The sequence below is a fragment of the Leptonotus elevatus genome, chromosome 1 (assembly GCF_054856555.1).
Source record: "Leptonotus elevatus isolate MCC_2025b chromosome 1, RoL_Lele_1.0, whole genome shotgun sequence".
NCBI classification, from domain to species: domain Eukaryota; kingdom Metazoa; phylum Chordata; class Actinopteri; order Syngnathiformes; family Syngnathidae; genus Leptonotus; species Leptonotus elevatus.
In genome coordinates, this window is record NC_141239.1 from 25,283,112 (window position 1) to 25,427,290 (window position 144,179).

The 144,179-nt window shown below is 40.9% G+C and overlaps 1 protein-coding gene and 1 long non-coding RNA gene across 4 annotated transcripts; both read right to left on the reverse strand.

Annotated features, from left to right (window-relative positions):
• Positions 1-10,510: 10,510 nt before the first annotated feature.
• Positions 10,511-106,048, reverse strand: elfn1a (extracellular leucine-rich repeat and fibronectin type III domain containing 1a). The gene is made up of 3 exons (XM_086093040.1): positions 105,838-106,048; positions 41,815-41,885; positions 10,511-15,473 (listed from the first exon to the last, which is right to left on the reverse strand). Exon 3 carries the CDS (start codon positions 15,189-15,191, stop codon positions 12,825-12,827), a length of 2,367 nt encoding a protein of 788 aa, XP_085949166.1. The 5' UTR covers positions 15,192-15,473; positions 41,815-41,885; positions 105,838-106,048; the 3' UTR covers positions 10,511-12,824.
• A 21,824-nt stretch (positions 106,049-127,872) lies between these two features.
• Positions 127,873-137,769, reverse strand: LOC147181391 (uncharacterized). 3 transcript variants are annotated; one of them, XR_015096282.1, is made up of 4 exons: positions 137,524-137,769; positions 131,605-131,656; positions 128,713-128,934; positions 127,873-128,202 (listed from the first exon to the last, which is right to left on the reverse strand). It is a non-coding gene; the product is annotated as an uncharacterized LOC147181391 (long non-coding RNA). The 3 variants fall into 3 exon arrangements; XR_015096283.1 differs by adding an exon at positions 129,369-129,434 and having other exon boundaries at positions 127,873-128,934; XR_015096281.1 differs by having other exon boundaries at positions 127,873-128,934.
• Between the last annotated feature and the right edge of the window lie 6,410 nt (positions 137,770-144,179).

The window sequence follows — 144,179 nt, forward strand, 5'->3', positions numbered from 1 at the left end:
TGGGCTCTCCAATTTTTTTGCTATCCATCATGGCCAACCAGCCACCACCTGTTACAATCTCAAAAAATAAAAGACTTGTTTTACATCGTCTATTACATTTTTGAAACCAGGCAGGCGCTATTCAACTTAGACAAAGTGCTGTACATAAAAAAACAACATAAAACAATAAAAAAAAAAAAAAAAAAATTAGACAAAAAAAAAAACCCTGCTCACCTGTGCCCTCTGCCCAAGTGCTTGCTGGGACGAACCTCCAAAGGACCATCTCACCCGTGAAGCGCTGAAATGAACGAGGCTATTTTCATGTGCTAGTAAGCCACCCTTAATACATGTGGTGCGTCGTGTCACGCGGTCGTGCAGATGTCCCATTCATGTTCATTAGCTTCTTTTTCCTGTGCACTTGTTGCTATTACCGTCTGATGAACGCTTTCATTTGGGGAACAGCGTGAGCGTGAGTGCGCTTCCTTCCTTCGCTGTGCAGGAATTGTTTTCTGAAAAGATAAACTCATTCACCAGTGTCCTCCATTCAGAGGTTGTGCAAAAGGCGTTCTTTAATTGCCGCCAATCGGAGTGATTTAAAACGTCAAAGTATCGACTTGATTACATCTTTTTGTTGCTATGTAGTGACTTTTTATCTCGCTGTTGTGAATCACCATCTGCAATATTAATTACCAATAAACCTTCAAAACAAAGTGTTGTGACGCACATTAGCATTAGCTATGGAATAAGAACAAACAACCCCAGTGTGGCCAACGATATACAACTAAAAAGGGTAGCGCGTCAATCAAGTGTGGCGCATTCCCGCCCACGCTGTCCTCAGGTATAATCGCTCCAAATAAGTGAAAACACCTGCGTGGGCAGACCGTATGTTTGTGGTTGAATAATGGCGTTTTGCAGTTGTTGAAAAACACTTAAGTTGCGCACATTTAAATAGTGTCAAGGTCATGTTTTTTCCCCTTGTAACAATTACAGAAAAACTGTTGTGAATTATTATCATTAATATTTTTGGTGATACTCATCAGACAATGAATGTAACACTGCTGTTGAAAATTAGCCTCCAGCAGGGTAGTGATTTGTATTATTTAAACCATTTTTTATTTTATTTTTATAAATATGGGAGACTCCACACTGAATGTTCAAATTTGGTCCAATTATTGTCAGGTCACCGCCGTGGGGGGTGCTTCGTTAGTACGGGGTACCGAGCCGTTCGGTCCCTGTACGACCGGTGTCAGAGTTTGGTCTGCATTGCCGGCAGTAAGTCGGATTCGTTTCCAGTGAGGGTTGGACTCCGCCAGGGCTGCCCCTTTATCACCGATTCTGTTCATAACTGTTATGGCCAGAATTTCTAGGCCCAGCAGAGGCGTTGAGGGGGTCCGGTTTGGTGTAGTGCTTGTATCTCAAGTCAAAGAAAAAAATCAGTTCACTTTTATCTTAAGGGATTCCTGTCTTTGTAATGATTAAATAATCACTTTTGGAGCAATTTAGTGACGTTGGATATTTTCCAGCAATACTTGTTGCCGCCGCACCCTGGTTGGGAATCACTCATCAATTTCTATTGTAATGAAGAAAACGAAGGCAGTCAGCAATGGCTGCTTAATGGTTTCATTCTGCGTCATTGCAAAAAGACTTGAGCACTGACTATTAATAAGCTGAGTCCAATAATGAGATGCTATTTAAAATGGGCCGACAGGAAATGAACTGCCCTTTTGTCACCACGTTCAAGAGTGCCCTCGTCTCTGAATGTTAAGCAAATTCACAAAAGGAAGGTGTGGTGGTGGAGAAATAATAAAAGGCTAAAAGCTTTTTATCTCAGCAGAATGGGAAGCACTCTTGTTTGGGCTCTCCAATGTGAGGCAAAAGGCGAGGCTGCCTTATTATCACCGAGGAACAAAAGTCACATGGACCTGCGTGGGCACATTTTCCCTCTTTGATTCTGCTCTGCGGGCTTTCATTCCCCAAATGAGCCAATCAGGTGTCTCCTGCCCTGACATGTTCCGCGCTCAGCACTTCTTCTTCTTCGATGTCGACCGGAGCTCCTGACTAGTTCTGGTCTTGATCACAGAAGCTCATTTAATGAGCAGGTCCGGGCTGTTGGTGCTCGTCACGATCGTCCATCAGCATGAATCTCCTTTAACGGCAGTGAAGGCTTTCAGGCCGTCAACATAGAGGTGCAGTTGCTTATATATCAACGTTCCCAACAAACCCCCGCTCTATAGCGTGATGGATTTCTTATTAATCCTCCATCTTGAGGGACGTGCCACTGCAGTAAGCACATCACTCATGTTGTTATCAAGCCAGCTGAGAGGTACACATGGATCACGTTTCTTTTTTTTTTTTTTTTTTTTCTTTTTTTTTTTTTTTTTTTTTTCTTTTTTTTTTTTTTTTTTTTTTTTTCTTATTTTCTATAAGAGCTCAGTATTGTTCATTCGGAAATGTCATCATCATTGCTCTTTTTTTTTTTTTTTTTTTTTTTTTTTTTTTTTTTTTTTTTTTTAAATATATATATATATATACACATATATACATACATATATACATATATACATACATACATACATACTTTTTTTTTTTTTTTTTGTGTGTGTGTGGGTGAGTATGTGTGTGTGCGTGCGTGCGTGCGTGTGTTTGTTAGCTCACCAGAAAACCTATTAGAAAAAAAAAATCTTATACCGTTCACCTAAATCGAACACCAGGAGACCCGAGGGGACCGAAGAAAACCAAGGAAGGTGAAATCCAGCACCGACCAGACACCCCCCACCAGAACTCCTCCCCAGCCCAAGAAACATCCAGACCCCAACAAATCCAAAAAACATAAAGTCAGGGAGGCCTCAAGAGACCAACGGAGAGACCGAGAAAAGGAAGGAAGGACAGACGAAGCCGCGTGAGATCCGAGACACCAGCCTCCACCGATTCAATAACCTGAGGAGGAAACAGATTGTGTCTGAGTTTCGGTAGATGCTGGTGTGGTGGATCTGGCATGCATGAAAATCTCCACCAAAGAGGGGAGCCGTCGACCCCCGCCGGAACAGAGCAAGCGCAACACCTCAGGGCCCCCCAGGCCGCGGCAGCGCCAAAGGACGACCCCCGGGCCCCACCAGGGCCACCGGCCGGAGAGCAAACCCAGGAGCAGGAGCGCCCCCCGCCCCAACACGGCCCGCGCCCCCGGCCCAACGCAGCAGGACGGGGCACTGCAGGCCCACCAGGCACCCCACCGGCCCCCAACCCCCGCCCCCCCACCACCCCCCGCCCCCCATCCACCCCCCGCCACCCACCCCAACCCAGCCCCAGCCGCCCCCATGCCCCCAATCCCCCAGACACCCCCCACCCCCAGCACCCCCCCACCACCGCCCCCCCCCCCCCAACAAAGCCGCCCCCCCCCCCGACCCCACCCCGACCAACCGGCAGCCCCCCAACCCCCGACCCCCAGCCCCCGGGGACCACCCGCACCCAGGCACCGGCGCCGAAGAGGGGCCGGACAGCGGAGCGGAGAGGGCAGCCGCGCCCACCCCACCCCCCGCCGTGTGGAAGGACGGAACACCGGGGGCAGAAGGGGGAGATGGGGGCACCGGAGGGCGGCCGACACCCCCGAACCCCAGGCCCAGCGGGGGAAGGCCCCGGTCGTCACCCCAGCGTTCTTTGTGAAAATTAACCCCTGTTACTGAGTCCGCCAGCTCGCGGACTGGCGAACTCTACCCCTAAACCGTGAATGTGACCCCACCCAGTGTATATACAAGTGTGTGTGTGTGGTGCATTAAAATTAGGAGCAGGTGAACCGGAGCCGATGGAAATGATATTCCCACGCTCCGATCCACCCGCCACCCAAGCATGTTGCTGAGTGTATGTGGTGCATTAAAAAAAATAGATAGGGCGGGGGGGGGGGGGGGGGGTGGCGACACGGACAGGGGACCGCAGCACTGCTCTATACTGCGGCCCCCAACCGATGGCACCCCCACAGGCCCCCAAGCCCCCCCCCCCCACCCACAAGTTGTGTGGTGTATTAAAATTGGAGGGGAGTTGTAGGGTGAAGACGGTGTTTCCACCCTACCCCACCCCCCAAAGTGTGTTATGTGCCCTATATGTCTATAAAAGTGTATTGTGCAAACCTAGTGTAGTGAGTTAAGAGGTGTGACCAGCGGGGCCCCCCCCAACCGGGCGGGGGCAGGAGGCGCACCGGCCCACCAAGCCCCCACCCACCCCACCAGGACCCCGGCGGGCATATGGGACCCGTCCGGCGGGGCGATAGGGCTCGCCCCCCGGATACTGGGTCCCGCCCGAGGTGTCAGGACGCCCACCGGAGCGGGGCGGGCACGACACCAAACCCCAGCCACCCCCGCCGGCCCCCATAGCACCGAGACCCGGGCCATGGATGGAGCCCCCGGCCCAGGGGAGGGGAAGGAAGGCGTACCGGGGAAGGGGAAGGGAGGAGGGAAGGGGACGACAAGAAGGGCAGGGGGCAGCGGCAGGGACGCAAGGAGAGGGGGAGAGGAGGAGGAAGGGCGACGAGGGAGAGGGGACAAGGAGGCGGAGGACGGGCGGGGAGAGGCGAGGAGGGAGAGGCAGCAAGGGGGAGGAAGGGGGAGGGGAGAGGGAACCACCGGGCACCCCGGCGGCCCACAGGCCCCGAACCGCGTCGCCGGGCCCAGAGCGACGGACCGCGCCGGAACGGCGCCGCCCCCGACACCAGGGAAAGCCCCGCAACGCAGCACCCCCCAAGAGACCCAGGGAACGGCCAAGACGCAGCCGCCACCCAGCAGCCAACAGAGGGGCAGACCCGCCCACTCCCCGCCAGGGGGGACAGCACCCACAGAATTAACCCACTGGCATGCCGTGAATCCGAATATCAACCCCTGGTGCCCATCGGAGGTGAATCCGCTCGATCCCGCTGGCAGCAGCCGGGTTCCTGACTATGGAAACACAACCATTAGTTACAAATTGCCTAATACAGAAACATCAATGCCAGTTATAACGCTGCTGTGGCTCTCGCTAACAGGCAGAATTAAAATCCAAGTTTAGGTTAAAAAATTCTATATACGTAGACCATGTTTCTTTAAATTTTGACATTTGGTTTTTATTTGAGGCAGATATTTTTTCCATTAAAATATGATTTATGAGGAGGTTAGACCATTGGTCGATATTCAAAGTTTGTTTATTTTTCCAGTTAACAAGAATTGTTTTTTTTGCGATAGTAAGGGCTACAAGTATAGATTGAAATTGTTTATGTGGTAAGTCAATTGTTGTTAAGTCACCTAGCAAACACAAGTTTGGAGAGAACGGTATCCTACAGTCCAAGACAGCGGAAAGTTTTTCTAAGACTTTAGTCCAGAAACACATAACCGGAGTACATAACCATAAAGCATGAAAATAAGTGTCTGTAGTGTTTTGTAAACACTGGAGACAAATGTCGGAGTCTGAGAGTCCCATTTTCTTCATCATATATTGAGTAATGTATGTTCTGTGAATAATTTTATATTGGATAAGTTGTAAATTTGTGTGTTTTGTCATTTTAAAAACATTTTCACAAACTTGAATCCAAAAGACAGATTCCGGAGCTATAGACAAGTCTGTTTCCCATTTTGAGATGGGTAAAGACGTTTTATCAGTATATGAAAGTAACTTATATATTTTTGAGAGTTTTTTTGTTGTTGTTGGAGAAAGCTTGGTAATATCTTTAGCTAAAACAGGCGGTTGGAGCGTACCCTGGAGTGTTGGAATTTGTTTCTTTATCATACTTTTAACTTGCAAATAATGTAAAAAGTTTCCGTTTTTTATTTTATATTTTTGGAGCAAGGATGTATATGATATAAACATATTATCTGAGAAGAGATGGTGGAGATGTGTAATTCCTTTCTGCTCCCACACATTCAAATAAAACGATTGGTTGTTAATTTGAAAGTCGGGGTTATGCCATAGGGGAGAAAGCCCGCTGGGCTCCACTTTGGCTTTTGTCATTTCTAGTGCCTTCCACCAGGCAGTCAGGGTGGCGGAAATCATTGGATTTTTAAAGCAGTTATGGCGCTTAATCGATGTTGTAATAAAGAGTAAATCTAGGAGTCTGAGGTTATTACAATCCTTCTGTTCTAGTTCCAGCCAACAGTTAGTATCTCTATTGGGTTGTGCCCATAAAATAATATATTGTAGCTGGTTGGCTATATAATAGTGCATAAAATTTGGTGCCTCTAGACCTCCTTTGGATTTATTTTTCTGAAGAGTAGATAGACTAATCTTTGCTTTTTTTTTTTTCCAGTAAAATTTTGTAACGGCTGAGTCCAACAACTGGAACCAGTTAGCCGTAGGTTTAAATGGAATCATTGAGAAAAAATAGTTTATTTTGGGTAAAACTTTCATTTTAATAGTGGCTATTCGTCCTATTAGAGAAATAGGAAGATTATTCCAGCGCTCCAAGTCACTATAAATGCTATCCAGAAGTGGAGTGAAATTTAAATGAACTAAATCAGTTAATTTAGGTGAGATTTTTATGCCTAAGTATTTTAAATTACCTATAGGAAATGAGTAGTATGGGTCCTGGCTTGCAGGGTTCCATGAATTTTCTGTAATAGGTAGAAGTGTTGATTTTGTCCAGTTAATAGAATAGTCTGATAACTGTGAGAATTTAGTTATTAAGTTAAATACTTCCCCTAATGAAATAGCAGGCTTTTCTAAATAAAGTAAAATATCATCGGCATATAGATTAATTTTATGTTCTGTTACCCCAGAGTGAATTCCTTGAATCATTCTTTCCTGGCGTATGGCTAATGCAAGCGGTTCAATAAATATTGCAAATAATAAAGGCGACAGTGGGCATCCCTGTCTTGTGCCTCTCTGTAGAGTAAAACTCTTAGATATAATCCCATTAGTAGTAACAGTAGCTTTAGGAGAATCATATAATACTGACACCCAGTGAATAAATGACTTCCCAAAGCCAAATTTATTTAAAACAGCAAAGAGGAAGGACCAGTTAACTTTATCAAAAGCTTTTTCTGCATCCAATGATATAATAACTGCCTTTTTATCATGCCGCTGTGACATACTAATAAGGTTAAAGAGCCTTCTAATATTATTAGTAGAGTGACGCTCTTTAATAAAGCCTGTTTGGTCGCTATGAATGATTGTCGGGATTACTGTTTCTAATCTAGATGTAAAAGCCTTAGTGATAATTTTAATATCAGTGTTAATTAGTGAAATCGGACGGTAACTTGATGGAAGGGTGGGGTCTTTTTCTGGCTTTAATAAAAGTTTAATTGCTGCTGTATTCATGTGTGGGCGTATGTGACCATTAGTTTTAATTTCTGTTACTACTCTTAAGAATAGTGGAGCAAGCATTGACCAGAAGTGCTTTAGAAATATAGCCGGATAACCATCAGGGCCGGGTGCTTTGCCATTTGGCATACTATCTAGAGCACTGTACAACTCGTTTATAGTAAGATGGATCACGTTTCTTGTACAATCGGTATTACTGTCAGCTACATTTATTTACCAGATGCATGTTCGCATGGTGCAGACCGCAGTGGTCCCTCTACAACTTGAAGAACCCCCCCCCCAAAAAAAAACTTTTCACAGTGTTGATTTGGTTGGCACTGCTTGCCAAGGCTTAATCGCTCTTCACTGTGCTTCTAGCCGATTGCCGTCAGGAGATAAAATGTTCAGCTGAAATTGTCTTCCCTTTTAAAAAAAAAAGGAGTAATGGCAGAGTCTGATTTAGGTGGGCTGGGATTAGGGCACAGGAGAAAACAAGACAATGTGCAGGGAAATAGCAGGCTATCCACGAGGCGAATGGGAGGAAAATTGGTTTCGTTCCAACCTCCAGCGCAGATGCCCTTCAAATACGTTGAAATGGTGGTAGGAAAAGTACGAGCGCGGCCTTCGTGTGTTGGACGTTATTCAAAATCAATAGGATCATAATGTTGAATTTTGGAAGGTCATTGATATGGTCAAGAAAGGATGCATTTGTTAATGTGACCTTTGAGGTCACGGTCGTATTGTCTTTCATATTAGGATTTTAAATCAATCAACAAACCTGTTATGACTGTTTTGGGTTGGGCCATTGTGTTATAATGTTGATATTGTCAGTTGTGCATGCATCATAAACACACAGCATCGTGTATTAAATGCTGCCTCCTTCTGTAAAATGTTTTTATTTAATTAAAAACATTTCTTCTTCTTCTTTCTTTTTATAAAATGTTTTTATTGTTTGGTACGCTTTATGCCAGTGGCGGGCAAACTCGGTCCTCGAGGGTCGGAGGCCTGCAGGTTTTGGATTTTTCCCTTCTCCAATACAGCTGATATATGATCAGCTCATCGGCAAGACCTGCACAAGCCTGACAGCGATCCTGTTGATTGGAATCAGCTTGTGTTGGAAAAGGAAAACCTCCAAAACCTGCAGGACTCCGGCACTCGAGGACCGAATTTGCTACTTGTACTCCCGCAAGTGGAATTCACCATAGTTGCCACGCCAGGGCTTCACCCACAGTCGTCATGGTAACACAAGACAGACAAGACAATCAATTGAAAGTTGCACTGTCAGTAAAATATTGTTTGTTAGTGATGAACTGATACGATGCTTAGGGAACATTTACTGATTTTAACCTTTGACCTAAGTTATGCTAGCTGACAATACACAGCAGAAACAGTCCCTGGTAGCTTGAAAACCAGTTTTTGCCACCAAGCACCGATTTGACCTTCAACTCCAGACATAATTCAAACTCAATAGTCTTCTTGTTGTGGTATAGCGAATTGGCCCTCAAAAGTTTGAAAAGCAGACTGTTGTACAGCTGCAAGTCATCACACCGATGAGACATTTTGACATCCACAAGCCCTGTCGTCCCCCCCACACCCCACCCCCAAGAACAAATCAATCAAAATGGTGAAGTGCAGAAAGGAAACCTCAAGGTAGCATCCTTTTGCGGGTGAATGTGAGCTCCATCAAGGCGTCTTTTCTTTGCTGGTATCTCTTTGCGTCTGGCCCGGGTTCAGACACTCTTGGCATCGCTGTTGGAGCAGTGACTAAACAATAACTCTGCCAATTTTGGTGCAGCGTAAAGAGTGCACTTTTAGTTGATGGATGGCACTCGGCTGCCGTGTCACCTCAACATGACGCTTCGCAATGTCGGGGGGGAGAGAAAGCGCACAAACTATTACACGTGGGGAGGCAAAGATGACCTTTTCTTCTCATTATTCTCTCCTGCTGTAGATTTTGATGTGTTTGTTCCGGATCAGCATAGTGTACAAACTCGCCTGTGGAGTCTCTCTCTATTCTGAAGTTCGAGATGTGATATTATTCATCATTTGATGCATTTGTTCTTCCCTGCAAAGGAAACACATTGGGGCTGATTTACTAAAGGCTTGCATCTCAAGGCATCACTGTGTATGCAAATTGCAATTGTGGATTCCTAACTCAGAATTCAAGCCAATAATTCAATTTGTGTGTGTGTATAAAACAGACATTTATACATACTGTAAACGAGCAGTGGAGTGATCCTTGCAAAATGAAGCAATATGCTTATTGCTCTACTCTGGGAACTCATTGCATTTTGGGAGAGGGTGTGCAATGATCATTTGCCAGCAAGTGTGGCACTGCACAGTGTGCGGCAGGTGTGTTGTGACTGCATTTAGCCTCCAGCGTCTAACTGTCATTGGGGGAAATAGATAAAGTAATTTGCGCTGTCGGGGAACTTAGAAAGAAAGCAGAAAATAAATCAAGAGGCGTGCGGCCTTTCAAGCAATACCGACTAAAAAAAAAAGAAGGGGGGGAATTTTTCTTGACTCGGCTAATGAGCAACAACCTACTGTGGATTTTTATTTATATGCTTCCAGCAAGCCGAGACTTGACAAGTAAACCTTCTTTTGTTTTTTTTTTGTTTTTTAAAGATGAATTTCTTACACAATGCCCAGAAATACACAGAACCTCTGCTTGCAGTTTACACTGAAGTATTTATTTCACTGAGCCAAAGTTTTATGCCTTCTTCCCTGGCTGAAGCGCAACCTATCCACAACGCTTCATTAAATTCAGTTTGGCAGTTTTCACAAAACTTAATTCTTCAAAGGCAGTTGGGTCGATAGTTGCCTAGTTCTGATAATGTCTCCCCTTTGTTAGCGCTATTAAAAGATATGTGCCTGATTGCTCAGTTGCAAAGTTTTTGATAAGTTTGCCGTTATGTCCATGTACCACATACACACAGTGCGGCCTCCATGAGTTAAAAATATTGTAATTTTTTTCCCCACGCTCTCTGGAGCTTTTGTAAGGACAAGCTGGACTTGTTATTGGCCCAGCAGTATTGTATATGGGACAGGCTTCAGTGTGACAACAAAGAGGGTGATGCTTAGGAATAGTTTGATGAAAAAAGACTTTAAATTATGAAAAGACACCCAATGAACTACTATATGAATTTGATAAGAAAGCTATGAATGTGATTTGACAAAATGTGCTTTGCGAAAAACCAAAGAAAAAGTTCCAGTAGTCACATTGTACCTAAATGTAATGTTACTAGATGTGATGTTAAAATAATGATGCTGATCGTTGCTGTGCACCCTTAACTTTATTTCACAGTACTTTGTCTGAAAGCAGATTACATAGTATTAAGAAAAAAAGAAAAAAAAACACATTTTTGTGCTCTTGTTTGTTTTTGATGCACTTGAACAACTGTAGATCTTTCTAAAGGTTTTTGTCACCACTTTAAAGTCTTTATAATACACAAGTGCTACAATATGCAGTAGAAAAACACATTGCTAAGTAGCTAAATGAACTAGAAATCTCCTGTAGCTCTCATTGTATATTGAAATGCTCTTTTTTTTAATCATTAAAAAAAGACAAAAGGAAACAAAAAACATCCAATCATCAACAGTATCAATGCTGTAAATTAAACAATTTTTTTTTTACAGTTGTAACAGAAGATATCTGAACAATTCTTAAGGCGTTTGAAATATCGAGTCAGGCTAACGTGTCATGAAGTGTTTACGTAATGCATCCGCGTCGGGCTCATGGATGGTTCATTTCACACGAAGCACAAACAAACATACAAGAGAATATGTCAACAGAACCATTGATTGGAGCACTAATCCCAACACTTGTATAAGGTTACATTTTTCATCCCTCTGGTCATTAATTCCAAAGTATTGATTTTCTCTAAAAATATATGCACTCTCACAAACAAGTAATACATGATTTAAAAGTTACATTTCACATCCTCACAGAAGGAGATAGATTTTAATTATTTTTTTAAAGACAGCAACTTTAAAAATAAAACAAAACAAGACTGTCCAAAATGATCCAATTGTTTGCGAATATGAGTCGTAATGATGCACGTCGCCCAATTTTTTGTGTGTAGAAAAGGAGCGATGTGAAGCTGAACTAAACTACTGTGTCACCAAGCTGACATTCATTTATGTATTGCTCATTCATAAATATGCAACAAATCCCCTGCCCATGAGCCCGCGCGGAATCAGCTCTGTAAACATCCTTTTGACGCGTCAAGTCTGTAAATTCACTGCCAGAAATTCATAATATACAAATTCACAGCCAGTAAGTCAGAGGAGTCCGTTTTTTTTTCTTCTTCACATTCTCGAGCGTTAACTCTAGCGTGTTGATCGTCGTCCATCCGCTAAGTAATGTCCGCAATATACTAAAAGACATAACAGCCTCGCGGTTTAATCAAATGAAGACAAACTCTTTCAGCAAGCAACAAGGCCCATCGGAGGAACAAACCTACTTTCCCCGCATTTATCACACCAGATCATTATACTACACTGGAAGCAAGGAAAAAAAAAACATTTGTTCATCGCCATGAATAAATACTTTCCGTAAAATATACATAAAAGCTGCCATAGACACGTCCGAGTTTTTGTATGTTACATTCATCCATCAGTCTTGCTATAGCAGGGAAATGCTTTCGCAGTCATTCTGCTTCCTCTTCATATATGATCATTTAGTCTTCCAAAAGCATACGCTGCAATTGGATTCCCTCCCACCTCAATATGTTTTCCAGGAGCAACTTGTTGCAAATATAAAAAAAAATGCTCATACCATTCCCAGACGTGCAGGAATATTGTAAACAGTTTTTCTACTTTGGTCATAAAATTAGAAATGCCTGATGAGTGAGACCTTCATACATAAAACAGATTAAGACTATGTTCTCTCTCTCTCTCTCTCTCTCTCTCTCTCTCTCTCTCTCTCTCTCTCTCTCTCTCTCTCTCTATATATATATTAAGTATAAATACTTGTAAAAGTCTGAAAGGAAGCAAGGAAAAATGAAAACAGTTTAAATGTATTGAATTGGGACATGCTTATCCTTACTTACAGACTTACTGTAGCTGTACGACTTTAAACCTGGTTCTGGTAAACGGCTTTCAATAAGTCCCAGCATGTGTGTAGATAAAAATGACCAAATCTGTACATAGATTATGTAATATATAAACGAAATATAATATGCTGTATTAAAAAAGTAAAGAAAAGAAAAAAGAGTCCAGGTCAACAAAATATTGAGGTTTCAGTAAACATAGTTTCATAGAGTAGTTTCATATTACACAACAGCAAATCCACTTTCACAGGACTTGGCCATGCGATACCCAAAAACCGATAATCCATTGTAACGTACATAATATTATTTAGTAGTATATTTTCTCATTAATAGGTTAACATTTTTCCACTCCATGAATTCTTTACACAATATGACAAATATGAAACAATCCCAATTCCCCCTCACAGTCAAAAGAGAATGTGATACATATGTGATTTGAGCATGAAAGAATCCATTGATCGAAAGTCTGACGAGGTTCTTGTGTCATTTCTGCAAGATGTGGTCCGGTTAAAACAAACCAACACAAATCTGAGGAGGTTATGATTTATGCTGCGCTGACACGCCTTTCCAGTAGTCCAAAATATCATGCAGGTCCTCATCCTTGGCAAACTGCACCTTCTTACGGAGTGCGTGGCCCGCCGCCATGTATTCGTCATCTTTGTGCCGCTTTCGGTGGAGTTTGAATCGCTCCCAGATGCTGTGTGAAGGTTTGCAGTAGTACTCTGGACTGGAAGAGTAGCTTAGGTTGTGGTACTGAGCTGGCAGCTGAGAATAAGCCAAGTCTCTGGAACGGGAGTGTGAGAGAGGCTCCAGCATCGGCGACTTGATGCCGTCCGGTCCCTCCAGCTCCTCGATCTGAGTGTCGGGATAGGAGTGGCGGTGGTCGCCGTACTGACGGATCTTCTCGGCCTCGGCCCTCAGGATGGCGGCGGCGGGTGTCACCGTGAGGATGGTGTCCCCCGTCGGGGAGGTTTTCTCAATGTACCTGGATTCGGTACGGTAAGGCCGGGGGCTTCGCATTCCTGAGGCTGTGCTGGGCCTTTTTGGCGAGGCGTCAGAGGACCGATGTCTCTGCAGGGAATGGTGGTAGCTGTCCTTGTATGGAGGGGACAGGAGGCCCGATTTATTCTGCGGCTGCTCAGATATGAGCACCAACTGGGGCTCTGCATTGGAAACGGCTCCAGATCTTACCCCTGGATAAGAAGTGGAGTCTGTCTTGAGAGCATCAATGCAGTTGTTAATGATCTGGTTGACTTTATCAACCTCCTTTGCAATGGTGGAAATTTCAGCCACAGAGCCCTGGCTATTCCCTGCTATTCCCATGTCACAGTCCCTGCGTTCGTGGTGGTCCAGACTTCGCACCTCCATGTAACTCCCCTTCATCATTTTTGGAGTATCGCTTATTTCTTGAAATTTGTACTGATCCATTTCACTTGCAGGCGGTAGGTAGGGCATACGGGCCATGCTCTCCCCAGTCAGCAGTTGTTTCTGGGACATGCGAGAAATAGTTCCACCCTCCAGTTCTGGTCCATATTTCAGTTCCATTATGTTTTTCTTCAGGCTCCCTGCCTTTTTGTGCTTTTCGTCTTGCTGGCGCTTCCGTCGCAAGCAGTAATAAATCACCCCTAGAAAGATGACCATGCTGAAGAGGCAACCCAAAATGGTCATGATGTAATGAGTGGCAGTTGCGTTGCTCGCGTCCCTCGACTTGCCCTTCCAGGGCCCGGTGGTGATTGTCAGACAAGTGTGGTTGTGTCTCAGGGAGTTCCGAATGGAAACAACACAGTATGTGTAGTTTGTGTTACGTTTGAGGTTTGTCAGATCAACGTCCTCCTTGAATTGTTTCAGGGTTTTGATATCTGTAAAAAATTTGTTGTTGTACAGAACCAGGATGTACATCTTTTTGTACGGATGAGGAATCTGAACCGTGATGGTGGCGCCCGTACTCGACACTTGCTTCAGTTTCATCAGTGGGTTGGCTTCCACTTCATTGCTGGTTGTACTGATGTTGTTGGTAATTATGTCCTCTGGTTCTGTTCCTGATGGACAGTCCTCTAGCCCACAAAGGTTAAAGTCTGGTGGGGGTGTTGTGGGTTCCAATGGCAATGGAAAAAATGGTGTGACGTAGTCATCGGTGCACACGGTGGTGAGCATGTGTAGAGCATTTCGATAGGTGGGATTGTTTGGGTTCTGACTTAGAAGACTGTAACCAGACACGCCACTCGGCGAGTCGCAGACCATCCGCTCGTTTGTCCTGTTGGGGAAAACCGAGAGCCACTTGACAAAACCAAGCAGTTCACAGGAGCAGTTGAAAGGATTTGTGTACAGCTCACAGGTGGTCAGCTTAGTCAGACTGGCGAACGTGGAGCCGTCCAACTGCTGGATGCGGTTCATGGACAAGTCGATGTTCTCGATGTTGAAGCATTCCCAAAAGGCATTGGGTGTCACAGTCTCAATCAGGTTTGCCTGGAGGTAGAGGTACTGCAGCTTTCCAAGACCCCTGAGGATCCCCTCTGTTAAGTTGCGTAACTTGTTGAAGCCCATTTGAAGAACTTGTAAGTTAAATTGAGCGGAAAAGGCACCGTCCTCTATGTAGGATATTTCATTCTTGGTCAGGTTCAGGTAGGTCAGGTTGGCAAAGCGACTGAGGGCAGAGTACTGAATACTTTTAATCTTGTTTTCATTCATACGAAGGTCCACAATGGTGCTGTTAATGTGCTGCGGGATGGCCTCGTAAGGCGGTTGATTTTGGCTACAGATCGCGAGCCACACAAAGCCCTTTTCGCCCTCGATTAACCAGCAGTCTCCGCTGACTGGACCGACGTAAGTCAAATAAACAATGGCAGCAGACCAAAGCAGGGCGCTGCTCGCCATGCCAGCCATCCGTGCCTCGCTTTGAGTCATGTCTAAGGAACACAAAAATAGAGAAGGCGACGTTGCTAGGATTTTCAATTCAGCTGGAGCGATCTTGTTTTCAGGACCAGAGGGAGTCTGTTCAGCCGTCGCCTCGTCATGGATGGAGTCTCATTCATTTAGATTTGCAGACGGTGTACTTGTGAGGATTTCACCATCTTGGACTGATTTGTGCTTTTTGTCTCAGAAGCAAACATTTTCGTAAGGTCTCATTTTAGTGTTTCTCCAACAGTCTTCCCCTTTGCATCACTTTCTTCCTAATGGAGGGATAACCTGCAACACAGAGATGTAACGTCAGTTAATCTTCATCAAGATGACAAATATCCATCTATTTATAGCTTTGTGCTCCGTTATCCATATATGCTTCGCTTGTTCGTGCGCCGCCAATTATTCCTTAACGCCATGTGCGTGGCAGACTATTAAAACAAACTATCGACCAATTACCACTTGACAGTTTGGGGAAAAGCAAAGTCCCAGTTGTCTCGCCATTAACCTGCACACTGTCAGATGCAGGGCGGCCAGCGTTTAGACACCGCATTAAATCAATTATATAGCACGGTGTGCAACGGCGCGCTGGATCAATGTGTTTAGGGTTTCTATCTGACAAGCTCAATGCATAAAGCACTTATTTGTGTGCAGAGGCTTATCCCGGAGAAAAAAGGATCTTGTGTACAAGTCGGGTATTGGTGGCTTGTGTGAGATCAAGTCTTTTGCAAACCGAATCACCAAAATAAGCGCCGCAGTGGATTAGCTCTCTTCAAATTAAATGTTCCACATGGTATTTGCTTTCAAAGTTGAAGCTACGAAAAGCCTTTTTCTTTTATCAGCCCATTAATGTCTTCTATGAAATTGTTAGTGGAGACCTAAATATTGAGTTTTGGGGTCTAGTGTAGTTCACATAACAAACAATGTACAGATACCAATACCAGGCAAGTAATTTTGTATCTTAACCTCTGCAGACTGAACTGAAACTGACACTTGGTCATGTTTATATGCAGTTTAACTAAACAGCACTGGGGATAGACATTTGACTATCACCTTGATTTAATTTAATTACTTTTTTAAAGTATTGTTTTTAAAAGGATGGGACAAACTCTCTGAATGTCATGGATTCTTCCTTTTCACCGGAATAATGCTGGCCTGGCCAGTTTTCCCATAGCATGAACTGTTGCTCAGTGTTTCACAGCTGATGCCATTTTGGACTTCTTTAGATAGCAAACTACTCGAGACAGAATTTGCCTCTGCTGACAGCCAGCAATCTTTGATTATTATCGTAGCATTGACATAGATTCATTCAATGATGATTCATGACTGACAACTGATGCAAGTCATTAAAAGAGGTGTCAACACAAGTTAATGGATAAGAGGGTATCCCATGACTGGTAAATTGCTTCATATCGATTTTTGTTGGGGGGGGGGGGGAATGGTTAATGAAAATCTTTTTCTCATTTGTCTTTTGATTTGCCCATGCTTTGCGTCAGCAGACCACTCAATAGAGCTGCCACTACTTTATTGAACAGTTCATGGGATCAACATATTCCAAGGAGGTCCTCTACGGTTCTGCCATGAATGCAGGGGTACGATTACCAATTGATTCCTCCATCGACACTATTTGGGAAGAAATTTTTGTTTTTCATCAGTATTCATTAAAATAATGGAAATTTAAGATATAAACCAATCTCATGTTACCTTAGCTTTACCTTTTTTTTCTCCAATGCTAATGAGGAGACAATTATTCTCAGTGCCTTCAGTCATTGATGAGCCAACTAATCAAAAGGAACTTCTCAAGAAACAGTAGTTGTTGTTTGTCAATGTGTGTCCTGCAGTTGCCTGGCGACCAAATGGATGGATGGTTGTAATCTATAGGCATTAGTTACTTTATTTAGTTAAACAAGAGGTTGGCAATATTGCAAACAGTATGATAGACATTGCTATTTTAATATATCCTATATCTGACTGACAGCGTCGATCAAAATTATCTTTGTAAAATCTATTATTTTATGGTGAGAGAAAATATAGGTTTTCTTTTATATATAAAGGTGATGATGCACATCCACGTGGGCGGACACAGGGGGTGTGCGGGTGCTTAAAGGACACGCTTCCACACAGCAGAGATAATGGCACCATCTGAGGAGAGTCAACGTGGCAGCGGAGTTTAACATCATCCCTGCTGTTACTTGACCTTTTTCATGTTGCGTGGTGATGACAATATTTCAATAAATTTCAGAATGTTCAGCAGGACAGAGTGGCACAGCTTTTCTATAAATGTATTTCATGAAAGGCTTGTAATGACTTTAGCGGGCTGCATTTTGTACTCTTATAAAACCATGATTTTGACATTTGTACTCGAAATGACCACAGGTGAATTGCTGTGGCATTTGGTTTAAAGTGAATGCGTTTTGGCTCAAATCAAATGAGGATGCAGTATAGTAAAATTATGTTTAGAACACATTGGTGGAATTGCCTATTAAATATTGTTACGCAAAGACGATGCACTGGATCAATTGGCGTGATTATCTGAAGCTTAGCCGTGTGTTTAACACAGATTTGAATTGGCCTTGAGGGAGAGATTATACTTTAAATCAATTTCTTTTTTCCTTTTCATAAATGTTTTACTGTTTACAGGGATTCTTCATCCCCAGCTTCGCTTTATGATATATGATTAGGTATAGGTTTTGTACATTGTTGATTAATATATATATATATATATATATATATATATATATATAATTAGGGATGCATAATAATATCGGCAATTATTGACCAATTTGACGTCATACAGATAAAGCAGATAATAAAGAAATCCGCCGACAATAATAGACGCCACAGTGGTCCATCTGTTGTGGTTGGGGCTCAAGTTGTGCCCAACTCCTCAACCCCTCCCCTTTTCTATGGTAGTGTCGCATATTTGTGACGTCATAATGCGTGCAACCTCGTGTTCACGGAAGATACATCATGGCGAATGTGGCCTTTCTTTAGTGTGTCTCCCCAAAATTTTACCCTCACAGTTTTTTGTTGCATTTTTAAAACATGACTGTTCTGTTTTGGTCAACTCAAAATGAGTAAATCTGTCACCCTTATAAAGTTTAAATAAAAGTCTTCTAAATTTGAAACATTACAGCGAACAGGGTTGTTAACAACCCTGCCAAATTTGAATGATTAAAAAAAAAGTTTAAAGCACTCTACATTTGATAACAAGTAACCACACGGGAACACAGTCGACGTCAGCTAGCTAGCGGCTAGTGTTAGTGGCTAGTAGCCGCTAGTTGCAAACGTTTTCAGTCAGCTAATACATCATGAATAGCTTGAGTCGGGTAACAATTTCCTCTGTATCCAAAGAGACCAAATGTAAAAATGTGCAAAGCTCCGATTATGTGAAAGGTGACAGAAGGCGCTCATTCACTATTTGTTATGTCCCACTGCTGTCTCCAAACTGGCATTTTATTTCAAAGCTGTTGAGCTTTAGTGGCTTTATATTTCTGATAAAGTTCATCTGATACTAGAATTCACATATGGTCGTGCTCTTCCTCAAGGCTGTTGCTTTGTATTGTAAACATCAGCTCGTGCACCAAAGAAATTTTGTTATAGAGCAGGGTAAAGTGCACTTCAATGTTTTTTAAATATTGGGCATTGAGATGTACGAATAAAAAAATGTGGCGGTCAACCGCATGAGTGCAGATGGAAGTAAAAAGGGAGAAATGTGGTTATTGTAGGACAACAATGCCAAAAGGCTGCCATTTGAAAGCACCTTCAGGATGACAAAAGAGCAGCAGTGGAGGAGAACTGACGAGAAAAAGAACACTTGCAAAGCCCCCGAGGGGAGACATTGGGTTCAAATAAAATGTTCCATGAAATGAGTATGAAAAATACATCTCTGTAGAATATCTGCAAAGGCAAAACATCTCTGACAGGGGAGCGGCGTTTTGTTATTAATGCCGAGTCTGCGACCTTTCACGCAAATAGCGAATGCTCGGAGGCGACGCTTCGGCCGGCCCCGGAACACTGGTGGCATGGCGCCGGTGTCACAATATCTTTTTTAGAGTGTAAATGCTTTCCGTTGGAGCTCAGATGTCGACTTCAGAATGCATTGTGTTTTTTGCTCGGTGGTCGACTCTGCTACTAAGTCAATTGAAGCCATGCGTCAGTTACGCTTGATTTCATAATTAGAGCAACTAGTCTGTTTTGTTCAAGACTAAACTCTTTTTTTTTTTTATTCAATCTATCGAAGCCTAAACTTTTATGCAAAAGTCAGAAACATAACAATTAAAAAAAACAAATTGTTTCTTTAATCCAACTTCCAAAACAATTTGTCTTTTGCAAATTGTATTGGCAGCTTCAATTTTGACTACTCAACATTTTGGTAACTGTATTCCCTTTTAATTTTGTTTAGTTGATTAACGTTATGACCTTGTAGGCACCCCCCCCCCCCCCCACACACACACAAGTAGTAATGCTTGTTAACTGTAACATTTGTAGCTCACCGCAATTGAAGTACTGTACTTGGAAATTCTAATTCAAATTACAAAAATTACAACCTTAAAAATGTACTTTTTTGAAACCTTATTTTGGTGATTTTTTTTATTAAAAAAAAGAAAATATTCCAACTATTAATCAAAGCATATTCACTATTGTCTTAAAGGTGCTTTATGGAGTTTGTGACTTTTTTTTTTTTAACCCGCGACTGCCACCTCTGGCCTGAAGTGTAACTGCAGCCTCTGTCTCAAGCTTGTACAAGCGAGTATGTGCGCTCCAATAAATCTTTTGTGGGTTTTTTTCTTTTCTTCTTGGAGTCTGAGCTGGAGTTTGGGCAATGCTCGAAGGGTTTATTTTTGTTTTGTTTTTTCATTTTTCAGTTTCCATCCCAATTGTGTCATACATTAACACTAAATGTCCGCGAAGCGTAACTTCCCCTTCCACCACTTGACCCCTCTCCACCCCCAAGAAACTGTGGAGTGTTTGCCCTGAACACTCCACACTGTAGGGAAGATACCAGCAGATAGTGGCACAGTTAAAAAAGTCAGGGCTCGTTGCACTCATCTGGGCAGTGGTGGAGCATGCATGATGTAGAACTGGATGTATGGCTGGAAGGACGGATGGATGGAGCGATGGATGGATGGACGGACGGATGGATTTTTATATGGTGACGCTTTTGGATCTGGCTACACAAGAGGGCCAACAAAATATCAGACACAGCTCTGTTTTATTAAAAGCCTGACATTCCTCAAATCTGAGCATTATTTTTATAAAATCCAATTTTGGTTGTGGCAGTTTTGTGTTTTTCATCGTCTGAAGACCGACCTACTTATATTAATTACATTTATTTTATCCGCTCTACAAAATCTGTGAGAGACGGAATTTTCTTCTGGTTGTCCAGAACCCCAGACCTCGGTGCACTGACGGAATCGTTTTTCTCCAGGGATACACTTTGGAGAAAATAAAATCTCCTGCTTTTTTTCATATAAAGAGCACATTTGTATGAATGCCAAAGCCTGTAGCTTAAAAATGCTCAACAAACCCACTAAGACTAATGGAAGTGCCTTAGTGTCATACACATGTTGCCATGATTGTAGAGTCCGACGTTCAAATGAGTCTTGTGCATAGCCAGCGGTGTTTGTAGTCTTATGAGGGCTTATTTGCCACCAAAGACCCACTATCCATAATGGCAGCAATCTGTACGGTCCAGTGCAGCCGGCCAGAACACCCGAGGCATCACAAGTGAGTGTATTCCCCTATCAGAACCAGGCAGCCATTCCACAGGCTCACTCGCTCCTATTCAGGCTTTATGCGCTGGGTAATGAAGGCTTTTCTTTTCCCTTTTCCACTTGTGTGGATAACCTATTGAATCCTTGCCTTTGAAAAACCATTCAAATGCCGACTTGTACTTTTCTGTTGGAACTGCACAAGGCCCAGTTGGCTCTTTAATGTGAGAGGGGGTGAAAGGTCTACAAAACATCACAGCATGAAAAAAAACATCACAGCGTGAAAGGTCAGTACACCCTGGATACAAGATGTGGCACTAATGAGATTCAACACATATTTGGAAAATATTTTGTTTATTGTTTAGTTTTGACTGGTACTGTCAATCAGAAGAGTAAACCAGTAGGACAAGTCATAGTTTAATTTGGATCACTCACATTTTGAGTGGAGCTATATTAAAAAATGGTACGTCTTTTGCCCATTTTCACCCATTTTGACACATGTTTTTTTTTCTCCACATACATTCAACATCATTCAAAAACAGTTACAGTGACTTTGTCCATAAAGACAATAATAAACAATTGGTGGCTGATACATTTCCATAAATTAATAAATGACTAAAAGTAAAAATAAAAACGGCTAGAATTTTTTTATATTAATATATATATTTTTAAGGAAATAAAAACATATATATATATATATACACACTATATATATATATATATATATATATATATATATATATACACACACAATATATATATATATATATATATATATATATATATACACACACAATATATATATATATATATATATATATATATATATATATATATATATATATATATATATATATATATATATATATATATACACACTATATATATAGGTATTTCATTTTTTTATTATATTTTTTATATCCGTTATTATTTTCACTTTCAGTCATTTATTTATATATTAATTTTCTCCAATGCAAGCCGGCGAGACTTCCTTGTTTTTTAAATTATTATTATCTATTATTTTTAACACTATACAGTGTTGGAGTAACACTGGTTAAGTGTGAAAAAAGTGACACTTTGAAAAGTGTAAGATTTTACACTCATTGGTGTGGACAAACAAAACACTCTTCTTAGAGTTGGATTTAATCTAACACTGGTGATTTTCCTGTGTATGATGGACATTTCCAACCAAAATGTTGTTTTGATCTGTAAAACTTAATTTTTCTAATTTTGCGGTTGGCACAACTGAGTGAAAAGTGATTCAATCCAAAACGAATGGATTCCTCTTCAGTTTCAGGTATGGATCCTTGAGCCTTTTTTGTGTGTCCTGATATGATAGACATGCCCAACCAATTCTGTGTTGATCAGTAAAACTGTTGTCATGGGCTATTTTTTTTTCTAACTTGCCAAGGGCCACTGCTGAGTGAGTTTTGGGGGCTTGTTTTGGACTCACCTAAAATACCTACATTTTCACCATGATATACTCGCTTGCCAAAACTGGTGAGTTTTGATCCCTTTGGATAACAATAAACTGATTCCAAGAGGGCCCGAATACTTGGCAGTGTGAATTTCTGTGTGAGCATTGCGTAAAAGCATCTGCTGTATTCAGCAGCCACATTGCGAACGGACGGCGGTCAAATAGGGCCACTTGTACGTTGGGTGGGTGGCACCGGTGTTGTAAAAGTGTCAGTTTGATAGTTGGAAGCGTTATAGGGAATCTATGAGTCACCTCCAGTGTTCCCTTGTGCTGTCTGGCAACGGTCCCCCGCCCCCCTTGCCAAGAAGCCGAACTCCAAAATGAAACAAGCAGCCAAACACATCAGAAATCTACAGCGTCTCCCTGCACTAATGACAGGATATTGCATGCACACCGAGTGCCTCTGCAGCGGCAGCTCGCCTCCATTTGCACAATGATGTTTGTGGCCGTCCAAACAACATGGACGCGCATACTCAATTCAAACTGTTCGCTCCTTCCTATCTGCAAGTGTCTACAGAGGCTGATATCAAAGCATCTGCTTCTTTCTTTTTTCTTTTTTAATATAGTTTGAAGCCCATCCCAGTCTTGTTGCGCCTGTGTTTCTTATCTTGTGCTTTGTGGCGGCGTAGGTGCCTCAATCTCTGCGGACCCTTCTCATCCATACCAATGACTGCCCCCTTTATTTGATGTCATTGAAAATGCAGCCACCTCTCGCTGGGTAGAAGAGACGGCCGAAAGAGAGGTGGGGGGAAGAAAGCAAAGAATGGGAAAGCAGAAGTGGCCAATCAATTGAGTTGAAATGGAACTATGGCTCTCGGGGAAGGAAACATTGTGCTCATCGAGGTCCCGAATTGCTTTTGGCGGGGGGTGACACAGAGGGCGTGCGTGCTCCGGTTAAATCAACGCATATTAAACTGCCGCATTTATCACAGGAGGAGTGAGGCCTTGAACAACAGAACGGCTGTTTGTTCAAACCTTACACTTGTTAAAGTTGAGCAAATACATGTTATTAAGTTGAACCTTTTAACTTTTAGCTTAGCACTTTTTCTCTGAGGCTGTCTCATTGAAGTCAATTGATTTTGTTCCACGCAGTTGCACTTAAATTGGAGCCAGTAGGAGCTTCCGCCACTGAATTTATCACATGACCCTGCTCCTCCTCTGACCCTGGGGAGGAGAGGAAAGATGGAGATGCATTGGAATAGTAATAGGCATCATGCCACCTGTGTCACAGTCAAAGTGGGAGGTCCAAATACTGTAATAATAATTCAGTACCTTTTCTTGTTGTGAATCACATTTTGCTGTGCAAAGTAAATGCATGTTACTACACAAGTGTAAATACGTAAAAAAAGAAAAAAAAAAACACAACTGAGGATAATCAGGATGCCAGTGAAGTTAAACAATGCGGATTTGTCCATTATGTTTTTTTGTTGTTGTTTTTTTGTTTGTTTTTTTGTAGCTCTCTGCGCTACTAATTCAAAAGACCACCCTCTACAACAGCGCTCAACAGCCTTTTTGAAACTGAGATCTACTTCTTGGGTACTTATTAACGAGAAACGCTACCAGTTTGATACACACATCTGAAAGAAAAACAATTGCTCAAGTTATCTTTAATCATGCTGTTATCTACCCAAGAGCCTTTGCGTGAATTATACGCACGACTTCCAGAATAAATCAAAACCGGTGTTTTGTTTCCATACATGGTTTGCATGAGTCCACTTTCTATGACAATTAAAGACTTTATTAATGTGGGAATGGCAGTTCCTGATAATCAGGCTTGGGGAGTAACGGAATACATGTAACTGTATTCCTTTACAGTTACAGGAAAAAAACAAACATGTAATCAGATTACAGGTACATTTATTATAAATGGGGATTACTTCGAGGGATTACAGAGAGAGAGAGAGAGAGAGAGAGAGAGAGAGAGAGAGAGAGAGAGAGAGACACACACACAGACAGAGACACAGACACACACAGTCACACACAGACACACAGAGACACAGAGACACGCGCACACACAAAGAGCGCGACAGAGAGCGCATGCCCACGCGAGTGGGACCCATGCTACATGTCGGGAGGTGGGAACGAATGAACTGACTAGTCGTGTCCTCCATACGCGGGCAGTTTGAAAAAGCTTCACGGACGGGAGGAGGAAATGGCGACCGGTATTCACTGGAACTTACTCGGAGCGAAAGTTTGAGCTGAGAGTCCAGCGGCATGCTACGCGCTGTAGCTTCTTGCTAGCTAGCCCGCTAGCCTACAACCATAATGTGAGTTACACCTTCCAAACAAATCTTCCTCCCACCAATTCACTATTTAAACATCATACACAACATATACACGGCTAAACTTGTGACTGGGATAAAAGTTCATTTTGCAGTTGATGTCACGCATCGTCATCCTCATTGGATGACAATCTATCTATCTATCTATCTATCTATCTATCTATCATTGACAGTTCAAAAACAGCATATGGACATCAATCAATCAATCAATCAATCAATCAATAGCCTACATGCTTTTTAATTACACAAGGATTTTTGCTATTTGTAGGCTGCCCAAGTCCCTATTACTAATGGCAAGGGCACATTGTATAGAATATATATTGTGGTGATATTTATTTTTATTTTGTCTGCATGAGCATACTCGGTATTGCAGTAATCCAAAAGTAATAGTTACATTACTTGAATATTATGGTACTTGGATTACGTTACTCTCTACATTTTTTAGCAGGTAACTTGTAACGGAATACATTTTAAAAGTAACCCTCCCAACGCTGCTGCTAATGTAGCAGGGTCGTAGGATGACATCAAAAAGAAGCCAGGGACAACGTACTGCACGTTTGCATGTTTACTGAACTCTGTTGGCAATGAGAAATTTGTTTCAACTTGATGTCCTCTTCATCCAGGTGCCAGTTCAAAACATTGCTTTTGTAGTCACACAGTCAACTTCTGCTACTTTGTAACAAATGCTAGCAGCGCCACAATTTCCCAAGTTGCGCAACAGCGGCTTAGAAGAGGGAGGGGAATAAAAATGTTCAAAATATATACTGTTACAATTATACATTGGTACGAATATTTTGTTCATGGTATAATAAAGTCTCAGAATAATTAGGAAACAGATAAATATCACTATGCGCTTTATTTCTATCTCTATCTATCTTCGACAACTGCCCACTGCTCTACAATGACACTAACCAGTATCAGTGGTAGAGAAAACAAATTGATGGAGTAATAGTTCCTCGGTTAAAATATTGATGAAGGCTTTCCTTCCAACGATTCTTCAGCTTGGATTTCCCCCCAAGATAATTCAATACATATCGCTACATGAGGGGGTGCCATGATATGATTCAAGAACTGTATGTTTTAAAATGGAATGACTCACGCTTTTAAATCAAAACCAAATCGGTTTTCGTTCAAACTCTAATTTTTATTTAAGTTTAGAATGGTTTGTCTTAAAACTTTTATTCAGATACATTTTTATGTAACTTTAATGTGCAATATATTTCATTATCATCAATATTGAAGATCAGCATTTTATTTTCCTCTCTTTCAGTGCAGTGCTAATGTTCAAAATGTGTTACAGCAGTTTACGATTATATCTAATAGGATTTTTAGAAATGAAATCTCCACAAACATTTGGATTGCTTCAATTTGTATATCCTGAAATCAAGCTGCAGAGCAAATGCATCTTTTATTTATCTCTATCTTGTTAATGTAATGGCCTACTTTAACATTTGTGTGTGCCAAATAACACCTCACTGCTGCTAATTGGCACAGGTTGCTGGTAATTAGCAGTAAGTATTAGTGAGGCGTGGGGCTGCTTTAAATTAATGCTGATGCTGCGTTCAAGCAGAATTTCTAGTGATGGATGCTTTTTTGGGGGGGGGGGGGGTGAGGGCGTAATTAGAGTCTTGGGAGCAAAGGTTGGGCAGGAAATTCACATTTGAAACTGCAAACCTCTTCTCTGCACGTTCGCTACTTGGTATTCCACTTCGGCGTCATACTTTGTAAAACTTTAAATGACTTCGCACCCCACGCCATCCCTCCTGTACGTTCCCAATATCTCATTTCATTGTTCTTCACTGGATACAAAGTCCTTCAGCGGCGGTTGGAGCTGAGACAAGGGCGAGAAAAAATCTCATCACGAAGCCAAACCCAACTTGAGTGACACCTCTATCGAGACAACAAGCCACTGCAAATGGCGTCCATCCACGCTACATCTATAAAGGACAACAGTGTGTGTGTTTGTGAGTGAAGTGCACCCGTCTTTTATGTTATAGGAGACATATCATGAAAAATTGACTTTTTAATGGCTTGCATACAAATAGTGCAACCATCTTAATGCTAACAAACGGAACAAAACATGTAGATTGACAAAATGAGAATGCTCACTCACAGCATTTATTCTTTATCCTTTGTGAAAAATGATTATTTTTAACGTTGCAACAGCTTACTGGCCTGAGATGGCCGAGGCATGCAATTTATTTTGATTTTTTTTACATTCTATTTAATCATCATTACTGTATGTAAGTTACTTGGACCATAGGAAAAAAAGGAAAGTATGTTGTAATTCAATATATTTGAGTTATTTTGGATAAAAGTATGTTGAGAAATCTGGGTATTGTTTTAAATTGTAAAAAAAGAAAGAAAATAAAACAGAATAAACGCAAAATGCATTTCAAAGAAAACAAAAACCTGCACACTGAACAGGAGACGGAAGTAAGTGAGCTGTGGTGAGCGTTCATCAACCAGACAGCAGAGCAATGCCGGAGTTTAATTTAATCCTGCACTTTGGAGACTTAAGATATGAGTGGCAATAAGACCCGAAGGTTTAAATGCAATTTTCCAGGCCATCAACTGACCATCAACTCGGCACGTTCCTTTTCGCCTCCGAGCCAAAGCATGTGGCAACAATGATTTTGGCTGCTGACGAAGGCAAAGCTTAAAGAGCAAAGAGTAGAAATGCACCCATCTAAGTGGATCCAACTGCCACCTTCTTCTGGCCAAATTTACAATTAGACAGATTTTATATTTGCAGAATGGATATCATTTTGTCTTAAGGCACAAGAAAATGGCATAAGATTAAAAAAGAGGAGAGAGAAATATTTTCTGTTTTCATCACATTGGCTCGTCTTTTGCCTCTGTCTTATACTGAATTATCCGTTCATCTATGAGCTGGAGCATTGCCCTCTTGCCTTTGGGTGAGAACACTGATACACCCTAGACCGGTCGCCAGCCAGTCACATATCCACAAACAGCCATTCCCACTCATTCACACCAATGGACAGTTTGAACGAATCTAACGAGCATGTTTTCAGAAATTTGGAATTCAGAAAACGTCCAAGCACAGAGAGACTAACTAGCTACGAGTCCCCTGTGTTGAAAAGATTTAAATATATAAATCAATAAATCAATAAAATGTACATTTGCAGGTTGTATTATGCCAAAGCAAAAGTGGTGCAATCACACCTAACAGTAAGAACATTTTAGCCTGAAAAATGTTGTTTACGTACACAAACTGTGTCGACAAAATTGTTATGTATCACTCTGACTAATGAAAGACAAATAACTTTAATAAAACAAAGAAAAACAATAACTGAAATGGAATGAGAACAGAGATCTGGATGTCACGTGACTATTTCTCTGAACACGCCCCTCCTGCAGCAGGAAAGTAGCGGCACAGCGTTAATGGGCTAAAGCGAGCATTTATCCGTCAACTTTCCGCCCAAGAGCATTGACAGTCACTTTGATGAAAAGGACACGATATGTGATATGAGGAGGACATGTTGGATGAAGTGTCAGGAGAGCTTTTTTTTTTTTTCAACTTGGCGATGCTGCTTCGTGGAATGACCTCCTCTCTTGCCGGTGCGTGCTTTCAAATCTGATCACACAAAGGCTTTACAAGTTTGTACAAATCCGGATTTATTTCCCCTTTATGTGTGGTCAAAATGCCATCAAGTCTTGGAGTGTTATTTATGTACGTTAGCAACTTAGCAGCTGCTAATTCGGCCGCGTTCGCCGTCATTTAGGCCGTAAAAAGTCTTCTTTATGGTGTTGGTCAGTTATTAAATTCAACGGTGTAATATCTATTAAACCGTACCAGCACATACAAACGAAACTGATTATTTCCCTCACATTTTGCGTGCGATAACAGTTAGCATCTGCTGATTCAGCCACCATGTACAGTACAAAGTGCAACATTGGCTACACATTGGTTCCTCTTTTGGTAGCCTGGAGCAGGCTCATTCTTTTTCTTGCCTCTTCTCGTTGTGGCAGCTGGTCCACAACAGCTGTCAATCATTGTTAGTGTGGCGTTTGTCGTTTACTCAAAGTGGCAGACGCATTTTCTATGCTGCCAAAATGGTTGCGCTAACGGCCATTTTGGGATGCATGATGTCAACGTCCGGATCGCTATTAACCAGTGAAAATCAGGCAATTGCTTTTGAATTTTGCTTTCTCTGGTCAATGTTTAGTGTGCTACACACCAAACTGCACAGTGACTATAAATAGGCCGAGTGACGGATTTGAAGACACCTGTGTCACAAATGCGAGGACACACCTTGTTTGAACATGTCCCTATGGTAATTTTCCTGATCTTTTCTAGGGCTACCATCATTTTTGTCCAGGCCTGTTTCATGAGTTTATTTTTCAAGATAATTCTGTTGAACCACAATTCAAAATCTACGTCTGATTTCTGTGGGTTCATTTTTATTCTGTTTTTTTAATTTTTTTATTACTACTATTATTTTTTCCATTATTTTCTTCTTATTTTTCTTCCAGTAATAGAGGGATACCAACAATTTTGCCCATGTGTGTATAGCTATGTCAGAAAAAAAATAGATTAGAAAAGAGGCCCATGCATGTCCTAATTAAATTAGAAAAATAAATAAACCAAAATAAAATCTAACATTGTCATGAATGTAGTAATTAGTTAGGTAAAATTCACAATGCATGTGAACAACATTCCAATACACATACATAAAAAGACTTCCATTGTTTGCCATTTAGAGAAACACCAATGAATGCCATGGAAGCATCTTCCTGGTTAATTAACACAAAATGCTCATTCTATTATGCGTCATATAATGGCCGTGCGTGCTCACTCTGCCTCAGTGCACACTGGTTGACATTAAGCGTTCCTTCTTTTTTTTTTTTGGGGTGGGGGGGGGATGTCCAATACAATAGTTTCTGTTATTTTTGTTTTAACATTTGACCTTTATCCAAGTCTGTGACTGGAGGAACAGCAAAAAAATATGACAGAATTCTTTGGCATTACAAGATTTTGTTGAAGTTCAGGTCTAAATAATTTGTTGGCAGAAGTTGACCTTGCGCAGCCCTGACACAGCCAGTCAGTGATGAAAATGGGATGTGGGTTGGAACCAGTAGAAAGTTGACAAATGCACCAGGGTTGCCACTTTTAATCAAAATGGAGAGAGATGTCTGAGTGACACGGAGTAGCTGTCCTAGAAAGTTCTTCACGACGGCTGTCACTTGCATTTCAGAGTCCCAACGTGTGTGTTTCCATTTTCACCACAATGTGCGGGAGGAACAGCAACAAATCATATTGACATCGGCGAGACTAATGTCTGTTTGATGTCTTCATCCCTCTCTGAGAGTCGTGTGGTGCACTTTGAAGATAATGCATATCTGTATTAAACACTAGAGAAATAAGGGAGCTGGAGAAAGCTGCTGCAGCAGCACTCTGACTGGCTCGAAAAGGAGCGGATACATGACAACATTATGAGTCTTTTTTTCCCCCTCTATACTATTGACGAAAATGCATTTGATTGATATCATATTTATATAATCAGAGAATAATGGACTAATGGTAAGCCTGTCTACTTTGCAGTTTTGAAGTTCAGGGTTGATGTCCTTGTGTGTGTCTTTTTAATATGCTTTGCCAATGAAGATGATTCAGATTCTGATGTCGCGTTCGTTCAAGACTGTAAATTGTCCATAGGTCAGCTGACATTGGCTGCAGCTCACCGGTGATTCTAATAAGGAAAAGTGATATGGAATAGAAAATGTATGGATAATTATTTATGCAGAAATATTAATTTGAACACATTTATTATTATTATTATTCTATTTTATTTTTACATAACAAACACATTTAACACAAAATAACACATCGTGAACTGGAGTTCATTTATTTAAATGAACAGACCACAGCCACACAACCAGCAACTTTTCAACATTGCTAAATGGTCATTTAGGGAGAAGATTTATTTTTTCCTTCCTTGTTCCATTTGAGGGCGAGTCAGTTAAGTTGTTCTTGTAATATGGCAAACAAATCATTGCACTTGACTCCGGAGGTAATTATGACTTTTTAGGTTAAATAGATTTTTGACTATTGTATGCAGATAATCAATTCCCCATTGTTATGATTGCGCTCCAGGAAAATACTTTCCTCTGGTTTCTGATTGGCTAAAATGGCCGTGTGTTCCCATTTAAAGCACCACCTGTTTCTCTGGCATGCACCTTGTAAATTTCAATCCATCCATTTACTCAGAGGTGAGCTGGAGCCTATCCCAGTTGACTTTGGGCAAGAAACCCCAATCACACCTACTTAGAGTCTTCAATGAACCGAACATCTGTTTTTGAAATATGGAAGAAAAACAGAAAAAAAAAACATGCCAACTCGACACAGGAAGGCTGGAGCCCGGATTGGAACCCGAATCCTCAGAACTGTGAGGCCACTAGACCACTATGCCGCCTTTCAAGATTCCTCCTATAGACAAATTAAGTTGTGTCAGATGGGAAAAAAATGGCAGTGAATCAAATCACCCATGGAAAGAAAATAAATAGTCTTAACATTCCCGTTGCTACTGAATGACAAACTGGAGTGGGCAAGTGGAAAACCAGAAGTACCTTTTCCTTGCGAAATAAAAGTGCCTCCATCTTGACATGAGCGTTATTGTTTCTTACAGGGCACACTCCCTCAGGGTCCAAAAAGACATAATAGAGAGCTGCTACTTGAGTGTAAAATAGGAGTAAAAATTATTTTTGTGCGCCGCACCGAACAATTTGAGATCTCATCACAAGCTGACTGATTCACCGTTGTGAGGACTTTTATCCCTGTTAGGGTGCAGGGTGCCAAATAAATCCTCCACATACTAATGGCTTTTGGATGAGATCCTCTGACACGCAGGGCTCTGATCACATTGAATCAAAATTAGCATTTTTATTGCCGCGTTTCCCTTTGAAAACTCTAACGTGCCGCACGCGAGCACATTATTTGCTTTGCAGATGTAACAAAGACCTGCGAGAACATGCGAGGAAGAGCGCAAGGCGCGTCTAACAAATATATGTCGCGTTTGTGCCTCGCATCTGGCGGATTGCATTTCAATCGCCACTCTCCATGTAAAGATGATAACGAGCTACTTAATGACAGGTTTAATCAAGAGCACGCGAGATGCAAATCCTCCATAAAGCGATAACGGCCTCTCTTTAACAGATGCTCCTCGTTGACGGCGCCCGTTGCTGTCTGTTATTTTAATAAATAGCGCCTAATGAACACGCTTGTTGAGCTTGTGCACTTTTGAAGATGCTTTTAATCAGAAAGACACTTAACACTCGGGTTGCATAAACTTAGGGTTAAATGATTTTTCAAAAACAACCTGACAGTAAATGCAAACAATGAACCGACAAAGACAGAGAGAAAACAGGAAACTGATGCCACATTCGAGGAAAGTTGGAAGTCAGACTTTCCAACTTCATACCAGGAAGATCAGATCGGAGATCTGAGTTGCTAAGTCGGAAAGAAAAAAGGACGCCAACATCACCGACAGGCATCAATCCGACGTCAATCGGCATCCCCATAGAGACACTGAATGAGAAAACATAATTTTCACGATTATAAATGTATTTATCTATTTATTTATTATACCATTAATTTAGTTATTTTGAACTAAATAACTCCACGTATCCCAACGTGATTTGGACTGACTGCGTTAACCACAACAACAAATAATTTATCGGAATCAGTCGTCTTTGTTGTTTACATTCGCCTCCATCCAAGTGTGATATCTCCGACTTCCCACCATCCTCGAATGCAACATTAATACAGTACAAGCAAACACATAAGACACACAAGTTTTGATGAGCACAGGTGGAAACAAAAAACGAACAGGACGAGACATTAAAGGGATACTTGACTCATTGAGCCATTTTCAACAGTAAAAAGTTCATATTTTGTCCAGAATTAATGTGATGACTTCATAATTTTTCATGAACAATTAATACCTTTAAAAAAATAAATACTCCACTTGCTGTCTATAGGTAATGACCGATCATGGCTCAGTTTGCTGACCAAACCCAGAAAACACGTCAGCCATGATTGGTCGTGACCTGCTTCCTCAGCACAGGTGATGTCATCTTCAGTCCACAGCAAGTGGAAAATTTAGTTTTTAAAGATGTTAATTGTACAAGAAAAATAATGAACTTACCAAATTAATTCTGAACAAAATATTAACTTTTTACGGCTGAAAATGGCTCAATGAGACAAATATCTCTTTAACCACAAGACAACATGAGACTAAACCAAATCATTACATTCAGTGGAGAAACAGCGCCTTAATTATTATGATTTTTGAATTTAAATTCTGTAACTTACTTTTTAAGTACAGTAAAATTGTATTTAACTTAGCATAGCATTCGTTTTCAAACATTTATTTACGTACAATTAAGAATAAAAAAAAGTGAAATAATGCATTTTAATTGAGTCATTAAGTATAGTTTTCCTATATTTATGGTGTGTGTTAATGTTGAAACTGTGAATAATGTTACAGTGACTTACAATAATATTCACTTTTAGGAATTCATTCCATACTACTTGATGTGAAAAGTTTGAAAGTCACTGTGCTGTAAATTCAACTTTCCATGCCAACCATTTTGTGTCTTATAAATGACGTCCTTTCAAGTGAATTGCTTTCAAATAGTATCGCAATAATCCCTGAAAGATTGAACGGACCCAACATCCAATCGACCCGGTACTTTGTGGGCTTGCAGGTGTCGTTGTTTATAGCTGGTGGCTCAGACCGGACCACCAGACCCACCAGTGGAGCTTAAGAGGACCATATTTGTTAAATGTGGCAGAGGGGATAATATAATATGACTACTTTTTAATGATGAAAAAAAGAAAAGACATTAATGGGCATAATTGGCCCTCATTTCAACTTGTTAACATCTTATTCATTCCTGTTCTGCACAAATATTAATACAATAATATGTCAAATACATTCAGGAATCCAAAATGAGACGTGAAAAGTATTTAAAAGCAACGCCAGCGGAAACTGAAGCAGATGGGCCGAGATCCTTCTTCTTTAAAGGTGACCGACCTCACCTTTCTAATCCTGCAGGCGATGGAGCAAAGCCTCAATTACCTCCCTTTGTTATCGCTAAAGAACACGCCCGAGTGTGTCCTCCGAAAAAGGCCACGTGCGCTTAACATGCACTTCCTTTGTGTTAGCATAGCACTCGTATTGGCGCCGACGAGACCGTGTCCCAGCGGGAGGCAATGATGGATGTGTCAGAGTGGCAGAAAAAGTTCCTCATCGTGATTTTGTGTAATAATGGATTTTACTAATCGCCTTCATCTGTGACGTGGAAGTTAAAATGAAAAATCATCTGGGAGTGAGAAGTCCATTGGTTAACAGCTGCCTGTCACAGCTCTCATCCACATCTATCCGTTTCATGCATGCTTTTCTCATAGCAAAATGCAAATAGGACATATGACGTACTCACTAGTACAGCGTTTCGAAAACTTTATTGAGACCAGGCAATTTGCTTCATACAGAGCACGGAGAAGAAGAGGCAGAGAAGGTCCCCAACTACTGTGAGCTCCAGTAATAGTCGCTGTTGCCATATAGTTTGAAGGTTTATACATCCTGTAACATTATGCTAGTTCCAATTAGCCCATCTGTGGAGTTTTGAATGATACGTTAGCATTGAGTTAATTTTATTGGACAAAATTATGTGTTTGGTTGACCATTCTGGTGTTAAAATATAAGCAGTTCAATTGTTTGATTTTAGTGTAATAATTCAGGCTGCTAAATCTCTTGCGGTTGCTTCCTAAAAAGAAAACAAACCGAAATGGCCAAAACCGAAAATGAGAAATGCTTGGCCGAAAACCGAATTATTCAAAATTTTTTATTATCACTGCATTTATTATAATTAATTAAAATTAGAATATTATTATAAAATATTTAGGCCTATTTAGCACGGGCATTTTAACAAAGCACAATATAAATTGAAATGCGTCCACACCAGACATCAGAGACATGTTGGCGAATGGTACATAAAACACCAAACGCGGGCTGAGCATTTTCTGCACTTTATCGTCAATGTACAGTACTTCGCGGGCACGGATGCGTACGGTGCGGTGCAGATGACGCATTTGTAGGCTATTTGGAGCGGGACACGGTGCGGCACACTCAATATCGGCACATTCACACATTCAACAACGTTTACAAATAAATACATTTCTTCGCACCAGCCAATCAGCTTTTGGAACGGACTGCAAAGTCACACACAGTGTCCGGTACAGATCTGTAGTCACCCGGAGATAGTGGTAAATGTTAACTTGTTTAAAACTGTTGATTGCAATTGTGCTAACATTAGCTAAGTATTTAGCACGGCCACCAGAATGCAAGTGAAAAAGTAGAAGCGCTATATATATATATATATATACATATATATATATATATATATATATTAGGGATGGGAATCTTTGAATGTCTCACGATTCGATTCGATTCAGAATCAATTTTCGATTAATAACGATTTTTGATTCAAAATGATTTGATTGACAATGATTTTTGCTTCAATCTATAGATGTGCAAGGAATTGTAATGATCTACTCCAGTCTGACAACTTTTATTGGAATAACGTGACTCCTTCCTACTCTCTAATGTGGCTACAACTTAATGTGTATTAGACTGCGTGGAACCACACTGCCCCTTAGTGGCCAAATCGGGTACAACATGAACAACGCTCCTAATAAAGGCACGCACAGTCAAAAAGGCAAGACAGTATAAAATTATTTAAATAAAATCGATTTTGGGACATTTAAGATCGATTCTGAACCGTACTAAATGAGAATCGCGATTTTTATGAGAATCAATTTTTGGGCACACCCCTAATATATATATACATATATATATCTGTAAAATTGTGTCACAACTTAGTGATGCTGGTCTCAGGGTAGCAGCACTTGAGAACCACTGCTACAGGTAAGTCAGCAGGTTCAACCTTGAATGAGGTCCTACTGTAGGAAAAGCAGCATCAATTCAACATTGATTGGCGTGAAAGGACGTGAACATGTACCCAATATAAGCTAATTAACCTTGCGAAGAACAATGCCTGTAATAACAGTGGCTGTCTTCAGGATATAAATGGACATGAGAGGGGTGTCAACAGAGAAAAGGCAACTGCACAACATGCGTCAGCTTGATTGAATGCTGGCTACTTAGGCACATACAGTAACCGGCAACCGTGACCTGTTCCGGGACACCGGTCGACCTTCAATCTATTGATACTGTATTCTATTATGCTTTTATTTGCATGTATTTCTCAAATGAAATCCGCTAAATTGAAATATCTCCACACTTCAAACTGTCTGCTTCATAAAGAAAAAGGCAACTAGTAAAGCCCTTACGGGGCGGGATATAAAAACAATGCATACTCATGATGTATTCACACACGAAGCACACCCCCAGGCTCTTTGCAGAGTATCGTGTAATATAAAAGTAAATCCTTCTTGATTTAACCACTCCATGTCTTTCCATAGTTTGGCTTTCATGACTTGATCGTCATACCCGCTAACGGTAATGTAATACAATGCCGGGTTCTCTTGAATGCTAGTGATAAGTTCATCTTCTGTTTTTATAATTACATCCAAATGCGGAGGGTGATAATGTGCAAAAGGAAATGCAGAAATTCAAAATAACGTATCCGCATTCGTCACGTCTCGTTCTTGCCACATGCGCTGATTTGCTAGCTAACAGCCAATCAGAATGATCAAACGTCACAATGGGCCGACACTTTCAGACTTCCGACGTCGGCTTGGCGTATTGAGGCCTTAAGATGGCGTTTGAAATGCAATGGTTTCTTCCAATTCGATTTGTTTCGATTCAATGCACTTACATCTTTTAAATGAAAACCGCTTACCCGATTAAAATCCATTTTAGAAATAGTAAAGCTTCCAACATTGCTTCAGCCCAGACGCGCATGACCTGCATTGGGAGGCGAGGCACGACAAAGAGGTATTGATGGAGGGGCCAACACAGAGGATGGGTTCAATTCCATTGATGAGCAAAAAGCCCAATAATTGGCAAGCACGGTAATGTTTTACAATTATTTCATGCCACCAATTTGAGTCGTCCTGCAGGATCCATGCCTGTGCCGGACTAATCCATACTGCTCCCGGTGCAAATCCATCCAGATAACTCCTCCTCTCTGGTTCCATCAAGTAGACGTCCACAGGACCCCTTGCGCTTGGCCTTGCACTCGCTTTGAAGTCAAAGCTTAAAAGTTGCCCTCGCTTGCACCGCCACACCGCCAATCAGGACGGCGACTTTGCGACGGTCCGTCTCGGTGGCGCTTAAAGCACCGCACGAGTTGTAACGGAGGCCTTCACTGGCAACAGGCTGTAAAGAGCCCAACAAGCCACGCCGTAACATTTCACTAGTCCGGTAACACTTTAATCAATGGGCCGATATAAACATGTATTAAATACTTTACGACACACTAAAGTCTGTCTGCCTTTATGGGATGGCCATGCCTTTCATAATTCATCCCTCATTAGCACACGCAGTTTCCTTTTCGACTTCCTGATAGAAATAAATAGCCTGCTTGTTTGCTCATCTACTTACATTCAGCATTTGCATTTAGATTTCAAAAATCCCCCTCGGTTGAACGAGTAGGACATTAAGATTAAGGAGTGCTGTTTGCATATTTGGCTGCGTCACTGCTGTCCGCACAACGATACTTTTAGCTGTCACTCATTTACTGCTGGATTTATTCAAACCTTTAGGAGCGATTTAATAACACAATTGTGGGACGCAAACTTACAGGTGAAATTTGAATGATTGCAAACACGGGCAACATTAATTCAGTACAACAGACAGAAAGGTCTGCTTGATTGTCGATGAAGTAGCCTGAGCTTATTTTACATTAAAAATCAACAAACTAATAAAAACTAAATTTCAGGCCACAACTCAAGGTGTGGCAACTTCCTCACCTTGTGAAAGCAAGATTTATTATTATTATTATTATTATACATTTTTAAACATATCAGGAAAAACATGGTACAATATATTTTTTTTGTTTAAAAAAAAAAGAAGTTCAAGCCAAGCCAATTTTCAACAAACTCTTCACTCTCTAAAGTAAGAAATCTATTGATATTAAAATGAGGCCAAAACGATGGCTGATACTGTGTCTTTGATTTACATTTGATTGGTTGCTTTACTTTTTATCACTTTTTATCATTTTGCACTAAAAATGCAAAAATATATTCATGAAAACAATGTATGTATGTCAACATTGTGTGTGTGTGCCAGGGTGTTTTTAAGCTAGATAGTGAAAAAACAAAACAAAAGAGCAAACTTTTTCTTTGGAGAAGGAGAATAGATGAATTTTGTCACTATGAGCAGAGAAAAAAAGCAGTACTAATATATTAAAATGCAGATCTGTTCCTGTGAGTGTCTGCAGCACTGCTCATTTCCATGATGATGATGAAGCACCGCTTTCATTACAATGCGGAGTGAAACGAGTCTTTATTATTCCAACATAGCTTGGTTAATCACACTTCTTCAGGCTCTTCGCTCTGCCGTTGTCCCTGCGTTTGCCGCAAATTATACGCCGTATCCGCGCCTGCGGCCTCACCGGGCTGTACGATGACTATAGCATCAGATAAAGTAAAGTTGGGGAAATGATAAGATGCGCCGCGACTGATTAGCAGCGTGACGAGTGAGTCATTTACGAAGAAAAGGTTGTTCCGGTTATAAGAGTGAGTCAATGATGATTCATGCGTCGAGGACACGTACCCCCAATAAAGTGTTGTGCTGGGGGTGAACACCAGGCGTAATATTCTGGAGTTGTATCGCTTTAACAAGACAATTATCTGCCTCTGTACATGGACTGGGCGGGAGGCAGCCGGATGTCAGCACGCTTTATCCTCATCAGGCAATTGTGCTTTTATTTTACGGCGAGGGAATTGTGCATAACCTTCATTTTTATCAGGTTTCATTTTTACCACCCTTTGTTCTGTCCATAAATGCCGTCGTTTAGTTCCCTGATTTGACACATGTCATTCTGATCCTCTATCGATAGCTCCTAAACTGTGTCTTTTTCAAATTCAAATACTTTGTATTATTCCTATACTAACTGCCAACTATAAGCATAGCTCTATGGGGTGACATATGCATTGATTGATTACGCATTGATAAGATTGAAGTTGAACAACTCAATTCGGTTTGATTTAGTGTGATTACGATCGTTTCAATATGGTTCCGCTTGAGAGGGTATCATGCGATGAGTTTCTTGTTGCCCTTTGACCTACATCTAAGTCGCGATGGTTGCGGCAGAAAGAATTCTGAAGTCTACAAAGCCATATCATTTATTGAAAAATGCGTCATGCAAAAAGATAAATGACCAAAAGCACACTGCCAGCACAACAATGGGTTAAACAGAACAGTGGAAGTTTTTAGACTGGCCAAGTACATCACCAGATGTTAAAGGTCTCATATTATTCAACTTTTCCATACACTAAAATAGTTCTCAAATATGTAAAAGCCATGTCTGGGCCATGCATTCGTCAAAATTGACATAGGATCTAATATTTTTGCTGCCACCCCCCAAAAAATCGCAGTCTGTTTTAGGGGCGTGTCACTTTTATGTAAATAGCTTCACCAGGCCACGCCTAGGCCATACCCTTCTCTCTCAAAGGGGCTGTGATTTCGGCTCCGCGAGCCATGTGCTAATGTTGGGAATGGAAACAACTCGCCATGGCGAGCAGAAGCAGTGTGGTACAACCGTACTAATTTTAGCCAGACATACATGAACTATTTGAACCTGTGGAAAAGTGGCATCATGTTTTACCGTAAGAAAAAGTAGCATAACGTTACTACAGAGACTATGTTGTAGTGTTAGTTTGCGATTGGTTAGGCAGTGGTTATTTTGCCGTAACTGGCAACTCCCCTGCGAGCGTTATTTGCTGTGAATGTCTCCGATTTGCCGTGAATGCTTGTAGACATTAATGAATAACATGCCAACAAATCTCAAAAAAGTTGGGACAGGTAGCAATAAGAGGCTGGAAAAGTCAATTGCACTTAGACAATTACACAAAAAACATCTGGAAGACCAGTTAGCACTAATGAGGTCCATTAGCAACTTGATTGGAGTATAAAAAGAGCTTCACGGAGTGGCAGTGTCTCTCAGAAGCCAAGATGGGTAGAGAATCAGCAATTCCTTCAATGTTGCGCAGAAAGATAGTGGAGAAATATCAGAAAGGTGTTTACCAATTGCAAAAGGACAAGCCAAGTTGTTATCAGCACTCAGTTTATACGCCTGCATCTGTGATGGTATAGGCTTGCACTCATGCGTGTGTCATGGGCAGCTTCCACATCTGGAAAGGCATCGTCAATGCAGAAAGGTCTATTCCGGTTGGAGAACAACATATGCTCCCATCCAGGCATCATCACTTTCAGAGAAGATCTTTTTCGCATTTCTCAACACGATAATGCCAGACCACATGCAGCATCATGGCTGCGTAGGAAAAGGATCCGGGTATTGAAATGGCCAGCCTGCAGTCCTCTTCTTTCACTTCGAGAGCACATTTGGCGCATCATAAAGGGGAAGGTGCAACAAAGAAAGCCCAAAACAGTTGAACGGTTCGAGAGACGCGTGTTAGACAAGAATGGGACAGCATTCCTATTTGTAAACTTGAGAAACGTGTCTCCTCAATCCCCAGACATTTGCAGACTGTTGTAAGAAAAAGAGGGGATGCCTCACAGTGGTGAAAAAGGCCTTGTACCAACTTTTGGGGAGATTTGTTGACACCATGGAATTTAAATTCAACATAGTTTTCCCTTAAAATGATACGTTTGCTCAGTTTAAACTTTTGACCTGTTCTCTATCTTCTATTCTGAATAAAATGTTTAAATTTGGCATTTCCACAAAGGTTTGTATATATATATATATATATATATATATATATATATATAGATATATATATATATATATATATATATATATATATATATATATAGATATATATATATATATATATATATATATATATAGATATATATATATATATATAGATATATATATATATATATATATATAGATATATATATATATATATATATATATATATATACTGCGATTGGCTGGCAACCAGTTCAGGGTGTACCGAAGCCAGCTGGGATAGGCTCCAGCGCCCGCCTTGTGAGGACAGGCGGTTAAGAAAATGGATGGATGGATATATATATATATATATAATTTTATTATTTATATGTGTGTGTGTGTGTGTGTGTGTGTGTGTGTGTGTGTGGGGGTGTGTGTGTGTGCGCGTGTGTTGCGGATATCGCTGTGTGAATGCCCACTCCTGATTATTTTGTGTGAGTAATTTCACAACGTAAATTATGCAGCCACGGCTTATAGTCTGGCGCAGCCAATATGTGGAAACAAAAAAAAAATCCACACCATATGGGCACGGCTTATGACCCAATGCGCTTTATAGTCGGGAAAATACGGTATATATATTTTATACACATACTCTCGATATTCGAAATTACCAGATCAATAATACCTGCTAATAGCAGAGGTCCACTGTACATCCAAACACATTACAAATAAATAAACAAATAATTTACCAATTTGGAGATGCATGCTTTTCATTAAAAAGTTGAGACCGTTTAATTTCCCTCTCTGCTTTCCTTATGATGCAGCGGTCATAAAACCGAGTGATCATTTCTCATTGTTTGTGTTTATCTTTCTGCTGAATACGTAATTTGGGAGAACGTTCCAAGGAGAGCAGTTCATTTTTTTAAATGGGATTTTTTATTCATCCTCTGAATCCAGAAACCCAATACATTTTTGTAGTATTGCCTTTGTCATTAAGTTTAATTATTCTTGTAAGTGCACATGGAGGCCGCTATGGCTGCCATAAATGTAAACAGGACAAAATAACAACAAACACCCCCCCACACACACACACACAATGATAGCATACAGGATGACATGATGTCCTTTTGAAAGATTTGTCTTTGCCACTGTACTTCTCATGTGCATTGACCAGCGGATTAGCCATGGATTCTGTGTGATCCTCTTAGAGAGGAGGGGGCAAAGTGTGGGTTGTGGGTGTGAACTGCGGAGCTATTTTACTTATTGCAACGTGGCAGCTGAGTCAAGGCTACCAAAATTCTCACATTTACCTCGGTAATCTGCGTGGAAGTCCTCGAAGCACCAGAGCATCCCAGATGTGTGCCGCCTCCTTCGCTGGACTCTGCAACACAATAATGACACAAAGAGTGTTTAAATACAAGATTTAAGAAAGATGTCCCGAGACTGGTCTTAGTTGTTTTTGTACGCCAATCACCCAGATATGCAAATGGTGCCTTCAAGGTTTAAAGAACCAAACGGGGGTGTCCAATTTGTTTCCACTAATGGCAAAATACAAAAAAAAAAGAGGGTGGGAAGAGTGGGTGATATGATGTACACATTGTCAGAGAAACTGCGGAAAGCCATTGGAATGATTTAGGACCCATCCCATCCTAGACACTGTACCCAATACCGGGGTACACATATAGCCGACTGATAATCAGGCTGATTATCAGATGTCTGTAACTGATTATCCTGTGGTGAGAGAGTTTTCCACCACGAAGCCCAACAATTTTAAATGTTACCCCTTTTCAATATTATGTTATTCAGATGATTGTTTGTGTAGATATGCAGTGGTTATGAGTGGTATGCTCTGTTGGTCATCTCTAGTACACTGCACACTGTAAGAGCAGCAAGCCCATGCATGCATGCTAATGTTGTCAACGGCATGTGTCAAAGTTGTTAACATCAGTATGTGTGTACCAACCTTCTAACTTCCTAGGGGGTCGAATCAATCGCAACTGGACTGATCGTATTGTCTCAGAAGTTGTTCCGCCTAATCAATCCTTATTGCTTGCATGAACTGATGAGAGGCGGAATGACTTCTTAGACAACAAGAACAGTCCAACTGTGATCGATTCAGTGCCTTAAGAATGAAACGACCTGGATGAATGAGAACATTCAAAAGCAATTTTCTTACCCTTACAATGCTCCCAACATTTGGTGACCCGTTTGAGTGTGCCACTCCCTAATTAGAACTAGAAAGGCAATGGAGGGCAAATTGTCCAAAAGCCTACAACATGTTAAAAAAGTCTTTCCCATAAACGTAGAAAATGTAAGGTCAGATTACGACTGATGTTTTTGTGTCAAGAAACGGATCCGCCTTATCTACAACAAGCAAGCATACTTTGATTTACTGATCTTACCCAAGTTCGTTTTACCAACGAATCAAACATCGGCCCCCTTCTTATCATATTTATGACTCCTGGTGAAATGCTGCACATTTCTATACATTTCCATTTCTGTAATCTTCACTCACAAGAGGAATCAAAGCTTTGTTTTGCTGAAATCAATGTACGTGATTATCCCACCCGCCTCCTATTTGCTACTGTGCTTCACAGTGGGATGGATCCAATGAAGGGTGCAATTTTCCCACCTACATGCATATTAATGGTCGCACAAGACAAACCAGAGATTACAGCACAATCAGTATTCATATTACTCGCCTGCATTCTAATGGAACTATGCTGCGTTCTGCGCCCCTCCTGATTCGTCGGGTATAACATGTTGTATCAAATGAAAGGCACGGGCAGAATTCAATCTCAACACTCAGTAATTGGAATCTGCAAACTGGCGAGATTATCAGCAAATGAGCAGACAATGGATACTGCAATTCAATTAGCTGGCAGGGCCGCTATTTGCATGCCGGCGAAAGGGGCGACTGTTTAAGTGGCAGCCGCCGTCCAGCAGAGACCCAAGACGACACGTAACGGCGGCGGAACCGAGGGACGGGGGGAGTCTTGGAAACGTCTGCAGTATTCTTTTAATTACACATCATAATGAGTCCATTTAGCCGTTCAATGACCCGTTTTACGGAAACGAACAACCAAGGGAAGCGCGGCGCCCTTGGCAGGGTCGCTGTCGCAGCTGCCCCCGCAGGGGACGCCTCTCAGCCAAGAGGGAACATTTGGCTTTAACACACAGGCCGGCCCAAGGAAAGTCATTGACGCGTGTTTGCATTCCTCGTCACGCCGAGTAAACGTCCTCGCACAATGGCGCGAGGCTCAGACATCATCATTGTGTGGATGACAACATTTATTGCGAATCAAGTCTCATGAGGCAGATGCATGGGAGCCTCTTTGTATGCTAAGAACTTAAATCCATCACCATAAACGTCAGGATTAACAGCGCGTTATGTACTGACAGAAACGGGGATACAACACAAGTCCATTTCAGGGCTACTTACTATTAGCATATCAGACCATTTCCGGGTCCAAAAAGGTACTTGCCAGTAGTTTGTTTCCAAGCTCGTGAAAGCCAAGTCTCATGGGGTATAGAAGAGAAAATACACTGTACCCTTTAAGTACAATTACATCTGTAGGCTGCTTATTTACTGCAACTCTAAGGTAACACCAGGACCAGAGGATTATAAAAGCTAAGTTATAAGGGTATAAAAGTAGAACCCTTGCAAGTACTGTACAATCACCTCTATGGAGAGGCTTATTGTACTGCAAGGTTACTGTTTTGCACCGATTTCCAAGACCAAAAAGGTACTGATACACAGTAAATTCTGTAGAGTAAATTTGGGAGACAGCCGATTTAGTCCCTGAGCCACGCAGCTCCTGCTGTGTGTTAGTATATCGTGTCAGCTGGAATCTTCGTAATTCCAAGATATAAACAAACAGTAGGAAGGGCATACCTCAGGTGGTTCAGTCTCCCAAGCTGAAGGTCGTGAGTTTGTTCCTCAACCCTTGAGTGACTTTTATGTATTTTTTTTTTTCAATTATTTATTTTACTCTCTTCCAATTGTAAATATTAACCTACTCTAAAACTGAGTCTATTTGATCCTACTCTAAATAGAGTCAAATTTACTCTACAGAATTTACTGTGTATGTTCTCATCCCAGCTCATGCAGGTAGCCAGTGGGAAGATTTAAAAGCTGTATTGTTGAATAATAATCATCATCATCATAATCATGATTATCAAAAAATTAATTAATTGATTTCTATAATAAATCACAGTTTTTGATGCCCACTGTTGTCATATTAATGAATAAAATATGGCTTCCGCTTGCATATCCATGGAGCTCCAAATCTGTCTGCTTGTTCCAATCCCCGATCAAATTCACCAAAATCACATTAGACGAGCTGTGCCAATATCTAGATGTGGTCCAAGCAGGCGTAGCTTTCGACTGCCTTTCCGCCACCAAATTGTCATTCCGCCGAGCGTTCAAGGCCATACCCTTACGATGCCAGAACGCCCAGCATGGCGCAGACCAACTTACCAAATGGGCAAATACCAAAAAAATTGCATTGTTGTTGCTCTCCAATTGTAAAACCACAGAGTACAAAAACAAAACTGTAGGCCTAATTTCTGACCTGAACTGCTGCGCAACATTCAAAGGCAGGCCTCTATCGACTTAAGCACATTTTCTGTGAAGTTAAGTTGTTTAGCAGCATCTGCGCAAGCATTTTGTCCCTCCGCAGATCATTTCCCAGCTTTGTGTGTTCTCCATTATCGATCCCGTGAGGGAAAAAACACAAACTTGCATTTGTTTCACCACTGAGGCCTAGTATTCATTTTGACAGAGGGTTTGTTGCTCTTTGCAACCTTATTGATCCCCAAGCGCGCTCGCACGATGTATTCACATTTCCTGCAGTGGATACGAGAAGAAACAGTCCCTGTTGCTCTTGAACCCACTATCTGACCTCCGGTCATCATGCTAGAAGTTGTTCATGCTTTTGAAATTGATATGTACTGTACATGTCGCCTCCTACAACTGCATGCATGATATACAGTATTTAGCAATATGTGGCTGCTGAAGAGGGCTAAAGATTTGTTTTTGTAACACTTCTTCTCAAGATGCATTTATTGAACACTTGATTAGGTATGCCTGCAACAGAAATATCACACGCACGTATACCAATAACATATTAAATTGAAATTGTTTTAAATTTTTTGACAAATTATCTATCAGAATACTGAAAACATGAAGAAAATTACAGTTTTCTATTGTAAACTCGTTTTCATATGCATTACACAACAAAAGCATTTTGCTGCATGTCTAGTGGTTCCTCTCCTTTGCCCATTAGGACATGCAAATTGCAAAGCAGCTGCCTGTCACTGTGAGAGCTAAATGGAAGTGAGCCAAGCCCAATAAAGCTTGCAGGTAAACTTGCAAAGAAATGAGAATGGGTCAAGTGGCAGCCTGAGGATGGAGGATGAAGAGCAGCGAGGAGAGAGGTGGGGGGGGGGGGGAGTCGACGGGGCCAGCCAGACCACATGTGCTTCCCGAGGAGCTGGCTTCGCTCCAGGATGCTGACCCGGAGCCCGGGAAGGTCGAGTTGGCAGGAGCTAACGGATTGTGCTCGGCTGCTGACGTGCTTCACAGTGAGCACGCACACATGTGAGGACCAAAATAGCTGTAAACGCTACAGTGCTACTGACCTGCCACTTAACACTTAGGAAATCAGTGGCGGCTTAATCTGTCTGTGAAAACTTTCGAGGACTTAACTTGTCCCAGTATAGCATATATACATTATACTGGAAATCACACACCGCGCTTCTCTCTCTCTCTCTCTCTCTCTCGCTCTCTCTATATATATATATATATATTAGGGATGCACAGAAAATACCATTTTTGGTCGAAACTGAAAATGAAAAATGCTTAGCCGAAAAGCGAAACGCCGGGGAAAAAAATTATTTTTACTATAAATTTATTTTTACTATAATTGCATTTATTGTAATTAATTAAAATTATAATATTATTATAAAATATGTATTCAGCACTGGCATTTTAACTATATATTTATATATATATATATATATATATATATATATATATATATATATATATATATATATATATATATATATATATATATATATATATATATATATATATATATATATATATATATATATATATATATATATATATATATATATATATAAATCGATTCGGCCACATATCGAGTGGCTCAGTTATAAGTCTGAATTTTCAGATAAATAAATACATTTTCATACAAATCTTACAGTGTACATGTACAAGTTTACTGATTAGTATTTTGTAAATATGAGTTTAAAAAAATCTTAATAATCAATTTATAGATTCGCATCCGGATTAATCGAATCGAATCGTGACCTATGAATCGTGATACGAATCGAATCGCCAGGTACAATTCACACTTCTAATATATATATATATATATATATATATATATATATATATACAAACCTGCTTCAGACAACAGGAGCCCAGTAAGGAGAAGGAGCCAGATGGACTTTCATGGAAATACAAGCTCCTGCATGGCATGCACCACCAACAGATAAAGGAAGTGGCTAACATTGAGAAAACATACCAGCAGTTGGAAAAAGCTGGACTCAAAGACAGCATGGAGGCACTAAACATGGCAGCACAAAAACAGGCCCTAAGCACAAGAGCAATCAAGGCTGGGGCCTACCACATCAGACAGGACCACAGGTGCCGGTTGTGCAAAAAAGCCCCAGACGCTTTATTTCAATTCCTGTTACAGGGCATTCTCTCTTTGCGACAGAGTATGCACATGCGTCAGAATGTGTCCTAGTTCATTTCTAACCAGAGCTAACACAGTATCAAAAGTCATAATTACAGTAAATATTTTTTAATAAAAAAGAGTTTTGGGTCATAAATATCAAGAAATCAAAAGAAAAACAGCATTGTTGAGAGTTCATATCCTTATGCCGCTTCACAGACATTTGTGGGTTTATATAGATATTTGGGGGTTGCAAGACAAGAATATTTGTGGAGTATTTACTACGTGTAGTGCTGGCTCTCATCCAAAGCGTTCATTCACATAACTTTGACCCAGCTCTCTATTTCAAGTATAAAGTCATCTCCAGTGTTGCATTCTCCGTGAACCACAGCAGGGCTCAGGGGCTTCCATCAGCAATTTGGACGAAGCGTCTGTAAAACTGCACCGACCTTGACGCTTAGCCGCTGCACCGAGGAAAGGTGGAATCACGGATGTCGCTTACACTGATTCTCAAACTGACGTCCTGAAGGAGCTGTAGCTTCAGGCTTCACATATTTTCCAATAAATTATACTGGACCAAAATATACTAAACTCAATTTTTTGTCAATGTCCACAAAAGGCTAATTCCGCCCAATAATTGTTCTCAAATCTGTCTGTGTCTATTAGAGAGCACCTCTCCTTCGCCGAGATAATCCATCCATCTCACAGGTGTGGCATATCAAGATGCTGATTAAACAGCATGATTATTGTACAGGTGTGCCTTAAATTCCCCATAGTCCAAGGCCACTCTAAAATGTGCAGTTTTAATCTGTTCAATGTGGCCTTTTATCATGGGCAGCCTAAGGCGCAGATTCAAAATAAGCTTGCTGTTGCACAATTATGATTTTTGTTGTTGTTGCTTATTTTAAATATAGGCAACTATTTCCTTTGTCATTTAGGAGTACACATGGTACTTAAAGTTGAGTAAAAAATAACACAGTTTGGGTCAAAAATGGATCCACTACTTGCGTCAATTTGACCCAACTTTCTGGGTTGTATTTCAAATAACAACCCTAAAAATTGTAACATTTAGTGCAAGACAACCAGCAAAAAAGAGGGTCATTTTGTGCAGAACAACCAAGAAAGGTCCTTTTTTGACCCAATTTGTGTAATTTTAGACCCAACAGTTTTTAGAGTAATTGTCATCTGGATTATGAGTGGGCCTTGAAAAAAACATAGGTGTAGGGGAATTACGCCTTTAAAGCATGATGCACACTGTTATGTCTAAACTCGGGCTCAACATCACTCCGAAATCAGAGCAGTTGGCATGGCAGCCGAGGCCGATTCAAATCGGCTGATTGGACGGCTCCTCGGTCGGCGGTGCTTGTCAATCAAACTCGCTGTTAATCAAATTAATGACATGGTTCACATGCGCAGGCCAATCGCACGGCTGCCCTTTTTATACGCTCGTTTCCGCCGGTGTAATCGCGATAATAAACATGTACACGCGCTGTCGGCCAAAGGGACGTTTTGTCATTAATTTCTGCACAAGCGTTAGATGGACCTTGGCGGTGGTCTGCTCTCTCCTCGTGCTCGTCTGGTGTTAAATTAGTTTTTGCTTTGCTTAGTTATGTGCTTAACTGGTAATGGGCTGTCAATCAAGGGGGGCTGCACAAGCCTTAATTCACATGTGTATTAAGAATAGTTTAAGCTGTTTCACTCGAGTCTAGTGGGTGGTGGTAATGTGCATTTCTAAATGATCTGAGTGCCCCACTGGGCTCCAATGCAAGCGGACTGTAACAGGGGAAAATAATTCCTCCATCTGCAGCTATATTTGGATTTGCACATAAAAATTACAACTTTGCCTTCATCTGTGCAATCTTAATAACTAACAAACTAGTTTTGGGCAACAGCTGCGTTTGTGTACAGTCGAGAGGTCGCCCGACAGTTCAGAATGGAGGGCAACACATCCTCCGAGGGGGAAGTCGGCACTGCTGGACGACTGTGTTGTCTCTGATCTCTGCAATAGTCACGATGGGAGCCCAAGTAGTGTTGGAATGAGATGTGAAGGGAGGGGATGACACCGGCCAGGCTCTCTTAAACTTAAATCAAGGGGACAGCGTTCTATTTGCATGATATTTGCATCTCAACATGGTGAATTTATCATAACTTGAAACTGGAGCCCCGAAGAAAAGGAAGCTTCCACTCCTGATGAAAGTGTGCAAGTAGCCCGTTGAACCTGCAAACAACAAGCCAGAAGGCACACACATGCACAAATGGACGTATTTATGTGTAACTTTGAAATTGCCTTTCTAAAAATAGACGTAATACTCGCGGTGTATGCTCCACGCACAAACGGCATCACTATTGGAGACAGAGAGAGCGGCGGCGAGGCATGGAGACGCCGGTAGTGCTCATCAAGTATTAAAGCCACCCCGGTGTGCTTTTTAGAGCACACGTAATAGTGGGAATGCAATGAGGCCAAAAGTGCAAGACAATCGCTACCATCACAGCACGTGCACACAAAAGACACAAATATTGTCTTTTGTATGCCATTTATTTTATTAAAGGACGGCTACATTTGGGCAAAAAAACACTTTTACTCAATAATTTGGTCAGTGAAAATAAAAAATAAGGATACCACTTTTTCAGACCACTATGTGACAATACTCAACTCTTGAGTAGTCACCGATACCGAGTACCCCCCAAAAAACAATGACAGATCATTTTAAACAAAGACCTATATATCCCAATATAGCATGATTTTTCCATAAAATTGTATGAAATTATTGACAATTTTCGATTCTACTAATTTCTAATTCTACACTGTAAAATGGTCACAAGAAGCCACGAATACTGATACTTTTTTAAAACAAAAGCCCTGGTATCGGTCTGATACTGATACCTGGCATCGGTACTCACCCATCTTTAATAAAAAACAGGCAGAAAAAGAATATTATTTCGATCATTAATTCTTTACATATGAGATATTTTATTTTCATATACACTGGCTTTCATTGAATTTTATTTAGTAATTTATGCAATTTTTTTAGATTGCTAATGACAAAAACATGCCACTTATATTATTTTAAATTAATATTATTTCAAATTGTATTTATTTACAAATTAATAATAATAATAATAATAATTATTATTATTATTATCGTTTTATTGTATTTTTCAGTTGAATGTATTTGAATGGATGGATTCACATTTTAAAGAGCGGCTCATAAAGTGTTGAACTGAGATGCATCAAAAGTAACAAGCTTTCCAGACTGGAAACACTGACAGTTGGAACATCTCAAAGCGCCAACACTCTGTTTTCAGTTCCAATTACATAAGCAAATGATTTTGCCGGCGGAATATCTAACGTCTCATCTTTATGTTTTTCCTCTCTGGCGGCCGTGCGCAGTAAGAATAGCAACGGAAGTGCCCAAAGTGTTCCAGCACACACACTGGCGACAAAGCTGTTCACGTCGATCTTCCTGCTCTCCTCGATTATGCTTAAAGAACATCTTGCGACGGCTTTTATTCTCGCTCGCCGTCCGCCGCCTTGAGTGACACGGCTGGTAATTTGTTATTATCTGCGAGAAGTAGGGTAGAAGGCGAGGGATGACAAGTGGAACTCGACTGTACTTTATTGCTCGTAGCAGGTTTTTCTTCGGGGCAGTCAGGCGGGAGCGGCTGAAGGAGGGCGTTGTGGGCTTGTGAGGACGGGAGATGGCCTGAGGAAGTCGGCGAGGAAGGGCACGCAGGCTCTTTTCAAGAAAAGAAAGGATTCTTGCTACATTAAGCTCTTTTAGTTCCTCTTCACACCAGTATCTTTTACATTAATAATATATTTATTTTTATAACCTGTGGTAGCAGAGGGATGATTCCCACATTTGTGGTTTCCAGGCTACAAGGTGGTCTGGACATGCTCACATGCCGCTGTTTTTTGTTGAATTGTTTTATATTTACTATTGTGTTACAAATTCGCAGTTCAGCATTTGTGAATTTGCGTAGCTGCAGATTAAAAAAAAAAAATTCGGCACATCTGCCATTATTTTCTGGGGGGAAAAACCCTCACCTACTTGCCTTTTTTGTGCTACAGTAAATTACTGCTTTGGTGCACTCTTGTGGTGTTGAGGGTCCAATGAGCCTTGTTTTAGGTAGGGGAGGAGTTTCATAGCCATAACCTTGTCCAAAAAAAAATAAGTTTTGCTGCCATTTTGTAGCATCAATAGACAATTAAAAATCTTTGTGGGTGAGCATTAATTACTTGCACATTAGCATGTTAGAGTTGGTGACAGACTATTGAGCATATCTATTTATTTACAAATTTGGGTTACATCAGCACTAGTGACAGAACACTGGAGTAAACAAAATACCCCTTTTTTGCTTAGTGGAAACACACTTGTGGACGACCATCCATTCTGTAACATTCATGACGTCACTTCACCATGGTGAAATAAAATTAAATACAACTAAACTAACCTTTGAAGTCAGCTATTGCCGCTATTATTCATGTATTTACGTCAGCATCTGTTTAATCAAATGAGTTGATTAATTGCATTGCCAATCTGTGATTGGCTGGCGACCCATCCATCGGGTACAGTGCTACAATGGATAAATGTATTGCTCATTTCACTGTTCACCACTAGATGGCAGACATCCCTTAGTAGATCAGCCGCCTGTTCATCTTAATTAGAGAAGAAGAACATAGCGACGCTGTCAGCCATGATTGATTGTGTGATATTTTGGAGTCGCTCAAGTCTATGGAGACGCTTTCAACATTGAGAAGGAGGGTTTCAACTAACTAACTAACTAACCTGGTCACGGTGCATCTTAAATTTAAGTTGACAATTAATAAGGACTTACATTTAATGAACTACAGAGAACATATACACACGCAAACGATAATGAACCGTTGACAGTTCGTTGAACTTGCAAAAGTATGTTGAATTGCCCATCCCTGTTCTAGATTACGACTGCCACTGTATAGTTCTTTAAACTGCATTCAGTACAATGGTGGGCTCTTTCAAAAGGCACTTCTATGAAAACAAAAAGGGACAGACAGTGTTCCTTTGCCAGTTTGAACCATTTATGTGCCTTTTGTAACCATAAACAGTACTTATTTGTACCTAGGGCTTCAATTGTGAACCCTTTAGTGTACAAAAGATTGTACCCTGAGAACAAAAATGGACCCTGACAGTACTCTTTTCTCTAACAGGGTATGACGTACTCCAGATGACCAGCACAGCACGCCACACACGACCATTTGGCCACCGACAATTGCGATCATAAATATTGACAAATCTGACCCAATTATCAGCATGTGTCCCGCTTCATTGGAAGAAACTGTCAGATCTGAGAGCAATTTGACATTTATCGTCCTTAAATGTAAAATTGGATGATAGTGGAGATTGATCGCTCCTGTACGGAAGAATGTAAAACTTGAATTAAATCGCCATCCAATGACAAAGCAAATAAAGATGTAATAGCAGCTGTCAAAAATAGCACAGCCGTTCCGCAAAGATTCAATTAAGAGCCAAATCGCACCATCCTTCATTCCCAACAAGCTCTGTCATCATCGCCATCGGCGGACCTGCACGCAAACTGTGATTCTGACTTCTCCCGTGCGAATGCAAGGTTTGAGCAGAATCACCCAAAGCTGCCCTCCAAACTTTTATCTCAGAACAACACCCAAGAGCTTGACTTCACTGTGAGGAGTTTTTGACAAACTTTTCCCCCTAATAAGTTTTCCTCAAGATAAACATGATACAAATCATGAAATGAGCTCTTCAATTCAAAGCCATCTTGGGGGAATTCTTTAAATGTCATCTATAATTGCATTCTTTAAGTTGATTGTTGTCCAATTTGTCGCATTATTACGTGCTATTTTGCTTTGAGTGTTTATCGGCTTTTATAGCATTACAATGGAAGCTTTTCTTTTGTACGGTTCGGTTTTCTGTTACTTATTCACTGACATTTAGTGTAATTTTTCTTGCATCTGCTCAGTTTTAATTGAGTCAGAAAAAGTTGAAAGTGGCCCTGTAAAGGGGAAGTGACGTATTTCCAATAGTAAGTTGTATGCACACCCACTCGTCTAAACAAAGTATTCTAATTAAAAAGCATTTATCCATCTCAGGGGACGGCCATTTTGTCTTCTCCTGCTACTTGCTATCGACTGAAAATGACATCACAGTGCCTAAGGAAGTAGCCGTCACGACTCCCCTGTTTTCTGTGTTTGGTCATGCGACCTTTGCAAGCTGAGCAACTGTGATGTCATTTTCAATTGGCAGCAAGTGACAAAGGTCACCTCTTAATATGTATGTTGAGGAAGAATACTTCAGTCGACTGAAGTATTCTTAATATGTATGTTGGTTGGCGACGATGTGTCCTGCTTGTATCCTTCCGCGAGTCCCGCCACCGTCGTTCGCTAAACCAATGAGGTTGCGCTCCAATCCGCTCAAATCCTTCTCACTTGATTGGTCAAAACAACCCTTCATTGCACCAGAGCCCGCCCCCTTCTTTACAAGTACAAATCAGGCGCTCTACAAGTACAAATTAGTTTTGCTACATTTGTAGCGCAACAATTGGGGCAAAACTCACGTCACAGTACAGCAGCAGAAAACCCACTTGTGACTCCTAGTGGCGACTTCTTTGACTACAAGTTGTCATTTCTACAGGTACAAATCGCAACTTTTACAGATACAAATTTATACTTTTAATACAGGTACGAATTTTTTTTTGTACAGATACAAATCATGACTTTTACAGGTACAAATTTGTTTTTACAGATACAAATTTGTTTTACACATACACATTTTTTTTTTACAGGTACAAATTTATTTTACAGACACAAATTTTTTTTTTACAGGCACACATTTTTTTTACAGATACAAATCACGACTTTTACAGATACAAATTTAGACTTTTTTCTACAGGTACACATTTTTTGCACAAGTTAGTTTTGCACCAAATTTACCTCCATAGTCGCGGTGTGGGACACACACACACACACGCACGCACGCACGCACGCACGCTCCCACCCACCCACCCACACACACACACACACACACACACCCACACACACACACACACACACACACACACACACGCTTCGTCTTCCCCTGCTGCTCCACCCCAGCCAGGTAACTGTGTTATGAATCCAGTGAAATTGTATTGTTTGTTTGCCTTCTATTCCCTACCTATAATCATTTTGTTGTGAAGTAGCATGTCTCATACAGCACAAACAACGGAGCATAAATTAGCCAATATTTGCCACCTAGTTTAAAATTCTATATGCTAATACAATAACAGATAACGTGATAACCGCCACATAGTAAGACTAATGACGGTGAAAGGAAGCTCTCTGTGATCCGTGCATTGAAAAGCATTGGACTTTGGATCATTGTCATTTGATTTGTGGGGATTATTTTGACTTCAAAATGTGATGAACTGTTGTTTGTGTCTGGTTTTTATTATGCTAGTAGTCACAGGCAAAAACAATCCAATACGTCATTGGTGATCGAAGCATTTGCATTGAGTTGCATTGTGGAAATATCAGAAATGCCCGGTTGTTTGGAATTGTCAATTGCCTGTGAAAAATAGCCTTTTGCCTTCTTGTAATGACAACAGTCAGTCTTATTCATTCTCATGCCATTGGTCTGTTTGGGTACAATTAGTTTATCTATTTAGTAATTGTAGCATAATGCCTAGAAAGGAGAGACTGAAAAGGGAAAAAGGAAAGAAGCTACAGCAAGCACTCAAGGGAAGCATCTCTCTGCTCTCTTGGATGATATCAAAGACGCATGAAGATGAAAGGTCAGACTCAGAGTCAAGGCCAGAGAGAGTCATGTTAACTAGAGATTAGCATCTTTTAAAGATCCCATTTTAATATTGATTTGCTCCTTAAGGTTAATTGTATTGAAAAAATCTTCTTCTTTTTTTTTTTGAAAAGTAGTTTGTACTAAATCAGCAGGCATGAAGATATTATTAGTTAAATTATTAGCTATTATTTTGTACAAACCATAACTGTAAGCAGGCTTGGAGAGTAACGGAATACATGTCGCCGTTACGTAATGAGATTACAATTTTTTTGAACTGTATTCCCATACAGTTACAGGGAAAAAAACATGTAATCAGATTACAGGTACATTTATTAAAAATGGGGATTACTTCGAGGGATTACAATTTCTACAATGAGAGAGATTGCAAAAGAGGGCGAGAGAGAGAGAGAGAGAAGGACAGAGAGAGAGAGAGAGAGAGAGAGAGAGAGGGAGGGACAGAGCGAGAGAGACACACACACACAGAGCGCGACAGAGAGCGCATGCCCACGCGAGTGAGACCGTTGCTACATGTCGGGGAGGTGGGAACGAACGAACTAGTCGTGTCCGCCACACGCGGGCAGTTTGAAAAAGTTTCACGGACGGGAGGAGGAAATTGCGACCGGTATTCACCGGAATTTACACGGAGCGAAAGTTTGAGCTAGGAGTCTATCTATCTATCTATCTATCTATCTATCTATCTATCTATCTATCTATCTATCTATCTATCTATCTATCTATCTATCTATCTATCTATCTATCTATCTATCTATCTATCTATCTATCTATCTATCTATCTATCAAACTGTGAGGTGTGGTTGCTTTCAGTGAAACAGCATATGGCCTTCAATCAATCAATCAATCAATCAATCAATCAATCAATCAATCAATCAATCAATCAATCAATCAATCAATCAATCAATCAATCAATCAATCAATCAATCAATCAACTAATCAATCGGCCAATCAATCAACCAATGAATCAACCAACCAATCAATCAATCAATCAATCAATCAATCGCCTACATGCTTTTTAATTACACAATGATGTTTTGCTATTCGTAGGCTGCCCGGGTCCCTATCACCCCTGCAAATGGCAAGGGCACATTGTATAGAATATATATTGTGGTGATATTTATTTTTATTTTGTCTTCATGAGCATACTCAATATTGGAGTTATCCCAAAGTAGTCCAGTTACATTACTTAAATATTAGGGTACTTGGATTACTTTACTAACTACATGTTTTAGCAGGTAACTTGTAACTGTAATGGATTACATTTTAAAAGTAACTGTAAGTTACTTCTATGCTACAAGTCTTGCAGTCATGTTGCCCTAATAGGCTGTTATTAAAACTAGCTGTGGGGTATTATTAAGTATTATTATGTGTGTGTAATGTTTATTTAAAAACTTCTATTGACATTTCCGAACATCCGGGCATTTCTGATATGTCCCCAATGCAACACAATGCAAACGCTTCCTTCATACGGTGAAAACAAACGGCAGATTGTAATGCTTTTTCCTGTGACTATCATACAAACGACACATCACAAATCAAATTACAATAATCCAAAGTCCAACGCTTTTCAATGAGCAGATTTCGTTCACCAAATTGACGGCCATCATGACCTGGAGCACTTGCTGTATAGAAAATAGAAAATTGTGTATAGAAAATTGTTAAGATTTTTTTTTTTAAATGACTCCCCTTTCAAGAAAAAAAAAACGTGTAGCAAAGTCAGAAACTGGTTGACTGCTTTTCCAAATAAGAACCTCTCCTTCTCATTTTCCAGTACAAGAGTGATGGTTGTTTATTTACGTTGTTCATTTATCCATTTCAATATAGTCATTTTTATTTTGTTCCACATTGTTTTCTATTCTATGAAACAACTTACTTGGTTACAATTTCTGGCTATTTTACGGGTGTCATCGTCATCAGCCAACCGCAGAGCTCATAAACAAACATTCAAACTCCAATGGACGATTTTGAGCCTTCAGTTAGCCGAACATGTTTTTTTGGAATGCTGGAGAATCAACACGCAAGGACGAGGAGAACGTGCAAACTCTCCATAAGAAAGTCATAGCTGAGATTCAAAGCCTCAAACTCAGGACTGTGAAGCAGACGTGCTAACCACTAGCTAGCAATGCTGTTCATTTATCCTCTTTTTGTCTTCTGAATCACACTTACTGTACACCACCGAGTCGCTGCTCATAAGAGCAGAATGGACACGCTGGTATCTTTTGGCTGCGATCCCAAGCGGAGTCCTAGCAGTGTTAGGCGGATATGGTCGAAAAGGGCTTGTGCCGCGTAAAGGACAAGAGGCGTAAGCCCTCCATTGCGCTCTAATCGATGAAATCAGGGGAGAGTTAGAGGACCGTGTGGCCCACGGAGCGCCCTTTTAAGCCCCGAGAGTTGTTTGCAGAGCTTGTCAAGATGACTGAGTGCCGTGAAAGACCTTCTATTTAAGTTTGCTATTATGCCCCAAAAGCGGCTCGGATTACATTTTCACCGCCGTTGGAACCTAGAGGTGTGCTGTGTGAGTTGAGGCGAATGAGCAGCACATTTACTGCTAGATGATTCATACGCTGTGGCATGATGGAAGATGAAAAATGGTCCAACATGAACGTGGGGGTGGCAAGCATGTGGAAATGACTTGTACTGCATGGAGCAGGAAGAGGAAGTTGACTTTCCATTAAGATTTACAGGAAACATGTTATGTTTTATTGATACAGTAATTTCAAAAAGTTCCCAGGTGTCTTCATAACATGTCTGTTACATGCTTTTATAGTGTGTGAAAATGCAATGACACTAAAAGTATTTTATCTTATGGAGGCAGCACGTCATACGGGAGACGTGTGTGTGTGCGACGGACACATAGCAAGTGTGTAACGTGCTAACGTGTGTCCTACGTGTACTTAAAAGATGTTTATGGCCATGAGTTGAACTTGACTGTAAAACTAAACACACAAAAGAATTACATGTACACACATTGTATATTTAAATACACATAGTCAGCTTACTGCTAACCATGAATCGAAAACCCTAGAGGCTAGCTAGCAAGAATTAGCATTAGAACTCAGAGAAGGAATTTCCTTTCAAATAAAGAATATTCACAAACAAGCGCTGTTGTAAGACATACAGACAAGTGATGTGACACTACTGACAGGCATATCTTCTTCCTAATCTGTCAATGAGTTACTTTTATTTATTTATTTTTAATTACAATTTTTTTTAACACTAAGTATGATTCTACTTTTTACTAATTTATTTTCTATTTTTTTCATTTTATATTAAATGGTAGTTGTTTTTTAAATTAATAAATAATTGTAATTTCAATATCAATCAAAGTAAGCTGTATTTTTTCCTTATATGGCTTTAATATCAGTCGTTCTTCACAGAGGATAAAGTATATATCGATAAAGTTACCCGTCTACATCTGTGGCTCCACCTTTATTTTCAGATATCCTTGTGCCGATTGAGTTTCTCGTTGTATGTCAGCATTCAGGTAGCAGAGGCATTGTAGTTGTTTGAATACACAACGCGTAATTCTCTTTGTTTTGTGTTTAGTTTGACAGTAACTTTCATCTGAGAATGGCAATAAGCAGCTTGAAGCCCTTTAAAAAAAAAAATTTTTTTTAATTGAAGCTGCTTTTAGCTGTTATTCTGCACACAAACGTGCTCCAAGTATGAATGCTTTTAAATCCAGGTCCAAGCGTATTAAGGTCTTTTATACAGTCTTTTACTTTATTTCTTTCATTTGCTTTTAAATGTCTTTCAATCTTTTGTTTGTAAATGTGATTCAATATGGTCATACATTTTTTTTTTTTTTTTATGTAAGCTACTTTTGTTGTCTTCGCCTTTGAAAGTCATCACATATTGTGTTTGCTTTTAGGTGTCGTGGTTTTGGTTGTATGAAGCACATTGAGTTATAAAATGTGCTATATAATGTGAATAAAGTCGCCTTGCCTAATTTTATCAGCCAAACTGCTACCCTCGTATCTTGCAGACACTCTTGTATTCATTGGTCCATTTCTGCTGCACGCACAGTCCCTGTAAGCGTGATATTAATCTACTCATGAATGTGGAATTGCTCTTTCGACACTAAAAATGAGCAACGTGATGTGCCCCACTCCCCCTGCTCTTCCACGGGGGGCCGCAGAGTCTCAATCTTCAGGTGATTGCGCCCTATTCTCACAGCAGTGAACCTGCGCACTCAGTCACAGCGTGACACCCGACTCGTTAATCCATAACAGCTAACATTTTAGTGATGAAGTGTCATGACTCGGCTGACGTTGAGCTTAGTCGGCCTTTTTTTGTAGGCTAAGTCATGTCAATGTGAATAGAAAATGACATGCCGGGAATAGATATTGCTATTTGAATTAATGCATTTTTTTGTGACATAACATTGTATTGCTTACGCCATGTTATGAAGTATTTCGGATTCCATTAGACCACACGTTATGTCATGTCGTGACTCTCCAAGTTGCGAGCTTAACTAATGCCACCAACTTGTGTGTTGAGTTTGACGTCATATTTCCCTCTCAGCCCTTGTGGGATGCAGAACGTTGACAGAGCTGGGGCCAAGTATGCAGCAATGTGCATTACTCAGTGTCCTTCTATCGATGCATCTTGCCAAACTTGATTCATTAAAGGCGTTTGTGTGGAGCTAATGCACTCGAGGAGGCGGGTGGCTGAGGGGGAGCTCAAGGCGAGCACCCCACGTGTGTGCATGACAAGAATTACAGCACAGCCACCCCCTCCCCGAATTGATACCAATTTCTACAATAACAAGCAATGAATGCCGGGGGTCTATTTAGCTGAAAACAGACATAACCCAGCAAGTCGGCGGACCTAAATGAAGCAATTTTCTGTCTTTGCGGAAACTAATGTCGTCTGAGTGGAGACGTCCGACGTTAATTCTCTGCAGCAATCATTCAGAAGCAGCTTGTTTTGCGGCCCCTATTTAGTTACGAAACGACACCAAACTCATTGCAATGCTGCACAAACAAGCAGAGGAATGAAATGACCCAATCAAAAAAGTTGGTGGATAGGCTTTACTGCTAAACTTGCCAAACGGAAGGCTGGAAAAGATGGCTTTAGCAGAGCAAAATGAAAAAGCAAAAATAGAAATCAATCAGAGCTAATTATGAGTTTAGATTGAGAAAATCAATACTCTTGACTCCATCTTAATAAGGCTAATGAATTCCTCGCCTTATAGAGAGGCCTACTGTTTCTCATCAGGTCGTAGTAGCTGTAATAATCTGCTCTTGTTCACAAATGGATGTTAAATACATAACCAATGAGCTCATTGCGAAACCAATTGAAACTCCACATAAGAAGGCCGGGATTCAAACCAGGAATATCACAACTGTGAGGCAGATGTGCTAACCACTAAATAACTGTACTGCCGCAGTGCATTGAAATAAACCAGTAACATTCTTTTGTAATATTCCAAAAATCCATTTATACAAGCGAATGCCTCATGCTAACATTAGACTACACACTTCCTTTAAGTCAATCAACTCCCCCGGAAAACTTGATTTACTGTTGGAAGCCCTGCTATGCTATTCATAATGTGTCTGTTTTGAATTGTGTTGCCATGCTCCAATTTACATAACATTTGTTTGCCGTTTAATCTTGAAAGCTACTTTAAATCCACGTTGTGTTACTGACACTTCTTTATATTCATAATCCCATGAAATCGTTATCAGCCGCATTAGCATGCAGCAATAATTTGAGTGTGAAATAATAGATTCTGCGTCGAACCCCCGGTGAGGAGGTTATATTAAGCAGGTATAAGTGCATGCGCGCATTTATTCATTATTACTGCAACATAATGCAACCATCCATTTGTTGACACAGTGGATTGTAACTACCATAAAAACACATTATGCAAATAGATAATGCGGTGACAAACGTGGGGTCACGTCACACCGTGTATTCGTTTTCCCTACAGTCGGAATCGCCAGTGTGAAGGTGACTTAGAGGCGAGCGAGGGGAGATTCAGTGACTCGGCTCCCGAAAAGATGTGAACACTGCGAGTGGGCCGCTGTCTGATCCCATAGGCTCTGTGTATCAACACAGCTTGTAGTGTAGCAGCATGTGGCGCCGTTTTGTTGAACAGCTTGTACTTGAGGCAGCTTTAATGCAACAGGATTTGTCGGAATCCACTTGGGACCCGGGATGACGGCTCATTTGCCGCCGATGGACACATTAGGGAGGGCTTTTATGGGTTAGCGGAACAACTTCCGCGATGCAAGTGATCCGTGCGTATCATTTCAACTTGTTGCCTGCTAAATGCTTTCCTGCTTTCAGGCCTCCATTTTGTCCATTTTACATGTCATGGATTGGAAATTAACTCTCCGAAATCCAATTTTGTCAATAATGTGAGACGACTCTATCCAATTTATTAGGCACACCCAGAGCAGCATATGTATCTTTAAACTTTTGATATGATCTATTCCGATTGCCGCTTCTATTTCGTCCCTACATTCGTAGCTGTCGCTACATGTTCCACTCAGGTCTGTGGTTTCACGGCGTTAATCAGACCAGCCGTCGGGCGCCCGGAGATAGATATAAACATAAAGCCATTTATCACGATGGACTTCATCTGTATCATTCATATTCGTTCATCTAGCACAATAGTTGTGATAGTTTTAACACTTTTATTAAAGCAACATCTTGATAGGAATAAGTTCTATTCTACTTTAAAACAAGTTTTCCCGTCACAGACATGCTCTGGTTAGTGTGTATATGATGACATCACTACACAAAAACATCTTGGCTATTCTGATTGAAATGTGCCGCTTATTCTTATCGGCAAAAGGAATATAGCATTTGGCCTTTTCATTCCGGTTTGAATAATTATACGGAGCATTTTCATTTTGTTTGGTCGTTCGAATTCATTCTAATCGGAATGCATATGGCTCTATGTAAACCCGGCTACTGATTACCACAGATGTGAATGGGTAGATACGACATACTCCTTTGACCCATCATTATGCTACCTATAGACAATGACAGACAAATCAGAGGCCAGTATTTTGGGGTCACGAACTCTAGCATAGCAACAGTTGAACAGTGTGAACGTCAGCGATATGGCGTAATTGGCTGCAACCAATCAATCGAAGGCCTATCCTTCCTCTCGTCCAAAATCAGCTGTGATAGGCTCCAGCTTGCTTGTGACCATTGTGAGGATAAGCTGTATAGAAGATGAATCGATGCGTGGAGTTCTCGGGGCTCAAACGGAACTGCCCCCTCCAAGCCAATATAAAAATGCCATATGCTTGTCTCGCCCACTTGGTTAATTGAATGCCTGACATATCAGATGAAAAGCTGCTGACACAGTCCGTATGTGTTCTTTGGCCCACAGTCAGACCACCTTTGTGGACGCGGCGTTTCCAACAAAAGCAATGAGAGGCTCACGAACGTAACTCCCTCTCAGCGCGCTGCTCGCCGCTCGCATTAGCAAAGTAGAATAATAAATGACACGTCCCCCTGAACAGCCATTAGTAAAGCATATCTTTTCACAGCCTCCAACAGGCGGCGGCTGTCTCAAACACACACTCTCACACACTCACTCGCAGGCGCACCGACATAAAAAATTCCCATGGTGCCTTGCTGATTTTTTCTGCGCCTCGCATTTGTCTCTGTCCTCCCGTTTGCTTTGCTGTTCACGTCGTGACTTGTTCATAACATGACACGTATGCGGCTGCATTGCAATGCATAACACCCATCGGGGTCGTGCCTTTATGACGGTGGGTCTGATTCTACAGCTGCAATGCTCTAGTACCGCATTGTGTCATGTTTAGGCACCCAAAGAAAATATTAGAAGCGGCTCATGTTATGATGCTGTTTATTTTGACAGCACTGCTGTATATACGCATTATCAATACATTTCAAATCAAATCTTTTTTTTTTTTGTATAGCACTGGCCATCAATTAACAATGCAACACAAAGTGCTATACAGAATTGAAAACAATCATTTGAAAAAAAACAACAACAAACATGTGAACATACACCAACGCAAACGCACCCATCCCCAGATACACACAACACATGTTAAGTGACAGCGTAGATGCTTAAAGAGGAAGTCAACCCAATTTTTGTGGTATTCTGGTTAATATTGCAATATGAGTTAAGCAGCAAAATCCAGCCGTTTTATCCATCTCAGGGGGCGGCCATTTTGCCTCTTGCTGTCGACTGAAGACAACATCACAGTTGCTCAGGCAACTACCAATCACCTGTTTTGTGAAGCTGAACTGTGATTGGTTATTAGCCGGTACCTGAGCAACAATGATGTCATCTTCAGTTGACAGCAAGTGGCATAATGGCCGCCCCCTGAGATGGATAAAAAAGGCTGGATTTTGCTGCATAGCTCATATTCCACAAATGTAATATTAATCAGAATGTCATGTTCAGGCTAGTGAGATCACATGTAATGTATTATTGTCAAGAAATGTTTAAGGTTGACTTCCACTTCAACAAGGCACTCAGTTGTGCCTAATGATGTGGCCACTGTTTCCATGTACTTTGCTTTATGTACTTTATGCCAGAGTTTCTCAAACATTTTGCTGCTCACGAAGAACACATCACAGCAAATAAACACATTTGATTGCACGTTTTGTTTTGAACCGGGCCGAACAGAAGTCAATGGGAGCGTTCTGTCTTTTAAGAAAGTGGGTGCGGCTTGCCAGGCGAGTTGATCCTACCACCACTATATGCTCCTCTCGGAGGTTAAGCTCAGTGTAATTAGCAAGTGTAAATAGCCTACACACAAAAACCGTGAAACTGTGAAGGCCTCATTAAATCAGCGATGGTTCCTCTTGATCACTGCGCTGTTGCACGGATAACTGTGGCAATTCTTTAAAACAACAAGTCAACAACAACGTGTACACCAAAGAATGTATTGCAAATTATTACTTGTGCACCCCCAAGTTATGGCTTCCAAACCCATGGGGATCCGGGCACCCCAGTTTGTGAACCACTGCCTTATGCAATCATTGCAAAACACAACAGCTAGTACATTTCCCATTACAATAGCACTTTGCTTACAAATAAATTATAATATAACAGTATTTTACTTAGAGATTTTTCATCTTTGACCAAACTTTCTTTTTTTTACGCTGTGAGACTTTGAATTTATGCTCTGTGCCATCCATTACCTCGCGGAAGACTCATCCCGTATCCTCCAGACGGCAAAACAAACCCATAAAAATCAATCTTTCGCCACAAATGTGTGGATACAGCATTACGCACGGCTGTCGCTTTTAATGATAATCCAAAAATATCTTTGTGAAGATTTTTACACGCTTTGCTTTTAAAAAAAATTTTTTTGTGCTAATGTATTACCTGAAACTTGCATGTTGCACTCGTGTGAATGCAACGTGTGAGCACTTACTGCATAATGTCCATTAAGAACCTAAAGACCCAAAGTAATAGTTGCTTTGAAATGCAGTCTGTCTTAGGTCTATAATAGACTGAGACTTTTCATTTTAGCTTTTTTTTTTTAATTCAGTTTTAACTAGTTTTTAGAACAAGTTTGTTAACTTTCTATTTTTTTCTATGATGTTTTGTTTTAGTTTTTTTTTTTTTATTATATTTTGGTGTTTGTTTTATATATGTATGAAATATTTGTTGAGTGCAAGATAAAAAAAAAGAAGAAGTCAATATTGTTTAATAAAAAATACCATTCTCAAACTAAATACCAAAATAGTTGGTTCTAATTGTTGTTAGCTTTATTTGTTTTAGAAACGTAAGATGTAGTTTTGCATACAATACAACAGGTAAAACATAATATCTCGTCACTGCAATTTCTACAGAACAGTGACATGCAAGCAACAACAACAACCACTGAACTATACATGTCCTGGAACCCTCGCATATGACGTTGTAACAAATAATGCGAAAGGCCACTGTTTTAGTTCCTCCCTTCAAACAAGCGCACGTTCAAATAGACTCTTGTCTTTTCTCACGGGAGATTCCGAATATGCTTTTTTTTTCTTACTCGGGGATGAATTATTTATAATGCTGAAAGTGAAGGCCGAGATTGTTTTTAGAAGCGAGTGAGATTTTTGCAAGCACATTGTTCATGACTCTTCGCCATATGTCCTTCTACCTGGACGCACGCCAGCCGCCTCAAAGCCGGAATGCTGACATCATCCTTCTCGTGGTGGGGCGGGAGGAGGAGGAGGCGGAAGGAAGCTCAAACAGAGTGTCTCGCCGTCTCCACTGTGAGCCTAAGAAGCATTTCTTACACTCGTCACAACTGCTGGCTTATATATCACACAACAGCATCACACATAGAATGATGCAGTATAGTGGTACTTTTACTGCCACAGTTGCAGTGGTCGTTGTGAGCAATGCGTCTCAGAGCAATTAAGGAAGTGGAAAATGATTCAAGGCCAGAATACCCACGAGCCTACTACATCTTTGAATGTATTCATTTATCCTGGCAATTAGTCTTTATTGATCAAAATTTGTGTGATGGGGAAAAGGCTTCAGTACTAGCAAGAGAACTGCAACTCATGCTGCCTACGTCAGCACAATGCATGCTCCCATTTATTCAGTCTGTTGAAGTGATGTATTAGGGGGCATGCTGTTAAGGTTATTTCATTAGCATTTTTTGAGTAGTGTACTAGCCACTCTGATACTTTCATCACTTCACAATATGATTCTGTTTCTTTACTTTATGCCTTATTTCTACAGATATATATTTTTTTTTTCAAACTAATACCAGCATCATTCAAAAATGCCTAAATCCCAGTCTGGCAATTTCCCTTAAAATTGCATGAAATGAATGGCAAATTTCTATTCTTCTAATTTCTCATTTATAGTTCCTGATCGTAAAATGGCCGATACTTGAAATAAGGATGGGCATCTGCCTGATACTGATACCAGGTATTGGTACTCAAACCATCCCTACTTATTTCTATGTTACTGTAATCCAGGGATGTCGAACGTACGGCCCGTAAATTGGATCAGGCCCACAAAGGGGGGTTTAATCTGGCCCGCGAGATGTTTTTAGTAAAATCAAAAAAGGAGTATTGGTGGACCAATTAATCAGCCTGCCACAATTAAAACATGAATTCATAATTCTACAAGCAATCCTTCGATGAGCAATGCAACTTGTACACAAAATTGCCCCGGATGATTTTACGCACAATTTAAAGTTACATTAATTTGTAAAATAAAACAGACCAAAATAAATTAAAACAAAAAACATGCTAAATATGGGTCACATTCAACTAGAGGTAATGCAAACACATCTTTATAACTTCATTAACTGTGCCACATAATAGATTCTGGGAACAATATATATGCAAAACAGGTTGATATAACACACCCATATGAGCAAATTGTTGCCGCATGCCATTTGCATTTGTGTTATTGTTCGGAACAATATATTTACAGTTTGTGCCCCGCAATTAAGGGCTGGCCCGCAAATAGCAAAAATCTGCGTATAATTGACACCAATTGTTTTTGAAGTTATATACCATGATTTTACCGATCCGGTCCACTTTGTAATATGTTTTTCCTTCATGTGGCCTCTGAGCTAACATGAGTTTGACACCCCTGCTGTAATCATACAAGTGGATATTATGACCATCCTGATTTTGTCATCACTACATTGCTGCAACTTTCTGCAACTTAGCGGCTTATTTCATGTTGTGGTTATTTTTTTTAATTATCGGTATTATATCCATAGCAGCTGCTTGGTTATATGAGTTGTGAGGCCACGCTTGTAATGTTAATGTCTGTTACATTTCAAACGCAAAGTCTTAATTCTAACAAATAAAGCACACACCAGTCCAAGATTAGCAGTCACCATCTTTCTCCTGAGTCCTGCGGTTAATATCACTAATGATATGACTGAACATGTCTTTTTTATTTTTTTTCAAATTATGATTTAATGTACCTCTTTTTTTCCCCGTAAAGCTATGACTTTCTTCTCATTATGTAATGACTTTATACTCCTAACTACAACACTATTATTGCGTTGTAATTGTCATCCTAATACTCTTTCATACATTTACGCATGGCGGCTGTTATTAATAACTGACATGAAGGAATGATTGAATTGACATTATGCAAATATTTTGACTACGTTTAACAGACGTCATAACCCATATACAAGAAATCACAGTATAACGCATGAACGAACAGTGTTGCAGGCATCTCCTTGATTGTGTTACCTTTTGAACGCCGACTGTGTGGGCTGTCATCGCATAGGCGACAACCCCCCCCCCCCCCCACCCACACACACACATGGTCGGCGCCTTCCTAACTAGCCCGCATACATATGAACGTGTACTGACATTAAGATGGATGCATGCATTATGAATCTGAGCGTGAGCGTGTCATGGCGGTGACATCGTCATTGCTCTCGTTATTCCTGGCAACCTTCAATCGCTGAGTGTTGTATTTGTAATAATAATAATAATAATAATTATTATTATTATTATTAAAAAATATAATAATAACAATAATAAAAAAAAAATAATAATAATAATCTGAATAAACAATAGCTCTGGATCTATTGATCTAAGTATTATCATAGCTTGACAGATGCAAATGGATGCCATGTGATATGATCCATTTCCTGTCGAAATGAGTCCATAAATAAACAGCTTTATTTACTCGATTTGTTCAAATCTGCACTGACGTTGTCGCATTTTTCCCCACTACAATTTCCCTCCAGTGTTTTTGAAACAGTTAGTTAGGGACCATTTAATTTTGACCTTAGACCCAAAATGGCTATAAAATATCACATTCACGACATTCATTTTCCCTTTGACTCTTATTCTCCACTAACATTGGAATGTGGGGATCATTTTCCAGTTGGTGTAGGAATCTGATTTGTGAGCTTGCACACAAAGAAACATTTTTACCTTTCTACTCATTAGAACTATTAAGAGAGCTAAGAACCATATTGATATTAAATGATGACAAAGATACAAGACACAGACTGGCCACGGTATCTGAGGTAATAGATGACAAACAGGCTGCCATTTTTGTTTTCATTTTTCACTGATGCGAATCGCTAATCCATCTTCAAACTTGGAGGAATCACTTTCCCAATCGGCCCAAGAGCACCATTGATTCTGCATCAGCTCTGTAATGGTCAAATATTTGGAATTGATCTCTTCTAAACTATTAAGAATCTTTGAGCCATAGTAGAGGGAAAACCCCATTGATTTATACCCTTCCCATAAAAGCATAAAAAAAAGAAGAGAAACAGTCTTGTTTTCAAACAACTGGAAAACAAAAGCATACGGGGGAGAGGTAAGCACAAAGAAAGCGGCGCCTTTTGAGGAAGACAAGAACAAGTGTCTGTCGCCTCTCTGCGTTAAACAGCTGATCTGGAGGACGACGTCTGTCTCCACAAGAGAACTAACTTGGGCACGACACTTTTTGCAGCAGCACTGACGTCTGTCAGCGACTTCTTCTCGCTCGCTGACGTACGTCCATCAATGCCGGTGAGTGACTGGTGCTTTAGTCCGGTTGAAGGAACATAATGGCCCCGTCACATTATCTCAGGTTACAGCGGAACTTGTCAACTGTGCATTGTAGCGCATTACTGTCAGACGTGTGGAGCCCACAGGGCAACATGTTCTGACACATGATTGAATAAAACCGCTTTGCATTACACATAGTACATTTTGAACAGGTTTCACATTCATGATTAAATTCAGAGCAGATGAGGAAGGAAAAATCACTTATAACATCCCACACCACAGGTTCATCTTTTAGAGTCATCCGATAAGCAGCCCACCAGAAGTTATTAATACTTAAATTAGGCCAGGTTATCACAACGTGTATGCCTCATTTAACATTTAGCCATGATTGTCATCCTGAAACGATTTGACGTACATTAAAAAGCCAATGTCGTGACTTTAACCAAATGTGAAACGAAAGGAATGATCATCGCTCAAAGTCAGATAGGAATAGCAGTATCGGAAAATTAGTTATCATAAATATATAGCCGATACCAGACACATTTAATGGTATCGGTAATCGTGATGGGTAGCGATACCGGTATCGCCCCCGCTCTTGTGGCCATTTTTCAGTCAAGAACTAAAGGCTGAAATGGTTATTTCGCATTTATTGACCGCCACAGGTACGTGGCCTAAGTATGAAAAATCCGAGGGCTTTTTCCTGCCTCGAGTACTTTTAGCGTAGTGGACGTAAGGGCTACTTTTAATTTAACCACTTATGCCACCAACGCAAGGGGAGGAAGAAGAAGCGGATGTTACCTATTTGATTCAAGCAGCGGGTAAAAAGGAATTAAAGACAAATCGAAAATCGGAATGTGGAAATGGCGACGACGGCGATTATTTGTTTCTTTTTGTTTGTTTGAAATTCATTTTATTGTGTCCTCTATTCAAAATTACTTTTATGAGCAAATTGAAAAATATATAATTGAATTAATTTCAAGAAATTTTACAATAGAAAGTAAGTCTACATAGATCACTTGGAAATATATTTATTGAAATCAATTTATTGTATTCTAAATGTATTTATTAATTATATAAGTGATTACATTATGAATAATGTAGTGTTTAAAATTTTAAATGTGTGTCTAGATAGATCACTACACACGACCAGCTCAGTGGACTAGTGGTAGAGTGTGGAATCGGGGGGGGGGGGGGGGGGGGGGTTTGCTCACCAAATGATTCCTGAGCGTGGCACCTGCTGTTGCTCACTGCTCCTCAGGAGATTGGTCAAACGCGCAGAACGAATTTTGCCCCCCTTAGGTGGGTGTGACAATCAGTGGTAGCCTACTTCTGTCAGCCTCTAACAAAGATTAACCAATATCTTGGTCAAAATGATCAATTTATATCGGTAGGCCCAATCACCAATAAATATTGTTTGCAAACACCTACCATTCTAGAGTGGTTGTTTTAACCAAAGGATCTGTCCGACACATAACTACCAGCTAGATTGGTCGAATGTAACTTTTTGGGGGTCAATTTGACCAATCTCTTTTTAGGGTGCAGAGTGATTGGAAAAACATGATATACAGTCTGGCTTGATTTTAGCCTTTTTCTCAGTGTCAGTCAAAAAGATGTTCCATGAGGTAAATTGTTTCTGAAAGGTGGCCATCATTTACATTTTAACTGATATAAATTCAGACATATTTAACATTATCAGTAGTGACTGTCTTTTTAATTGACGTTTCCGTTGCTCGGATGACGAAGGCGAACTCTTTCGAGGGTGAATGGATAATGCGTTGTAGTCTACGAGCAGACTAGCTATTATATTTTGCTAAATTATTCAAGGGCAACCCAACCATGTCTAGCAATCTTATCTGTACAACTTTTATCCTCCCCCACCACCTTCTTCAAATTTGAACCTTTTGTAGTACATCCGGCTGCGCAATTCTAAACACAACTTTTTGTCCTTTTCACTTCAAGTCAGCGGTCGTCAATCACTTTCTAGAAGTCAAAGCCAACTGCTGTGAGAAAAGCCAGTGGTGAAAATGTGCATGGATGATAAAAAAGGTAAAGTAGGAAAGTAAGCATTGAAGATCCAGCAACTGTGTCTTGCTTCAGAAGCTCAGCACGCGGTGCATGTAGCAGACTATTAAAGCTGCCCTCAGTCTGTTGTGGTCAGTGCTCCTCGCTCTGTGGGGAGCGAGGGTGGGGGTGGGGTGGGGGGGGGTGAGTGTGTGTTAGGTGGTGGGGTGGTTCAGGCTTGGATACAAGAAGAGGAAGAGACAGCAGACGTGATGCAGGCTGAGGTCTGGAAACACATCCCTCCAGTGGGGGGGGGGGGGGGGGGGCAGCTACACAGAGCCTTCAGCCTCAGGCGCCTCATGCCGAGGTGCGGCACGGCGCTGTTGGAGTAGCCCGTCGGCCCATCAGTATTGCTGGGCTGTGATGCCTTTGTTTACAACTCTGCTTGTAAGTAGTGCCTGTAAAAACATCCCAGGTGACTGAAGAGGACACAATTCAAGGGAGAGGCTCCGTTTTGCTGTGCAACTTTCTCAGTAATACTCGGCATAAAACGCAGCTTTACTCATATGTCGTATGTGAAACAAAGTTTAGGGGGCTGTAAAACCCTCGCTACACTTGTGCTATCTTATAGACATCTGCATCCAGAAAAAAACAGAATTTACACTGAGCAGACAGTCCACCAGAGCTCCATCTTTATTTCAAGCTATCTGTATATCTATATTTGTGTTTGGTGCCATGCTGCCAGTGTGGGGGCTTTACACATGTTTTAAGCATGTTCCCTGTGCAGTATTAAAGATGACTTATCTTAAGTGATGATGATATCCATGTTTACGTTCTGGGAAGCTCTGTGCTGTATTCGATCTGCTCATTCCAGTAATAACTTGGATTTATATAGTGCTTTTCAGGACACCCAAGGGCACTTCTACTGTAGTCAAAGCTAACCGACTAACCCTACCTTGATTATTATTGTTTATCTGCGTTAGAAATGTTTGGAAAACATTTGAAACAGTACTTAATAGAAACAACATGATTTGTAATGTTTTAAATTGATTAAACATAAACAAGAGGACTTCAGACATGGTACAATTTGCAATTTATAATTTTTTACAGGAGGAAACTTGGATGGGTTTTTTTTACATTAAAGAATTATACCTGTAATTCAACAAAAGATGCCTCTCCCAAATGTAATAATGGGGTCTAAGGAACTGTGCGATAAAATAAAAAAGGGGGTCTTCAAAGCAGCACATACCGTCCACTTGTTAAAAAATAGTGACCACCCCGATACAACCCCCTAGCCCCCCTACCCACAGCCCTACCCTTGCCAAAAAGTAGTATACTTTAAGTACATAATATAGAGTATACTCAAGTTTATTTTCGAGTAAACTTATTCTTGTACTAAAAGTAAACTTTAAGTTTGGACTAAATTGGCCCATTTTAGTACAATAAAAGTATACTTAATTATATCATAAAGTATATTAATAAGTATACTTAAGCATACTTTCAAGTATACTTAAGTACACTTTTACTTTTACTTTTAAAAGTATACTTATGTCCACAGCAAAAAGCCCAGTGGTGAAGTGGGATCCAACCGGTGAACTCCAAAGGTAACGACCATAACTAGGCTATATCCAGCCAGGCCACATGGTGCTTAATGCCTTACAAACAAATTTAACCTATAATTTCGCTCCGTTAATGAGTGCCTTCTAAGTATGTACCACAGTAGGGATGCACCGAAATTAAAATGTTTGGCTAATGTTTATACTATCATTGCATTTATTATAATTTATTTAAATTATAATATTATTATAAAATATTTATTTGGCATTTTATCAAAGCACAATATAAATTGAAATGTGCCCACACCGCAGACATGTTGGCTAATGGTACATTAAACACCGAACGAGGGTTGAGCATTTTCTGGCGGTGCGATTGCACCTTCGAGTCAATGTAGTTCGCACAGCTGGGGACGGATGCGTGCGGCGGGACAAGGTGCGGCGCACTTAAAATCCGCACATTCACATATTCACCAACGTTTAAAAATAAATAAATACATTTGTTCGCACCAGCTAATCAGCTTTGGGAACGGACTGCAAAGTCACACAGAGCGTCCTGTACAGGTCTGCCGCCACCCGGAGATAGCGGTAAGTGTTTCCGTGTTTAAAACTGTTGATAGCAATAGTGCTAGCATTAGCTAAAGTATTAAACGCGGCCACCGGGATGCCGGTGAAAAAGTGGAAGCGTTTGAGGGGCTATTAAAAAAAAAAGGGAAGGCGCTGCAGGAGAAAGAGTGGCTCACTTGTACTGCAGTACACGGCAGTTCTGTCTTTTTTTCGACCGACTTAAATGTGGTCATAAATATTTACTTGTCAATTTGGCTTCCACTGGAGTCGGCTTTGGTCGGCCCCCAAAGTTGGCGTTTCATTGTGGCAAGAGTACGCCCCCCCCCCCCCCCCCCCCCCCCCGTTCTTCGCCAAAGTTATAAAAATACAGTACATACAATAAATATAATAATGTTTTACAACAACGCGGAACTATATTTACAATTTGTTATGTATTCGTGGATGGATTTTTAATGATTATGGTAAAAAAAAAACATTGTGAGTGCACACCGCTCGCCCGATCGTGTGTACCCATTCACTTGGATGAGAGGGGAACACGTCGCTCCCTCGGCCCATGGTGATGGCTCCCGCCTCGGGGATCCACCTCGGAGTTGACCAGTTTGGTGGCTTCAGACCCTGTTAAGTCGAGGTGGCCAGTTTAATGAATGAAGCCGAGCTCTCCATACAGCAACAACTTTACTATACTTTTCAGAATGAGTGTATTTATATGACACATAACATGCTGCCATATAGACATATTGTTGTTACTTTATTTGTTACTTTATATGTTTAGGGGCTTCGAAAAGAAAGCAAATCTGGGAAAATTTTCACTAGGGAAAAAAATTGTCTGGTTGTGTTTGGCTAGTAGAAAAGTTCATTTAGAGCCCTGCTTACAAGTACACTTAACATTTACTTGGTGGAGTATACTTCCAATAAGTACAAGAAAAGTAACCTGGAAGTATACTCTCCTAATTTTCCAAGTACATTCTACGTATATACCACAGTATGTAAACTTTTAGTATATGTTTCAGTATACTTAAAGTATACTTAACATTTACTTGGTGGAGTATACTTCCAATAAGTTCAAGAAAAGTAAACTAGAAAGTATACTTTCCTAATTTTGAGTATACTTTATGTATACTTGAATATACTTCTTTTTGGTTAGCGTATAAGAGCCTACGAGCTGTATATATCTAATCTGTATGGATATGTACGACGGCCGCCCTGTGGCTTCAACGTCTAGCACGGGCGTGTATAGGCTATCGGCTATCCAGTAATATATAAATTAGCCGTTAGCATTAAATAGTAACTAGCCAAAGCATCATCGTCAATATTGACAAAAGAAATGAAACTAAATGAGCTTGTATTAGGGTAATTAAATCACATTCTGTCAAGTAGCATCATGCTAGTGGCCTACGTCATTTGGTGGACGCTCCATAGCAAGTAAAAGACGAACTTGGTAGCCGCGTGTTCTGCCCCTACTTGTACACCTAATGTGAAATGGTCACATGAGATTTTGAAGTTTGTGCTTACATCTTCTGTCCTTCCCTTCCTCGTCATCTGACAAGCATTCATACTTTAAATGTTATTTCTGCAATTATGTATATCTTTGTGATGACAACCCACAGTAATGTTGGATATACTGGCCGTTGATGTTGGCTAACTATTTACAACACCTTGGAGTGGTGTAATACATAACGTAAAAAATCCTAGTGCTGTTGTACTCCTACCTTTTCAGCTGTAATATATATATATATATATATATATATGTATGACATTCACAGGTGCATGAGTACCTAATGAAGTGATTGTGTCGAATGTATGCATGTAGTACATAACAGTGACCATAGGAGGCCTTTTTTGCACAGTGACTGAGGTTCCAGGCCACCTGCAGGGCATGCGCATGGGCATACTTGTGTGCACGTGTGCCACAAGTGCGTCTGACACATTAAACCTCGGGGTGCCATGTCCCCGAGCTGCTGTTGAGAAATGTCTGATAACGATAGCCGCTGCACCCTCACTTCACCTTGTTTTTCCTTCCCCTTTCTCCTTCGACACCAGTATCAGTTGATCCTGCCGTGTTTGAAAGACATAGAGCATATCCCCGGCATGACAAATAATGGATTAGAGGGATTAGAGGCTAGCAAACATGAAAAAAAGGACTCATGTTTTGCATTTTGCATAGATAAAACTCACTACGTCAGTGCGCAAGGTCTCAAGGAGGCGACAGGCTGAGACAGACGAAGCGTTTCTCGATGTTTGTGGCCAGCAAAAATCAATTTACGGAAGGTAATTGTTCATTTCCGGGGGTGGAGGAGGGGGCAATGGAAGATTGAGTCTACTCGATTGCACGCAAATGGTGCTAATGGGGACAATGATCCTCTCCCGATGGATCCAATTATAAGCTTGTTATTCTCGCTATTCATAACGCTTTGTGTCTTAGCGAGGGCAAAATAATAATTCCCCCGGCATAAAAGGCGATTAGAAAGGTGAGTGCATCGCCCTCATGCAAATAAACTTGTCCCAACTCGTTTCAGTCCCGCTCTAATGCTTGATAACACCTGTTTGACTCAATTTAATGGCCCAACCAGGAGGCGCAAATGCTACCTTCAATTTGTTTACTTTCTTCGTCATTATGAGTTTCAGAACAAGTAAATCACAATTTTATAGGTTTTGCCAAACTCAGAAATTGATCAAACTTCACAGTCATGTTCATCCTACTTATAATTGTCTCTAGTTGCTAGTGCCGTAGCTCCTCCTATGATTCTTTGAAAATTCAGCCCCCGAAGTCAATTTCACTTAACAACATGAAATTTTCTCGGCATTTCTGTCATGAGTAGACCCGCAAAAAAGTCTCAGAAGCGCATGTCTCAAAAGACACTTTGAAATGAGTCATTTTACCGGCGATGTTTTCAGATGGCTACCAAATTGCCACCACATGTGCTACCCACATGGGTGCCACTAAAATATAAAACATTTGAGTTCTTGCAATTGCGTGCAAGCGGAGCATGATTGTGAAATTTGATTTCATTCGCCATAGACAAAACTCAAAATTCAGCGCCTAAAGCCAATTTCACTTAACATAAACACTCAATAAATAACTAAATAAAAACAGACTGAAGGGCAACACTAAATTGCTTAACATTTGAGTTATCGGTATTAAATGTGGATGGAGCCAGATAGCTATAGACACATTTTACAGTCTGGCTTTTTTTGGCAGCATTTGATCACAAATAGCTGTAGAACCACCCCAAGACTTTTTTTTTTTGTATTTCCTGAATAGTACAAAATGTACACATTGTATGGTATAGCAGGGATGTGGCTAGCGAATTATTTATTTGTCTGAATTATGCAAAACCCATTCTATTTCTAGTCTACTTTTCTCTGTAGGGCTCCCCCTACAGCAGTTAAACGTATTTCCTTTTTAAAAGCCATGGTTGAATCTTAATTTTCTTAAAATGCATTTGTTAAGAGACAGAAAGATGAAGCTCAAGAGGTCAAAGGGACTAATTTAACATGCAAAACCCATCAGTGTAATCCCTTCATGCCATTGGCGCCAATCAGAAGCCCCGAAGAAAGTCATATCAGAAAAAAGCACAATAAAAAAAGAACAGTGAATGGAAGTGAAGAGGAAGCAAGCGCATGGACCCCGTGTCACATTCATCTAAGAATAGAATTAATAAAAACAATAAACTAATAAACAAACACAGGTACCCTTTAGCATAATAGCGTTGTAGCAGGAACAAGTCAGTCTACCTCGACCAAGCCTGCCAGCAAACTCCCACCAGATGTTTTGATTAACCTCCGTCCAAGAGTGATCTCTTGTAACAAATTCCATCAAAGTTCATTTTACACTTAATTACACTTGTTGTTTCCAAGCCTGCGACATTAGAGCTTTTTGATGCTACTGTTTGTTTCTTACTTTCACTTAAGTGCTTCTTCAGTCTTGCATGCCCCTTGTGGTTTTCTCGCCTAATTGCCCCCTCTTGGTCCTCCCTAATAATCCCATTCTGTGCTCAATTTGAGAGTTTTCTTCTTTTTCGGCTAAAGCTGCACTCCAGTTTTTAGACCTCCTGCCTCGCCTACCACGTGCAGATCGCTAATTAGGAGAGTCGAGATCATCTTTTTTTCTTATTTCATTCCAAAGCAAGAAGCAAAAGAAATGCTGCAACCAGGACCTGGTAGCTAGCCTTGTTATCTTCCCTGGCTAAGTTTACGAGTCCTCACGTTCTGGTCACAACAGCATAGCATTATATTGCAGATAATACATTAAAAAACATGTGTTCCATCTGCAGGCCTACCTGTCCTAGAAAGTGTCCACCAGGAAGACACAACAGTAGTGAAATTGATGGGATTAGATGAGGGATTAGGAGTTGTTAGCATAGTAACAACATGGTTTGACAAGAAAACAATTATTGTCCTATGTTTAGGGCAAACGCATAAATCCGCATGATATGTAGGACAAAAGGAAGCAGATATAATCAGGCTTTAATACACATGGTCACCTCTCATTTCCTGGGGCACTGAGAAGACCTATTCGTATTTGCAAAATATAAAATATATTTCCCCCGTATCCATTTAGGTCGACGTATTGAAAAGTCATCTGCATTTAGTGTTAATCAGCCTTCAGTTTCAGACTTATCAAATCAACATTAAGCTTACAGCCAAACGAATTACAGCAAGTGTTGATTTTCAGGGCCAACATCAATGGCATGATGGCACAAAGTCGCACTTTGTTCCCCCCTACTCCATCTGGGGGCACATTAGAAAGTCCAATCAAGATGAAAAAAGTTGCTGGCAGTGTCTGAGAAAGTGCTGCTTAGCAGCTGTGTCATATTGATGCATCACCTGCAGCTCCCACACTGGTAATGAATAGGAAACTGTCTTGGATGACTCATAAAATAGTTTGTCTGAAATTCAGCTCAAGGAGATTTACATTAGTCTAGCCGTTAAAAAAAAAAGAAAAAAAAAAGGAGAGAATTGATTTGTGAGCCAGGAATAGAATATTCCCCAAACGCCAGTAGTGACCTCCTTACTTATTTGAATCAATAACTTCTTCTATTGGGCTTGAGGGGAACATACGGCCAGTAAGATTAGAGGTCAGAAATTACGTGATGGATCGTGCTAATTAAGTACAAGAGCATGTGGGCGGGGTCAAAGTCCTCTGAAATAAGACTATGGTGGATCCTTGTTTATGATGGAGTGCGCTTCCTCTGAAGTATGTGTATTTGATCAGTTTTTAGAGTAGATATTTTTATTTAAAAAAAAATCGAGTTCTTAATTGGAAAATAATCAAACGAAAAACAGTAAACACTTCAGTTCGTAACCTCAAATTGAGACCCCCGCCACCACCCCTGCCCCCGTAAGTTCTTGAAGTTTCTACTTCCTGTACTGTAAACAATGAACAGCATTTACTGCTGTTCTACATAAGATTGTCTCTATTTCAGTCGAGGTGCAATTGTTGAAATAAACAGCTTTTTCCCTACTCCTGGAAGGCATTTGCGTTGGTTTATTTATGAAACAAATATGCAAATGTATGTAGATAATATGTAGAAGAACCAGGCCTTCAAAGAGTTAAAACAACAGGGAGTGTATGCTTACATGGCACGCATTAATCTGATATTAACCCGATTTACACTGCCATCATATGGAGCATCAATTTCTGTTGACTTGAAATCAGGTCACTATACACATTCATTAAACATCACAGCCTTGGCTGTTTTATTGACATTGCAGTCATAAGGAATGATTGAATGCCATTCAAGCCAGTGATGAAGAATATTGAAACAGTATTGGCGCCCTGTCTGTCTATCGGCGTACATATCAGAGGTGATGCAAGACCGCACAAGCAAAGTACCTCACACATGCAGTCCATTCACCCTCCAAGGTGCATGGCGTGGCGGGCGCTAACTAATAGGAAATGGCCCCCTCCGGTGTATATATTTCCAATTTCGCAGGGAGTAACGAGGCGAATGTTTTATCTGCGCTTGAATAACAAGAGAAATGGGACATTCTCTTTTTGGAATTTGCCATCAATGGAGTGTGTCGAGAAGGCGACGGGGCTGAAAAAAGTCAGACGGATGAGTTGAGAGCTGGAAAAAAGGGAATGAGAAGTGGAGGCAAGAGTGGGGGGATGCCGAGTGCGCGTCTGTATAATACACTCGCACGCCACAATATTAGCTACGCAGCTCCAGTATCTAGAATGAAGAGGTCATTTTAAGGTAAATCTTCAAAATGGTCAGCAAACTTTGACGCAATGCCCCGCCCACATTGGCAAAGAAACGTTCATCTGTCTAGAATACAGACTTGCAAATGGGGCAAACTGACAAAGTACAAGGCCAGGAATTTGTCCAAAATGGCCGACTTCCTGTAAGGGGTGTCTGTAGTTTTTAGTTTTGTTTTTTTTTTGGGGGGGGGGGGGGGGGGTTATCAGAAACCACAAGGTTTAAGTGTTCTCAGTTTCTGGAGCCACATTTCCCCCTAAATTTCCAGAAACTTTCCGTTTTGGATAGTGAAGAGGACCAAAACGTTCTTCAGAATCCTCTTTTTTGGCTAAGCATGTAAACACACGCAAGGATGAGCTATACTAGCATTGCAGTAACAAGCAACTACAACAAAAACAGACATGGCACACTAGTATAGAGAGTGTTTACATAACGCAGGGGTACCATTTGTGCTGTAGTAACAATGACAACTGTGCAAACAATGCGCAGTGTCATTAAGCAAAGCTGAAGTGACCATTAGTGTGGTACTTAGAATCCAGTGACAGTTGTGCAAATGATGTCAATAATCAAGAGAAGTTTCCATGAAAAGCTATGGAAACTTTAGTTTCTGGTTACTTCAATTTCCGGACTCAGGAGACTAACAAACTCCCAGAAAATAAAGGTACACATAATGTGTGCAACTGCGGTTTTACTCAAGGTTCAGGGCATACTTGGGTCTGGGTATGTCAGGTTCCTTGGATTAAAAGATCCCTGGTACCAAGACTAGTCGTATTTAAATTGAACTTCAAAAAGCTTTTAGTTCTGGGTACTTTTAGAACTTTAGAACAATTTTCGCAAAACACATGGAAAATTAAAAGAAAAGCAATTAATTTGGCATCACAAAGAATGATGCTCTGAACTTTTAATTTGAAGCAGATTTTTCTCCAGAATTACACAAATGTAAAACTTTTATATGAAGGTGTTAATATAATTATGATATTGTAGTAATGTATTGTATTGTCCCGATATCTATCCAAACCAGGGCTGGGCAAAATTTAGAATTGAATTGAGAATGAGCCCTAAATTTCAATTCAATTTGTGATCCAATTAAGCAGAATTGTAGTTCAAATTTGAATTGCAGTAGAATTGAAATTCCATGAAATTCAAACTAATTCATAATGCAAAATTAAGTTTACTTAACAATGAAGAAGCCAATAAACAACATGAATTTCATACAAATATTATTGTAAGGACTTTATGGACACAATTTGTAAAGTGTAGTAATTGGCTTTTTTTTTTTAATTAACATTAAAAGTCTACTGAGCTAAAACCACCAGGGGGCTATCGGGAATTTGGGGAGTTTCTAAATTTTGCCCAGCCTGGATGCAAACTGAGCATTCTCTTTTTTTTCTTTACTTATTTTTTTAAACAGCTCTTGAACTGCATGCCATGTACATCATGTTGTGACTAATGTGTGAGGCCACAGCTGCGCAACACACACACATACATATTTCCCATCCCACTCAACAGGTGGGTCGACAGGGGCCATCCCAAGCAGGCAGGCAGGAGCTTATCTTAATTCTCGGCAAGAGAAAATCCGAGATCCCGTCCACGCTGACTGTGTGTAATCGATGCTGACAGGTAATTCAGCCGAGTACATGAGGGAGCTGGCAAGACGTTTGTGTGCCCCCGCTGGCCACACTTCCAGCAATCAAAGTGCTTGACAGCCCTAACGGCTGTGCCGATAAACATGCGTTTTATAAAAAAAAAAGCAAAGAAAATAGGATTCAACAGAGAGCAAATGATGACAGACAAGGCAGGAAATGAAATCTTGGCTACTTTGCATATGAATGCTCACAGATGAATGCTGATAGATATGTGAGGAAGAGTCATGTGGTCAAAAAAAAAAATACTAACAACATTTGAGCTTGGGCTGAATGCGTCTGGATGGATTCACTATGTACCTCAACCGGAGTTTTCACCATTTATTTATTTTTTTTAATCCATCATTCTTGACAATCTGCTGCAACTTCACCCTTTATCTAGGATTCTTCAAACTGAAGTGACTGGCTTGAGGATGCAGAGAGCAAAGCCCCGGAGGAGAGCATATGTAGGCTAGCAGGCGAGTGACATGGCTCGTGGCCGCGTATCCGGAGCACATTAAAAAGAGACGAGGAGCTCGAGCCCGAGCCGGTCCCTCAAAGCTGCCGCTGGCGCCGCTCCAGTTTTGTGAGAGGCCTTGTTATGTAATTCCACAAGATCCTGTTTCCTTCCATGGTTCGCATCGAATGAATCAATTAAAGTCCAACACAAAGACCGAGGACAGAAGGGCTGGAGCACATCATACAGCGACGAGTGACCTGTTTGTATGAAAAACCTCAAATGTATTCATTTTGAACCGTGCAGTCCAACACTGTGTCTAATGATGCACAGACTTCACAGTTATGTACTTTCCCAGACTTGAAATTGAGACCTTCCTAACATACATCATGCATTGCATCATCCCTGAAATATACAGTACAGAATGAATCAATATTTAAAAGTTAAAAGTAGTCCTCCATGTTAAGGCCTAGATACACCAATCCGACGTCGGCCAAATGTGACCGACGCCCACCCCATGTGGCGTCGGCCCAGACGTCGGCACGTCGCGTAGAAAAATGACGTAAATACACACCGCACCGACACTATTACGTACCTTCAGCGCATGCGCGAGAAGTAATTCCCCTTCGTACCATCAGCGGCGGTAGTCATTATTCCTAAAGGCAACCAGCAACCTCTTTACGGGGGCGGGATATAAAAACGTAAACAACTCATACCGGTGTTGACAGCGGCCTCGTGAAGCGAAACCGGGCGCTGGAACAAGCTTTGTCCCCTTCTCGTTCCCGAACGCATGGATGTACTCCGTTGTCGTGGACCTTGTCGACTCCTGGCTGCCACCGATCGTCGGTTCACCTCAAAAGCTTCGGACGTGCTGCCCTTCGCGTTTTGGACGCAGTGCCGACCTCCAGCTTCTGAAGGAGCTTCCTCGAGACCGCCGGATGGAAGAGCCATGCACCCCTGCTGCTCCTACAAGGAGCGGTCATTGACAAACAAAATGTTTATTTTGAGGGAGTTCTTCCTTTCCAACAACTTGGATTTCCTCTTCCTTTTTTTTTTTTCTTTTTTTCCTGACGGAGACCTGGACTGTCGCTGGTGAGTCCACTGCTATGATTGAATTACTACCGCCCGGCTGTGCTCACTTGGACGCTCCGAGAACCTCGGGCCGAGGTGGAGAAACCGGCTTTGCAAATCGTGCCGAAATCATGCTGAAATATGATCATATCCTCTTTATGGGGGACTTTAATATTCACGTGTGCTGTTCTGAAAAAGCATAAAGTTGAGTTGAGGACTGTTTATCTGCGTTGTCACTTGCTCTTCTTGCCCCGTGCGCTGATTCACTAGCTAACAGCCAATCACAGTGATCAAATGCTCCAGACGCCGATTCAACATGTCGAATTTGCTGGAAATGCCCCCTACCCCCGGCGTATTCCAACTCGATCCGACTTCACCACAGTAATTTATACACTGATCAGACGGCGCATGCCATCGGCCCAACGCTGTCTGACTCCCGACGTCGCATTGGTGTATCTAGCCCTGAAGGCTACTTCAGTACTGCATTATTACTCAAGTACTGCTGAGCAGCGTCTGATTTATTGATTCACTGAATAATGCATTTATTTCAAATAAATACAACTATAGTAATATACGAATTCAAATATTGCCCAATAACATCACTTGATATTGTTTTAATATTAAAATCAAAGGTAAAATCAGCCACAATAAATGGTCTTATAATCATATATTATTTGATTATGCAGAACTTGGACACATTCATCAGCAATACTCTCATTGCTGTTTCGTTCTTCAAAAACAAGGCAAACTCAGCCAATTCACGTCTTTATCTTCAATGCCTCACATACGGCTCAAAATGCTGTTTCTGCCTTCTCCTTTCGAATGCTCACAACGATTTCTACAGTGAAGAATGGGTCCGAGTGAGCCGGACCAAGTGCAATTTGTATTCACATGCTTTGCTTGACCTGTTGGATTGATTCCACTTTTGAAAACGCAGACGGAGGTAGAGCTTCAATACAGTATAAGATTCTCAACTTCCAAGTGGAGTTCTTTTAGACTTAAGCAGCACATGACTATTTTATAGTACAGCCATCCATTTTCTATATCACTATTTTGGCCATTTTATATTAATTAGTTGCTGTGAAAACAGTGCAGAGACTGTGTGCAGTCCTGTGAACGATTGATTTGTGGAACAGAATCATATGACGCAACGCAAGTAATCTTTGACAAACCGACAGAGTACCCGGTATATAACGTTGAATTAGTAAACAAAATGTAGCTATTCCTTGCTCCTATGCTGCATTAAAATTACTCCACAATTTATCCAGAGTTATTTGAGTAAATCTAGCGAACGTAATTCAAAATATTACAAGAAACATAACCATACGTTAAATGAAACAAAACAAACTCCAAAATGTATCAAGTATTTAGCAGGATATCCTACAAAATTGGAGTCCTATATTCCGTTCATATCTGGTATATGTCATTGTGCTCGGAGTAAAGATAAAGCTGGTGTTGGGCATGTGAAAATATCAAAGCGACTAGAATGAGGATTGATTCATTTGGATAATTCCACTTGAATCTGTAAGCTTCTCACTAATGGCCACATCACCTTTGGTACGAAATGCTACTAAATGCATCTTTACAGCCTAAGCCTCATGTGGTTAAGGCGTGCATTGTTTGCGACTAATATGAATGTAAATGAATGGTGGCAGGCTCTTTAAGCAGCAGCCCAGTCGTACAACAGACATTCATTTGAAGCCCAAATACGAATTGCTACCTTATTATGAAGATAAGTGAGAATGCAAAGCTCGGTAATGAGCCCCAATCTTACATTGAGGTGAAAAAATACATTTCAGTGGCTAACAGATGCAGTTTTTAATTGACTTGGGTGCCTTTAACTTTGCATCGTGAGAAATGTGCTGTTTAGTGTCACAGCTTTAACTCGGATAAAGAAACTTTTTTAATCTCGTCTTCTGCTTTAAAAGAGTCTGATTATTGGGCTGCAAATGAAGTGAAGAATGTCCAAATGCGAGCGTCTCTTGATGGGATAAGGTAAAGAAACAGGGATAAAAACGTGTTTACATTTTGCAATCGCAACACAGTCAAGGGTCATGTGCTGCTCGGGCGTCCTTAACCTTCACATGCCAAACAAACGTGCTATACGAATCTGCCGAGACCACATGCAGCACCTTGTCCAACTTTAGTAGCTTTGAAGGATAGTCAAAGCAATAACGTACCACTTCAACACGCCAGTATTTTTAGTAGGAGCGCCGCAGCACCGTGTTACTGCTTTGAACACAGCCCACACTTTTTCTTCCTTCCATTCAATGTGGCAATTAAGTTGAGGGAGGTTGTTTTTGATTCAATCTTAGACAGGTGCAGCTCATTTGAAATAATAGTTAGGAAAATGTTTTTTCAAGATGCTAAATATGTATTTTTAGAGGGGTGTTATGAATATTGCCTGTGCCGTCTAGCTAACAAGAAAGACTTAACTTAACACATCATGTGTGCAGCAGCCTCCAGCATAGCAAATATCTTACCAACATAAACTTTGGATGCAGTTTGGAAATACGTTAATGATTGTGTAAAGTTGTTGGCTCATGATCGTACTGGCTGTTAATATGATGGACACAAAATCCTGTGATATAGTGACAAATTTGCAATATAAAATATGATCTGTGCATTTTAGATACCGGTACAGTGGAACCTCGGAGTTTGAACGTCTCGGAACTCGTACAAATCGGACTTCAACCAAAAAATCGGAGTAAAAAATGCCTCGGAGTTTGACCTCGGTCTCGGAGTTTGAACACCCAAGCAAAGCCGAACGTACCTTGAACAGGTAGCCGAGTGAAGCCGAGCAATGCCGAATGCTCACGTTGCGGTCATTGAGACGAAGCGCCGCTCATTTCCAGTCAGAAAGTGAACACTCGCGGAGGTGCTCCGTACATTCGCGAGTGCATTTTGATTTTTCTACGACAATTTTCTTCAACATGGGCCCAAAGAAAGACAGTGGCAGTGGCAGCAAAGAAAAACATACGGTGCTATGAACCATCATGGATGTAAGAAGGAGATTATCGCGCCGTTGTAACTACCATGACTGACTACCTTCGTAAATACTGGCACAAGGACCCCCCCTTAGCTGTTCAACAACGTGCCTGATGTTAAGAGCGCACGCAAGGACCCCATAGTAGTTTAACAATATGCCCAATGTAAAATACACCATTACAGCAACGTATCATTTTTTATCCACTGATGCCAACACACCACAACAAAAAAAGTGAGGTATTATTAATTGTGTAAATACTGTACCGGGTGTAAATGTAAAAAACATAAATAGAAATTAAAATAGGAATTTTTGATTTTGGGAGCTTGGGAACGGATTAATTGCATTTACATTATTTTCTATGAGAAAAAATGTTTCGGGGTAGAACAATTCGGACTTTGAACACTTCACAGGAACGAATTATGTTCAAACTCCAAGGTACCACTGTATCTGCATACAGTGAAACCACAAAAAGGGAACTGTAACTCTCCAGCCTTAAGATTAGGTACAATTGCCAAGTCTATTTTCCGGTACATCAGCTTGTCTTAAAAATTAAGACAATAAAGCTGGATAATGATTTTAGGTAGTTTTAGTGTAATACTTGGGTTAGTCACACCTGACAGTGTCAAGCATTAAATAATATAATAATAATAATAATAATTAAAATAAAACAAATAAAAAAAAATATATATATATATATACGTATATATATATATATATATACATATATATATATATATATATATATATATATATATATATTTATTTTAAATTAAGTAATTAAAATAAAATAATAAAAAAGTCATTTTTCCATTTAAACTTTTATAATCTGTTTCTAAATTTAATTCATTAAAAAAAACATTCTAAGAATGCATTTCTATCTTTTAGTAATTTGTATTGACTTTTATAAAAAAATAGTTCCAAGTACTTTTACCATTTATTTAAATGTTTTTCATTCTTTATTGTATTGATTAAACTATTGCGTTTTTATCATTTAATCATTTTATTTATAAAATATTTGTTCATTATTTCTCTGAAAATCATTTTATTTTCAAGTCCTTTTATTTCATTTGAACTTTTAAAATATTTTTTTCTTAATTTAATGTGTTTTTAATATTAAAATTGTCTTATTTTTTTATATATTTTTTTCATTTACATTATTAATTTTCCGATCTGCGTACAACAGAGGTGTCAAACCAATTTTTCTCACGGGCCACATCATAGTTGTGGTTTCCCTCGGAGGGCCAATATTTGCTTTATATCACACATCCCCAACAAATTGATGAGATAACTACTTTGAAAATAAGAATCCAGTTAAAACATTTCTTAAACTATTTTTTACGTTTATTTTAAAAGGGGATTGATTTAAAAAAAAAAATGCTTGCAATATTTCAACGTCACAAAGCAAGAAGATCATTTGCAATAATTGTAGTAGAAAGTAGTTTAGCAAGAAACATGACGTTGATGCACATGATAGCTCTTATATTGGCTGTTATTAGAGTGACCCTAAATATGTGGCCCATAAGTGTGCAGTAGCTCCAGGACATCAATGCTTTTCTACTGTTCATCATACTGTAAGTCAAAATCATTCCAGGAGTGATATAACAACACAATATGAACCCAATTGAAAGCAGGTTGCTTGAGCACAGGCAGCAAGTGAGGTTGCATTAATCTCAGGTAATTCTCAACACGGTCGGCGTATATTGACACTATCTTCACCATCGGAGCGGAGGGGATTGCTGGAATCCTTCAAGAGTGCGAAAGGGAGATTAGTTAAAAAAGGAAAAGACCTCCATTTTTAATTAAAAGTCTAGCGACAGCAGCTTGTCGCGTCGGGCGTTTAGCTGTAAATCAGATTAAGCAGAGAACGATACAGTTAGTCAAGCTTGCACCTTCTATAATAAGACTCTGCATTTTACCATCATCCTTGAATACAGTCATGTGGATCGGCAAGGCGGTCAAAGATGAATTATACTTTTTAATCAGGCATATATCGGTCCAAAAGACGACTCATAGTAAGGCAAACTAAATGAAATTCCATCCACTTAAAGGCACTGACTGATAATGTCATTATTATGAAGCTAATTTAACATTACATGCTATATTGAGGAATTTTCCTGGGGAATCTCTCCAGTAGCTTGCATATGGATAGACAGGGGTCCACAAAGTCTCTTTACTAATTACAACAAATTAAAATATGTACCTGTACTTCAAAAGCAAGTGATATGTCAAAGTTGTGTTCAAAGTTTTGAATCCTGTTGCTTTTGTGTATTTCTTGTATCCTGTTGGTGAAATACTTTGTGTTAAAGTATGTGCATTATGATCAGTTCATTGCAGCTTCTTCTGGTTTGCACAACTTGGCCACTGGGGGCAGTATAAAACTGCCATGCGGACACATATGAAGAAGACTGACAATTAATGTAAATGACTTAGTAACTGCAGTAATGGTTGTCATTTTAGACCAAGTATAAAAAATATATATGCCTGTTTGAGTGTTGTTAAATTGGCTGTTTACATGTTTTGGGTCACTGTTTGTTTTTAAATATTTGTTGCTTAAAGCTTTATTGAAATGTTAATTCATTTGCATTTTCCATTAAATAATAACAATAATAATGCATTGGCTTTATATAGCGCTTTTTTGGACACTCAAAGACTCATCACAGTGGATGCATTTCTCGTGCACTCACACATTCACACTGTGGTGGCGGTAAGCTAATTAAGTAAGCTGACCAAAACGCGGCTGCCCCGCCGACCCCCTCCAAACATTCGCATCTTGCATACACCAGTGTGAGTAGTACTGGAGGTAATATGTGTGAAGTGTCTTGCCCAAGGACACAACGACGCATGACTCGGGGCAGAGCGAGGATCGAACAGCCAACCTTCCGGTTACTAGACAACCATCTCTACACTATTGTGTGTTAGCTTTAATGCTACATTCACACCAAAACCAAAACGGCGATCCTGAACACTTCCTTCGCTAGCGTTTCAGAGCACCGCTGACTACTTCTACTTCTTTCCTGGGACTATACAGCTGGGGCACTATTTTCTCCAGCAGCGAGAGGTTTTTGAGGTACGTGATAACACTTCCGCTTTTTTAGTGGCAATCGTGCGGGCGGCAGTTGCACTAAATAACTTTGGCATGGATGATAAACACTGCTGCTACCTCGGTACAGTTCAACAGCAAGTAAATACACTTACCAGCACTTGTATCCTACTTCTTTGCTCACCAATGCTGTCCCGGTTGGCCTTGTTGTTGCGCTCGGGGTGACAACAGACAGGACGTTGTGTGTGACGTAGCCAGTACTCGAAGCCGATTGGCTACGTGAGGCGAAATGCGAAAAAAGTTAAAATTTTCCGGATATTCGTCACTTTTGTTCCAGTCCATTGACTACTTTTTTTTTTTTTTTTACTTGAGAGTAGTGTCACATATCTCCAGGTACCAATCTATAGCTACTTCTCATTTGGTACTCATTTATGCAGTTATCCATTAATTGGCTTTTGTTAAAGTGTAATGAGACTTTCTGGACATGCTGTAAATGACGGCAGCTGTAACAGAAATAACAGCCAGCTTATCACGTCTGCACGATGGCAAAAACTGTTGTGATTGGCAGTACTTTTGACGGCAGATGTGCCCTGGAGGAGGCCCCGGAAGGACCTTGCCCTCCGGCCTCGACTACTCGAATGTGAGCTGGCACACCTGCAGGCCCCTAATAGAGAAAAAGAGCATGTGGCCCCGCTGGGGAGCCAACATGAAACATACTGTAGTGTCACTGAGCTGCTGAACTGACTGCAGTGCTGCTATAGGCTATGCTACCGTACTGGAATAATGCTACTGTTACGAGCAGCACTTAGATTCCAAGCCAAGGCTGATGCTCAGTTTTCTTACTGACATTACACTGAAGACACTTCATTTCAAAGAGTTAGTTGTGCTCAGTCTTGTGTTACTCTAAGTACCTGAGAGCAGTACTTTAAAGTGGCACTCAAGGCCAAAAGTATCTCTACAATAATTTGTAGTTGTAATTTAGTCATCTTGGCCATATGTTGACTGAAATTGACGTCAAACTGCCCTTGGGCTTGAATTACGAAAGTCACAGCTCACCTGTTTTCCGGTTTGGTCTCATGGAAAACAGCAGAGCTCGAGGGCACTTTGAAGTCAATTGCATCCAATAGCAGAGGACGGTATAAGGCCAAAATGGCAGCTCCCTCAGATGGATGTGAATGTAATCGACTTAATTCTTATTCCACAAACGTAATATTAATCAGAAGAAGAAGAAGAAGAATAGACTAGTGAGGGGATACACTTTCTCATCTCAATTGTGCTGCTCACCCTAGTGTGTGTGTGTGCGCTTTCAGGGACTATTTCACAATTTGAAAGCTAGAACTATGCTAATTTCACTAAGTAGCTGCTGACACAATGTACATGATGGATGGTTCACACGAGCTGTGTGCTTTCCAAACAATTCTTCCTCGACGCTTAAGGTGTGACGAGGAGCCATCTGCTCAAACAAAGCTATTGTCAGCATACACCTATAGCCTACAAATATTTCATTGGCCGGTATAAAAAAGGCCTTTTGCATAACAGCAAATAGACAAGAATCATTCCACAAGGGATGATATAGACAGTACAACAGCAATGGAACCTTACATAGCACTCATGTTCTAATTTAAACCATTAATTTGGTCTACGTCAACCAACATTAGTTAGCTCACATTACCATCAGTTGTTGAAAAAAAATGCACCTATTTCCACAAATCACATGAGATCTAATGCATGAACGGTTGCTTGCCTCGAGGTGTCAACACAAACCTCCACATGTGCTCATGAGATTAAATGGCACATTAAGTCATTCACTGTCAGCCCAGTTCAAATGGATTTTTGACGTCTATAGCCGTCAAGGGCACTGAATGAGTTTTAATGAGTGGCAATAGGCCCAATCCCAATACCGCCCCTTAACCCTCATCTCGTCGAGTTTGGCTTATGCAGGGTTAGAGACGAGGGCTGCAGGTCCCTTTTCACGAAGATAGATCCCGACCTCCCTTGGTTCTCCCTTACTACAGTTACACCCCCTCGGCAAGGCCGCGGCAAGCAATGGCAAAGGTAACGGTGACACCAGGAAATAACAAAACGCAGGAGACACATAAATGTAAGTATGCTCATTTATTGAATGTCATAGTAATGATAGTGGTTTTATCAAATGTTCTATACTTTGGCAGAAATTGGAACAATTGTGTGTTTTAGTAAACGCTCGCTATTGTCGCGTCTGTTACGTCACAATCAGCACGCAGCCGCGGCGGCTCGAGGTGACGACGTAGCGGATTGGATAGCGATAGTACGTTCCCAATTCCGAGAGGGATTCTTTCGTTTTTGCCTCCCCAAAGAAATAGAAGGGAGAGGGGATAGATAAACGAGACGAAGGGTGAAAAATAAGTAATGGGATTGGGCCTAAGTGTACAAAAGGAATCGGACATTCGGCCAACATGCTAACGGGGCTAACAAGTGCGCAATCTCTTCATTTCACATTCCTGGACTACTTTATTTAATGTTTGCTTGCAGTCGAGCACCCACTAAATGACATAATTGTTTAATATGACTTGACGTGACGTAGACTAATAGTTCAACTCTCTCCGTCAAAGTAAAACAAATCGCATTTATTCTTTTTTCTCTCAATATTGATGCTGACATTTCTGATTACGATGTTAACATTTAACTCTGCAGCTAATGCCACTGTTTGTTGCTATTTGTATTGGCTTAGTCGAAAAAAACTAATGACATAAACAAATCATCAAATTATTTATTGTCATTTATGACTGTTAACTAATAAATGGCACTCATAGAAAAATTACATTGTTTACCAATTTCCCACTAACATCTCAGCACTCATCAGCTAACTATACACTATCACTCGCCAACTCCCATGTCACTCACAAGTCTAGGTGCCACCTTTTTAAAGCCACACACATTCAATGTCACAGATACAATATTGCACCACTTGAAGATGGCGGCCCAAGTGGACAAAATAATACATGCACCTCACATGCTCAATTTGCATTGATATTCATTTTTGAATAATACAGGAACTAATTGTATTTCATTAGTCGAATCATTAACGAAATAATCACTTGAATATTTGATTTGAAATCTATTTGATAGCTCCATTGGCCCGAGGTTCAACGCCAACATGCCCTCAGGTCATGTTGGAACTACTACGACACTGATGACAACGCCTATAATTAATGAAAAGCGGCAAACAACTTTTTACAACTTATATAATAACGCAATTTCTCTTGATAACAGTCAGTGAATAAAGTTTATTTCGTTTCAGAAGTAAATGTGTCAGGGTCCGATTTTTTAACAGATGACAATGTTCCTGTCACCTGTTGCGTATCAAGAGAAAACTGTGACATAGTATTTTTTTTTTTTAACAATGATATTATATAAACAATATATAATTGCTTTATGGATTGTTTTAGCATGTTTAATAAATGGAAGCATTTGCAAAATGTCATAGTTGCCCTTGTATCCTTCCATCTTTCTGTATGTGGCCCTCAAAAGAAAATGTTTGAAATGAAGCTGGATGCCAAAACATGGTGGACTAACACATGCAGATGAGATCCTGTCTTGATTGTGCCTCACTTCACTTGGAATTCTGAGCGCTCCCACTCCAAGAAATCTGGAAGAAGCGTACCGTAATTGGCATGCAGGCTTTTTATTGAAGGAATAACACCTCGCAGGCCTGACAACCCGCCAGCGCCAATCCTCCCTCTCCTCGCCGCTCTCCCAGCGGGCGATCACCGGGCTGAGATGATTCGCCCTGAAAGGCGGCACCGTCTGATGAGGTGACAACAGGTGGAGCGTCAGATTGAGGCACGGCAGCTGGGGACGGAGCGCCTCTCTCGCCAGCTGTCGCTTCCGATGGTGATCATTAAAGGACGCCTGTTGTTTTGGGCTGTGCTGAGAGCTTTGTCCAAGAACCCTGGAGCAATAATTTTCATTTGGAAATGCACACTCACAACTGCTAGATTTTGAGTTACTGGGTTTGGGCGGGCTGAAGAGTTGAATCTGGTCACCATTTTTGACAGTTTTGGTGTGTACTGTAGATAAAGTAAATATAACATTCTTTGGTGGTGACTGGATTGCTAATTGGGTACAACTCTTGTTTCTTAAAAACTGTTGGTCATCAATATGGGTAGTTTTTACCCATTGTTGGATTAAAGTCTTGATCAACATGCTCTCTCAAATCCTCAATCCAGTGCACTGGGTATAAATAACAAAACATTAGCGAACCTCGTGAGGTTCAAATAATGGATGGATGGCTTGGTTAGTTTTGGATCCAGCACTTGGTTAGCGATTTCACCCAATTTGGGTTACTTTTGACCCAGCAGTTTTATGAGTAGCTCGTGATGGGCATTTGATTCATTTTCTTTGTCAAATACATTGCCAAATTGATATCATCTTTCTCAAAATGTTTTGAAATCTTAATTGGAACTGATCAATATTGTTATTGTTGTAATCTGCTGTTGTTGTACCCATTGTTCTATATCACTTCCTGAATTGCCCAATCCTGTTCCCATGTTCTCTTTCTAACTGCCCTCTGTCCTGCTTCTCACAGTCTACACAGTCTGAGTTCTAGTGAAGGTATTTTCTTATCACCATTGAAAAAAGCTTTCTTACGTTGGCTTTAGTTGGGCTTCTTTAATGTATGATTTTATATTCAATACATTTATAATCTGCGTCAATTATATGCAGATATTTGCTGTTCACGGGTCGGGCCGGTTGACTGTACAAAGTAGTATCTGTACTATAATGCAAAATGCAGTTATACAACAAAAATTAGACATATTGATCATTTAATGTGAAACGCAACGTCACCTGTGAAAATGATTATTTATTTTGTATTGGATTGAACAAGTGTACCTAATAAAGTGAGACATGCGCATGAAGAGGTTTGCTATCATACAGCACGGCCACCTCCGTTAAACTCGAGAAAACAGGAATGAATAATCTGCATCATATTGAAGCCTTGTGATGGTGTCAAGTATTCAAAAGTCCCCCAGTGAGCTCCGTGGTACACAGAGATCTGCTAATGGTGAGAATGCTGGCACTTTTTTTTTTCTTTCTTAGAACACACTGCTAGCATGGCTCCAAGTTTGGAGGCAGTTTCCATGGCCACGATGTCCTATCAACACACTATCAACACACTTGGCCTCACTTGACGGTCTTGTAGATGTGGCCATCACTGGCGGTGAAAAATGAAGCCATTACAGTGGAGCCGAATTGCGAGTGGGACATATGATAACCACGCGTGATTAAGAGGCTCGGCTACAAACCAAAGAAGAAGAAAAAAGAAGCTTGACGTAAATCTTTAAAGGGGACATATTATGGGAGACTTTTTAATTGTTTGTACTGTATGCAAATAGTTGGAGTGCCTGGCCACCTGTCAAGTGGAAAATTAAAGTCAATATGTTTCCCAAAATGTGTCTTCTTGCGACGTGTTCCAACATTTGCCAAATTATAAAGACACAATTTGTGTTTTGGCATGTGGGAGCTGCATGCGCCACATGCCGCTACAATAACTTGCATGTGTAATTTGGTGGCTTGGTGATGAAGTGCTGCAGTATTTGTGTGACAAGTGGATGTATTTCTTTAGCCTTTTTTTTCTGTAAAAATGCCAAACACGTTTTATTAAGACACTTGGGAACTGATTTACACTGTGGAAAAGTTGCATAATGTATCCCCTTTAAGGCGTTTAAGTTGGCATTGACGTCGTATTATTCGTCCCCCCTTGATAAAAAGTTCCCTTTGACGACCACAAAGCCAGTTGTCAGCAGGTTTTTGCGAAGGCCGGACATATGGCCGCCCAAATTATTGATGAGTCAGCCTGTGGTGTCCCGCCCGCTCCTTAAAGGGCTCATCTCCTCATTAAACGCGCCTCGACTCAGTGCGTCCTCTCTGATGTTCCCACCGCGACTGATGAGGGACCAGCGGTGCTTCAATAATGCAGATGCTGCCTCTGCTAGTTGACACGTTTACTAAACTGGTGGACTGTCCAGAAATGTGAGATAAAAACACAGTTTGTCATGCAACAAATGTATAAGAAGAAAAGTCACAAGTTTCAACTGCCGCCATACAACCAACCAATTAAAGTCACTTTTTTTTTTTCCTGTTCCCCTGTCACTGAATCAAAAATGGTACGGTCCATTACATCATCCTCCATGTGCGACACGTTACGAGTTTGGCTTATGCAGAGTTTAACCTCATAACCAGCTGTTACCTTTGTCTGCGCTTTCTCAACAATCGCCAATCATTCCAGTCTACTGCCCCCGTTGTTGTCAGGTTGCACTCTGACGATGGCGCAACCTGCCACACTCCACCCGCCAAATATGCCACTATGTAATCACCCCGCGGCAGGCTGAGATCCACAAGTTTCGTAGTAAAACAGATGCTGCTGAGATTGTGGTGAGAAGCAAACAGCTTCTGCTACGACAACATCAAGTCGCAGTGAGTCAAGACGCCGCTATGACATCATGTGCAATAGCAGACACTTGGATGCAGTACACAAGACTCATTCGTACTACATCCAGTATATGTATCCTGCGGCCTGACCAATATTACGCATTTAGTTCACACCTCTACATATCACAATTTGCAAGCCACCGCCTAAAGCAGTGTACATGTGTGTTTCAAGCAGTGTAATGCTGGTCACCATAAATCAAATTAAACACCTATTATTTGTATGTATATATATATATATATATATATATAGTGCTGTAAAAGTTAAAGCATTAATCACAAAAAAATATCGCATTAATCATGATTTAGCGCAGATTAATCACACTATTCATTTTGACCATAGATTATCCTTTAGCGGATGGCTACGTTTAAGGTAGCACAGGTTGTTTGAGCAACAAACATAATTACATGCATTAAAGTAAAGCATTTAATAAATGTTTGCGTATGACATTTAGAATATTTGTTCATGTCAAAATATACGGGTCATTTTTTTCCCCCATTTTGAATTATGCAAGTAATTCATTGATTAGAAAAAGAGGATGATGAGCGCATGCAGTGGATCAAAAATTGTTGAAGACGTCCTCATAACATTAAATGTCAAAAGAATTAACACCTAGCCGGTTTTGGCGGGAAAAAATATTGATTAAAAAAACTTTTTTTATTAAGTGATTAATCGGGATTAATCAAAATTCTAAGATGTGATAAATCTGATTTAAAAAAATAATCGTTTGACAGCTCATATATATACGCGATAATTTTGACACCCTATATATATATATATATATATATATAGGGTGTCAAAATTATCGCGTTCATAAAGTCATAAAGATTTAAAGTCTTTAACGGCACAATTTTTTTCTTAACGCTCGATTAACAACCGCCCCTTATTTGGAAAGCCTCTACTGAAGGTAATTCCAGTGACGACGCAGCAGAAACGTCCACGTCAAAATTACCCAATAGAAATGCACTGTACTCCCTGCGTTCTTTCAAAGTAGAGAACCGGCCGTAGTGCTTCACAGTCCAAATGGCTCCTCCACGCTAACATTCTGCCCCTTAAACATTGTGTGTTTTAGCTCCAGCGTAGTACAGTGCATTTCTATTGAGTAATTTTGACGTGGACATTTCTGCTCCGTCGCGACTAGAATTCCCTTAGTAGAGGCTTTCCAAATAAGGGCCGGTCGTTAATCGAGCGTAAAAAAAAGTGCACTTTGAATTAACACGATCTTAACGTGATAATTTTGACACCCTTTATATGTATATATATATATATATATATATATATATATATATATATATATATATATATATATATATATATATATATATATATATATATAGATAGATAGATAGATAGATAGATAAATAGAAAGATATAGATCACCTTATTTTCCTGCACGGGAACAATGCTTGCCAGTCTTCCAGGAGTGGATGCATTGTGCTGTCCATCAAGTCGTACTGTACATTGACACCTGGCTCGACTTAAAGCAATCACTCTGAGTTCAAGCTGTGTGACAACGCATGCCTTATACGAAGCCAAGGCAGATTACAGGATGACCTTCAGCCAGCATCGGAGTGGTAGTCCGAGCCCGCTCCTCTGATTGTGCCTCGTACTCTTGACTTTTACTTCAAAGCGGCGTACGCTAAGGGGCTAAGTGAGCGAGCAGAGCCAAAGCAGCATCCCAATCATCTCCTTGGCGTCTAAAAAGTGCTAGCGGCTCTAAGTAAACCTGTGAAGTGAAGGCCTGAAAAGGCGCTTTGGACTGAATAGTGACCATTTCAACACTACAAATCCTCCTATATGATATTAAATGTGTATGGCGGCTTCTGGTAGGGTTCTAACTTCTTCTTGGACACTCCTAAATACATCCACTCTTTTGAACTTACTGGCCAACTCTGCTGATTTTTTTCTCACCCTTCAGCAAGGCTCTCTTCTTGTCACAGAGCTCAAGTCGTTCTTATCTACCGCCATTTTTTTATATCATGGTGACTGACATTAAGCCTTTCTTTCAAAATCAGCTGCACTTTGTGAGGCCTTTATCTTTTCAAGTGGACAAGCCAGTGATTAATTCATCTCACATTCAGTAGGCAAACATGTCACCAGTATCCATATTTTTCTCTTTATTTTTTTAATTTGCTGACATTATGAGCAAAAACCACTACCTCCACTAAATTAGCCATTCTTAGTTCTTAGTATTTGGTGTTGGTACTTTTATTTTACTTTATTATTTTTGCTATATATATATATTTATAGTAGGGGACAGGGGTGTAACAAAAGCCAGTTTGAATGGAAAATTATTGACTCATTTGCTCCCCAAAACATATAAAAACGTTATATTTTATTTATATATTACCAAGGTCCCAAAAACATATGTATACGTTTTTTTTTAACGTTTTTTGATACTAGAGCATACAGAAAGGCTTTGATGCAGCCTCTGTCGCTTAACGCAATGATAGTTATTACAAAAAACGGCCATCAGGTTGCAGCAAAGTATGAAAGATCAACGAGGGCCATGCTGCAACAAGCTCTTTTTGCCAGTGTTTTCAACAGTTTTGTGAATAATGATAACATTTACCTATATTGTAATGCTAAGTGCTCCAAAACGGAAACAGATACAAATAAACTTTTTTTCCTGATGAAAGAAGATACTTTAATCTTTCTTTTGGTAGGGTCTATGTTTTTATAACAAGAGAACACAATATTCTGTGGGCCTTGCAAAATCTGTCAAAATCCAGTAAAACAGCCGGGAGCAAAGGGGGTTGCTTCAGTGAAAATGGCAGGGAGTGAATGAATGAATTACTTTAAAAATGTGAGTAACTGAATTGAACTGAATTGTTACACTTTGAAATATATTGAGATATGTATCAAATAATCTTTTATTGGAAATAGAATTCTTAGACTGAAATGGCAAATTTACAGTACTGACAAGTTCATTCAAATGTATGTAAAATTGCGACAAAAAAGTCATTGCCTCATCCCCTCTTGAAAATATATGAATATATATTAGTACTGTCAAAGTTAATGTGTTAACTCATTGATTAATCACAAAAAAATATCGCATTAAATCATGTATTAACGCAGATTAATAAAACAATTATTTTTGACCGTAGGTGAACCTTTAGCTTGACGACAAATTATGTTAAAGGTAGCACAGGTTGTATTTGAGAAATAAACTACTACATACATGATAATAAAACATTTAATAAACATTTTTGTATGACATTCAAAATATTTGTTCTAGTCAAAATATTGTTGTTGTTTTTTTTCATTTTAAATTATGAAAGTAATAAATGATTAGAAAAAGAGAAGGATGAGCGTGTGCAGTGGATCCAAAAAATCATAACATTAATTTGAAAGAATTAACACATAACAGGTGCTCTTCAAATTTGGAAGGCAAAAAAATAAGTGAATAATCATGATTAATAAAAATTCTAAAATGTGATTAATCTGATTAAAAAATGTAATCGTTTGGCAGCTCATACATACAAAAAGCTGACTTACAAACTTTATATATATATATATAAAGTTTGTGAACCCTGCAGGCATGGTCAGATTTTTTGCTTCTCACCCTATTTTTTATTATTATTATTTTATTTTTTTTCTAAGACCCTTCACCCTATTTTTAAGGAAGAGCCCGGACACCTTACAGAGGAAACTCATTTTGGCTGCTTGTATCCGAGATCTTGTTCTTTTGGTCACGAGCTGTGGGTCATAGGTGAGGGTAGGAACGTAGATCGACAGGTAAATCGAGAGCTTTGCCTTCTGGCTCAGCTTCTTCATCACCACAACGGACCGATACAAAGTCCGCATCACTGCAGACGCTGCACCGATCCGCCTGTCGATCTCCCGCTCCAACCTACCCTCACTGAACAAGACCCCAAGATACGTGAACTCCTCCACTTGGGGCAGGATCTCATCCCTAACCCGGAGAGGGCATGAAACCCTTTTCCGACTGAGGACCATGGTTTCGGTTTTGGAGGTGCTGATCTTCATCCCAACCGCTTCACACTCGGCTGCGAACCGCTCTAGTGAGAGTTGGAGATCACGGCTTGATGAAGCCAACAGCACCACCCTTCTTAAAAAGAGGAACCACCACCCCGGTCTGCCAATCCAGAGGCACTGTCCCCGATGTCCACATGATGTTGTAGAGGCGTGTCAACCACGACAGCCCCACTACATCAAGAGTCTTTAGGAACTCATCCGCCCCCACGGCCTTGCCACCAAGGAGCTTTCCAAACACCTCAGTGACTTTGACCTCAGAGATAGGAGAGCCCACCTCAGAGTCCACAGACTCTGCTTTCTCAAAGGAAAACGTGTCAGTGGAATTGAGAAGGTCTTCGAAGTATTCTCCCCACCGACTCACGACGTCACAAGTCGCGATCAGCAGAACCTCATCTCCACTATACACAGTGTTAATGGTGCACTGCTTTCCTCTCCTGAGACGCCGGATGGTGGACCAGAATCGCAGGCTACTAGGCAATTCACACCCCTAATATATATATATATATATATATATATATATATATATATATATATATATATATATATATATAGACCTTTCCTGATGTCATTGAGCAGGTACAGAGTCTGCCGTTGCATGATTGGTGCAGCTGACTCCTCGTTCACAGGAATGAAGGCCCTGTATTGATTTCTTTGACAAAATGCCTATTGACCCGATGGAGAGCTGTAAATATTCCCAGCTGTCAACTCTAAAGGCAGTTACGTTCAATAGCTGCTGGTTGTGGATCACATTTCTCCTCCTTTGCGTCCCAAATGTAACATTTCTTTCAAGGGCTGCGCTAATCTTTACACGTGTCCTTAGATGTTTGACTTTGTTGCCAGCTGCTCTGTTTGTGCTTCTCGCGTTTCATGTTGACGGTTTCACAAAAGTCGAAATTACACGGCATTACAGCTACAGGAGATAATCGCCCACGCCCGCCAAATGCAAAGCAATGCCATCACTGCACATTTGAATGTTTGCACGTCCGCCCGCTAATTCATTCATGCCCTTTGCTGTTACATTAATGAATAATTGATGGGCTTGTTTTGATTGACCAGATTGGATGATGCCATTCAAGCTGCAACGAGTCTTATTGAAGTCATTTGAATGTTTGAGTGTTGGGAGGCGGACGTAGAAATTCAGTTAAGTAACACATTTGCTTACAGAAATGTTGTTGTATGGGAACTACTAAAAATCTGTAAAAGTGTATAAGAATTTACTTTTGCAGAATTTAATAGGAAGTTGTACAAAAGGTTAAGCACACAATGCCAAGTCAACACTGACCAAGCTACAAAATTTACCATGAAATCGATGTAATGTATTACAAAATGTATTTACTAAAAATATTTCTCCAAGAACCACCCCTCCCCCCAATTAATGTGGCGTTTGCATTTAAGTGACAATGGGATGCAAACAAACACATGCGTGAATGCAAACTTCCAATAAGGCAAATACCACGCTTACATCACGGGATGCTACCAAGAACATGTCTTAACAAGGATGGGACAGTGACTGTGAAAAGGGACTTCCTAGCGCGCACACACACTCACACAGACACACGCGCACACAACCGTGAATTGTGACAGTTACGTCATGTTGCGCTTTAATGGGCTCTCATGCACCGGAACAGGTACAGCGGCGCGTTGTTCAATATGTCCCGCTTCTCTACAGTGTCATGTCAGTTTAGCATAAGCAGGTAGCTGGAGTGGCATTCCAGATTTGTGTGTGCATGTGTGTGTGCGTGTTTTCCTTTATTAATAACAAATAAGCCACTGAAGTCATTGCCTCCTCTAAACTCCTCCATGTTCACAATCTGTAATTTTCATTCCAAATTTGGTCACCCTTTTTGGGGAAAAAAAGGTCTGTAATGATGTATCTTTTTCAAGTGATTTTCTTTTTGTTGGCTTTTTGAGACACTTCTTTTTAAAAAAAGGAGCCTCAAATCGACGTCTAAAGAAAATAACTTGAAAGGAGAATCCTTTTTCAAAACCACTATTCATACAGTGTGAGATACTATGGCTTTCCACATCACACCAATGTTCCAAAAATAATCTTCCTTTTTTCTTTTTTTTTTTGTCAAGTTAAGATGAACTTCTTTGTAAGAAAATGTTTCCTTCTTTGGACCACCAATGGAATCACAAGCACATCTGTCAGTTGTTGTCAGGGTTGTCAAATAATAATAATAATAATAATAATAATAATATAGCTGCTCCTGCCTTAGCCTGTATGTTCAATAACCTCTGTTATACATTTTGTATTCTGGGATAAAGCCAAGCAGAAGGTGCTGATTCATTGTGAGGTTGAGAGGAAATAATGTATGGGTAAAGTAAAATAAGAGCGTACCCTCTGCCGAATGCTTTCTTTCCACCCTTTGTTTTGTTATTTCTGCTTTTATCTACTGGCTCCAGCCGTTATTAGATAATGGAAAGGCTCAGCCTTCTTTGTTGTGCCTCTCGGAATGTTAAAAGATGCAGTCAATGATGGTTCATGTGTGGAGTCTTCAGGCAAAAGTGTGGGCAGCACTATTGACTGAACGCCAACCTTCACCTATTAGATTTAAATGATAGAAATTGTCAATGTTTTAATTTCTTTACATCTTTTTGACATATACAAACCCAATTCCCCCCAAATTTTGGACACTACACAAATTGTAAATAAAAACTGAATGCAATTATGTGGAAGTGCCAAATTTCAATATTTTGTTGAGAATAGAAGATAGAGAACAGGTCAAATGTTTAAACCAAGAAAATGTATCATTTTAAGGGATAAAATTGTTGATTGTAAATGTCATGGTGCCAACAAATCTAAAAAATGTTGGGACAGGTAGCAGCAATAAGAGGCTGGAAAAGTCAATTGCGCTTATAAAAAAAAAACTGGTGCAACAAAGAAAGCCCAAAACAGTCAAACAGTTCGAGAAACGCGTGTTAGACAAGAATGGGACAGTCCCATTTTGGAGATTTGTTGACACCATGGAATTTAAAATCAACATAGTTTTCCCTTAAAATGATACATTTTCGCAGTTTAAACTTTTGACCTGTTCTCTATGTTCTATTCTCAATAACTTATTAAAATGTGGCACTTCCACATAATTGCATTCAGTTTTTATTCACAATTTGTATAGTGTCCAAACTTTTTGGGACTTGGGTTTGTACATCGAACCAGTGTGATTCATATTTAATACAGAGCTGTGGTTCAGTTGTAAAATTATTGGATCATATGGGGCAGTTTGGTAAGATGCCCTGTGATCTCAACCTAGCAACAATTGACCAGTAAAAAAAAAGAAAAAAAGGAAAGAACGATATTGTTAAGGCTGTTAGAATGCAAAAAAATTGGCATCAGACAAGAGATTTTCCTTGTATGTAGGATGCCTATAAAGCAGGGTTCACACGTACCGGGGCTAAATTTGAACATGTCCCCCTAAAGTTAGCAAACGCCAGATTACCAAGTCTCTCTAAAAGATGATCCTGAGTGAGTGATTATCCATTGGTGAACGGTATGTTAAGAGTAATTTTTTACCCTCCATAACCAGCTGGAAAAATATCTGGAACTGACATTTGTTATAATAATAAACTTGACGAGAAGAGCTGGCAACCACTATGTAGTTGGCAGATAAGCTAACGGTTGGCCTAGCTTCTTCTATTTCTTCTTCGTACTTTACAGCAGTCTGGATGTCCTGTGACACCATGCTGTCATTATTGGTACTGCGACAGACTTGCGCTTGTTGATGGAGATGTGATTGTGTTTGTTGCTGTTTTGGTCATTTTTAGTTCACTACAAACGAAAAGAGCAGTAAGAACTATCAGGTTTTTTTTTTTTTTACATGCGATGTGTGAGGTTTTACACATAAAAAAATAAAATAAATTATATATATTATGACAAAATCAGTCTATGAGCATCCCGCTATGAATGCTTTGATCAGAAGGCAGCTCATTTATGAGGAAGCAGCGAGTTAACTCCCCCTGATGGTCATTGAAGGAATTGAATCAGCGGCTGCGATCACAGGTTACAACCCGAGCACCCAAGGAATGAGGCGCCATCCCATCCCTAAATCAAATGAACATCCATCCATTCATTGTCAGCGTTTATCATCATTAGAGACCGTTGCTGCCCCATGCGGCCCCACATATTGCACATGCCAGAAACCACCACACTAACGACAAGATTACTCTGCTGCCCCAGAACAAGACCAATACAAACTCGCAGGGTTAGAAGCATCATTTTATCATCCCTGTGTGGCTCATTTCCCGACTTCGCCATCCTCTCGAGTGAGTGGGAGGTGTGTGGTGGAGTGGGGGCTCAATCAAGCGGATGCCCATCACACGGGACGCCGGAGGTGATGCTACAGTAGCTTTGTCAAGCGGCACAGTGAAGTTTTAGGCTTTCGAACGAGTGTGTGTGTGTGTGTGTGTGCGCGCGCCGTGCTGTCGTTCCATATGTCTCCCAGCACGGGTCCCTTTACACATTGTTAGCCGGAGAACAACAACAGCCACTCCCTTACTACATGGCAGTCATTAGTCAACAAGTACAATAAGCACAGCAATGCCTTTGTTATTGTCATTTGTAACAGGTGCAAGGAAATTGACGTGAATAGAGCGCTTTTGTTGTCAAGTTCAGTACGCGCAAATGGGTCCCCAGATGTTTCAATACTTTTGCATTGTTTTCCCACAATGGAAGTATTAATAGAGCCTCAAGAATAACAAGAAAGACTGAAACAAGCGGGTGTGACCATCATATCAGAAGTATAATTTGACATCTGCCTCTCTGAACATGCCACAGTGAACAGATCTTCTACTATAGTGTCTTTATATTTGTGTGCCAGCCAAGACACCTTTCTTGTGGTGTCCGTGTCGGTATTCATTCGATGCTGGCTTGTAATAAGGAGAACGGCATCTGCAAAGTTACCGCAGTGACCGTAGGTTATTTGCTTTTGGTTCTTTAATATTAGGCGGAGCAGTCAGGATACAGTTGTGTTTGCTTTGGTATTTATTTGACGCTGGTTTCTATTAAGGGTAATAAAGTCTCTTGTGTTACCACAGATTTATGCTTTCATGATCTATAATAGTAGCGGACCAGCCAGGACACTTTTCTTGTGTTAGCACTAGCATTTTGCTAACAATGGTGGTCAGAATTGTGCGGTGAGCTTCCACAAACTTTGCCTCGCAATGAAATCGACCATATGATGATCACCTCATAGCAACATGTTCTCTTAGCACAGGGGTGTCAAACATACGGCCCGCGGGCCACACCAGGCCCACAAAGGGGTTTAATCCGGCCCACGAGATGTTTGTGTAAAGTAAATATAAAAACAAAAGTAATGTTGGACCAATTCATCTGCTAGCCATAATCAAAACATATAATTCGTAATTTCACAAGCAATCCTCAGATGAACAATGCAACTTGTACATAAAATAGCCCTGGGTGTCATTATTTTACACACAACCTAAAGTTACGATTTGTTTAAACAAAAAATAAAAATAAAATCATAGACCGACATAAACGTGTTAAATACAACACAAATTCAATTACTGGTAACATAAACACATATAATAAGGATTAACGTCCTTATAACTTCATTAACTGCGCCATTCATTGCATTCTGGGAACAATATATATGCAAAACAGGTAGAGATAACATGTCTAGAACTCATACAGGCAAAGTGTTGTCGTGCTCCATTTGCATTTGTGTTATTTTTTGGAACAATATAATTACAGTTGAGAAATAGCAAATAGCAAAAATCTGCGTATACTTGACCGCAATTGTTTTTAAATTATATACCATGATTTTATCGATCCGGCCCACTTGGTAATATATTTTCCTCCATGCGGCCCCTAAGCTAATATGAGTTTGACACCCCTGTCTTAGCATATTAGCATTCGTCTTCATTTTAGTATCATTAGCATCTGACTACGACTACAAAAAAATATATTTTTAACAAGGTACTTCTATTTGGATAGTAAATTAGTCCTGAACAAAAGTTGTATTATTCCAATTTGATGCTTAAGGATTTTTGTCACATTTAGCATTAATTGCATTACTCAGCCTGACAGTTCGTCATTATGCTTAACACAGACAAGCTCTGTTAGCATTTAGCATTGCTCTAGCTTAACATCATTAGCTTTCAGCCCTGTTTTGTCACTTTAACTTCCATCCGTGTCGATCGAATGTCAAGCTTTCTGTTGTAACACAGTTAGGACATTAGCCGGAGCAGCCTAGGGCCAAACACAGTTATTCCTTACTGTTGCTTTTAGCGTTTTGTCACATTGTGCATATATAGAAGTGCAGCTTCACTGTGCTGTCTCTCGCTCTCTGTCAGACTAATGCAAGAGTTTTGGATGCTTCCAGCAGGTCGTCCAAAGAAATGTGTCATTCGCGATTGCCATTCCCGCTTAATAAGGTCGGCCACGCTTCCCAAAGCGCCGTCCCCTCAGGATATCAGTCTCCCTCAAACAGCAATTTATCCAGCGGGGGCAGTCTCTTCATCTTTTTTTCGTCACGAGAAGCTGTAATTCTCTCTCGATATCCTCGGCACGATCTCTCTCACTCTCCATCCACAAAAGGAGCGAGCGCAGGCAAGTTGCATACAAAATAGCTGACTCAATCATCAGCTGCATAATCAAGATACGAGAGATGAGGGGTGGTGGTGTGTGTGTGTGTGTGTGTGTGTGTGTGTGTGTGTGTGTGTGTGTGTGTGTGTGTGTGTGTGTGTTTGTGTGTGTCTGTAGGGGGGGGGCGAAAGTGTGAGGGAGACGGAAGATGGCAAAAAGTTGCGACCAAGCGATGAGACAGACACAAGTTGTGACTCATCATCCTGCTAAGATTTTGTGGAGCAACTTGCAGATTTAACCTTAGGATGTTCTGAAAAATAAACGGAAAATCAATCTGTCTCAAGGTTTTATGCTCCTCCAGCGAGCATTTTCCAAAGACAGATGGCACGGAGGCTGTGAAATCCTCAGCTTATCTGCGAGTGAGCCCCGCACGGCTGACTGTAATGACCGACCGCACAGTCTAATAGAATAGATTAAGGCCATAGGCAGTGGCTAATCATTGTGTATTTGTTCCCATATTGGCACCTTGCACACTTTGATTAAGATGGCAAGATGACATAAATACTCCGATGTTGATTTATCAAGCCGTAGAAGAACTTTTTTTCCTGCACTTGAAGCAAAGGAAGCCATTTAGATGGCGGAGCTGTCCGTGGTGCTGAATGCAAACTTGTTCTTCCTAATGTGTTTCAATAATCACTGACTGTGCAGAGGCGCAAGTTGGGCTCCCATTGCGCTTTTTTCCCTTTCTTTTTTAATTTGGGCACACGTCTACCTCACTCACAACCACAAAGCCACATTCTTAGAGCACACTGAAAAGACGCACGCTTGTTGCATTCAAGTCCCAAAACAGAACAGGTTCCTACCTGCGCTCTTCAGCTCAGTGTCATCATGCTCCAAAAGAAGCTTCCAGGTTCCCAGGGGGCTCCAACATCCACGTTTATTAATATTATTGTTTACTGATACAAACGAATATTTGTTGCGAGTGTTCAGCGTGGCTAGAGCTCAATCGGCGCTCCTCGCTTACAGCTGAGCAAAGCTGCTCGCTCGGGCTGCTTATTTCTAACCGCCGAGACAGCCAGCGAGGGAGGGAGCGGGGGGCGGGCCGGGCTGTTGAGAGGAGAGGCGTGTTAAAGGAGGACGTGTGTGCGTGTGTGTGTTTGTGTGGGAGGGATGAAGGGTGGAAAAGAGGAAGGGAGGCTGCTGTCAGAGGAGAGAGAGAGAGAGAGAGAGAGAGAGAGAGAGAGAGAGAGAGAGAGAGAGAGAGAGAGAGAGAGAGAGAGAGAGAGAAGCGCGCGTTTTTGGATCAACGCCACCCGGCATGGGCACGAAGTTGTAAAGCTCCTAACGAGATTGCCCCTAAGGACTCGACCTCTCGGACCCCGTGGCCACGCCCACTCTCCTCAAGTGAAGATAATGTACTCATATTTTAATAAGCAAGCCACGTGACTTTATATTGATCAAAATAATTGTATGAGTGAAGTTTGCCACTAATCACTGGCTTCGGCTTTCTCCCTGGCCTTCATTTTTGCTTAACAGCAAATTCAGTTTTCACAGGTGAAATCTAAAGCCAAAAACAAACACTATCCAATGTTTAAGCAATCAATCTAAATGGCGACACTTGAGCAAATCCAAACAAGTCATATGTTCCAATAATTTTGTTCACTGGCAACGTGATAAGTGCCTGAGTTGTTTGACCGATTTGATTGACTGGATTGGGAATTTTGCATTTTATGCTAATTTAGTGATCAACTGTATTGTCTTAATTTGCCCGATCAATCAATGATCAAAATATTACATTACATGTTATATTCAATGTTTATCTTCTTTTTATATATATATATATATATATATATATATATATATATATATATATATATATATATATATATATATATATATATATATATATATATATATATATAATTTGAGGGGGGGTTCCTCCCGATGCATTTCAGTTGGTGTCAGTTATTTGTGGGTTTTTGCTATTTTCATGTTTTTGTTTGTTTGTAATTGTTGACCCATTGTGGTTCTTTTAAGCTTAATAGTACTTTTTAGTAAATGTATTTCTTTGCATATGAAAACACGCAATTTTAGCTAGGGATGCACAATATATCGAAAAATATTGATATTGCGATATTGCAATATGCATATTGCAAAGACATATGGAATTTCATGCTTTTATCTGAATTTGACCTGTCAGACGCAAACTTAAATGTGCAACAACATCCAGTTGTAATTTAGGTAATTACAATCAATTTAATTAACTAATTTAATTAACCAAGAATACATTGAGCTTTCTTATTTTACCACATGAAAAAAAGTAATTTTTTCATTGTATATTAAAAATGTCATTTCTTTATACATGTTAAATGTTACAATTTCTATATTCAACAACTATATCGCATATTGCAAGTTTTTTTCCAATATTGTGCAGACCTCTTTTCAGCTAAATACTATATCAGAGAATGTGTTGTTATTCTTATGTATTTTATTATTTTTCTTTTTTAGGGTGACACTTAGGATCTGTCTCGCAACTGCAGATGTAAAATAGCCTTCTGGCTAATTCTGGCATATTTACTCACTGATAGGTGCATTTACGCAAATTAGAGGTAGCCTTTTTGTTTACGTTTCTATGAATCAATTACAAACAAAATAAACACGAAACTTACAAGCAAGTGCAAGAGAGTGAGCATTGCAAATTCATTTCCACACTCTTCAAGACATTTGTCATACTCCAACTTTATTTTTGGTCGAATTATGAATTTTTCCTTGTATTCTTACGACTTATATTCTTGTAAAACCAGCCGTCAATCCAATCAGTCAAAACCCTTACTTGCACTCAGTGTAGCGATAGGCGGGGTACGTAGATGGCAATGATGTCAAAGCATCACTCGAAGCCTCCAATCAGATTTCTCTATGCTACTCACAGCTGCAAGGGAACATTATGGGATTGCCATGATGTCATAACTGCTATGTATTTAATGACATTAATAATAGTTCATATCACTAAATATATATATATATATATTGCAATTTATCACTATCACTATAATTAAATCAAGTGTCACGCTGTGATGGCGGCGGTCCATAATTCTCAGGTCTTAAATAGACATAAAGGGGAGTGGCAGAGCCTGCTGCGAAAGTCCACCATATTTCATCAAAGAAGTCAATTCTTGTTACATGTGATGGAAGATCAATACATTTCAGTGATAAATGGCCGAATACCCAGAAGGGGCTGCATGCATGAGCACACACATGCCGTCAACTGGACACAAAAAGGAAGTATTTTGACTCATATAGGCAGCATTGCAGTGTGCGCGCCATCTTAAGAGTACAAACTAAGTACGTGCTTGTGCACTTGAAGGCTTCACATTTGAGCTTGAAGAGATCAAATCCTACTGCTTTGATTCATAACAGCCTGCGATATCTTCTGGAACGACAAAATCTGAGGGATGGCGCGAGAAGATCTGGAAGCGGATGCTTCTCTTTGAGGGAGTGTGTGTGTGTGCGTTTGTGTGTATGTGCAAGTCTGGTTGTGAAAAGAACTTGGCACAAGCTTTGGAGACAGCAGCGTCGAGGAAGTGAATGTGTAAAGCGTGGACAAGGACATGCACAGTCAAAGAAGAATAGCAGCCGCGCTGAATGTATCACATGTTCGAATAACTTTGCTGATTATACTACAAAGTCTCAGTGGACTGGACGCCGCATTAAAAGATAACCTGCAGGGTTAAAGGTCTCGACAAGGGGAGGCAAGAAATAATATGTCTGCTTGAGCTCACTGATGAAATATTTATTATTGGGATACGGTTCTATTGCTGCAACCTATTCAAGTAAGCTTGGTGGAGAAACAATTCAAGAGCTGCCGGTCTCTATTTTGACCGTCTCGTGTTGTCAATTAGGTTACCCAAATGCTAGAAACTGCCCACAGTGTGATGCAATCGTCCAACTACAACCACTCTAATAGTGTGTGTATACATTGTAAAAGGAAGCATACTGTGCATTTTTTTCACAATGCAAAACACTTTCTAAGCATCTTAATAAAATGTCATAGTAGTAAGAAGAAAAAAAGAATGACAGCACACTTAACATTCACTTGTCACACTGTGGTTGAAATCACTAATTTGGCTCACTACTGTCCCTTCCACAACAGGGGCTTTTTTTTTTTTTTTGTAGACAGGCGCACATGCACTCGGTATAAAATTGAGCACATCTTTATTTTCATGTTGTGGTAAGTCTGGCTTACTGTGTTTGGTAAGTTTCTTGAAATAGGATCTTCACAACCACAACATAAAGTTAATAATCACTCTAGATACCACTGTATATTCTGTAGACTCTTAGTATATAACATTATATTAGTCATAGTGTGTATACCATTTTATGCTGCTAATGTCTTATTTGTGTGCTTCTCTTTGTCTGTCCGCTCTTAAACCTTGTGCTGTCCAACTGCATTTCCAATAAATATCCATCCATCCATCCATCATCTGAACCACTTATCTTCGTGAGGGTCGCGGGCATGCTGGAGCAGCCTATCCCAACAGAGAGTATATAAAACTTCTCCGCTGCACAGAAAAACAGTTTCGGCATAAAACACTATTAAGATCCCCCATTATTCATGACAAGCAGACAAACATGGGAGGTTTAACAAAAACAACTAATCTATTGACTTTTTGTGTTGTTATTGGAAACTTGTGGAGGTTGTGAGACTCCCGACAGAGCAGAAGATGTTCACCTCTCCGTGTCCAGATTGTGAATGAATCACAGTTTTGTGAATGCCCCACTACTAACAGATCCACCCCACCCTTGTTTGCCTTTCACTAGCATTTTATACTTTGTCTACGAATGTAGTGCATTCATGCATGTGCCCAACAATTCCTCTGACTATAATGACCATATTGGTCGCGTATTAATTGGAGCACTGTCTCCATGTGGCACATGCAGCACACAAAAAGAACACGTGTGTGTTTGTATGTGTGTGTTTATGTGTGTGTGTGGTCTTGTTTTTCTTACATAGTGGGACCAACATTTAGGGATTTCACAGAGTTGTGGGGCCCACCCGTCCATGTGGGGCCATTTTGCTGGTCCCCACAAGTTTAGTCCTCTTTTTGAGGGTCAAGACTTGGTTTTAGAGTTTAGGTTTTAATTGGGTTATGGTTGAGGTTAGGGTAAGGAATAGGGGTAGGCAATCATTTTTGATGGTTGGGGTTAGCGGAAGGGGCTAGGAAATGCATTATGTCAATGAGATGGCCCCACAAAGATAGTAAAACAAACGTGTGTGTGCCTTTGTCTTTGCTACATTGTGGGGCCCATACTTGTGTGCTTTAGCAGGTTTAACCACCATTGTGGGGACCTACTTGAAATTATGGGGACATTTTGGTGGTCCCCACAAGTTCAGACCTCCTTTTTGAGGGTCAAGACTTGGTTTTAGAGTTTAGGTTTGAATTGGGTTATGGTTGAGGTTAGGGAAAGGGTTAGGGAAAGGCGTTATGTCAATGAGAAGTCCCCACGATGATACAAAGACAAACATACACACGCACACACACGCGCGCACACACACACACACACACACTCTGATATCAGCTGAACATTAGAGTACCTTGTATTGTGAATTATAATTTCATAAAATTCACATTTATTCTTGTAATATTTTGGATTAATTTATATTGTCTTATTAATGTAATATCTTTCGAGTGCATACAAACGTGTAGATAAATCTTTATCTTAATAGTGTTTCCATGCAGTCTGGCAGCTGGACCCCAGCCACCACTTGAAAATTGTGGATCTTCAGCAAGCTTAGCATCCAAATCATGGTTGTAAAACCTTAGTATAGGGCAATCATTTACTTTATCAATCAGAATATGTATTCTTGTTTCAATCAGAATGAAGATTTATTATGATTTATATTTCAGTCCAGTATGGATTTTTTTTTTGCAAGTGTACCTAATAATATGTCCACTAAAGACTGGAATTTAAACCGAACCCGCTCCTCGGTACCTGTCTGTCTAACTCGTTGGGCCCGCCTCTCCGAATGAATAGGCGATAATGCGACTAAATGAAGTCCGAGCGGGTTGGGGCGCAGGGAAGAAAAGGGAAGGCAGATAGGCGGAATGAATTATTTAAATCCTTCATTTAGTGGCTAAGCCAATTTGGGTAGCGGAGGGAGGTAACGGCGCTGGCAATAATTCAGGGGCGGAGACGCGGCGAGCGTAGGGCTGATTTAATGGAATATCTGCTGTCAAGGAAGTGAAGCACATCCATCTTGCATGCTGGAGGAGGAGGAGGAAATGGGTAGCTAAATAGGAAAGATAGGCAGCTGGATGTTCCATGCATATTTGTATTATTGTGCAACATATAGAATGGCGCAACAATTCTGTTCTAATGGCCCTTGGTCTTGCATTTATACGAGGAGAGAGATTAAAAAAAAAAAGGAAAAGATTGCGACTCAAAATCAGCTCAGTTATCCATTTACAGTGTCACCGTAGCTTTATCATTTATCACATTTTAGACATGCATTTTTTGTTTTAAAATCTTTTTACATTGGGTTCATAAAAGTGTCTTTAAAGTCCAAGTAAAGTGAAGATTAATCTCTAATGTGTGTAGGCCAAATTGCTACAATTAAATGATGATCGACAAGTACATGAAAGAAGGCTTAAATTTAGTGAAAAATCAAGTTTTCAAACTCTGTTAACTGTTAAACAAATTAAACTACCATGACATGGAAGATTGGATGCTACTTTGTCTTTTCTAACACCAGGACAATGAGGCACTCCGATCACACCGGCACAAAGTCTTTTTTTCTATCCATGACAGGCACACACTCATGACCAACAACGAGGCGCTCTAAAGCAACCACGCCAGCGGTCTATTTAAAGGGGAGATGCATTTTTGTGGAGTAGTCATAGCTAATGCTAACCGTATGTCGAGATGTGAACAAAGGCAATCAAGTTCTTATGTAGTGGGAACTCCAATGTTAGACACCACCCCCCTAAAAATCTGAAAAATCAGTTTAATGCTTGGCTTGACTTTGGCTTTGGCCTGTTGCTCCTGTCAGCCAGGGTAGACGCCGCAGGACCTGGTGCTTAAAGTAAGTTATTTGTTGTTTCTGTGGGCTTGGTACGCTGTGTCAGTAACACTGGCCAGTGTAGGCTTTGACAACTCAATATGTTTGAATGCAATAAGTGAATATGGCTTGGTAAGCATAGGAAGATAAAGTGCTATTAAAGTGAAACCATCTTCTATTTTGATCAAATTGGATTTTTCATATGTTGGACTATGAAGCGTATTTCGGGAAAAGTACAAGTAAGCGATTTTAGTTAGTTTGGGACTCTGTTGTTGACGAAAATCTCGAGTGCCGATGATGACCCCGAGTCCAGGCACTAAGGTGTATCTTTCTCTATTGCAGATTGCCATCTATTAGGAGTGGGTCTACTCTGGATCGCAATTTCCTTAAAGAAAGTGGATCACTGAATATAGAGTACCACATAATTCAAAAGTCATTGTATTGAGACGCTGGCATGTCAAATCAGAACTGAGGTAAGAAGGAAGTACGGACGCAGGCATCAGTGCAACCTGCAGCGTAATTACTGAAGATGTTTCTGAGTCGAAGGCATCATTTGCATAAACGCCAGGGTAGAGCTCAGCGCCCGATTAGGTTACGACACAGATCTCACGCCGTCAACCTTGGCGGAAGTGCAATTTGCATGCATTTGAATATGTTGACAGCATGGAATGCACTGATGAGGGAGGAATTCATCTCATGGTTACCCGCTGAAAGGTCTCCAAAAGGCCATCAAATAGACGCTGAGCTAAGTGTCTGTTTCAAAAACTTGGGTAAATTGTGTGAATGCTGAGAGACGAGTGTTGAGTGAATATTGTGGTCATGAACCATTTCTCAATTACAATGACATTCAGTTTGTCAGAAGTCCACCAAGACCGCATTGCCATATTTGTACTTGTTTTCTTCCACTATTTGTGGCCGAGTTGTGTCCCTACTTTTAGTGCAACACAGTTTGTGTCAACTAATTTGGCAACTTGCTGTCCATGTGCCTCAGGTGTTATCCCGTGCTTGCATCCCACAATCCAAAAACATGCTCACTGAAGGTGCTAAATGGCGAGTGTGAGTATGGATGGTTGTTTGTACACACAATGAACTTGAAGAATTATAACATAATGAAATGTTTTTCTTTATGATATATTTAATTGACACTGTTTTTGTCATGTAATAGATAAACATGAATTCTGAACTGCTCCATGGGTGTTTTTCACAAAACAGGTTTAGTGAGAACTCTGGGTCGAGAAACCCTGAAATGTGGGAAACTGCGTCTTCCGTTTCAGAAAGGGAGGTAACTGAAACCAGAGGAAAATAGGTAACTAGCCTGTTTCCTAAAAATAGGTTATTTAAGCTCTCAGTCAGTTACCGTAGTAACATGTTCCATGAATCAAACCTGATTGGTGTCAGGTTTTGCACAATGTTTTTTTCTGTTCCCGCCTCCTTTCAGCCACACACGACATTTCATTTCCTCATTCATAAATTCCGCTGTGGCGAGTTTTTGCGTAAATACGCCGATAGTCTATAGCGTAAAGTCCACTTTTGTCACGAACGTGGCATGTCCTTTTGACAATGACCCTATTGATGAAGGTGCCGCATTATTGCGCAGGGAATTAAATATTCGTCGTGAGATTATCAGACCACGCATAGATATGCTGGCATTTTCGGACAGTTTTCTTTTTGAGCGGAACCGTTTCACATCACAGTCCATACACAAACATAAACATAAACATACACAAATTAATCCGTTCTTACATTTGCAAAATTACCAGCCGTAGTCATGCGCTCACACCACAGCGTATATTGTGTGTTGCACGCCGTTTTTTTCTTATAACCATTTGTATAATGTTTTTATTTCATTTTAAGTCAAGTGTGCTTCTCCCCTGCAGGATTGCACCCAAATGAAATGAATTAATGAGCTACAATTCAACAGCTTTACCCTGTAATATTATTGTGATTGCAAAGGACTACATTTAAATGTACGCATTGACCCAACACCCGAGCAGCAACGTTCTCCCACGCCGCCTCCCTGAATGGCAGATCAGACCCACAAAGGGGTTTAATCCAGACCGCGAGACGATTTTGTAAAGAAAAAAAAGTGTAATGTCAGACCAATTAATCAGCCGACCACAATCAAAACATAGAAATTCGTAATCTTACAAGTAGTCCTCAGATGAGCAATGCAACTTGTACACAGAATCGTCCCGGATGTCATTATTTTACACACAACCTAAAGTTATGGTTAGTTTAAAAAATAATAATAATAAATCATAGGCGGACATAAACGTGTTAAATAGGACACAGATTCAATTACTGGTAACACAAATACATATGACAAGGATTAACGTCCTTATAACTTCATTAACTGCGCCACACAATGCATTCTGGGAACAATATATATGCAAAACAGGTAGATTTAACATGTCCAGAACTCATACAATCAAAATGTTGCTGCGTTTCATTTGCTTTCGTGTTATTTTTTGGAACAATATGATTACAGTTGAGCATTATTTTACCGATCCGGCCCACTTGGTAATATATTTTACTCCATGCGGGCCCCTAAGCTCATCTGAGTTTTACACCCCTGCTGTACGGGGAGCCGATGCGGTGTTGGAATTTTTTTTTCTAAAGACATGTTCAAATTCGCCATATGATCGCATTAAGATTTTCAGTTGAGAGGGGTAAAAAAAAAAAAAAGGCGGCGCCGAACTCTGTGCTTCCCCGTTGCCATGGTGACTCGACGAATCGGGGCTCCATTTTTTGTGGTCTTTTTAGTGTAGTGGCAACGCCAGGTGAAACTACTACTTATTTGTGGCACAGTTGCTGGCCTGTTTCTATAATTGTGACGTTATAATGGTGGTATCTTATTTACGTTAGTCCCCCCTGAAAGTAGCAAAAGCATGACCTGCCACTGATTATGGCAAGTTGAGTGTGGAAAAATATCTTGTGAGATTGTAGTGTGTTCATGAAGTCAAAGGCTATCTCATCGCATTCAGAGGGGGGAAAATAACAAACATAAGAAAAAAGTGTTGTGTTAGAGTTTTAGGCGGTCTTCCTCTCATGTATTCAGTGAAGCTATCTGACATCAGCAGCAGAGGAATGAGATCCGAGCGTGGGCTAACTCGGTGGCCCCCAAACGATGGCCGTCCGTCTCAGCGTGACCGTTGGGATAAACACACCACCTACACTAAAAGCCTCACAAAAGCGACGCGGGGCGCATTCCAGTCGTCGTCAAACACGCGGCAGCCGCCGTATGCTCTCGCCACTGCAAGATGAACAACGCTTTATCTACGGAGCGTCTGAAAATAACACGTTGGTGCTTTCAGCGCTCCCCGCTGAGCCACTCCAGTTGGGGTTCAGTCCCCTTTCCATCCTTGCCTATAAATAACACCCAGCTTACATTGATATATTTACACGGAATACACACCAGATGGATTTGGACGAGCATGCAAGATATGTATAATTAAAACAACCTAAGTGGATGTTTGTCTGACTTTTTTTTTTTTGAAAGTATAGTACTACTTCTCAATCCATTAGAGGCAGGCAAGGGATGTGCCTATATATTTTACACACCACCTTAAAAAATATGCATAATTCACAAGCTTGTACAACCCTGTCGTCGATGCGTACCATCGGGAAGAACGATTTAAGAGCATGTGAGTGTTGCTTTCTCAAAAACAGGTCAACTCTGCCAGCGCGATGTCACCCGCCGACGTCACCAAGACATTTTGTAATCCTGTGCTCCTTTTAGCATCATGTGTAAGAATTATGAACAGGTTGAATATCGCAAAAAGATATGTAGTGCAGTGAAAGCTAGAAGAGTCTGATGTTAGCTAAAAGCTACTTAAAGCTGACTGATAACTATCGGCAGCGAAAGACAAGGGCAGTGGCACAAAGTGAGCTTTCATCACCAGATTTATTATGTCCAATTTTGTACAGACAACAACTATGTGCTACCGACAACTTTATTATAGAAAGAAAAAAAAAACGCTATGACACTGCACTGCGTTGTTAATACTTGCTGAAATACAAACAGCCATGCCACATTGAAGTGTAGCTACTGTTGGGTGATATATATATATATATATATATATTTTTTTTCTTTTCTTAAAGAGCTCAGTATTGTTCATTCGGTAATGTCATCATCATTGCTCTTTTTTTGTTTGTATGTGGGTGAGTATGTGTATGTGTATGTGCGTGTGTGTGTGCGTGCGTGCGTGTGTGCGTGCGTGCGTGCGTGTGTGTATTTGTTAGTTCACCAAAAACCTATTAAAAAAAAAATCCCATACCGTTCACCTAAACCGAACACCGCCGTCAGGAGACCCGAGGAAGGACCAAAGAAAACAAAGGAAGGTGAAATCCAGCACCGACCAGACACCACCCACCGGGCCACCAACCAGAGTTCTTCACCAACCCCCGAAACATCTAAATTCCAACAAATCCAAAAAATCAGGGAGACCTCAAGAGACCAAAGGAGAGACTGAGGAAAGGAAGTAAGGACAAACCAAGCAGAGTGAGATCCACAGACACCAGCCTCCACCGATTCAATGACCTGAGGAAGAAGCAGATTGTGTCTGAGTTTCGATAGATGCTGGTGTGGTGGATCTGGCATGCATGAAAATCTCCACCAAAGAGGGGAGCCGTCGACCTCTGCCAGGACAGAGCAAACGCAACACCTCAGGGTCCCCCAGGCCGCGGCAGCGCCAAAGGACGACCCCCGGGCCCCACCAGGGCCACCGGCCGGAGAGCAAACCCAGGAGCAGGAGCGCCCCCCACCCCAACACGGCCCGCGCCCCCAACCCAACGCAGCAGGACGGGGCACTGCAGGTCCGCCAGGCACCCCACCGGTCCACAGCCGGAATACAAACAGCCATGCCACAGTGTAGCTACTGGTGGGTGATATTTTTTTTATCATATGTTTTAATGTTGGTCCTTGAAAATATGTTTTTTGCAGAAAAATGGCCAGTAGCACAAACATTTTATATTATATGTTTCATCTATTCATTATCTACTGCTTATCCGGGATCAGGTCACGGGGCAGAACAGCAAGCTTAAGCAGACAAACACACTTCCCCTTTGTTTTTTTTTGGATGGGGGGGGGGGGGGGTAGACAACTGTTTAAATAGACATGTGTGTCTTTGTTTTATTTTTTAGTTTGACAATAACCTTCAGCTGGGTGTGACAATAATCCACTCTGCTGCACTAGTCGGTTTTGTCACTACATTCAATCTCCTCTCAGAGACCGTCTTTCTCCTCTATTGTTGTTGTTTGTTTGCATGTTGCCTCATGGTTTCCCTCGGTACTACGTTGAAGTGGAAAAGTGACCACCCCAAACGTTTTTATGCTCTTTTTTTCATGGGCAGCTTGCTGTAACGGCACAATACCTCTAATGGCAGGCCTCATATTTTTGATACACTCTCAAACAAAGTCTCTGGGCTTTAATAACAAGCTTGGCCGCGCACCTGTGCGGTCATGAGATCCTCTGACTCATTGCCAACATTGAATCAGTCAGCAATCCTCTCACTTGTCCGCTGGCCACAGAAGGGGCAAAAATAACTAGTTAATAATTCATCTGGCGGAAATGACGGCCCACCTTTTGTCATCCGAAATGTCTCGAGACCTTCGGAATGCACCGACAGAGAGAAGGACGCGTTCAGGCTGGAAATAACAGAAATGTTGCAGGCTGATAGAATCACATCCTTGCTGTTAAAAGTGGATGATTCACCAGAAGAAAACAACTTGCCTGCCATTCGCATAAATTAGTTGAAAACTATCATCTTTAGCAGCTAAAATGTTGACCAATATGACCAATAACCTCTAGCTGTGATTCCCAATCAGGCTACATCAGGGGTGCTGTGGGAGGTTATCCAACTTCATTGACCGTAATTTGTCTAAAAATGCTCTATGCATCAAGGACCAGCTTAACGAGCAAATTCTTACCATTTCATGAATTTGGACTGTAAATAACAACAGACACAGCATGAGAAAAGAAGAATGCAAATGGAAGCGTCCCCTTCCTACACAGTATTTTTCTATGCAGATGTCTGACTCATCACGTAGGAAGTAAACAAAGCGAAATGACAAAGTCAAAGGCCAGGGTAGCGGACTCGGGCACAAACGTGGGGTACATCAACGCATCGCTCGGTCGCCGCAGTTGCTCGTTACGCCTCTCTCCATGTGTCATCTGCGGGTAGTTTAGCGGCGAGGCGCCCACTAGTCTGCATGTGTCTGAGTAGAGTCGAGCCAGCCTGGCTTCTCCGTGGCCTTCCCCAGAGAGCGCCGGCACCCAAAGGCGGCCCACGCGGATGCTGACCGGAGGACAGCCGCCTACGTAAAATGAAGCGGCAGCTCACGTAATGGTTGAAACAGCACAACAGATTGAGAAGTGTGCATCGGCGGAGGCCGGGAAGTGTTCGCACAGATATTTGTCGTGAAAACGTTTTGAACTCAAACAGGAGGATGATGGGGTTGTGTGAGTTTTGCTTCAAGGAGAAGGACACTAGATAAAGCAGCTGCAAAAAGTGCTTCGTTCCTCTGAAGGTGAGAGGACAAACAGACAAGTGCGCTTTCACATCAGCCACATGTTCATCTCTCGCTATTGTTAATGGCCCAGGTTCAAACATGCACAAACAAAATAATGGGGACTTGAGCATATGATTTAGTAATCTAGGTAGCATGGTATAAAGATAGGTATCCCATGAAATGGTTGAAACAAGGTAGGTGTTAAGTAGTAAGGCTAAACAAATTCATTCAAATCAACATGGTGTAGTAGAATTCAAATTTATGATATCTGGTGATGCGTTAGCCAGCAGTTCTCAGCCCTCTAAGTATTCAAAAGCAGAAGTTGATTGGTGCATGCACTCACACATTCTCCAGCATGAACATCCTGGCTGCCGCTGAATGAAAGTGCACACGCTCCCAATGATGCAGACAGCCAGGCATTGGGATCCATTCAGCCTTTCTTTTTCTTTTTTTTTGCACTGCAGATGCATCACTTTCATTGCGGCCAAGTCATCTAAATATGACTAATCATTTTCTATAATGTTCCCCCCCTGAGGTTGCCAAGTTCTTAGAGTAGAGAATTCTTGGGAGGAATTAGTTCCTTGTCCTCCCTGCATGCAAAAAATGTGATGGCTCTGCAAGGCAGCTAAACGAAGCTTAAATATGGAATTCACCACATTTGCTAAATTACCTTCTCTCCTATTGCAAGTGTGATGAGAACGCTTAGGATTTCCTGTCAGCACTTTACCTGTCCAAATCTCCGTTGACCCCATTACACTGCATATGATATCCAATGCCTAGAAGCGTAGTTCATAGCTCACATATGAACATTTGCAAATAACTCTGCGGATTACAATTTCTAACTACTCCTGAATCTTTCACTAATTCAACTCTGGGAGGAATGATCCCATCATGACTCGAGAGACAAAGAAAATCATTTCCGTCAGGGTTGTGGTGGGTTGTGGACCTAATGCAGGGAAGCAGACAGGAATGAAGTAAAAAAATATATATATATGAAAAAAAAGGATTTATTCAAACAAAAGGCAAAACATTGGTGTCCAGAAACAAAATCAAAAATTTAAAAAAACATAAGTCAAGGCTACAACTAAATCAGGAACACAATAAGAAAACTAACAACAGGACGTGGCACGGACGTGGCAACAACAATGCACCCACACTGGCTAAACAAACCCCACAAACTAAGGCCCTAAGCCGGCTTTGTTCCTCAAACAAATCTTGTGCAGACAGAAACGCTTCAAGACATGCAAGTGTCCAAAAGAAGACGCTGAGGACGTTTAACGGCTGTAATGTATATGCCAAGTCTGGAGTCAACGACCGCGCATTTAACAGCGCGATCCTTGTGGGAGCAGCAGAGGTGCAAGGCTCTTGGAGGTCGGCACCGCGTCCAAAACGCCGAAGGCAGCACGGCCAAAGCCAGGATACGCAGAAATGTTTCTTGGCATACGATCCTATTCATTTACAGTATCCAAAATGGAGAACATGAACATTGAGACAGTACTTCGTAGAAACAGCATGATTTATGATGTTTTCAATTTGTTAAACATAAACATGAGGACGTCAGACATTTTACAACTTGCCTTAAATACATGTATATATTATATGCTTAATGACGTTTACAGGAGGAACATTTTTTAATAAAGAATTATAACTGTAATTCAACAAAAGATGACTCTGCCAAATCTAATATTGGGGTCTAGGAACTGCGCGATAAAAGAAAAGGGGGTCTTCAAAGTAGTTTATATAGTAGTCTGCTCACTGATCAAGTAATATATACAGATCAGTGAGACGAATACAGGAGTGACAATGCCGGGTGATTCAAATACAATAACATCACGCAAAACAAGCTAAGGAGGTTGCGCAAAACAACAACGACACGGCTACCCGCCAATGTTGTTGACAGACTGGCGGTTCACGTGAGAACTACATCATCACTGGAGGAGTATCCCGCATATGGTGTCCACATTGGACCGTATGTTTTGAAATATTTTTCCTCTCGGGAGCCCGGTTCCTAAAGTAATCGATTTTAAGCACCGAAACCGCGCCGCCATGTGAACTGCCCAAACGGTAAGAAACTTGTGCGGATACATTGAAACAGGCTTTCGTGTGGACGGGGCTTAAATACACCTCTGCTATTTACTTGACAAGACACACCTGGGGAAGACACAAGTGGCTGAGGGCACTGATTGGTTGACCACACAGGGAAGGGAAGACACACACATATGGAGGTGGTTACACATGACGAGACAAGGGGAGAGACAAGGAACACAAAACAAAACACTGATCACACAGACAAAAGACAAGAACACCCCAAATCACAAAAAAAAAAAAAAAACACAAAACCGAAACATAACAATTTCACTGAAAAGGATAAATAAATTGAGGAATAGCATATTTAAACTTACTAGCTTTCCATGTAACTAAGCTTGCATTGTAACGTGTTACTATGGACTCAGTAATGGTAATAATATTTCAAAAAAAGAATGTTTAACGTGTTACATTACTCCATTATATATTACTCCAACACTGCTAACTAACTAATTAACTAACTACAGGGAGTCCTCGAGTTACGGACGAGTTCCGTCCCTACGCTGGCGATGTAACCCAAATTTCGACGTAAGTTGGATTTCACCATTAAAGTTAGGGTGGCCAGACGTCCGGATTTAGGGCGGACAGTCCTAATTTACATTTATGTGTCCGGCGTCATGCGCAACCCTATGCCGGACGCTGGTTTTTCCGCCTTTTCAGTTCGTTTGTTGAGTTTATGTGACCCAACATCAGACCCGCCGGCCCGCCGGCCCGCCCCCACCCCACGTTTGTCAACTGGTCTGGGATTGGCCAAGAGTGAGAAAATCTCGTATATCATTGGTTTAATAAATGTAAACAATTGATTGATTGACTAATCACGTCATTTCATCCCCGTGTTCTTTGACTGTAGAAAAAAGGCAGCGCTAGCGAAAATCCCAAAACGGCAGACATCTTTCAACATTTAATGGACGAAAGAGCACAACTTCCTGGCCAAAAGCAGTCGAGACTGGTTTCACGGTTTCTGCACACTTTGGCGGCCGTGGCTCAGGGTGTAGAGACGGACGTTCAGTAACCAGAAGGTTGGCTGTTCGATCCCCGCTGTCCCCAAGTCATGTGTCGTGTCCTTGGGCAAGGCACTTCACATACAGTGTTACTCACACTGGTGTTTAGAAGGTGCAAATGTTTCGTGGTGATCGGTGGGGCCGTAGGCGCACACTGGCAGACACACTGGCAGACACACTTCCGTCAGCCTGCCCCAGGGCAGCTGTGGCTACTTAAGTAGCTTACCGCCACCAAAATGTGAATGTGTGAGTGCATGAATAATGTATCCATTACATTCTAAAGTGTCTTTGAGTGTCTAGTAAAGCACTATATAAATCTGATGTATTATTATCATTATTATTTGCCGGTGTGATGTAGACGTAAGCAGTCAAAACGTCACGCAGGGCCGGCGAAGCTTGAAAGCAAGAGGCGAGCAGCAGGTGCGTCATCATTGAAGACATTTTTTCCTTGTTATTTGCTCTTCAAAATAAGTTATGTTTTGTGGCACGTTGCACTTTTACAGAAGCATGTCACTGCTTAGTGGTTTAACCCATTAAAGTAATAGTAATTAGTAAAAGCGCGGTCACGTGCTCCCGGCCTTAATGGGTTAAAAACATGGTACTGTAAACGAAATAAAAGTGAAAAGTGAACCGCGTCATAGTGAGGGAACACTTATTAATTTATTAAAATATGTCCTCCTTTTTGAACTTATGGAAGTGGCCACCCTATTTAAAGTCGATAATTATAGCAAAATACTTAGTACACTAACTAACTAACTAGTAGCAAAATAGTTCATTTTTGCATAATCTTATTAGCTATTTATCTGTGTAATCATAAATTTCTCTTTTCTGTCCGGTTTCGCAACGCAGTTTGTAAGGAAAAATTTGCATTTTGAGCCTTACCAAAAAACATTTAACCGCAAAACTGAGAATCGCCTGCCGAGATGGTACCAAAAGGCTTTTGGACGCCCACATTGCTCAGGTCTTGAGAGGTAGTGTACACTGGAGGCTTGTGACGTCTTACGCAAGTACAGATGTGTACTACACATACACATCTGGTTGAACACGTTGCAGAGTTGCTCCTAGTCAGTGATCATTGCCTCCGCGCATGAGCTACAAGCCCTGATAAATGCTAAGCTAACCTAAAATGAACATAGCTAACGCATTTAACACCGGAATAACGTTGAGTTTAGTACACTTTTTACAGACATCTGGCTGGAACCGCAGTAAAGCTGACAACATCCAACTTTGTCCAGCAAAATAGCAGACAAATGGTTACGCATCCTTGTCATGGTTATGAAGAGTGGTGCCATTTGCACCCGACTTTTAGATGCAGAATTAAAATATGCAAAATCAGCCATCACAATTCGTCTCAGATTTGATCAATCAAATTGTGCTTGTTAAATGACTCTATTTGCATAATACTCTTCCCGGAACACGCAAAATGAACTGCGCAGCGAATCAGCATGTATGGCAGACTCATTCCTGGGTGTGCCCGGCCGGTTAAGTAAATTAGCTTCCACATATGATTGCGTGAACAATCAAATTTGTGACCATTTTTGCGTGCGCAAAACTATAAAATCACAAGTGTGTAAACAAGCACACTAGCACAGTGCTGCTCAGCTTCAGGCTAGCAGATGTCATGGCTCGTTGTGATTTTTGACGTACTAATTCATCCCCAGCGATTGCGGTTTCACTGTTAAAACCAGGTCCCTGAGGGCAACTGTAACTACGATGTGGCTCGCAATGAAAACAAGTTTGACATCCCTGTCTCGCACTGACATGATCCTCAGATGCTCGATGACAATTATAGGAGGTTAATATGATACATGCAGTGAGGCAACATGAGTTATCACGCATGCACAGTGGAGTGGCGGAGACTTAAGATGGCATAGAGTGTACGACAGACCAGTGAGAAGCACTCCCGCCTGCAGCTTTTCATGTGTGAACAATCCAACATATGGAGGCAGTGAGCCGACAAGCCCACCAGCTCCTTCAAACGCAGCCAGCGTGGAGCTGAAGCCCATGTAGTGGCACACAAGCAGCAATGTATTGTTTTGCTTAATCCTTCTTCGCTCTGCTTTACAGTAAAAAGAGCAGGCCAGCTTGCCTGGCTCTCTATATCTAAAGCTACAGCTATGGGACAAATCAATCAATTGATCCTTACAAAATGTGTCCATCCATCCATTATCGGAACTGCTTATCCTCACAAGGGTCGCGGGCGTGCTGGAGCCTATCCCAGCTGTCTTCGGGCAGTAGGCAGGGTACACCCTGAACCGTTTGCCAGCAAATCACAGACAAAATATGTCAACCTGGCATTCATATTAAAAGAGCTATGGATAGAGGAAGTGCATGACCTAGCATAAAAAAAAAATCTTTTTATCACCATTAGTTACTTTAATTTGGTATGTACAGTTGTGCTTGAAAGTTTACATACACTTGGTATGTAAACTTTTGCACACAACTGCAAATGTACAAAAGCTAAGCATCACTTATTGACACAAAAATGCAATGAATCGTCACCAAAATTTACATGCACATCTCTACTCATCTCAAAACATCAAAACAATTGCTACAGTATTTGGGATTTTATGGGCATTAAGTTGTTGTCCCACCATGCAGTACACTCATAAATGTACACACCTCTAGGGCATATAAACTTTCAAGCACAACTGTATCTAGGTAGCTTGTTAGTAACACAGCTAGCTAGTTTGACAGCTTGCACCTCGCAGCCAAGTGTGAAGCGGTTGGGATGAAAATCAGCACCTCCAAATCCGAGTCGGAGATGAGATTCTGCCCCAAGTGGAGGAGTTCAAGTATCTTGGGGTCTTGTTCACAAGTGAGGGCAGGATGGAGCAGGAGATCGACAGGTGATGCGAACTCTGTATCGGTTTGCTGTGGTGAAGAAGGATCTGAGCCAAAATGAGTTTCCTGCACAGGGTGTCCGGACTCTCCCTTATTGATAGGATGAGGCGCTCCGTCATCCGGGAAGGGCTCAGAGTCAAGCCACTGCTCCTCCGCATTAAGAGGAGCCAGCTCAGGCGGCTCGGGCATCTGGTTCAGATGCCTCCTGGAAGCCTCCCCGGAGAGGTGTTTCAGGCATGTCCCACCGGCGGGAGGCCCCGAGGACGACCCAGAACACGTTGGAGGGACTATGTCTCTTGGTTGGCCTAGGAATGCCTTGGGATCCAGTCGGAGGAGCTGGTTGAAGTGGTTGGGGAGAGGTAAGTCTAAGCTTCCCTGCTGAAGCTGCTGCCCCTGCGACCCAAACCCCAGATAAGCAGTAGAATATGCATGGATGGATGAATCTAAATGTGTGCTTTGTTTTGGGGCTGGAAAAGGTCAATTTACTTTTAAATTTTTTACTTAAGTACATTTTCAAGTTGGTACTTTTGTTCTTTTACTTATGGCGGGACTTCAGTGTTTTTTTCAGATTGTTTTTTTGCACAAGAGTACTTTTACTCAAGTACTGAGCACTAGTACTTTTGACACGCTCCTGCTCCCTATATGCACAGTGTGGAGGGCCCCATTGTCCATGGGATGCCCCAATTTGTGCGAGGGGATACATTATTTGCGACATCATCAAATTTGCTCGCTCATGCACTTGACATGTTGTTCAAATATACGTCATCACAATCTACCCAAACACTCCACACCACCACCACCCCCAACCAATATCTCACTCCAAGATTTGGTCAAAAGTTTACAGCCCTGTACTAGCCATAGAGCAAGATAACTGTGAATGACTGCCCGGACAGGATAACAAGCCAAGCCTGGATAAAAAAATAAAAATAATCAATAATAAATATTTTTAAAAACATGCGAATGACTTAGCGTGGTTACCCCTGACTGTACAAGTCAAAAGTCACAACAACAACATACATTATGACAAATAGAGGGACATACTTGAATGGATATGTATTTATGTTCAAGAAATATTCCTATTCTAGCCTTAGTTGTGCTTGACTGCGAGGAGCTGACTTTCATCTTAAAGTGACCAAAATCTGTCACGATGATGAGCCTTGGCCACGGGCACATTATCCAGCCGGAGCTTTGTACAAATACCAGCTGGTGCCCTTATCGTTTCTGATTTGCCCATTTGACACCTTCATAAATACTGCACCAGGGACTATTCATAAGTCTTCCTGCCACGCTGAATAGAGGTACGGTAAATTAAAAATGGGTCCCACTCTCTGCTGTATGCTCCTTGAGCGTCTTTCATGGAGCCAGGGGAAGGGCTTTCGGCTTTATTTCCCCCCACTTGGATCCTTTAAGGGACCCCCCAGTGATGTCGTCAAAGTGTTTTCCTGCAAGATAGCGTCGCTTTCAGGAAGCCATGTGCGATTATCTCCGCTCATCACACTGCTAATCAAAGCCCAAATCAGACGCGTCGTCGTGCCAGCTTGGTGGGGGAGCGCCAGCGTTTCACATGGAAATAATCAGGTGCAACTTCCATTCCGCTCTAAGCAAACAACACGATGAGCGAGAAGTGGAAAGGAACAAAAATGGATGTGCTGCGGTGCGAGCATGTTGGAATTTTGTTTCAACTTCGCACCCACTACTACTAATAATAATGCTTCCCTACACTTTCAGCATTGTCAAGGTCAACTTTGTGTAAATATTATATTAATGATCCTTAAGTAATTGCGTGAAAAATAGTCATCTTACTACAGATTGCTCTTGCTTTGGTCCTGACAATGGAATTTAGCCCCTTCTCAGTGCAGAGGCGGATCTATACCAGTTTGGATACAAGGCTGCTGGCCGCCCCAAAATAAAAACCCAAAGCTGAGGCACCAGTTGTTCAAAATAACTATAATAAAGAAACAATACATAATTGCTTCATGACTGGGTTTTAGGCCATTGTAAACAAACAAACAAATAAGTACATTACAGTTGAGTAATTTCAAAGTGGCCCTTGCACCCTTCCATTTTTCTGTATGCAGCCCTATTTTGTTGGTTGATCAAATTAGTCTGGGGTTAAACTTTTCAAACTTGCAGAGAAGGTGCAACTGAGTTGATTGATTGACTAATCACGTGCCTAAAATTCAAACATTTTACTAGGATACACTTGCAAATTTGCAAAAATCTGACAGCTGTCAATTATGAGATTGAATGCCCTTATATACCTGGACCTTCTCTGAATAAAATGCTTTGAACTGTGAACCAGGTTAACCCACCTGCATGTATCACAAATGACCCGTCTCTCTGATATGATCATTTCTCAACAACAAACATTTATGCCCATTACTCCAGTAGACTTTCTATTGCACATTCACCACATTTTATTGACCATGAAAATGATTCAGAGCAGTGAGCACTGAGCACAGACGTCTGCTTTCTACCCACCTAAAACTACCTACATGCATTCAAACATCCATCCAATCGTGTGTGCGTGTGTGTGTGTGTGTAGACCTTGGTGTTGGTAAAAAAATTTAAAAAAATAAAAATAAAATAAAAAATACGCCAACACAATGAGTAACAGACCTGCTAATGGCAAACATTTTGAGCAGGAAGTCTCTTTTTAATGAATAAAAATGAGTTTGATTCATCTAGTCAGAATTCAGGTGCATTTTCCAACTATTGTTCTTTCTGATTGTATGTCATTCCACCGTGCTCAGTAAAGTAATCTGCATTCCTCTCCATTAAGACTCAGTAATGTGTTTTTGATTGGTATTATTACTACTTATCATTATTATTATTATTATTGCTAAATAATATTCTATAATAATAATAATATATATAATAATAATAATCTATAAATAATAATATTCCAATCCTGCGGTTGGTGGTTACGTGAGATGCGGAATAAGAGCAAGACTGGAATCAGAAGGCTTCAAAGAAAATACTTGACGGAGAAACCTTGACTAAGAACCTTCAGCGGGCTGGATGCAGAACTCCAAAATACAAAGTAACCACAGCTCGCAGGGCTGGATGCAGAACACATGGAAGACAGCTTGCATGGAAGAAACTTTAACGTGATGAGAGAAAACCTCGGCTAAGGAACTTGCCCTGCAGTCACTCTCGCTGATAAAATATGATAAAATAAGAGTGACTAGACAAACTAAGAGTGACTAATATAGGCACATAGCAACTAACTATATTATCATATTATCATCATTAGGGACCGAGTAATTGCGTAAGACTGGACAAGCTACAAGCGGCAAATACATCAACATCATACATTATCATTATAAGTCAATTTTATTTATATAGCCCCCAAATCACAAAAGAGTCTCAAAGGGCTTCACATGCCCACAGTTGACAAACATTACCGACTCAAAAAAAATAAACCTTCGGGGGAAAAATACGAACCGCAAATGTGGGAATTCCCCTTCAAGGATGACCAGGCTGCAAAGGATGCCGAGTAGCCAACAATTTACATAGTATGTAGTGCATAAACAATGTTAACTAGAATAGCGCAAGAGTCCATTTAACAAGCTGAAGCACTGTGAGAAGACGGCGTCAGGGAAGTGTGTCCTCATCCAATCCAGGCCCGCTACGAGTATAGCTATCGAGGTTTAAGGTGGTATTCATAAAGGGGTGCCGATGACGAGCGGGACCAACAATCAACATCTTGGTTTTAAGGGACATAGTAACTGCAAAAAAAACAACAAGACAAACTAAGAGTGGCAAATACATCATCATAAGGGAAATAGCTGCATAGAAGCAACAGACAACATCAGTATTTTAACACAATCATCCCCTGACCCAACACAAAACACGTATTTGTCATAATTACCAAATATGCGTGTCATTTTTTTCATATTTCATAAAATTCTCTTCAACTTGGCTACAATTCACTCCGCAAATATAGTGAAAATGCTGTGTGTTGTCCCAAAGTACTTTATGTTTTTGGCTTAGGCTACTAGAGTTACAGCTTTTTCCCCCAAAATAGCTTGAAAATGAAGTCGCTTCAATCAGTGGAGATCCTCCCAATACAAACGTAACACAATGAGAAGACACCATAAAGCGTCATAATTCTTAATAGGGTCACGAACAGAGTTGGGCTTCATTTAATGACAACCATCATTCACATGTTTCTATCTTTAAAGAAAGAAAAAAAAAAAAACATAGGAAGGTTATTACTGGCCTCGAGTTGGGGTCACCTTCAGTGTAGTGATTTATGGATCCTATCGCAAGGCTTGCTGGAATTTCAACAAGCCGGCGAGGTGATGCTATGCAGGTCCACTCAAGGTTGCCGTCCCGTCCAATTTGTGTGCCAGAGTCTCATCAGTGCAACATGACCATGCACATTAGTGTTGTTTGTTGCTCCTCCAGATAGAGGCTTTCTAGTATGTTTTTTTTTTTTTTTAACCACACATCCATTCCTGGAAGTGTAAGAGAGGAGATACAGTAAATAGAAGAATTGGATGTGTGTGACTGATATGGTGTAAGAGGTGGATTACAAAAGAGTCACTGTAATCTCATTAGAGTGTGCTAGCAAAACGCCTAGCAATACTGCTTATTATTAATGCCTGGACTTGCAGCCATCATCAGCATTCGAGATTCTTGTTGGCATCAACGGCCGATTCCAGAATAAACTCCCCGAAAAACACTTCATAGTCCAATATATCAAAGAAAAAAAATTTTTTTTTAATGAAAATAGGAAATGATAAATGGAGTGCACTTAAATCATGTTTTTATCTTCATACGTTTACTAAGCCATGTTCACTTTTCTCACTCAAACATATTGAGTTGGCGAAGCCTACAATGGCCATTGACGCAGCGTACCAACCCCACGGAAATAACTTCAATAACTTACAGCACTAAGATCCCGCTCCATCTACCTTGGCCAATGGGAGAGCCACGGATGTTGTTTTGTCTCATTCTAAAGTGGAAATCAACATTAGACATTTCTTGACAATGATATGTTATATGTGACCTCACTGCCCTAAACATGACATTCTGATTAATATTACATTTGTGGAATAAGAGTTATGAAGCAAAATTTTGCCATTTTTATCCATCTGAGGGGGCGGCCATTTTGCCACTTGCTGTCGACTGAAGATAACATCACAGTTGCTCAGGGCTCAGGTAACGACCAATCACAGCTTACCTGTTTTCTGAAGCGGAGCTGTGATTGGTTGTTACCTGAGACCTGAGCAACTGGGATGTAATTTTCACTTGACAGCAAGTGGCAAAATGGCTGCCTACTGATTTTGATATAAATGCTGGATTTTGCTGGTTAACTCATATCCCACTAACGCAATATTAACCACAATACCATATTTAGACCAATGGGGGGCTGCATAGAACATATTGGCGGAAAAAAATGTTTGGGTTGCCTTCCCCTTTAAATCCATCTGCAATGTGTGTAACTTGAACAGCAAACAAGCATTAGTTTCCACTCGTCCACTGGGTTGGATTTGGTACCCATGTTGCAACTAGCTTGTTGTAGCTTTGTCCTCGCTAATGCTAAGCTAGTTCATCTCTAAGATCCGCCAGCGTCCACTTTTGCAAAGTCCCTTTCGTTTGTCGTGTGAGAGGCCAACAACTAGAAGTTAAAGCAGACAATTATTCCCGTTGCCAGTATGGGGTCTCACACACAGAGACTACTTCCGGGTCACGCGACCTATGTCATTTCTGTGCATGTGCAATCCCTACATAAAGGTAAACAGAAGATTCTAGAACATTCCTCTTTGACAACATGCATTGACGCTCTGACTCGAATGGGAAAATTAAGAATAGGTATACACTTACAACGGCCAATTCGCAACTTCACCACCGATTTGTGCACAACCCGACTGTCTATAAAAATGACCAAATGTCTAATAAATAAATTCAATATATTAAAGTTGCTGGTGGCCATTAGGAGATGAAGCACAGTATATACCCAGAGGAAATTTGTATTGCTCAAAGCTCGTCTATGTTTCGTGAGACAAATTTAAGAATCTCACCACAGTCTCATTTTACTCTCGTTTCTCCTAAAATCCACTAGGAGAAATAAGGGAGACATAGAAATTAAAGAGGGAGTCATACCAGAGACTTAATGGAGATAATTTTGAGATCTAACTTCAAGGAGAAATAAGTGAGACTATGTGAGACAAATGTGAGAATCTCATCTCAGTCTCATTTTACTCTCTCTTTTGTCTCAAACGTTTCTCATTTGTTTTTCCTAAAATTCACTAGGAGAAATAAGGGAGATATTGCAATTATAGAGGAGAGTCAAGCGTGAGACTTACTGGAGATACCTTGGAGATTTCCAAGGAGAAAATGAGCAATACTGAGATACTATTGAGCAAAATCTTAGAAAAAAAAACGTTATTGCTCAAAGCTTATATTTAAAATCAACATCAAAGGCAAATATATTCAATTAATTGCCAACGGGGGGGAAAAAATGAAGGACATTTTTCCTTGAATTATAGTTTCAGTTAATTGTTTTTTTAAAGTATTTTTATCATTTTATTTTGTTAATGAAAATGCTTTCTTCAATTTTAGTTTTACTTAACTAAAACAACATAGGTAAGGACGCAGACATATAGTCATTTGGCTTTATAATTCTATAGATAATGACAGACAAATGAATTTCCCTTTTGGGATGGATAAAGTGTTCTGGATCCAACTTAATCATAATTTTCTTTAGTGAATTCAACAAAGCACTGAACAAAAATAACTTGAAAAAGTCACATTTTATATACAATTACTGTAACTAATTATACAAACAACAACAATGAACAGTTCATCAAAAATGAAAATGTAACCTTTATTCAATCACCCTTATGCATATGAAGTGCTAGGAGTGGTTTCTGTATCATCCGAACACCTAGGGGAGCTGACGGTAGTTGTGTGTGGGGAAGATCCAGAAACCTCTCGGAACACTTCAACGACATGAGGGTGCATGGATAAAAGTTTCATTTTTGGCTAATTATGCTTTTAACTACAATGTGAAACAGATACTGTATCTGCTTCCTAACGTTAATGAATGTATTTTAAAGCCTTTTTTTTTTTACATGAACAACAAATGCAGCATTTGTTAATGAAGGCTTTCTTAATCTTACTTTTTTCAACTGGTGTCCATCCTTCCATTTATGCTACAGCGCATCACGCAAACTGTAAAAAGAAAAGAAAGCACAAATTGCATAATTTGTAACAGCAGTTACCACGAGCTCTTTAATTCCTGATATCACAAAATTCACATTGTAATATGATATCTCTAGGATTCACACCAATTCAGTTACATTCTGAGGAAATTTCAACAAGCAAAACATTAGTGTAAATGAAGCAATGTTATACAGAGATTTAGGCAAAAAAGTGTTCATAAGTGACTCTTTTACAAATGTTATAAGTCCTTGTAAATGGTAAATCAACGCCTTCTTAAAATATTTGCCTAAGTCATTTTTTTCAGGAAACAAAAAACTTAACCATTTGCATCATAAGGAGATTTAGGCACAAAAAATAAAAATAAAAAAAATTATAAAAAATTGCAATAATATGACATGGGCAATTATTTTAAGAGGGTGATCATGGTACTTCATTTATATAGCACTTTTCCACCTTACAAGGCCCTCAAGGCGCTTAACATTCCACTACCCATTCACCAACTGATGATGCAGCATCAGGAGCAACTGGGGGTTCAGTATTTTGCTCAATGATACTTCGACGTGGTCACAATTGCATGGGATCGAACCCACAGTACCACTCAGCCACGCCACCCCGTAATAAACAATTCAGTCTGATCTAAGGCTAGTGTATTTTTACTTAACAGTAATCTTTCACATCAACCTCATGATTTACAGAATTTTTTTTACTTTAAAGTGTATCTTAATACTGCATTTCAAATAGACGCCTTCTTAAAAGAATCGCCTAAATAATTGTTTTCAGATTTTTCAGGAAACACCAAAAAATTGAACCATTTGCATCATGAGGAGATGAATTAGGCAAAAAAATGACATAGGCAAATATTTTAAGAGGGTGACGTTATGTAAACTTAGAAAAAATATTAAAATAAACCAATACGTAGCATATATCTGACAAAGAACGTTAACGATTTATGACATCACATTCTCTTAAAGAGCATTCGCGGTGCAACATTTTCTTTCAGCTGAGGACAGTTGGTCAAATGTGTACACTGTAAACATGGATAGGTAGGCCCTACGTAAAAATTAAATAACATTTTAAAAAATCTGACTAGAAATTAGCAGTGCATCGTCTCAATTACCGCAACGTGAGCATTCAGCATTGCTCGGCTTCGCGCGGTTTCACTCGGCTACCCGTTTCCAAGGTACGTTCGGCCTAGCTTGCTTTGCGTGGGGGTTCGAACTCCGAAATAGAGTTCAAACTCCGAGGCATTTTTTACTCCGATTTTTGGGTTGAAGTCCGAATTATACGAGTTCAGAGACGTTCAAACTCCGAGGTTCCGTTGTATAACTATAGAACTAATAGTACAAACAAATCGACGAGGCGATGTGGACAAGACACAAGAGGCGAGCTGAGAAACACTGAGAAATATGTGAGACCTTATTTCAGATATCATCTAAAACTCCAAAGGAGACTAATTTGAGATTAAGTGCATGGCATTGCTCCTGAGAAAAAGATGAGACACAGGAGCAACACACCTTAGTCTCAGTTTGGTCTCACACCGACCTCATTGTTGTCTAGGAGAAGTAAATGAGACATGTTTGAGATCTCAAACATGTCTCAGATCACAGATTTTACAGCCCTAAAATTCTTTGCGTAGTTTGTCTGGGTCCATTTTGCTCTGATTCCTGTCTTCAGTTTATCATTGTTTTTTTGTGTGTGCCTTTTCCAGAAGTGGACTTTTGCCAGGCTTTTGTTTAACTAAACCGGCCTTATAGGTTTAAAATTGTGAGGAATCCTGATTAGAAAATCTGTGTTTGGGTGAGTGTTTGAGAATATTCATGCATGGTTAAATAAGGAAAAAATAACGATTGCTTTGTAGATTCAGATTTTTCTACAGCCTGAAACAACACACACACACAAAAAAAACAGGGATCTCATCTCCTCGTCTAGGAAATCCCCAGCACACAGTAAAAAGGATCTCAAGTCTGAAGTGTGATGATCCCTCCACTTTTCATCACCGCATGGAAGCCGAGCGTCTCGGAACAATATATCTGGCTCGCTGAATGAAAGTTCCCCATGAGTGCTCTTAATGGAGTCCAGAAATGCGTCTGATCCTACATGGATCTTCAGGCGGCATGACATGTCTTTAATAGCTTAATCTACGCTAGCAGTCTTTTTTTCTTTTCTTTTCTTTTTTGACACGCAACACAGCTGAAAAGAAATGGACGTCTAATCAAGACGATGGTGTTTTCTTGCATCTGGCACTGTTGTCTTCCTCAAAAGGCGCGCCAAGAACATATTGATTTCTGGAACTTTGACTGTTTTCTAATCAAACTCAAACAAATTGCATCCGTCTAATTGAATAAGCCATATGCAATTTGTTCATCTTAAAAATGTCAAACCCAAGACTACTTTGTCAACTTTTTCAAGACGTTTTATTAATATAATATGATATGATGAGACAGGTTAATCATCTTTAAAGGATTACATTTTATTACAAGAGGAGATTAGACAAGGTCTTATTAAGGCAAGAGCAGACAAAAGTAGTAAAAGAGACAGATATTATGCAATTTGTTAACAACTGACAGTAAAACAGTCCCCCGGGTCTTCGAACAAAACTCAGGATCACGTCAAGACACGTCTAAAATTCACTGAATGACTTGAATTGTAACATGAAAGCAAATTCATCCACCAGACTCCAAAAGTACAAGACTACATAATCATTGACCTTTCACTAGCATCTTTGACTTGCAAGGCGTATGAAAGTTTGCAACTGACACATTGGTCTGAATGATAACTGAAATAACATCAAAAATGAATTGTATAGTGACTTTTGTGACACCCTCTATCTATTACTTTATGGTTTATATAACCTTTGCTGACTGCTTTCTACTGTATGAGTCAATTTTTAACATCCACTTATGTCACTAAATAGGATTCCTTGCACCTTAAAGGGCCACAGTTGCAGAATGACAAGATCTCAGGAATAAAATACATCCCTATTAACCTTTTATGATAGTGACTCACTACGCAAATCCCAGAAACCTTTGATAGGTTTGCACTCATGCATCAGATGCGAGACCCCCGCAGAGTTCGCAAGAATTCCTTTCATCATCTGCAACGTCAAATGAAGCTCATGAGGTGACGAAGACATGGAGGGGTGGGGGGTGGGGGGGTTGTAGTTGGCAAAAGTACTCACACTGGACTTAAGCAGAGGTACCAACCCGTGTAGGGAAAAAAAAAATATGTTCTTTATTTGAGTAGAAGTAGAAAAGTAAAGATTCTTTAATGTTCGCGTCTCCATTTTTTTTATGACTGTCATGATCAAATATTTTTTTAAATCAATTATTCTATTGATAAAATTTTATCTTGCATTAAGTTGTTTAAAAAAAACGGGTTACAGTTTATTAACAAATGATAAAAACATCTCAACATTATTTAAGCAATATCACATGAGAGGAGTCGACGTACTCATCGAACTTGTTAAAACTGATTCAGCTCCTGGTTTGGTTATTATTTTCCAAAGTAAAAGTAGTGTTTACAAATTTTGTGAAAGAATAATAATTACCCTTGAAAAGCTGAAAGTTAAAGAATGTCCGTAAACACCTCAGGGCCGCCCAGGCCGCGGCAGCGCCAAAGGACGACCCCGGGCCCCGCCAGGGCCACCGGCCGGAGAGCAAACCCAGGAGCAGGAGCGCCCCCCACCCCAACACGGCCCGCACCCCCAACCCAACGCAGCAGGACGGGGCACTGCAGGCCCGCCAGGCACCCCACCGGTCCACAGCCCCCGCTCCCCCCACGACCCCCCCGCCCCCCATCCACCCCAACCCAGCCCCAGCCGCCCCCAGGCCCCCAATCCCCCCGACCCCCCCACCCCCAGCACCCCCACCCCAACAAAGCCGCCCCCCCCCCCCCGACCCCACCCCGACCAACCGGCAGCCCCCCAGCCCCCGGGGACCCCCCGCACCCAGGCATCGGCGCCGAAGAGGGGCCGGACAGCGGAGCGGAGAGTGCACCCGCGCCCACCCCACCCCCCGCCGCGTGGAGGGACGGAACACCGGGGGCAGAAGGGGAGATGGGGGCACCGGAGGACGGCCGGCATCCCCGAACCCCAGGCCCAGCGGGGAAAGGCCCCGGTCGTCACTCCAGCGTTCTTAGTGAAAGCTAACCCCTGTTACTGAGTCCGCCAGCTCGCCGCCTGGCGAACTCTACCCCTAAACCTTGAATGTGACCCCACCCAGTGTATATGCAAGTGTGTGTGTGTGGTGCATTAAAATTGGGAGCAGGTGAACCGGAGCAGAGGGAAATGATATCCCCACGCTCCGATCCACCCGCCACCCAGGTATGTCAGTGAGTGTATGTGGTGCATTAAAAAAATTAATGGGGGGGAGGGGGGGGGGGTTGCGGCGGGGACGCGGACAGGGGACCGCAGCACTGCTCTATACCGCGGTCCCCAACTGATGGCACCCCACCCCGACACCCCCCCCCTACACAGTTGTGTGGTGCATTAAAATTGAAGGAGAGTTGTAGGGCGAAAACGGTGTTTCCACCCTACCCCACCCCCCCAAAGTGTGTTATGTGCTCTATATGTCTATAAAAGTGTATTGTGCAAACCTAGTGCAGTGTACTACCATTGCTTTAAGCGACCTCTTCAGGTCAGAAGCTGCATCAAAGTCTTCTGTAGGCTCCAGCATAAAACACACCCATAAAAAATAAATACATTCATTAATTAATAAATAAAACAAATAATAAATCAATAAATCAATAAAATAAAAATAACAAATATATATAAATACGTTTTTGGGACCATTGTAGTATTTAAAATAGAACGTGTTTATACGTTTTTGGGAGCAAATGAGTTAAGTACAGAAACAAAGTATTAGTATTTTACTTTCCATCAATAACGATAAGTCAGTTGGCGTCATCTCAGGCAGGAAGTAAAGATTCCGTGGGAAGACGACAAGAAGGAAAGAAAAGAGAAGACGGATCATTTCCTTGTAAGAGACAAACACACTCATTACTTTGATGAGAAACAGCTGGCGTGCAGCCAATTAGGTGCAGAGTTTAGATTATTACAGAAATTAGCTGCTGGCACTTGTCTTGTGTGTGTGTTCATTTATTGCTCACAGGCTGCCTTGCGTAGCACAGACGCACATTACGTTGACAAAGGCTTGGACATGAAGGAAAACAACTGAGCTAGCACTCTCCCTGGACACAACATTCAATACAGTCAAAATGCATCCCTCAAAAGAGATGTAATGTAATGAAATGCAAAAATGTTTCAATGCAGATGAAGTTTTACAAAAACCCTAACCTCCACGTTTCCCTGATTTATGTGTTAATTTCATCAGCCATTTTTTTTAAAATGTAGTTTGTTTTAGTCCAGTTTCTTGTTAGTCAGCCTCATCCCATTTTTATTTAGTCGACTATGCTTCGAAAAAGAAAACATAATATTATTTGTCTAGTTATTCAACAAAAACTACTACAATCATTTTTACCCTTTTGCAATTTGAATTATGTTCTGTGTATTATTGTGTATTACTTTATTTTATCTAGATGTTTGCTTTAGTTTTTAGTTTGCATCAATGTTTAGCTACCCAGGTGATTTATGTTAACTAGTTCACTTGTGGATTAAATTAGCTCATACGTCTGTCTGCTTTAACTGAACGTGTAATCAGTAAACAGAAACCATAGTTGCCCAAACAATATAAGTTTTTGCAGTTAGCACAAAAACTTCACACACAATTATATTAACAGGCTAGTATAGCTACATGCTACAAGCTAGTAAGTTAGCCAGCATTAGTTAGCTGTCGGTTTAACGTTATTGTCGGAACAATATAGCCGTTGGTTTAATGTTACATTATAAACAACCACCACAAAACATTTTGTTAACTTACCATGGTGTCTTTGCGGTGAACTTTGATGTGTCTCTTCAATTGCGTTTTTTTCCAGCTACCTTCTCCCACACTCATTCCCTTCAACAAAAATCATGCATAAGATTTTTTTTTTCTCCAATTCAATGTAACAAAAATGTGTCCATATATCACGTCTTCCCGTGTAAAGCATGGCTATTAATGCGTTAGGCTACTTTTAACCTTTTGCCATGAATCCACCTACTTGTCTGTCCCACTTGTTTGTGCACTCTGTGCTCACTCACTGCATTTTTGAAAGGGGGTGTGTCACTCTGGGTTAGTGGCAGATTAGACCATATAATTTCCGTCTCGTCTTTAAATGTAAACTAAATTGTCCATAAATTTTAGCCCAGGCTTTTTTTAGGGAAATACATATTAATCTTGTCTTCATTAGTCCACAAAAAAAAAAAAGCATACTGATTTAGTCCCAGTTCTTGTTTATTAAATCATTCACTGCCATTGACGGCTATTGACGTCAAAAATTAATTGTAACTATTTCTATTAGTTTAACATTTTTTCCCACTTTTGTTAACAAGAGTATGAAAACTTTTTTTTATTGTACATTTAGAACAGATATAAATGTTTTGATTAATTGTGAGTTAACTAGTAAAGTCATGCGATGAATTACAATAAATAAGAAAAGAGAAAAAAAATAAAAAGAAAAAATAAAAAGAATTACAATAAATAAATAAAAAATCAACTGATGCCCCCTAATTTTTTATAATTTTTAACAATATTTTTTTTATATTTTCTTTCTTTCTTTAAAAAAAAAAGAAAAGCGAAAATTAGGGGCGTCGGGCAATTAAGATTTGTAATCGTAATTAATTGCATGACTTCACTAGTTAACTTACAATTAATCACAAATTTTATGCTCCGATGGGCACCAGGGGTTGATATTCGGATTCACGGCATGCCAGTGGGTTAATTCTGTGGGTGCTGTCCCCCCTGGCGGGGAGTGGGCGGGTCTGCCCCTCTGTTGGCTGCTGGGTGGCGGCTGCGTCTTGGCCGTTCCCTGGGTCTCTTGGGGGGTGCTGCGTTGCGGGGCTTTCCCTGGTGTCGGGGGCGGCGCCGTTCCGTCGCTCTGGGCCCGGCGACGCGGTTCGGGGCCTGTGGGCCGCCGGGGTGCCCGGTGGTTCCCTCTCCCCTCCCCCTTCCTCCCCCTTGCTGCCTCTCCCTCCTCGCCTCTCCCCGCCCGTCCTCCGCCTCCCTGTCCCCTCTCCCCCGTCGCCCTTCCTCCTCCTCTCCCCCTCTCCTTGCGTCCCTGCCGCTGCCCCCTGCCCTTCTTGTCGTCCCCTTCCCTCCTCCCTTCCCCTTCCCCGGTACGCCTTCCTTCCCCTCCCCTGGGCCGGGGGCTCCATCCATGGCCCGGGTCTCGGTGCTATGGGGGCCGGTGGGGGTGGCTGGGGTTTGGTGTCGTGCCCGCCCCGCTCCGGTGGGCGTCCTGACACCTCGGGCGGGACCCAGTATCCGGGGGGCGAGCCCTATCGCCCCGCCGGACGGGTCCCATATGCCCGCCGGGGTCCTGGTGGGGTGGGTGGGGGCTTGGTGGGCCGGTGCGCCTCCTGCCCCCGCCCGGTTGGGGGGGGCCCCGCTGGTCACACCTCTTAACTCACTACACTAGGTTTGCACAATACACTTTTATAGACATATAGGGCACATAACACACTTTGGGGGGTGGGGTAGGGTGGAAACACCGTCTTCACCCTACAACTCCCCTCCAATTTTAATACACCACACAACTTGTGGGTGGGGGGGGGGCTTGTGGGGGTGCCATCGGTTGGGGGCCGCAGTATAGAGCAGTGCTGCGGTCCCCTGTCCGTGTCGCCACCCGCCCCCCCCCCCCCCCCGCCCTATCTATTTTTTTTAATGCACCACATACACTCAGCAACATGCTTGGGTGGCGGGTGGATCGGAGCGTGGGAATATCATTTCCATCGGCTCCGGTTCACCTGCTCCTAATTTTAATGCACCACACACACACACTTGTATATACACTGGGTGGGGTCACATTCACGGTTTAGGGGTAGAGTTCGCCAGTCCGCGAGCTGGCGGACTCAGTAACAGGGGTTAATTTTCACAAAGAACGCTGGGGTGACGACCGGGGCCTTCCCCCGCTGGGCCTGGGGTTCGGGGGTGTCGGCCGCCCTCCGGTGCCCCCATCTCCCCCTTCTGCCCCCGGTGTTCCGTCCTTCCACACGGCGGGGGGTGGGGTGGGCGCGGCTGCCCTCTCCGCTCCGCTGTCCGGCCCCTCTTCGGCGCCGGTGCCTGGGTGCGGGTGGTCCCCGGGGGCTGGGGGTCGGGGGTTGGGGGGCTGCCGGTTGGTCGGGGGGGGGCGGCTTTGTTGGGGGGGGCGGTGGTGGGGGTTGCGGGGTGGGGGGTGCTGGGGGTGGGGGGTGTCTGGGGGATTGGGGGCATGGGGGCGGCTGGGGCTGGGTTGGGGTGGGTGGCGGGGGTGGATGGGGGGCGGGGGGTTGTGGGGGGGGGCGGGGGTTGGGGGCCGGTGGGGTGCCTGGTGGGCCTGCAGTGCCCCGTCCTGCTGCGTTGGGCCGGGGGCGCGGGCCGTGTTGGGGCGGGGGGCGCTCCTGCTCCTGGGTTTGCTCTCCGGCCGGTGGCCCTGGTGGGGCCCGGGGGTCGTCCTTTGGCGCTGCCGCGGCCTGGGGGGCCCTGAGGTGTTGCGCTTGCTCTGTTCCGGCGGGGGTCGACGGCTCCCCTCTTTGGTGGAGATTTTCATGCATGCCAGATCCACCACACCAGCATCTACCGAAACTCAGACACAATCTGTTTCCTCCTCAGGTTATTGAATCGGTGGAGGCTGGTGTCTCGGATCTCACGCGGCTTCGTCTGTCCTTCCTTCCTTTTCTCGGTCTCTCCGTTGGTCTCTTGAGGCCTCCCTGATTTTATGTTTTTTGGATTTGTTGGGGTCTGGATGTTTCTTGGGCTGGGGAGGAGTTCTGGTGGGGGGTGTCTGGTCGGTGCTGGATTTCACCTTCCTTGGTTTTCTTCGGTCCCCTCGGGTCTCCTGGTGTTCGATTTAGGTGAACGGTATGAGATTTTTTTTTTCTAATAGGTTTTCTGGTGAGCTAACAAACACACGCACGCACGCACGCACACACACATACTCACCCACACACACACAAAAAAAAAATGTATGTATGTATGTATGTATATATGTATATATGTATGTATATATGTGTATATATATATATATATATATATATATTTAAAAAAAAAAAAAAAAAAAAAAAGAGCAATGATTCATTTCCGAATGAACAATACTGAGCTCTTAATAGAAAAAAAAAAAAAAAAAAAAATCACAAATTTTATATCTGTTCTAAATGTTTATTAAAAAAAAAAGTCTAGGTTTTCAAGTGGGAAAAAATGTTAGTTATAGAAAATGAATATAGCCGTCAATTGCAGTGAATGAGTTGGAGGGGGGTTTAATCTCGATAATTAATAAAAAATATAAAAAATATTGTTTTTTGTGACCTTGTGAGGTAATATCCGGGTGGGGACACCATCTTACTTTTCAGTTTAGGGCACTCAAATGGGTAGCAGCGGATAAAAAATGTGATCGTCTGACGCCCCAAATTTTTTATAATCTTTTTTTTTTTTTATCGTGAGTTAACTAGTAAAGTCATGCGATTAATTACAATAAATAAATAAAAATCAACTGACGCCCCTAATTTTTTATAATAATTTTTAATAATCTTTTCTTTGTTTCTTTTTTAAAATAAAGAAAAGAGAAAATTAGGGGTGTCGGGCAATTAAGATTTATAATCGTAATTAATCGCATGACTTCACTAGTTAATTTACAATTAATCACAAATTTTATATCTGTTCTAAATGTTTAAAAAAAATAATAATCTAAGTTTTCAAGTGGGAAAAAATGTTAGTTATAGAAATAGTTCAAATTAATTGTTGACGTCTATAGCCGTCAATGGCACTGAATAAATTGGAGTGGGGTTTAATCTCGATAATTAATAAAAACAGCAAAAAATAGAAACTATTGCTTTTCGTGACTTTGTGACGTAATATCCACCATCTTACTTTTCAGTTTAGGGCACCCAAATGGGTAGCAGCGGCCCTGGGTAAGTCACTAGATAACGGACAAAAACAACAAAGCCTCTGTTAGAAAATAAGTGATAGTCATCAAGATCATTTGACAGTTAATCCACGTTCATATCAGGAAATCAAAATGGTTTCAGTGAACTTTCATCGCCTTTTCCAAATAGCTCATAAATCACAATGAGTGCTGTCAAGCTATCCTCGGTGACGGTATTGTTGTGACTTCGGTCATCATAATCAGACTGACGGCGTGACCTGGTGGCGCTGCCCACAACAACTACAGTTCATGCGTGTGATTTAAAATTCAGACGACATTTTCAGTCTGTGCGCAGGTTACCCGGGTGACATCACGATTGCGCAGGGAGGCTTTCCGTATGATAATCATATCAGCTTCCATCCTTTCGCATCATTGCATAAGTTAGAAAATGGCCAACAGTTCAAAAGTAAGTTAATTTTGTGTTTGGGCTTAAAATGTATTTATGTCTTGAAAAAGTCTCCCCAATGTCTTTGCATTACTGCGAGGCTGCCTGCCAGCCGTACCCTATGTAATCATTTCTAGTCTGAGTGTAATTACGGCACAAAGAGCCTTTCTGTAACACGTGTTGACTTTTCACCATATTATATTCATTGGGTATTGCCGCCTTTGTAGAAAGCACTGTGTGCATTTTTAAGTCGGGGATTCATATTTATACTCTATAGTTCTATATATTATGTATTACTCTTGTGGAAATGAAGTTGCTTTCTCTTACCGCTTACTGAGATGCTGTCCATGCATGCCGCAGCACAAGCTTACATTTCTGCTTGGATTCAGGCCTAAATAAATGATGTCAAAATATTTTATAGTAAAAATGGGTCCTGAAACAGCCTGCTGTTCCTTGCAAGAATTTCACAGGAATTGGTGCAAAAAATGAATGTTTAAAATAAATACATGGAAAATTAAATGTCAAATCTCATAGGAATTTAGTGGGAGTTTGTACAAATATGGTGGAATGACCTTTTATTTTCAAGAATAGCATTTTGTACAAAAACTGTTGTCATGGTTACAACAGGAACTGAAACAGCCTGGAATTTAGTAGGATTTTGTGCAAAAATGTCATGATTACAACTCGAACAGGCACCGAAACTGCATGTTCTCACTTGGATTCTCAAAAGAATTTGGGAGTATTTTGTTGTTCAATTAGAATTTTTTGCTTTCTTCATGTATTAATTTACTTCATAAAAACATGTCATGATTACTGTAAAAATAAAATCGTTTTTTATTTGTTCTCATGAGAATCTTGAGGATGATTTTTAAGAATTCTGTGGGATTTTGTATCAAAAAAAATGGACTGTTATGGTAAGACCATTAAAATCAATTGAAACAGATTGGACATTTCACTGTAATTTGTAGAAGTGAGTGGATTATTTGGGACTTTTTTAGAATAATGAGCATATATTCACAAAGCACTTTTATTTCAAACTATAGTCAAACTGTGTGGTTTTAGTGTCGCATGTCCACCTTTTTTTCTGGCACGTCACAATTTTGTTACTTATTATAAAAATATGATATTATAAATGTTATTTTATTCCTAATTGTATAAGCAATAAAATCCTTGTAAGAAAACGTAACCTGAAAATAGATGTTGTATACATCACATAACAATTTGATGCAGTCAAACTTTATGCTTCATAACAATTAATGCTCACGGATTCCTAATTTTGGCTTTCTTTGTGACGTGTTGCCATTCTCTTCTCTTGCGATGGCACGACAAGTAAAGCAGTTAGATAACAGACGACAACAAACAAAACACCTTGTCGGAACTCTTCTGACAGTTGTCGAGTGGAACCAGACGCCCCTCTGTGATTTGGACAGCAAAACCTTTATTTTATTTTTTTTATAAGATTGGACTAGAAAATCCCTGCACTCCAACAGTAATTAGGGGCTGCCTCAGGCAATTCAAAGCGAGCAGATTTAATTAAAAAACACTTATGTGTAGTCAATGATGATTACTGTCAGTGGCAGTCAAAAGAACTCTTGAGAAGTGGAGATTTTGAATAATGAATGCTGTGTGTGTGTGTGTGTGTGTGTGTGTGGAGGGGGTGCCTTCCTTAGCAAAGGCAGAAGAAGAAAGTCCAAACATGGGGATCAGAAATGGGATCGTTGTATGAGAGCAAAGATTCACATCTTGGGATCTGCACACTCTGTACATGGTTGAAAATAATATCAGTACAATGCAAGCATGAACCTGCCGCTGCCTCTGACTGCATTATCTTCTCTAAATAGTTCACCTTTAATACCCCACCGGTGTTCCATTGTTCAACCTGCATTTATGTAACACAGCCACAAGCATTGGATGGTTTTAAAAGCTATTATTTCCAAGCAAAAAAGTAATGTTGTGTTATTATTGCGGTGACCCCACAGAAGGTTCCATATAAAGTTCGAGCATTAATGCTTACTCAGTGTGCTGGAGTACTGGGCCAGAATTAAAATGCATGCTTCAGTCACTCCGAGTTGCCAATAGAGAACAAAGTTGATACAGATTCCTGCGAGTTAATGCAGTGGGCCCATATGTTACTTTTCGCTCTCGCTTTTCATC

Coding starts and splice junctions, on each gene's coding strand:
- elfn1a (XM_086093040.1), bottom strand. CDS start 15,191: ATGACTCAAAGCGAGGCACGGATGGCTGGCATGGCGAGCAGCGCCCTG.